The 118,512-nt window shown below is 40.4% G+C and overlaps 2 protein-coding genes, 2 non-coding genes and 1 pseudogene across 7 annotated transcripts; 2 read left to right on the top strand and 3 right to left on the bottom strand.

Moving 5' to 3' along the window:
• Positions 1-224: 224 nt before the first annotated feature.
• On the bottom strand, positions 225-25,271 carry LOC150054203 (NAD-dependent protein deacetylase sirtuin-1). Of its 2 annotated transcripts, XM_090346414.1 has the most exons (9): positions 24,818-25,271; positions 22,531-22,647; positions 21,137-21,378; positions 18,867-19,019; positions 9,297-9,444; positions 8,492-8,571; positions 7,055-7,241; positions 5,595-6,149; positions 225-2,236 (listed from the first exon to the last, which is right to left on the bottom strand). In XM_090346414.1, exons 2-9 carry the CDS (start codon positions 22,622-22,624, stop codon positions 1,908-1,910), a joined length of 1,788 nt encoding a protein of 595 aa, XP_090202540.1. In that variant the 5' UTR covers positions 22,625-22,647; positions 24,818-25,271; the 3' UTR covers positions 225-1,907. The 2 variants fall into 2 exon arrangements, with proteins under 2 accessions (XP_090202540.1, XP_090202541.1); XM_090346415.1 differs by lacking the exons at positions 18,867-19,019; positions 21,137-21,378; positions 22,531-22,647; positions 24,818-25,271 and adding an exon at positions 9,939-10,054.
• LOC150054204 (NAD-dependent protein deacetylase sirtuin-1 pseudogene) lies at positions 24,992-25,252 on the bottom strand (annotated as a pseudogene).
• A 205-nt stretch (positions 25,272-25,476) lies between the features above and the next one.
• Dnajc12 (DnaJ heat shock protein family (Hsp40) member C12) lies at positions 25,477-61,104 on the top strand. 3 transcript variants are annotated; one of them, XM_090346418.1, is made up of 6 exons: positions 25,477-25,580; positions 36,431-36,534; positions 40,532-40,610; positions 49,654-49,793; positions 57,286-57,478; positions 60,335-61,104. In XM_090346418.1, the coding sequence occupies exons 2-6, from the start codon at positions 36,457-36,459 to the stop codon at positions 60,424-60,426; spliced, it is 582 nt and encodes a 193-aa protein (XP_090202544.1). In that variant the 5' UTR covers positions 25,477-25,580; positions 36,431-36,456; the 3' UTR covers positions 60,427-61,104. The 3 variants fall into 3 exon arrangements, with proteins under 3 accessions (XP_090202544.1, XP_090202543.1, XP_090202542.1); XM_090346417.1 differs by lacking the exon at positions 25,477-25,580 and adding an exon at positions 33,444-33,633; XM_090346416.1 differs by lacking the exon at positions 25,477-25,580 and having other exon boundaries at positions 36,334-36,534.
• Positions 61,105-80,039: 18,935 nt separating this feature from the next.
• On the bottom strand, positions 80,040-80,121 carry Trnas-uga (transfer RNA serine (anticodon UGA)). The gene has a single exon. It is a non-coding gene; the product is annotated as a tRNA-Ser (tRNA).
• Positions 80,122-92,892: 12,771 nt separating this feature from the next.
• LOC150054200 (U6 spliceosomal RNA) lies at positions 92,893-92,993 on the top strand. The gene has a single exon (XR_016537968.1). It is a non-coding gene; the product is annotated as a U6 spliceosomal RNA (small nuclear RNA).
• Positions 92,994-118,512: the final 25,519 nt, after the last annotated feature.

The following is a 118,512-nucleotide window of genomic DNA, read 5'->3' as shown; positions in this document are numbered from 1 at the left end:
GCTTGGGCAGTGTGTACTTTAGGTGATTATTAATACCTATTGGACAGGCCATTAGACATTACTTGTGATCTCTGCTGATACTGGAATTTGATTTGGGTTTGCAGTCAGAGCTTGCAGATACTGGGACTGATTCAGCTATTTTGTTACATAATTTGAATGTACAATGAAGAGTGCAAGAAGGCATCACAATCTAAAAGCTGGACAAATTTAAACAAGTTAACAGAAAAGGTCAAATAACAGTTTTAATAGACTTTAAAACAGTGTACAAGTATAAAACACTGGTTTTGTATTTCAAAAGTTGGAGGAAGTATATCCAGTCATTAAACAGTCTACAAAACATATGCCAGTAAATTACATAAAAGACTATGTACAATATAAAAGAGCTGAAAACAGTCTTCACTGTAAAAATAATTTAAAACAAATTTTTCAATTTAAAATATCATCTATAGCACAAACACATCATGCAAATGGAAAACTAAATATACTGCATTCTTTAGTGTAGCCAAATAAACAGTTTGAAACATCTCTTAGGTAGGGAAATGACCATTCAATAAGAGTTTTTCTCCGGCAGTAATGGTCTTAGCTGGGTTAAGTATTAAGAACAGCTGAATTTCAACCCCCTTTTTATTTTAATAAATACTAAACCAAACATAAGAATACTTCATAATTTGGGAGTAATGTTTAAAAAATGGGTCTGTTATGCACTTACTATGCGATTTTGTAGGTATGAACTTTAAAAGGCTAGAAGCTTGTGCAGTTGAGAAAATTTATCTCTAGCTTTAAGGCAGACTAAGCTTTTAAATAAAGATACCTTATAAGAGCTGGCTAGTTTCATAAACTAATCTGCTATTACAGTCAGTGCTCATCTTCATAATACTAGGCTAGCTGTTTGGTATTCATTTCACCAAGTCCTTCCAACAGGAGACATGTACTTTCTGGCTGAGTTGAGTTATATATAACATGACTTTGGAACTGTAATCAGGGAACTGTTGCTCTCCTCATTAGTGGAAAACAGCAGTCCAAATATTACACACTCCCCCAGTAGAAGTACCATTATTACAGATTCAGAAAGGCTTTGCATATTCACACCTTGGCAGTTTAATACTTCAGAAAAAGGATCGATGCAAGCTCTACCACAGTGATAGGTATTTAAACAACAATGGCAAACACTCAGAACTAAGGGGATCAATGCAGGCACTATTGTTTTCTAAAGCAACTGAAACATTTCCAAAGCATTTATTTACTATCAGGTGAGTTTTATGAGCCAATAAAAACATTACTACATGTCCTTAGGAAATACAAAAGCCATTTTCATTTGACTACAGTACTTCTGAGCACCAAGTATTATACAAAGTGCTCTCCCACACATTGCTGACTTCCTTCTAATCACATTGTTTCATTTTTTTGTTTTAAAAAAGTTAGCTGCCACAGTTTTGGAAGATGCCAGTGTGTAAATCAAAAGTTCAAGGACTTGAAATCATTCAATGTTACAAAGAAAAGTGTGAAAATACCATTCTTTGGTCTAGATACGCTGTTCCCTTTACATTAGCATTTCAATGGCTTTTTGAAAACTTTAAAATGTTGAAACTCACTAGGCAAAAATCAAAAAAACTATATATACATACAGATGTATCATACAAATAAGCCTTTAAAAGAAAGTTTTGACCAATGGCTGATGAAAGATACTTAGTACCTTTTCTTTAAAAAGTGTTAGTGTTGAGTGTACAAGTACAGAAATAATGGAGGTTAAAAAATTACCCATGGGAAAACAATCTATTTTATCACTCTATACATATTACACCTTTCTTGTTTCCTTGCTCTACTGAGTTCACAAGTAAACATTCATTTTGACATGCTGAAATTCCTAATGCTGGTGGAGCAATTCCTGTACCTGGACAATTATTACATTATGATTTGTTGGGTGGGTAGCTTATATCTGTTGCTTCTTGTTTGATGGATGTGACTTCATTAGCTGGCTCTTGGTCATTTCCATCAACCCTGAATCCAGCTCCTCCATCTCGCTCTGATATATTAGCATCATCTTCCAAGCCATTGTAGAATTCTTCAATCTCACTTTCATCTTCCATATGTTCTTCTAAACTTGGACTCTGGCATGTACCACTATCACTGTTACTGCCACATGAACTGGAAGATAGGATGTCATCTTCAGAGTCTGAATATACCTCAGCCCCATGGAAAATGTAGCGATTTGGTGGTAAAAACAAATACTGATTACCTGAAACAGCAATAAAGCAAATACCAATTACTTGAACAGTCTTCATTTTTAACTACCACTACTGGAAGCTATTACTTTTATTAGTGTTTGCCAGTTTCGGGGCTTGAACTTGGGTGAGCACTGTCCTTGGGTTTTCTCAAGGCTAGAGCTCTACTACTTGAGCCACACAGTATCACTTCCAGCTTTTTTTTCTATGTATGTAAGCTGAGGAATCAAACCCAAGTCTTCACGCATGCTAGGCAAACAAGCACCACTAGGCAAAACTCCTGGCCCCCTGGATTTTGTTTTTTTGAAAAAACTATTAGTCCTAGAGTCAAATCTTAGCTCTACCACTTACTAATGCTTTGTGAACTAGTACTTCTAAGTCTGTTTTCCCATCAAAAAAATTACACAACTCTTAGGTTATAAAGTAGGGGAAAAATGGAGAGATTCATAAGGCTTTGAGCTCATGGACTTAGGCTTTGGACTCAGATCCTTCCTTAAGCTCACATTCTCACTTAAACTGCTCTTCTAGTTTTTGCTGTTAATTGGAAATGGAGCCTCTGTCTCCTAGGGCCATCAGTTTATTAAAATCCCTTCTTGCCTGAAGTATCTAGTCTAGCCTACATTAGACCCCCAGTTCATACAAGTCAAAAGCACATATTGCTCCCCCTTGCCCTCTTATACAAGGTCTTATGCAGCTCTGGCTGGCCTTGAATTTGACCACCCTCCTGCCTCAAAAGCCTGCTGCTGAATGCTATGCTACACTTCATAAAATGTTTCATAAATATTTTCATGAACTTTTTCTCCTTATTAAAAACAATCTGTCATGTAAGTTCAGATTTACAGCATCTTTTTGTTTGAGAAGTGCAAGAAGCACTAATCTAGCTTTGGTCTTTAACCTTATATTTGACACATGACAATTCCCTTTAAGCCAAGGTCTTCTACCATAGGATCCCTATATTTTCTATCCTTGAATTCATAAAAATAAGCAGCTTCTAATTTAAGTCTGTTTTCACACATTACAAGTGTAATGTATTTAAATGGTAGTGTCTACCTAGCAAGAAATAAGCATTGGGGGTGTGTGTGTGTGTGTGTGTGTGTGTTTCATGTTCTGAGGCTTGAAAGTTGGGCCTGGGCGCTGTCCCTAAGCTTTTGCTCAAGGATAACACTGGACCACTTGAACTACATTACCACTCTGGCTTCTGTGATTTAACTGGACTTTCTGCCCAGGCTGTTCAGTCTCCTGAGTAATTAGGCTTACGGGTGTAAGCCACCAGTGCCCAAGTTTTTTAGACTGCATCATGGCCTAAGTTCTCAGTGAAACTCTCCATGTGTGACAGTTCTGACCTGAATCCATAAAATTGACTTCAGAATCTATGATACTGAAAGTCGCTTATTTCTCTAAGAAAACAGAACTCAGCTTTCTAAGATACCAGTATTCACGCAGTTGCATCTGAGAGTCCAGTAGAAACCACTAGGTGGAATTGGGGTATATTCTTTGGGTTTATATACCCCGTTTTTAAAGGAGTCCCAGCACATGACGATCATACTTTTCTATTGTTTTGGCCCCTGCTACTAAAAAATGTACTTGGCTCTGCTCTCCTCTCCAGAACTAAGCAGTTGGATACCTTTGTTTTTTGCAACCATCAAGATCCTAAACATTAAAAATGAAAAAGATAGTCAACATTGATCTATGTTTCCATTTCTTCCTTTTTGCTCGACTTCACAGAATTACAAGTAGAAGTGTGTAAGTCAAGTCTAGTGATCACACACCTAATTCCAAAGCCTGCTTTTAACCTAAAGCAAAGATTACTCATTGTACAATAAGCTCATTTATAATACAGAACTCCAGGTATACTGGTTCTGATATGCTTGTCAAAGATACTAAACAAAATTCCCAGTGTGGAAATCTTCCAGTGTAATGCAGACTTGTGCATTATATCTACAAACATAAGAGTGCTTTATTACCTTGCAGTGTCACCTATTTTTAAACTCAGTATTGTTTAGGAAAGTTATGTTTTTTAGAAAGCCCTCTAAAACCCAATCTTCTAAGTACAACCTATTGTTCAGGTGTTTTGTTTGATCTGTTTTAGCAGCATTTACTAGAGTTATCAGCTTATTTCTATATTATATAAACATGACTAGATCATTTTTTGTCTCCAGAAATTAGAACATTGTGGGGGGGAAAGTCAATGGAACTAAAATCTCTATAGCAAAGGAGTAGAACGCCTTTGGACACATACTTATCTAAAGTTCAACGGTTTTTTGGGGGGGGGTTGTTTTGGTTCTGGGGCTTGAACTCTGGGCCTGGACACTGTCCCAGAGCTCTTCAGCTCAAGGCTACCCCTTAAGCCACTGCGCCACTTCACATTTTCTAGTGGTTAACTGGAAATTGAGTCTCAAGGACTTTAGTGCCCAGACTGGCTTTGAACCGTGATCCTCAGATCTCAGTCTCCTGAGTAGGATTACACGCGTGAGCCACAGTGCCCAGCTTAAGTTTGACAGTTTTAAACTATTCCAGACTGCTAAACAGGTACTTGTTTCCATTGATGAAATTATAATTCTGCCCACGTCCACTATACTTTGAAATAGCAATTTCCAAATGACAAACTGTCAGACCTTTGTGTGGTGCTAATACAGAGGACTGACTGATGCTTGGCTTGTGGCTGCCCCTCTATCAATTATGTTAGACATGGGGTCTCACTTTTCTTCCCTCTAGTGGCAAATGGCATGAGCCACCAGCACCCAGCCTGACAAAAGACTTCTGCATGTGTCCAAACAGGATATATGCCAGTCTTGATAATTGGGGAAGAATTGACATGTTTTCTAGATCCAAGAAAACACAGCATAATGGTTAAGAGAATAGCCTCTGAGGATGGGAAATGAATTTGGTTTTTCCACTTCCTAATCATTACCTTGCAGAGTTTAACCTGTCTGGGCCTGTTTCTTCACCTGGAACAGAGCAGTAATGACAATTTCTACTTCATGAGTGGTAGCTTAAAACCCCCGAGTTTTAGCCCTAAGTCTCATCAGATAACGGCAAAACGTGCAACATTTTTTTGAAGTCCATTCTCAAATTGGTATTTATATTTCCATACTGCAGGAGGACAACTCAGATAACTTACAGAAGTAAATATTCTATATTATTTAGGATAAATCAGATTTCAAATATCTACAACTTACCAGTTGAATGTTTAGAAAAGCTGAGGAGGGAGGGGAAGCAATAGGTTAATGGTTACAGCCCTTGACCAGTATGCACGATGCTAACACATATACACACACATTCACCTCTGTCTCCCCTCCTTTAATCTGCCCATACTACTAATTTCTTGCAAATTGTTACCATACTTTCAAATGGATCAACAGAATTTCTTACCATCAAGCCGCTTACTGATCTGTTCCTTTGGGAGTCTATTCGGCCAGCACTTTCTCACTGTTTCAGCAACTGAAGTTATTTCATTTTTCTCTTCAGTACTGGAACCAACATCCTTCAAATCAGAGTTTTCCACAGCAGTACTCTCACTGTTCCTAATAGAAGTCTGTATTAGTTGTGGTTTTTCTTCCACACCACTTTTTGATTCAGATACATCTAAATCATCAACTTTACTTTTAGTTGCGTGGTCTAAAAGTGTAACAATTACTTTAGAAACTGGTGGTGAAGTTCTTTCAGGTGAGCTTGACTCTTCTGAAATATGAAGAGGTGTTGGTGGTAACTCTGAGAAATTAAACTCTTTTTGTGTTCGTGGAGGCTTTTCAGTAATTTCCGAAAGTTTTACAGGATTACAGCAAAGTTTGGCATATTCGCCACCTAACCTATGACACAATTCGTTAATTATAACATCACAGTCTCCAAGAAGCTCTACATCAAAATGCAGATGAGGCAATGGTTCCCTATTAATTAGTATCTGAGGCACTTCATGGGGTATGGAACCTAAAAACAAGGTAAAAAGGAAAAATTAGAAAAGGGGAGAGAATGCTGATAATACACAAATATACTATGCCAGTAAAAACACTAACTCTTCAGAATTAACTGTTTTCTTAAGAGATTAAGTACAAAAATTTCTCACAAGGCCGGGAGTTTGGCCTAATGGTAGAGTGCTTGCCTAGAACGCACAAAGACCAGGGTTCAGTTCCTTGGTACCACATACAAGGAAAAAAACCAAAGTGGTTTTGTGGCTCAAGTGGTGGAGCTCTAGCCTTGAGAAGGCCCAAGGATAGTGCTCAGGCCCTGAGCTCAATCCTCAGCCTGAGTAGCTAGGATTATAGGGATGGGGCACCAGTGCCCAGGTAACAGGTTATATACATTTAGACTGACTTAAACTATAAACATAGCAAAATGTAAAGTACTTAAGTTTATGTAAATTAATTAGAGCTAATCTTTGCCACATTAGGTACAAAAGCTTTAGGTGAGGGTGAGTACACTATAAAAGTAGAAAAAAAATTTTTTAAAAAATATAAAAGTAGACATATACATAGTGAAACCAACCAAAAATGAGGGAGGAGTTAAGTAACATACATGGGGGTAATTTGATAAAGTATGTTACCTTTGACACTTCATATAAATCACAAAAGCTGGGAGTGTAGCCTCGTAGTGGACTGCTCACCTAGCATGCATAAAGCTGTGGATTCGATTCTGTAGCTCAATTGGTAGAATGCTAGCTTGAGCTCAAACCAGGACTTTAAGAACACCACTTAAAGTTACAGGCAAAAAAATTAAAAGTTATACTTCTTTGCCACAAACAGTGATCAGTGATCTGTAAGGCCTATTGAAACACTACAATCCATGGCATTATATGTAGAACTCCCCCCCCCCCCCCCCAACTTATTCCAACTTACTTGGAATTAGTGCTACTGGTCTTACTTTTAGGGAAGACCCAATAACAATGAGGAGATCAACTTCATCTTTGTCATACTTCATGGCTCTATGAAACTGTTCTGGTAAATTTTCACCAAAAAAGACAATCTCTGGTTTCATGATAGCAAGTGGTTCATCTACTGGACACCTAGGACATCGAGGAACTACCTGTATTCAGATAGGGACATACATACATGGAAGGCCCATATGAGAAGTAATCACCATTTTCATGCAGCTGATGAGTGCATTTCAGAATTATCACAGGAAACAAAATCTGTAGATAAACGGAAACTGGACACAACTTAAATGTCAATGATACTCAAGCCTATTAACATAACATTCAAGTAAATACTGTTTATATAGGGAGAAGTAGATTTGACATTCAAGAGTCCATATATGTTAAGGGGAAAAGATCATAAACAGAATAAAACTTGGGCTTTTTAAAACTTTGTAAAATGTAATTCTATTTTAATATGCTTTCCTATCTCCTAATTATGTCTGATTAATTATACAGTAAAATACTTAAGACTTTTTCTATAACATTACTGAATTTTTTGGATCATATGTACAAAATACTTTCGTTTTCATTTTTCAAAATATTTACGAGCCAGGCATTACTAGCTGTAAATTCTAGCTTCTCAGGAGGCTGAGATCTGAGAATCACGATTGGAAGCCAACCCCACTAAACTACTTCCTCCAAAAAAACCAAAAGCAGAGCTGTGGCTCAAGTGGTAGATCACTAAGCTTTGAGCAAAAGCAGCTCAGGGAAAGGGTTCCAGGAATAGCACCGAAGTTTTAAAGATTATCACAACGGACTGAAGATTCCAATTGTGACAGACACTAGTACAGAGAAGAAAAAGAAAAACTAATAGCAACATTGCACTTTGTGACTTGGCTTTTTATTTTAGGCTTAGATATTAAGAAACTAACCTTACAAAAAGCATTTACATCTATAGAACACAATTGTGGCCTATTGGTATAGTGCTTGCCTAGTATGCACTAAGCTTTGTGTTCAATCCCTCAGTACCACATACACCGAAAAAACAGGAAGTGGTGCTGTGATTCAAGTGGTGGAGCACTAGCCTTGAGAAAGCCCAAGGACAGTGCCTTGAACCTGAGTTGAAGCCCCAGGGCTGGTAAAAGAGGAAAAGGAGGAAAGAAAATTTACAAATGACATATTCTTGTATCAAACATGTCTTTAAACAAGGTAATATACACAATCATTTCAAAATATATATTATATATTAGTATTTTCACCTGTGTATTTTAAACTATTATGTTCCGTTCTTAAAGGCACAAGTTTTCAGGAGGAAACTTCACCAGGATTTCCAATGATATTGTCAAGTTTTGTGGGGTTTTTTTTACGGTTTTAGAGACAAAAGAAGAGAGAGATTCTAAAACATGAATGCATAAATCACCTGATTAAAAATATCTCCTCGTACAGCTTCACAGTCAACTTTATATTTACAAATCAGGCAAGATGCTGTTGCAAAGGAACCTAAAAGCAACCAAAATAATTATGCTTTATTAAAAAGAACATTTGTTTCTTGAACTATAAAGGTTTGAAACAAGAGAAATTAGAATTTTAGGAGACTTGGCAGAATTTAAACCAATATGATTTTTCTCCTTTTTAATAAACTAATGCCAGGGCTAAAAATCTACAGTGTTGGAAGATTCCGATTGTATTACATACAGTTTGTGGGGTTTTTTGTTGTTTTGTTTTTTTGGCAGTCCTGGGCTTGAGCTCAGGGCCTGAGCACTGTCCTTGGACTTTCTCAAGGCTAGAGCTCTACCACTTGAGCCTCAGCACCACTTCTGGCTTTTTTCTATGTATGTGGTACCGAGGAATCGAACCCGGGTCTTCATGAATGCTAGACAAGCACTTTAACCACTAGGCCAAACTTCCGGCCCAGTTTGTGTTTTGTGTAATATATAAGAACTGGGCAGCACATACTTACTTCATATTGACAAAATCTTTTTATAGCTAAGCTAATTCCTTTGGTTTCAGAAACCTAAGATAATGCTTCTTTATCCACATCCAGTAATACTTATTCAATCATCAAGGTCAACTCTTTGGTTTGTTTTTGCATTCTTTCAGGCTATTTACAGGTTAAGGTTATTATTAGATAATAATGTTGTTTCTCATTATTAGATAGTCTGGTTTCTAATACTGACTTTCCCTATAAAAATAAATTACAGAAAGCCATTCTGAAATTTACTTACCATGACACTGAATTATCCTTTGGATTCCTGCAACCTGTTCCAAGGTATCTATGTTCTGCGTATAGTTGCGAAGAAGTTTTCCTTCCTTATCTGACAAGGCTATGAATTTGTGACACAGAGATGGTTGGAATTGTCCAGGATATATTTCCTACATAATGTAAAAGGTAGAAAAATGTTTCTATTAATAATGTTAAGTATAATAGACATCTTGCTTAGGTTTAAAACATTCAATAACAACCCCTATGTAATCTTAAACAAAATGTATGAGTATCACCTTAAAGCCTCTAGATGGATACAACACACACCTAAAGATTGTTTTTATAACGTAAAGACTCAGCAATTAGTGAACTTGGCTCCTTTTAAGAAAAGGGTGAAAGTGACCCATATTAAATTTATCTAACATATGTTAATGTTTTAACAGAAATAATACCTAGGACATCTAGTTTTTGTTGGCTGCAAATTCAGATTTTTCTCTAAGGAAAAAGAAAAGTTTACACTAAATTTACAAATATCAAAGGTATGGTGACTTTTTAAATTAAAAAGAAAAAGCTGTCAACGTAAGATTAAAAAAAATTTCTGATTCATCATTCATTATAAATATCAACCTGTTGGAAGTTTAAAGCTAAAGTTTTAATTCCTTACCAAAATTGTTTTCCTTCCACTGCACAGGCACATAGTACAGAGTTGCTCATGAATGCTGAGTTGCTGGATTTTGTGTGTGTGTTTTCCCCCCAAATAATGCTTCAATGTTGTTTCTTCTTTAAAAACAAAGAATTCAGATATATACATGGCAAAAAGATCAGAGAAAAATGTATCAATTTTGGTCCTCCCAACTTTTGACAGTGTATTCAAGTTCATTTAGTAAGTGACTAAGGCAAAGGAAGTTTCTTATTACTTTTCCTTCCTTCTTTCTAGTTATTACAGGCTCTAACCCATCAAAATACTAGCAAAAAACTAGATACAACCATATGGCCCTCAGTAGGGAACAGGGATCAGGTTGTACATCCATAATAGTAAAATACGCAGCCATTAAAATGAGAGAGCTAGATGTTCTGAAAACGGTCCAGGACCTTAGTGAAAAAAGCAACCTAGCCACTGATGTGTAGTTTGTATCTATTAATGAGAAAAATTAAAAATGATATGCATATATATATAAAGGTAGGAAGAAAGAATATATATGAATTATATAAAGATAGGGGAATTTTCACTTTTGACATTATACAAAAATGGGCTTTTGAGTTAACTTTTTAATCAATTTAATACCTCAAGTTATTTATTTTTTGCCAGTCCTGGGTCTTGAACTCAGGGCTGTCCTTGGACTTTCTCTATGCTAAAGTTTCACCCTTGAGCCATAGCACCACTTCCAGTTTTTTCTGTGTATTAGTACTACCAGGGCTGCTTCATGCATGTCAGATAAGCACTATCATTAGGCCATGCTCGTGGCACCTCAAATTTAAAAGACATTTTTACCATCCAAATAGTGTCTAATTATAACTACCATGTATCCTTAAAATCTATTGCACAAAAACCCAAAAATATTGCTTTACATTCAAATATGTATTAAAAACAAACTCCTAGCTCTCTATATTAAGAGACAGGACAATGTATAGCAAGTAGCAAAAGAACTTAACGAGGTCAACATTTAGGTTCTGGAATGCTACTGAGTTGTACTATACCAACCAACGTCTTCTACTCAGGATACTTTGCTATAGTACATTTACATTCAGTTTGCTTGTTTATTTATTTGCCAGGGCCTGAACACTGTCCTTGTATTTTTCTCAAGGCTAGAGCTCTACCACTTGAGCCTCAGCACCACTTCCGGCTATTTTTCTATGTATGTGGTACCGAGGAATTGAACCCGGGTCTTCGTGCATGCTAGGCAAGCACTCTACCACTAGGCCAAACTCCCGGCCCTACATTCAGTTTATAAAGAGCACAGTATCTCACTGAAGGTCCTTCTGGAAGTATCTTCTAAAATATTTTAAACACGATTATAAAGAGGTGCAACAGATAAATAGTATCAAGTAGTGGACAAGGAGCTAAGTGATGAGGCAATTTCTCATACTGGGAATAATTTTTTTTTATTAAAGAATTTATTAACATTGATTTTTACATCATATTTCAAATGTCATGTTTAACAAGTATTCAAGAAGGGAATCTCTATATACAATAACTGGGGATAATTTTTGAAGAATTATAAGTCTTCTAACATTTGAGAAGCTAAATGATTTGAACCTTTTTCCATTTTCTTTCAGATGAAGTAGGTTGTGTCTGAATTGCTAAACTTAAATGTATTCAAAGTAAGAAATATGAGAATTTACTGAAAGGACAGTATTAATAGACACTACTCTTAAGCAGATTTTTTTTTTTTTTTGCCAGTCCTGGGCTTGAGCTCAGGGCCTGAGCACTGTCCTTGGGTTTTCTCAAGGCTAGAGCTCTATCACTTGAGCCTCAGCACCACTTCCGGCTTTTTTCTATGTATGTGGTACCAAGGAATCGAACCCGGGTCTTCATGCATGCTAGGCAAGCACTTTAACCACTAGGCCAAACTCCCGGCCCCAAAGCAGATTCTTAATATGAGCTGCTGGCTGAAAATCAAAAGGCATGGGATACACCTTTTACAGTATAGACTAATTCTCCCATGTCAGAACTGTGACATGTTACCTGTACTTAAGACAGGCCAGCTATGATGTGACACCTTAAAGCCCTTTTAAGAAACCAATCAGTCTGCTCAAAACAAAACAGACTAGTTCCACACAGCTGTGTCTCAAAACCTGGGAATAATCAGGTAATTGGCCATAAGCAACCAATACAGTCAAAGCTCAGACTTAGTACTACCTAGTATTAGTTTCCATTCAAAAACAATGGTGCTGCCTATTTACTTCCCTCAAATCTCTAGCAATATGAAAACAGGGGTGTAATTACAGTCCCTAACAATGAAGAAGTCCATCCAGGTTTTAGACTTTATAGAATAGAGGAAGGCAGCAAAAGTAGAGTTGGGAAGAAAAAAAACTAGCACCTAAATTCTCTGTGCTGCTGGAGGAAAAATGGAGATGTAGTTCAGTGGTGCAGCACTTGCCACACATGCAGGAAGAACTATCCACAGCACTGCCCCTACCCCAGAAAAAGTGAAATAGATGAATGTAGTGTTTCATCACAAAATCACACTGAATAGATACTGAATAGACTTCAGTATCTTAATTTATCAATACTTGCCTAGGTTTTTTGTTTTGTTTTTTTTTTTTTGTCGTCAGGTGTTGGGGTTTGAACTCAGGGCCTTGAAATTGTCCCTGAGCTTTTCAGCTCACATTTTGTGCTCAAGTCTAGCACTCATTTAATCTGTGAATCAAAACTTGTTTCATATAAAGGCTACAAAAATAGTAAATATGTTGGCATTAGAGACTATACAGTCTCTATGTGGTTTCTGGTATCTCTTAGCTCTAGCATTATAGGAAAAAAACCTGCAGAATGAGAATGCTGTGTTCCATTAAACTTTATTTTATGGACAGTTTTATGAACAGTGACAGAATTTCACCCAATGTTCATGTGTTACTATGACACATTATTATTTAGGTATTTTCCCTCAACCATTTAAAAATGTTTAGTTTATGGTATGAGTAGGATTGAGACGATATTGGTCACAGGACACAAAGTGCCAGAGTTAAATTGAGACTCAGACCTACCTTTACAACATGGACATCAGAGTTATAACAAGGTAGTTCTGAATATTGCTAAGACGGTAGATTTTAAATGTTGAGTATGTGAAGCAGTGGATATTACTTATTTACTTTTATGTAGTCATTCCATAATGAGTCCATATGTTAAAACTAGGCTGGGCATATTCCTAGATTCACAACAGGAGGAGATAAAGGATGATAGAAGTAGTCCAAAGCAAAAGCTTGAGACTAGCTCAAAAATAACTAAAGCAGGGGCCGGGAGTGTGGCCTAGTGGTAGAGTGCTCGCCTAGCTTGCATGAGGGCCCTGGGTTTGATTCCTCAGTACCACACACACAGAAAAAGCCAGAAGTGGAGCTGTGGCTCAAGTGGTAGAGCGCTAGCCTTGAGAAAGCTCAAAGACAGTACTCAGGCCCCGAGTTCATGCCCTACGACTGGCAAAAAAATAAAAAAAAAAAAAACCTAAAGCAAAAAGAACAGGGAATATGGATTAAGTGGTAAGCATTTGTCTAGCAAGCATAAGACCCCAAGTTCAAACCCCAGGACCATCAAAAACACTTATTTACTTTTACACACACACACACACACACACACACACACACAGTGCATCAAAATAGCTCATAACCAAAATAAGAGTGGTCTACACTTGGAAAGATTATGCATGACTTAAAAACATCAGAAAGGTAGCAGCAGCCTTTTTTATGTTATGCTAACCCTGTACTTACCTGAGAATTGTGATTAGTGATGCTATCAGTTACTACTTAATAAACTTTTAGTATGTACTAGGCATAAGTTAACAAGGACTTATATTTCATCTTTATTATGTCAGAGATAAGGCAAAAAGCCGGGTTTCACATTTTTTAAGGGCTGGAAAAAAAACAGAACATATGACAGAAACTTTGTGCAGGCCACCTTCTACTAGATGATCCTTCAGGCTAATTTGCTGATGTAAACCCGGAATATGTATATATATGAAACCTCATTTTGCAGATGAAAACCAAAGTATAAAAATAACTCATTTGGCTACAAAAATCAGTAACCAACACAACTATCATTTATACCTAGTTCTGATGTGAAAGATCTGTTTAGATTTCCCAGGTTTTGATTCCTCAGTTTCAAAATTTCTAGTTTTAAGGCGTAGCACATTTTCTTTTAGGTATTAGAATGAGTGTAACTGAGAAAAGACTATAGATTGAAGTCCACCTTATTTTATTCTGCTAGTATTTTTTTTTTTTTTGCCAGTCCTGGGCTTGAGCTCAGGGCCTGAACACTGTCCTTGGACTTTCTCAAGGCTAGAGCTCTACCACTTGAGCCTCAGCACCACTTCTGGCTTTTTTCTATGTATGTGGTACCGAGGAATCGAACCCGGGTCTTCATGCATGCTAGGCAAGCACTTTAACCACTAGGCCAAATTCCCGGCCCTCTGCTTCCTAGTATTAATGGAGCTGGAACTCCAGTATATCTAGCAAAAACAGTCTTCAGTGCTATATAACATTCCCACTAATCACAAAAAAGTAAGGCACTCAAGGTGACAAAATGGCACAACAACAAGCTAGGTGCTGGTGTCATACCTGTAATCCTAGTTACTAAGGAGGCTGATATTTGAGGACCATGGTTGAAAGTCTTTGACAAACTCTTATCTCCACTAAACTACCAAAAATATAAAGTGTAGCTATGGAGCTATAGCTCAAATGGCAGAGTGCTAGCTCTCAGGCCCAGAGTTCAAATCCCATGACCAATACAAAAGAAAACAAAAAGGAGAAAGACAAGAAAAGCAATTCAAAAGAAAAACATAGGAAAAACAAACAAAAAACCAGTCTTCACTGAGTACACTCTAGTGGCTCATGCCTGTAAACCTAGCTACTCAGGAGGCTGAGATGCAGAGGATCAAGAATCAAGGTCAGACCAGAGATAAACCCTCAGAAACTCAATCTCCCCAAAAAACTAAGCTGGAGGAGTGCCAACTCAGAAAGCCAGCCAAGTGAGCTAAGCTCTGAGTTCAAGCCCTGGTAACATTAACAAAAATGTAGTCCTTTTACTTCAGTTAAAGCAAAACACTGGGCCAAGCACAGTGGCTCATATTTATAATCCCAACTACTCAGAGTTAAAAGATTGGGTGAACTGAGGTTTTAGGACAGCCCAGGAAAAAGTTGGTGAAACCCCATTTCAACCAAGAGCTAGTTGGGCTTTGTCCCAGCTACACTGGGACCTAAGCAGGAGACACCTGATATAAACAAGACCCTATCTACAATGTACCAAAAATGACTCAAGCAGTAGAGCACCTACCCAGCGAGTATACCTTTTCTTCAACCCCATATATTCACCAAAAATGACAAATTAGGAAAAAAAAAAAAAAAGAAACCACAACACATGGGGCTGGCAGTGAATGGTCTAGCTTAATGAGCTCTGTGCTCAATACCTAACATATACACACATGTACCTAAGCATGTATGCAGACCTGCATGACAGCCAGAACATTTTGTCTGTTACATTGATAATTTCAAAATTACTAAACAACTGTAGGTTTTTTTAAAAAAAAAAAAAAAAGCCTCAGATACATTAATAGGAGACATTCCATTTGGATAAAACTATAAAACAATACCACCTTGCTAATGCCATTATGAAACCATTTCCAAGAGTATTCAAGTGGGAGAAATAAGTGGAGGGGCAAAGTTTATTTAGTGCTGCTGGCAATCCTTCTGTTTCTTTGTGTGTGTGTGTGTGTGTGTGTGTGTGTGTGTGTGTGTGTGTGATTGAGTGAAGTGTGCAAGGAAGGGTCTCTGTGTCACCCAGGCTGGAGTGGCTATTTATAGGTGCCATCCAACTACTGATCAGTATGCTTTTTTTTTTGGTTGGTCATGGGACTTGAACTCTGCCTGGGTGCTGTCCCTGAGCTCTTCAGCTCATGGATTGCACCCTTCCCCTGGGCCTGTACATTGTCCCAGAGCTCTTTAGCTCAAGGCTACCACCCTCCTCCTAGAGCCACAGCTCGTTCCCACTTCCCGTTTTCTAGTAGTTAATTGGAGATATGAGTCTCAGGGTCTTTAGTGCCTGGGCTGGCTTTGAACCACAATCCTCAGATCTCAGCCTCCTGAGTAGCTACGGTTACAGATGTGAGCCACTACACCCAGCTAGAATGGAAGTTTTAAACCTGCTGTTTCTGACTTGGGCTAGTTCACCTTCCCTTAAGCAATCTGGTGGCTCTCCCGATCCCTGGAAGTCATCAAAATGATGTCAACCTCAGTCAGAACACCTGATTGGCATAGGCAGCACAATGCAGCTCAGGAGTCTTGGATTCAAGTAATCTTACCATCTCAGCCTCTTAAGTAGCTGGGATATAAATATGTGCCCAGAGGTAATCACTTTTAGGGTATTTAAAACTGTGCTGAGTTACTATGAAGTAGTATTTTATTAAATCACTTTTAGGGTATTTAAAACTGTGCTGAGTTACTATGAAGTAGTATTTTATTAAATAACAGTAATAGAGGCTTTTAGGCAGTTCCCAAAGTGATAAAAATTAATTTAACTTTTAACATAAATGAACTTTTTAATCAAGTGAACAACTTATCTAAACAAGATTAGAAAAAATACACTTAGGGGCTGGGAGTTTGGCCTAGAGGTTAAAGTGCTTGCCTAGCATGCACGAAGACCCAGGTTCAATTCCTTGGTACCACATATGTAGAAAAAGCCGGAAGTGATGCTGTGGCTCAAGTGGTAGAGCTCTAGGCTTGAGAAAGTCCAAGGACAGTGCTCAGGCCCTGAGCTCAAGCCCAGGACTGGCAAAAAAAAAAAAAAAGAAAAAAAATATACTTAATATATATGTTCAATTTTATAGACAAAGTGACACGTCTATTTCCTCCCAACCATTATATAGTCTGTATTTAGTGCGTAAGAGGTTACTTTAACACACTGCCAGTGTGACTTCTCTATTTCTTTCTTAGCCAGTCTTGATTTAAAATTCCTATGACTTATCTTTGTCAGAATAACTAAATTATTTGTATAGGTTCTTACATATCAAAGTTAATATAGCCAGGTGCTTGTGGCTCACACCTGTAATCCTAGCCACTCAGGAGGCTGAGATGTGAGGATCATGATTCAAAGCCAGTCCTGGCAGGAAAATCTGTGAGACTTTTGTATGTAATTAATCCCCCCCCAAACCAGAAATGGTGCTGTGACTCCAAGTGGTAGAGAGCTACCTGGCCTTGAGCAAAAAGAGCACAAGGACAGTGCCTAGGCCCAGAGTTCAAGACTCACAACCAACAAAAAAAGTAAACAAATAGAAAAATAACAAAAATCTCAGGCACAGTGTCCAGGCACATTTTCTATTCTCAGTTGTCCCATTTGTTTTATTCCTTACTAGTAATCAGGATTGAACTCTGGCCCTTAACTTGCTAGATGAGCACTATACTGTTTGAGCCATGATTCCAACCCTCCTTTGTTATTATTTCTTAGCCTTTAAAATTTAGGTTTATGGGGGCTGGAGATATATAGCCTAGCAAGCTTGAGGCCCTGAGTTGAAACCAAGTTCAGGTTCATTAACATTGTTCCTAGATTCATTAACAGTTTCTAGTACAAAAGGGTCTCGCAAACATACTTCCAATCTTTCTATAAGACTAAACTACAGGGAAAAAAATTCAAGTTTCCTAATGACAAAAATCTTTAGGACATAATATGTAAACCATGCATGTAATTTTTTTTTTTTTTTTTTTTTGGCCAGTCCTGGGCTTGAGCTCAGGGCCTGAGCACTGTCCTTGGACTTTCTCAAGCCTAGAGCTCTACCACTTGAGCCTCAGCACCACTTCCGGCTATTTTTCTATGTATGTGGTACCGAGGAATCGAACTCGGGTCTTCATGCATGCTAGGCAAGCACTCTACCACTAGGCCAAACTCCCAGCCCCCATGCATGTAATTTTAAATGTTGTTCTAACCACATATTAAAAGTAAACATTTTAAGCATTTCATTTAACCCAAAATGCCTTTTTTTTTGAGGCAGCGCCTCATTATGAAGCCCAGGCTGGCCTCCAACTCACTATTCTCCTGTGTGCTTCCCATGTACTAAGATTACCAGTGTGTAGAACTACATCTGACTCTTGAAGATATTATTTCAGTATGTAATAATTACTTGTTAGCAGTTAAGAAATAAAATTAGAAAAATGTTTAATTTTTTGCTGTAGTGTGGTCCCTAAAAATCTAGTATGTCATTCACATAATGTCAACATATCAAATACTCAACGTCTACTTGCTACTTAACGAACAGTGTAATTCGAGAGACTATGGCTTAGCTGTGCCATCTATTGACAAAAATGCAACCAAAGAATCTTCTTCACCTCTAAAGTCTGGCCACTACAAAATATACCAGATTAGGTATGACTTAGAAAAAATTGTTCAAGGTCTATAAATTTTCAAAAAAATAAAGGGGCCGGGAGTTTGGCCTAGTGGTAGAGTGCTTGCCTATCATGCACGAAGACTCGGGTTTGATTCCTCAGTTACCACATACATAGGAAAAGTCAGAAGTGGTGCTGTGGCTCAAGTGGTAGAACTCTAACCTTGATGTTCAGGCCCTCAAGTTCAAGCCAGGACTGGCAAAAAAAAAAAAAAAAAGAAAAAGAAGAAGAAATATCTTTAAAAATAAAACCCTAAAATGAAGAAAGACTCTGACTATAGATGAATGATTATACACCACCAAAGTAGCAGCACCCTGTTTACCAGACAACAGAAAAGGAAGTACATACAGTGGAGTTGGGGTTGTTGCTCAGTTGATAAAAGCACATACCATGCATGCAGACGGCACTAGATTCTATCACTACCACCACAAAAACAATAAACAAATCACAGAAATCTATACATAAATGAAGTACATTTCCATAAGTCAAGCCAATAGAAAATTTGAGGTACCTTTGCAAACTTGAAGAATGGTCTTGGATCTTTTCTGAAATAATCAATATCAAACATAGATTGAGGATCTGGAAGATCTGGGAAGTCTACTGCAAGGCGAGCATAAATACCATCTCTTGATCTGAAGTCAGGTATTCCACATGAAACAGATACCTGAAAATGTGCATGATGTACAATTTTTACTCCTCCCCAAACAGTAAGTTAGCTTTTACTCCTCCCCTAACAGTAAGTTAGCTCTTACGCTACCATTTTAGGGAAGAACTGAAAAAAAAAGTTTTATTTTAGAACTGTAGGGAAATAGAACTGCTAACTTCTTTTACTTTAGAAAGCAAGTAAGAGGGCGGGAGTGTGGCCTAGTGGTAGGATCACAGTTCAAATCCAGCCAAGCAAACAAATCCACAAGACTTATCTCCAATTAGCCACCAAAAAGCAGCCTGAAGCAGAGCTGTGACTCAATTTATACAGCCTTGAGAGAAAAAACTAAGGGATAGCTCCTTGGCTCTAAGTTCAAACCCCAGTATCAACTCTGAATAAGAAAGCAATTAAGCAAGCTAGGCTTGGTGGTATACACCAGTTATTTCCAGCACTTGAGAGACAGAAGCTGAATTCTAAGGTCTTGGCAAGCTAGGGTTTATTATCTATGTGCATGCGTGCATGACTATTATAAAAAAATGATATAAGAGGCCTACAGTTTGGCCTAGTGGTAAAGTGCTTGCCTAGCATGCAGGGAGACCCGGGTTTGATTCCTTGGTACCAGCCAGAAGTGGTTCTGTGGCTCAAGTGGTAGAGCTCTAGCCTTGAGAAAACCCAAGCACAGTGCTCAGGTCCTGAGCCCAAGCCCAGGACTGGCAAAAAGAAAAAAGAAAAAAAAAAAAAAGAGATAAAACCTAGGGCCAGGAGTGTAGCCTAATGGTACAGTGCTTGCCTAGCCTGCAGGAAGACTTGGGTTCAATTCCTTGGTACCACATACATAGAAAAAAAGCCAGAAGTGGTGCTGTGGTTCAAGCTGAGAAAGCCCAAGGACAATGCTCAGCCCTGAGTCTTAAGACCTAGGACTAGGGGGGAAAAAGAAAAAAAGACACAAAACCATCACAAAATATAAACTGTGCTACACAGTAATAGGGAATTTAGAGGTTATATCTGTTTTGTGCCAATTCCAGGGTTTGATTTCAGGGCTTTGAACTCCCACTTTTTTAGTTCTTGGCTGGCACTCTACGACTTGACCAACACCTCCAATCTGGCATTACTCTGGTTAAAGTCACAAATTTAACTAGAGCTGACATCACGACCTCAGTGTAAATTAAACTGTCTAGTATATATCATGGTCTGTGAGCAAAATCTATACTGGAGCCGCAGGTGCATCAAACACCAAGCACAGTTCTGATTTGATCCTCAGCACCAAAAATGAAAACAAAATGATTCGTGGTGATTACTTAATACTTTTATAACTCAAAATAGCAGAAAACCAGGACTAAATATTACTCCGGTTGCTCTAGTTGCTAATATTCTATACATTCAATACAATATCAATAACCTAAGATGAGTTTGTCAATTTAGTATAATCCTATTATCTGAGTTTACAGGGAGGAATGGTAGAAGGAATGTGTTACCATCCCTTCATTTATCATCAATTAGTTCTCTGACAATTATCCAACGGTTTCACCAGACCCTGACATACCTTAGCATGCGCAGAATGTACGTATAGAAGGTTGTGTATGGGCCAGGAGTTTGGCCTAGTGGTAGAGAGCTTGCCTAGCAAGCACAAAGACCTGGGGTTTGGTTTCTCGGTACCACATACATAGAAAAAAGCCAGAACTGGTGCTGAGATTCAAGTGGTAGAGCTCTAGTCTTGAGAAAGCCCAAGGACAGTGCTCAGGCCCTGAGCTCAAGGCCAGGACTGGTTAAAAAAAAAAAAAAAAAAAAGTTGTGTGTGTGTGTTGCTGGTTAATTGGAGATAAGAGTTTTCCAATTTGTTTGCCTAGACTAGCTTCAAACCTCCATACACAGAATTCACTCTCTTGAGGAGCTAGCAAGGCTTACATGTGTGCCACTGGCACCTGGCTAAAACTAAGTACGTTTTAAGACAATTGGATTTTTTGTTATTGTTGTTTTAAATAAAATCTGAACCCATTTAGGAATACTATTAACCCTAATTTGGGGCCATTTCACCCATCATCGCCACCACCAAGGATTAATTTTCTACACTAGAAAAAGGAGTATGAAAATCCATATACCACCTCTGTCTTTTACATCTTTTACATCTTACATACCCCAGCACCAGTAAGAACTATTATTTTTTTGCACTCTTGAAGTAACTTCACAGCATCTTCAATTGTATTAATATCTTTTCTTTTTTTCCTTTTTGGTGGTTCTGAAAGGATATTAATAACAATCTGCCACAGTGTCATATCATCCAATTCAGGTGGAGGAATTGTTTCTGGAAGTAAATCTTTGAGAATTGTTCGAGGATCTGTGCCAATCATGAGATGTTGCTGAACAAATGTATATGGACCTATATTAAGAAGAAAAAGACTTAGTTAAGTTCTCTTCCAAGTAATCAGAAAAATCCCATTTATTTTCTGAAGTCATGAATTAGCTATCAGGTTTATGCAAAGTAGAAAATGCAACTTAAAGGTTTTTCACTTTCAGTATACCCTCACAATTAATGCTATATCCCAATGAGGTCAGGGAGATCTACTCAACAATTGGAGGGACTTCTTAGGCTTTAAATAACAGACAAAATTAAGGGATGTGGCCGGGAGTTTGACCTAGTGGTAGAGTGCTTGCCTAACATGCACAAAGACCCGGGTTCGATTCCTTGGTACCACATACATAGAAAAATAGCCGGAAGTGGTGCTGAGGCTCAAGTGGTAGAGCTCTAGCCTTGAGAAAGTCCTAGGACAGTGCTCAGGCCCAGGACTGGCAAAAATAAATAACTAAATAAATGGATGTAAGGGGAGTAACTCAGTGGTAGAATCCATACTTAGTATTCATAAGGGTTGAAAACTCTGCGCCATTCTCCCACTCCAAAAAAGAGTAGCTAATTATCAATATAAGTTTTTATGGTTAAAATCTAGACTCACAGAACATAGTAACACAAGTTATTTTTTTGAAGGTTCAGTAAATTATGGGGAAAAAATTGAGTAGTCCTGAAATTCCACGTTAAATAACATCAAGAAGGGGCCATGAGTGTGGCCTAGTGGTAGAGTGCCTAGCATGCATGAAGCCCTCAGCTCAATTCTGTGGTACCACATACACAGAAAAAGCCAAAAGTTGTGGCGTGCTGTAAGTGGTAGAGCTCTACCTTTGAGAAAGCTCAAGGACAGTGCACCAGCCCTGAGTTCAAGCCCCAGGACTGGCATAAATAAATAAATAAAAAATAATTTTTAAAAATCACAAAGAAAAAGGGTAAGCCAGGCTTGTAATCCTAATTATACTTGCAATCCTGATAATCAAGAAACTGAGACCAAGCAAGTTTGCCAAGTTAGCCTATGCAGAAAATTCTGCAAAATTCCATTTCCAATTAACTAGTAAAATGCTCAACTTGAAGTAACACTTAATACAACTTCAGCCATGAGCAAAAAACGTCAAGCAAGCTTGAGGCCTGGCCTTCAAGTGCTGGCAAAAAGGCATTTATTCCAAGCTGTGCAACTCTGAGCCATACCTATCCGTGGCCTTGGGGTCCAGTCACTGGAGCTTGCATGTGAAGCTCTGTCATCCTCATCACTTTCACAAGAATGAAAACCATTAGTGATCATTTCATCACTGAATAGAAGGTTATCTGCAAAAGAAATCAAAAGTAACTCAAGGCTGCTGAAACATCTGCATCTAAAATGAAAGCCTATAATGGTATGATGCAACCATTTTCACTGACTAAAGAGATGAACACATTGAATATGTACAGAATGTATACACAGTGATGCACCATTTGACAGAGCAGTTTTCTCATCCAGGGATTCTGTACAGAATCTAAGTTTCAGTCAGCCAAAAGCTACAAGGGTTGGGGCCTGGCTCAAGCAACAGTTTGACTGCTTGGCAAGCACAAGGCTCAGAGTTGTTCAAATCTCAGTACCTCCAAAAAGAATCATCTACAAATCTCCTTTAAAACACCAAAACAGGCTGCGCAGTAGTGGCTCGAATCAAAGTTATTCCCTGGGCAGATTGGGAGAATCCTGGTTATAGGTCAACCTGAGTAAAATGTTTATGAGATACCACCTCAACATATAAACCAGGAATGGTGAAGAAAGACTAATTATGGGAAGGCGTTAAGAGGATGCTGGTTAGAGGCCAATGTTAGGCAAAAACAAAAGACCTATCCAAAAATAAAGCAAAAAAGGGATATGGTTGTGGAAATCACAGGATCCTGAGTTTAAATCCCACTACTACTGAAAAAAAATTTAAGATGCACTGTGGAGATTGCTGCAAGTGGTAGAGCACCAGCTGTGGGCAGAAAAAGAGAATTAGAGACACTGACTAGGTAAAAAGGTAAAAATAAGAGCGAGCCAGCATTCATGTGACAAAAGCAGGACAATAAATAGTTCAAGGCTAATGTGGTCTATATAGAAAGTTCCAAGTTAACCTGGACTATGAAAACTAGCCCCCCCCCACCCCCAAACTGGAAAACAACTTCTCAAAAGTCAAAACAAAGAGGCAGGTAGAGTTCAGTGGTCAAGAGCCTGTGAGGTTTGTCCATCTCTAGACTGGATCCCTAGCATCTCAAAAACCGGGCAGAAAAGGTAGCAATCAAGGCCAAACTTGTCACTCACAAATAAAGGCCATATACGATACTAAGGTATCTTTGCATCAATCCTCTCCCCTGACAAGTTGTGTTTCAAAGGCAGTTTTGCTCATCCAGTCTCCAGTATTCAAGTTATCTTCTTAGACATGGTAAGTGGGTCAGACACAAATATCAGTAAAGACTCCCATATACAGAACAAAACCTGGTCAGAAAAAAGTAAGAAATTTGGGGGCTGGGAGCCTAGCCTAGTGATAAGAGGGCTTGCCTAGCATGCACAAAGTCCTGGGTTCGAATCCTCAGTACCACATACACAGAAAAATCTGGAAGTGGTCCTGTGGCTCAAGTGGTAGAGTGCTAGCTAGCCTTGAGCAAAAAAAAATGTCCAAGGACAGTGCCCAGGCCCTGAGTTCAAGCCCCATGATTGGTAAAAAAAAAAAAAAAAAATCTCAAGGATGGTGTAACACATACACCACGTTTGGCTTCAGTTTGACAAAACTGTCAGTTGTGTCAGAATTAAATAGATGCAAACATAGACACACATACATGCACACATAAACCATTCTAAGAACATGATTATAAGAAAAAACTTCATACAACTATTCGTAAAGTTCTGAAACTCTCCAGTTGACGCCCAGTATTAACCGTATCACAGAAAAGTAGCGCCTTTGGAAACAGCTATGCTTTTATATCCTGAAGGCAATGCCTATCAGAAACAAATTTGGAATTCTAATGGCTCTAAACTTGAAAGAGCTTCAAGCAAACGTGACTCGCCAAAAAAAAAAAAAAAGGCGGGGGGAGGAAATTGCACAGGTGTCAGTTTGCAAAAAGTAGCTTGCAAAAGGTCGGTCCATGAGACAGCCACAAGTTTCAGGCTTAAAAGTTGGGGAGGAAGAATCGTGTTGTTAAAAAAGTCTTCGAGAAGAGCGCCGGGGTGGCGGAGGCGGCGGGGGAGGAGGAGGGAGGGAAAACTTCCAGACGACTGCGCACAGCGCCGGGCCGCCAAGGCGGACGCGGAGCCAGCGGCCCCAGAGGAGCGCGGGGGAAGGCGGCGGGGCGGAGCGCCGAGCCAGCCCCGAGCCCCGGCCCGCCGCGGGGCCCCCGCGCGCACCCACACGCGCACACACCCACACGCGCGCGCGCAAGCCCAGCCCTTGAAGGGGTCCCGCCCCTGGAAGGGGGGCAGCGCGGTCCCGGCCGCCCGCGCCCTGCGCACCTCGGTACCCCAGCGCCTCCGCGGCCGCCTCTTCCTCCTCGTCTCCCTCTTCGTCGTCGTCGTCGTCGTCCAAGTCCTCGGCCGGCGGCGGCTCCCGGGCTAGGCCTTGCAGGCCCGGCCCATTGTCTCCTTCTCCGGCCGCGGCCGTCGCCGGGGCCTCCCGCTCCCCTCCCGTCACCAAAGCCGCCTCCGCCGCCTCCCGCCACAGCGCCGCCTCTGCCACCAGGCCGTGGCCGCCGCCGCCGCCGCCGCCGCCGCCGCCTCCCGCTCCGGGGCCGCCCCGCCGGGTTCGCCCGGGCTCCGCCCGAGGCTGGGGCTATCCCTCCGCGGCCGCTTGCGGAGCGGCTCCCCGGCGGGCGGCGACGCGGCCTCCCTCTCGGCCGCCACGGAGGGGGAGCCGCCGGGCTGAAGGGCGAGCGCCGCCTCGTCCGCCATCTTCCAACTGCCTCTCTGGCCCGCCCGCCTCGCCTCCTCCGCTCCCGCTCGACTCGCGGCACTGGCGCCCCCGCGGCTCCGGCTGCGGGAGATTTAAACCCCGTCACGTGACCCGCCCCCACGCCGCCGCCGCCGCCGCCGCCGCCCACGCGGGCCCGACCACAACACGGCGGGTCACGTGGCGGGCGCGCGGGCGGGCGGAAGCGCGCTCCACCCCCGCAGCGACCGGCGCGCGGGGCCGCTCGGCCGCCTCGCTCCTCCCCGGCGCCGCGGGCGCACCCCGCACGCCTCCCCGCTCGCGTCCGGATTCACCTCAGGGAGGGGAAACGTGAGTTCCTGCGAGCCGGGGGAGTGGGGGGGAGGGAGGGCGGGGAACCTGCCCGGCGCTCAGCTCCGCGGAAGGAGGACGCGTGACGGCCGGGAAGAGGCTCGGCGCTTCCCGGCCTCCCCGCCCCGCGGTGACAGCGCCCCTGGCGCCGCCCCCTCCCCCCCCCCCGCCCCCGGCCTGCACTTGTCCTTCTCCCTGTCACCTGTGTGGAGCGGCCGAGTGAGAACTGTCAGATCTGGGAAGGGGCGCGTTTCTGGGTTGTTGTTTTTTCTTTTTTGGCTCGGGGCTGCCCTCGACCACTCGAGCCACCGCTCCACGGCCTGCTTTTTCCTGGTCCGCCGGACTTGCCTTGCCCAGGCAGGTTTGGATCCGTGATCCTCAGATCGCAGCCTCCTGCGTAGCTAGGATTCATTCCGGCGTGAGCCACACCAGCCCCCCCTCCCCCGTGCAGAGATCTGGTTTCTGGCTTCCACGGTGGGTTGCTGATTCCCAACTCTGGGACCCGCTTCTGGCACGTATAGAATTTAGGATATTGGGTTACGTGAGGCAGCCAGGGGCGGGCAGGGAACACACACCTGTGCTGGGTTCACATTTGGCTCTGTCCTTTGTCACTTGGCCAATTGACAGCTTTTTTTTTTTCCAAAGCCTAAATTTTTCTCAGGTCTAAAATAATAATTGGGGAGGGCGCTGGGTTTTTGTGAGAATTAAATTGAGACAGCTAGAGGAAAATGACAGAGGTTCATACTAGCTCAGAATCCTTAGTTTCTTTCCTACTGGGAGTCCTTCACTTTATTTTTACCCTGAAAACCTGGGCCTCAGTCACAGTATATGTAGTCTTAATTAAGGACCCATTATAGATGAGAGTTCGGGAGCTTGGAGTGTAGCATTTTTATCCACTTACAGAACTCCTCCACGTTTATCATCCACCACCCTCTAAACTGAAGAGGTTCTGGTTGTTCCCCCACTGACTACCTTAGGCAGTCTACTTCATGCTCCTCCATCTCTAAAAATAAAATTAGAATGTTGGAAATTATCCCTGAAGTTCCATCTACATCTAGTTTATTGCATCTCAAAATAAATCGAGGTGCCAGTGGCTCATGCCTGTAATCCTAGCTACTAAGATGTGAGGATCACAGTTTGAAGCCAGCCCAGGTGGGAAAGTCCATGAGACTGGGCACCACTTTAAAAAAATTACCAAAAAAGCCAGAAGTGGTACTGTGGCTCAAGTGGTAGAGCGCTAGCCTTGAGCACAAAAGCTCAGGGACAATGCCCAGACCAAGAGGCTTAGCCCTAGATTAGCCTCCCCTACTCTCTCACCTCCTACCCCCCAAAAAACACATTACCCTTTTATCTGGTCAGTTTTCATTGCTAAAAGTGAACATCTTTTATCTCACAGTTATTAAAGTTCTTCTTCAAGTTAGGCACTGTGGCTCACTGTAATCCTAGCTACTCAGGAAGGAAGCTGAGATCTGAGGATCTCTGTTCAAAGCCACTAAAATCCCTGAGGATCTTATTTCCATTTAACCACTGGAAAAACCAGGAGTGGCACTGTGGCTCCAGGGGTAGAGCCATATCCTTGAGCAGAAGAACTCAGGGACAATGCCCAGGCCCAGAGTTCAAGTCCCACGACCTAAAGAAAAAAATAAAGGTTATTCTTCAACGTGATTTCCTCTAACAATCAATGGTCAAAACCTGATTCTCCTTCCTTGCTGCATGCACATTCCTGACCATAGGGGCACCTCACTTCTGCTTGATAGATTTGGCCCTGTTCACTGTTGTGTCTATTTTTACAAAAATTTTCATAAATGTTTTTTCAGGCACGTAGATGGACATAGATGGTCTGTGTACCGTCAAGACAGAAAAACATTCCTAGTTTTCTTGAAAAACAGTTTCTGAGCTAACTATTATTTATTTACATTTATTGTAACATCACAAGTTTATGAATTAAGAGATATTCTCGACCATTATGACTCTTCCCTTGCTGAAAGGTTAGAATATGTGTGCAGATAGGATAAACGAGAGACAGTTGCATTAAAAAGCACAGTAACAAAAAGCTTCTGACTATCCAGGCTCAAGATTGTAATCCTAAGTACTTAGAAGATGATGAGAACACAGTTTAAGGGAAATTTTGACAAAAAAAAAAAAAACAAACAACTTCACCAATGGCTGAACACTGGTACCCACACTTGTGATCCCAAGCTACAGGAGAAGCACAAGGGCTGAACTCCACTGTGTGCATCTGTCCTGCAGCAGCACAGGAAAGCACAAAGGGGATTTCAGTGCAGACTGGTGTGGACATAAAAAAGACCCTATCTGGAAAATAACCAACGTCCTTCTCATGCCTGTGATATTAGCTACACCGGAGACTGAGACCTGAGGATTACTGTTCAAAGCCAGCCAGGGCGAGAAGTCTGTGATACTCATCTACAGTTACCAGCAAAAAAAAAAATATATAAGTGGAGCTGTAGCTGGCTAAAATGATAGAGTACTAGCTTTGAGGGACAGCACCAGGCTCTGAGTTTAAGCCCCACTACTGATACACAGGAGAGAAAGAGAGACAGAGACAGAGAAAGCAAAACCGGGGAGGGAACCCCTAAAAAAGAAGCCTAGAGAAATAATTCTGGAAGTAGAGTGCCTGCCTAGGTTGGGCTGAGGGTGTAGCTCAAGATTGTGCTTGCCTAGTATCTTCAAAATCCTGGGTTGATCCCTAACATCACATACACACACAACACCCCTACACTTAGGCAATATTTTCATAGTTAATGTTTTGTTATTTTGATTAGGCTATAAGACAGACTTCTCTACAGAGCTTAGTCTTTTATACCTCATCAAACATTTGATAGTTATGTAGAGACTTCAGACTATAGCAAACAGACTGGTAATGCACTGCTTTTCACCAATGTTTAAAAGACAATCATGGAGCTGGAAGTTTGGCCTAGTGGTAGAGTGCTTGCCTAGTATGCACGAAGACTCGGGTTCGATTCCTAGTATCACATACATAGAAAAAAGCTGGAAGTGGTGCTGGGGCTCAGGTGGTAGAGCTCTAGCCTTGAGAAAGTCCAAGGACAGTGCTCAGGCCACGAGTTCAAGACCAGGACTGGGGGGGAAAAAGACAATCACGCTATGTGCCACTGGCTCACATTCATAATCCTAGCTACTTGGGACAATGAGATTTGAGGATTACAATTAAACCAACCAGTCGGAAAAAAGTCCATAAGACACCTATCTCCCTTAGTAACCACCCCCAAAAAGCTGGATGTGGAGCTGTGGCTAACTCAAGTGGCAGAGTGCTACCCTTGAGCAAAAAAAGCTCAGGGATTGAGCCCAGGCCTGAGTTCAAGCCCCAGGATTAGCATGTCCGAACACAAGCTGTGTTAACATACAGTTTGACAACTATTTTAAAACATTTTAGGAGAGCAAGAGCATGGCTTCAGTGATAGAACATTGCCTCGTAACACAAGGCCCTGCGTTCAAATCCTAGTTCCACTAATCAACAAACAACATGGAAGCTGCCTTTAATTCTTGCTCTTCAGGAAGCTGAGATGCAGAGGATCAGGATTCAAAGCAGAAAGATCTGAGAGACTTAATCTCTAAAATAACCAGCAAAAAGCCAGGGTGGATATACAGCTCATTGAGTTGAATGGCAATTAAGAAACTGAACAATTGTACTGCCTTTAGTTCCAACCTCAGAATTGGCAATAAAATAGGTCTTAAAAGCAGCCGAATAAGAATAAATCAACTTTGTTCTCATTTAAATTAGTCAGTTTTATTGTAAGTAATAAAATATTACTCTAGATCTAAAGGCCTCATTAGACATATGGCTGAGATGGTAAAGTATCAGCTGTAAGTAGAAAAAAACCAAGTCAAATTATGAGTGTCTGAGTTCAGTGGTAACAGTAGACAGGTAAATGGGTTTTTTTGTCTTTTGGGGTTTTTTTTTTTTGGTTGATAGTGGGGCTTGAACTCTCTGTGCCTGGGTGTCGCTGATAACTGCATTACTTTTTTTTTTTTTTTTTTTGGCCCCTTTTCTCTTTCTGGCCCCGCTCGCTCCGGCCCTGCTCGCTCCGGCCCGGCTAGGCCCCCTTTCTAGCTCAGGCCCCGCTCGCTCCGGCCCCGCTCGCTCCGGCCCTGCTCGCTTGCATTACTTCTTTTCTTCCCGGCTTCTTTCCCTTTCCTCCACCTCTTCCTCCTTCTCTCCCTCTTTTTCTCTCCTTGCCTTTCTTCCACTTCCCGTCTTTTATTTATTTATTGTATTTATTTATTGTATCTGTTCTATTTATTTACTCCAGAAAGGCAAATTGTCAGGCTGGAGCACCTGTCTAGGAAGCACAGGTTCTGAGTTCAAACCACAACACTGTCAAAAAGGAAGAGGGGGGCAGGGAGTGTGTACTGGAAATTGCTAAGGATCAGGTTCTTTAAAGAAAAATAGTGGGTGGGGGGAGGGTAATGGGTACCAAGACATGTGAAAGGGTATCAATGTATGTGAATTAATGCACCTTCTATCTGTCAAATATCATGTAATCCTTTTATTAATTACAATAAAAATATATTAAAAAAAGAAAAATAGTATTGTGTGTAGAAAACTTGGACATATGACCATTCATTTAAAAGTCTCTAAGGTCTCTTAAGACCTCACAGCTCAAACTTCAGGCCTTTCAAGATTAATTTGGACAAAGGACTGTGGCAAAGTGATTCCTATTTAGCAACTAAAGTAGCATCAGTTCCCTACCTTTGAAATCATGACATTCTAGTTTGTTTCTAGTTTTCTTTATTGTTGTTTTTAAATGTATTAGTTGTACAAGCGAGTTTTTTGTTTGTATGTTTTTGGTTTTTGGTTTGAGGGCTTGAACCCTAGGTCCTAGGTTCTATTCCTGATCTTTTGAGCTCAAGGCTAGCAATCTACTACTTTTGAGTCATAGTGCCACTTCAGTTTTCTGGTAGTTAACTGGAGGGACGAGTCTCACCAGTCTTTCCTGCCTGGGATAGCTTTGAACCTTGATCCTCAGATCTGAGCCTCCTCAGTAGCTAGGATTACAGACCTGAGCCACTAGTTCCTGGCTTACAAGGGAGATTTTATTGTGACACTCCTACATATGTATATAGTGTGTCACAATCAGCCTCATCAATAGTGAACAGTGTGGAGCTGTGGCTCAAGTCATAGAAAACTGAATGTAATAAATTATAAATCTATATAAATTGTGAAAGTAATACAGCTATTGAAAGAATGAATATACAGTGTAAATAACATGTTGTGTGAGGGGGAATTGGAGATGGGTTAGTAGGATTCTTTTATTTACTATCTTTGAGTAGGATTCAAACTTTAAAAACTTATAAAAGAAATATGTTTCAAAGAAAACCAATGTTGAGCAGAAGTCAAATACCATATTGTGGCCCAGAAACATCTAAAACAAAAAATTCCCCAGTACAAGTACTGTAACTCAAGACTTGATGATTCCTTTGGTTCTACTCCCTCTAGTGGTGATTATGAGGTAGTGTCCAAGAGCAAGTGTCCTATAATAAGACCTAAAATATCTTTAGCAGTGCTTGAGGGTGTAGCTGAGGGAGAGAACAAATCTCACAGGTCCTGGGCTCAATCCTAGCACCAAAACCGGCACATAAATAAAACAACAAAAATATCTTTACTAGCCCTCAAACACACAGAAGTTTGAATTCATGAAATCATATAATTCAGGCAGAAAAACATTTTAATTCCAAAAATCTATCGTATGTATTCCTACTGTGCATCATGACTGGCACCAGCAAAGTGTTTAGTTTTTGAAACTCAAGCCAGGAAACTCCCCAAGCGTGACTGTTTTGAAATCGTATGGTTTAAACACCAGGTCCTGGACATGTCTCCAGAGCTTTAGCATAGGTTTTTTGTCTTTTTTGTACCTGGCCAGTCATACTTCCTATGTTCTTGGCCAGCTCACTCCTTCTATAGCTTTGTTTCTGACTCCCTAACTCCTCCCTGAGAACCTTCTGACCAGGGTGACAGGAGATGCCATTTAGGGATCTGTTCTGGTTTATAAGTTACTTCATTAATTCATGTTATCTTGTTCAGTCCTTAAACCACCCCTGTGAGGTGGGTGCCACTCCCCCCCATCTTATGTAGACAAAGGAGGGTGAGCTGATGCATAAGGTCACTTAGGCAGAAGTCTATGGCTGGTAGGTGGTAGTTGGGATCTGAATGTTTGACTCTAGACCATGTAAATTTTTCTATGATATTGACCTATGTCATGAAGTCTACCAATGGTTCCTAGAAGCCCTGAATTTGATGTAAAATTCCACCACTTCAAAGTATTTGCAACAATTTCACAATTAAGAATCTGGTTTGGGATACGTGGTTTGACCTGAGGGTCACAGATTTGAGTCTTGTGTGTCTTCAATGGCAAGCAAGTTTCTTTTGGAACCACTACAACAGATTTCCATTGCAGGCCATGTCCTCAAGCAACTTCTGCTGAGCCATCAAATGTGATCCTGAATATTTATTTAAGTCTTGGGGCTTAAATTCCAGGCCTGGGCCCTGAGTTTCTTTTGTTCAAGGCTAGCACTCTACCACTTAAGCCACGGTGTCACTTCCCACTTTTTCTGTGTATTCAGTAACAAAGAACTGAACCCAGGACTTCATGCATACTAGATAAGCACTACCACTAAATTACATTCCCAGCCATGATTCTACATTTATATTTTACTTCCTACAGTGGCTGTGAACTTACCACTCAATCGAATAGATTCTCTGATTTATCAGAGGCCTACGAGTAAAAAGTATACACAAAAATTCTCATTATTGCCAGGCTCTGATGCCTCATGCTTGTAATCCTTGCTATTCAGTGTAAGGTTCACCAAAAGGAGACTGCCACATGGTTCTGGCAGAAAAAGAGTTTATTGGGGAGAGCGCAACCTGCCAGATGGAGGGAGCAGTGAGTGCAAGGGATGTAGCAGAAGGGAAAGAGAAGGAAAAGGAAAAGGGAGAAGGGGTGAACCTAACGATGAAGGGGATTGACTATATAGTGTGGCAACAGCCACGACCTCAGAGGCTGGGGGACCTCTCACTGCCGCCTGGTGCACCGTTACCTGGTGTTAACAGGTGCTGGGCAGGGACTTCTAGGGAAGGAGCCGTGTTTTCTGGGTGGACACCGAAGGATGGACATACACACAGGATAATCTGCCCCCTCCCACCTCCAGGGCCTGAACTCAGGGCCTGGGCACTGTCCTTGAGCTTTCTCAAAGGTAGCATTCTTCCTTCCACTTTAGCCACAGCACTACTTCCAGTTTTTTTCTGTGTATGTGGTACCGAGGAACCGAACCCAGGGCCTCGTGCTTGCTAGGCCATGCTCTCGGGCCCCCAGAATAATTTTTGTAAGTAAATAAGTAAACTCAAGATATTATTCTCCCCCTTCTTCAAATATCGTGAAAGAACATTGTGTGGCAGTACCGTGTGACTTGCCAATTTCAGCTCTACAAAACCTAAGAGACTGTACAGTATGTCCGGGCTGCAGAGCCCTGGGCCCCGGGTGTTGGGCGTCAGGATCCAGTCCCCCGAAGCCCGCCAGGGAATCACATCTTACTCGGCTGTGCCCCGGATCCCGGCCCGAGCAGGTGTGGACGCCTGAGCTGTGGGAAGCAAGCCCGACCAGTGGTTTCAGGTCGTTTCTGGAGCTCAAGCTTTGCGCTCTGAGAGCCCCGAAGGGGAAGGCGCTGGTTATATTTTGCAGGGCGGCTCCGGGGCAGAGAGGAAGACAGAGAGGAGGCCATTTTCAGGAAACCCAGGGCGGCAGGCCCCCCCAAGGCGCTACCTAATTCTCCCTTCTCTCCTTCGGCTTTAATCTCTTCGGCTTTTAGGTCTTCCGTTTTGGATGTCTCCCTGTTCACTTCCAACAGGCACTCAACTGACCGCCTTTCCGTAGGGGCAGGCTACCTGGGTGAGAGGAACAACCAGCGACCAGGCTCGTAGCTCGCCACTTCTGCGTCGCCTTGTGGGAATTGTAGGCACGGTTCCCCGTCGCTCCTTTGATGCACGTCCCGCTCTGCTTCATGGGAGTTGAAGTCCGGGGTGAGCCTGCTTCCCGGGCCGGAAGGCCTCCGCATCTTAAACTGTTGTACATGAAAACCGAAACATACGTTAGGTGTCTTTGTTCAGTTCTGGTTTATTTTGTGGTACTGGAGCTTGATCCCAGCGCCTTGTGCTTGCGAGGCCCATGCTGTCACTGGAGCCACGGCCATCGCCATTCATGATTTAGTTATTTGGGGGAAAGGTCTCAGCTCAAAACTGGGATAATAGACCAGCAACTATCATGCCCGGTTATTGGTTGAGATTAGGAGTGGGTCTCTCCAACCTTTTGCCCAGGTTGTCCTCCAACTGTGATCCTGCCGACCTCTGCCTCTGGAGTAGTTGGGATTACAGGCATGAGCTGCTGTGCTTTGCTAAATTTAGCACATTGCCAGAGATTTCCCTCAGTAAACATATGCAAATAAAACAAGTGACATTTGCTTTGTAAAAGAAAAGAAAAGAAAACATAGGGAAGAAAAATGAGTGACTACATTGATAAAATATAGTTAAGAGTATAAATGGAAATGGAATGGTTCTTTTTCTTTTCTCTTATTTTGGGTGTAATACTGGGATTTGAGATCAGGGCTTCACACATTCTAGACAACTGCTTTACTACTTGGGCCATGCCTCCAGCCTGAAATCATTCTATCCATACTCATTTGTAGTAGAGCACTGTACCACTAGGCTATGCTCCCAACCCCTTCTGTAATCCTTTCTAAGATGAGAACACTGCTGCCTGCTTTTAAAAGTTGTATAACTTAAGAAAAAGTCAAAATGTACATATTGTTTAATTCATCTTATATGATCTTTTCATACAGAATATAAAGATGTTCTCCCCCCCCCCCTTGCTCTTCTCCCCTTCCTCCCCTCCCTCAGCTTGAACACAGCGCATGGCTTGAGCTTCTTTGCTCAAAAGTTTTGCACTACCACTTTTAGCCACCCCATTTCTAGCCACCCCACTTCTGGTTTTCTATTGGTTAATTGGAGATAAGAATCTTGAGGGCTGGGCCAGGAGTTTGGCCTAGTGGTTAAAGTGCTTGCCTAGCATGCATGAAGACCCGGGCTCGATTCCTCGGTACCACATACATAGAAAAAAGCCGGAAGTGGTGCTGAGGCTCAAGTGGTAGAGCTCTAGCCTTGAGAAAGTCCAAGGACAGTGCTCAGGCCCTGAGCTCAAGCCCGGGACTGGCAAAAAAAAAAAAAGAATCTTGAGGGCTTTTCTTCTCCATATGGTTTCAAATACCAATTCTTTCATCTCAGCATCCTGAGTAGCTAGGATTATATGTGTGAGCCACCTGGCCCCAGTTCCACCATAAATGAGGTTGGGATGTGGCTAGTTGTAACATATAGGTATGTTTGATTGTTATAAGACCAAGAATTTAATCCCCAGCATCCAAAATAAAAACCATTCATTAATTCATTCATTGAGGCAAGGTGTAGACTTACTTGTAGGGTCAGACTGACTTGGAACTTGCTACGCAGTCTAGACTGGCCTCAAACTCAGGATCCTCCAGTTAACCTTCATTTCTCAAGTGCTGGAATTATAGACAGGTATCACAGTCCCTGGCTTTATTTATTTTATTATTGGCTTTTGATGTACCACGACTGTGGCTTCAACTTAGAGCTTCTTGAACTTGCTTAGCTTGTGCACTATCACTTGAACCATACTTCTAACCTTGCTTTTTGTGGTTATTTTGGAGGTAGAGTTGGGCTTTTCTGCCCAGGTTGGTTTCACATTGGTGGCTTATACCACTGGTGCCCAGCTTCTGGCTTTTACTTTTAAAATTGGGATACAACTTATATTTGGTGAAGTGTGTCACAGCTTAGTAAAATTTTCATAGTATAGACTGGAAGCCTTTTCCCCCTCACTTAACAAACAGAAGAGTCTGAGCATACTAGACATGGAAAATGTTTCTTCCCTCCCTCCCTGCCTTCCTTTTTTTTCTTTCCTTCCCCTTCCCCCTCCTTCTCCTTCTCCTTTTCCTTCCTACTGGTCCTGGGGCTTGAACTCAGGGCCTGGGTGTTGTCCCTGAGCCTCTTCAGGCTCAGGTCTAGCACTCTATCACTTGAGTCACAGCACCACTTCTGGCATTTTCTGAGTAGTTTATTGGAGATAAGAGTCTCCTGGACTTTCTTACCTGGCCTGGCTTCAAACCTTGATCCTCAAATCCCAGCCTCCTGAGTAGCCACCAAGGCAGGCTGAAAATGTGTCTAATCCTATAAAATGACTACTCTGTGTACAGAGTATTGTAGGTGATTACTTATGACCACTGGATATTTATTGTTTTCATTTTTATTAATGTAAGTGTTTAGTAAAGTGAGCAAGAAATTGGAAAGTAGATAAGTGCTCTACCACTGAGCTACACGCCATCCCCTGAATTATCAAATATTTTAAACAGCTAGGAAAGTCACCACTATTCATATTAAAAACATCTTCAAATTTTTACTGCTTTTCTTCAGAATTTCTTTTCTCTTAAAACAAAGATTAAAAGAAACATACAAGGAATGGAGAGATCACGAGTTTGGAGAGTTTATAAAAAGTCTTTATTAACACCTAAGGTTAAGGGGATGGGGCTTCAGAAACAAACTACATTTCCCAGACAACTCTGCACTGTTTGCATGCAGTCCATTCTTGTGTCTCCTGCCCCAGCCAATGAAAGGCAGTGTTTACCAAGGTGTAGACTGACATCTGGTGGATCCCGAAAGCTAGCCTTAGTCATTGGGAAGGTGCGGCTGCTACAGTTTGTATTTAAAGCGCATCTGTGCCTGTATAAATTGATACTTACTGTGTTTCCCGTAGCTGAGAGTTGATTTCCATTGATCTCAATGGATTCAATACTGGATTACAGAATAGAAGAGAATGAAGATTTCTACACCTTACTGGGATGTGATGAACTCTCTTCGGTAAGACAGTGGGTAATGCCATTCTGTTTCATACCAGTATTTCAAGTGGTTTTATTTCTTTAGACTTTTGGAAACCTGATCTTGTGTCTTGTAAAGCATTTTTGGTTCAAAGGAAGTTAGGGCTTGAAATGTACTTTGGGTCTTTACTTGACTAAATGTCCTGTAGCAATTGTATGGAAGCTTCTGGTTGAAAGCTCCCATTTTCATACATTCTGCTTAACAATACACTAATTATACTAAATAATATTGAAAATGAAATGTAGTTGCTGATTTTCAGTGCTTCATAATGTGAATAAGACAACCTTTTGTTATGGTAATAATTCTCTATTGAGGTGAACGTAATCTTCTAGAGATCAGTGATGTCAAAATATTTTATTTAAAAAAACATACTTTCTAAACTAAGAATCATTGTTAGGACCCCAGAAACTTCTGAACTGAATGTGTGAAAAACTCTGTGGTCCATGAATCTACAAAGCCTTTAAAAATTTCCCCAGAAGCAGTTTTGAAGGTTGTAGAAGGTTTTTTTCCCCTTAATTCTGGAAAAAATTCATAATTTTATCAACAACAGTAATACTGAGTATTTTGATGCACACATACACAGAGAGAGAAAGAACAAATTATTCTTATTTTTAAACAAGTGAAATTTAATTTAATTTATTTAGAAACAGAGTCTCCTTTTATGATCCAGACTCGTCACATTTGTAATCCTTCTGTCTTCTGTCTCCCAAATGCTGGGATTTACAAGTGTGTTGCTATCATATCTAGTTCATTATCTCGCTGTAATACTCTTTTTGTGAAGTATTTTTCCTCAAAAATAGTATGCTCTTATTGTTAACACTGCTGGCCCATTTGCTTGTAAACAATTGAAACAGTTATTAATATCTTTGCTGAATGGTTTCCTCCCCTTTTTAGATATGCTACCAACAATTTTAAGTGAATCACTTAAAAAGTAATATAGCCTTATTGATAAGTTTCATAACTTGTATTTTTTAACATATGTGCCTGATTATAAGTTAAGGTCATTATCTTCCCACAATTGCTTGTCTTTAATAGTTTTCCTATTGTCTTTCCTGAGAAAGGAAATCCTTTCCTGAAGATGAGTTTATATACAAGTATATATGTGTGTGTGTGTGTGTGTGTATGCTGTGTCTGTCCCCACTGCCTTCCAGAAATATGCACTGTTCACACTCTAAGGTTCATTCATCTCTTCATATCCAGAGTAAAATTGGTCTTTATCACCCTTAAGATATTTGATTTATTTGATTATGAGAAGATTTGGGCTTTTTTTTTCGTGTTTACTGGCCAAATGCTTACGCAGTTTTCCAGACTGTTGGCCATGGCAGCGGGAGGGCAGGATGCAGGGCATAGAGACTTCACTGTCTCTGGACTGCGTTTGGCACTGGGTGGGAGGCTGGGAGATAAACAGACTGTGTCGAAAACAAACTAATCTGCTTGATCAGCTTTCCCTGCAGAAGGTTTAAGATGAACTTTGACAGTAGAAGCGTGAGGTAATGAAAAACAGACAGATGGGGGCCAATGTTCATTTAAAAATATTAAGTTAGCAAAACCCAGGAGATGTTAGTAAGGAAAGAGCAGTACAGCATAGTACTACTGAGAATTTACTATGTGCTTCCTTAGATCAGTACCATAATGTTTTCTAATGGCATAGGAATTCAAAAAATTAAAAAAGTAGCAAGAAACCCTCAAACTTTATATTTTGGGTTGATAGATGAGTGTAATATTATCTCTTCATACTTTTTCTTAAAATGAGGTTATTTTATTTTACTAATAGTCAAAGAGAATAGCATAAAGAAGAGAGGGAGCTGCCAGTGGCTCACTCCCGTAGTCCTAGCTACTTTGGAAGCCGAGATCTGAGGATCATAGTTGGAAGCCAGCCTAGGCAGGAAAGTCAGCAAGATTCTTTTTTTTGTGGGTCATGGGGCTTGAACTTTGGGCCTGGACGCTGTCCCTAAGCTCTTCAACTCAAGGATACCCCCCTACCCCTGGGCCTGGGTATTGTCCCTGAGCTCTTCAGCTCAAGGCTACCGCCTTTCCTCTTGAGTCACAGCCCCGCTTCCCATTTTCTGGAGGTTGACTGGAGATAAGAGTCTCAGAGTCTTTAGTGCCTGGGCTGGCTAGAACCTTGATCCTCAGATCTCAGTCTCCTGAGTAGCTAGGATTACAGGTGTGAGCCACCGCACCCAGCTTCAGCAAGATTCTTATTTCCAGCAAACTACTAAAAGGTGGGGGGAAGCTGGAAATGCGAGCAGTGGCTCAAGTGGTAAAGTACTAGCCTTGAGCAAAATAATCTCTCTGATTTCTACTGTCTAGTAGATAGTAAAAGACAGTAAAAGTGTTTCACACTTGTAATCCTAGCTACTCAGAATGCTGAAATCTGAGGATCAAAGTTTGAAGCTAGTCTGGAAAGACAAACCTGAGACTCTTATTTCAGTTTAGCAAAAAGCTGGGAGTTGAAGTATGACTCAAGTAGTAGAGCACCAAGCCTGAGCCAACTGCCTCCCCCATGTTTGCATGTGCACACACACATTTCTGATTTTTCGTAAGGTTTTCTTTTTTTTAAGGGATGATACTGATATTAAAGTTCTACTATTGAGGATGGGATAGAGCTCAGTAGTAGGTTGTGTGCTTAGTTTTTATGAGGCCCTTGGCGTAAACCTACACACACACATCTTTATGCTTTTTAAAAATTCCCAAGACAGAAACATAAATATAGACAAAGCAGATACTTTGGAGGGAAAAGAAGGATAAGAGGGCTTTTACTTTCTATTATATATTAATAGAAAATTTTCAGAATTTGTATTTCTAAATGGTTTAGAATCAGTCCTTCCTTCCTCCCTTCCTCCTTCCCTCCCTCCTCCCTTCCTTCCTTCCTTCCTTCCTTTCCCCTGTTTAGAATTAATCCTTCCTTCCTTCCTTCTCTTCCCTTCCTCTTCCCTGTCCTCCATTTCTTTCTTCCTCCTATCTCCTCCTTCTCTTCTTTTACTTCCTCCACCTTCTCCTCTTTCTACTTTTCCTCTCTCTTTTTCTTTTTCTCTTTGTGCTGGTATTGTTGCTTGAACTTATAATTTCATACTCTCACTTAGCTTCTTTACTCAAGCTGATGTTCTACTTGAACCATGTCTCCAGTTCTAGTTTTTAGCTGGTTAATTGGTTTCATTGGTTTTACCTGGGCCGACTCCAATCTCAGTCTTCAGATCTTGGCCTCCCCAGCCCAAAACTAATAACTAACTGAATGATAGGCTATATAACCACTGATGTTTAATTATAGGTACTGTTATCAAGGTCTTATTGTGTTTGAGTTTTGTAATTTATTTATTTTGTAATGTATTTATTGTGCATATGATGTAAAAAAGAGACCTTTTAATCTGTGTAAGTTATAGAACTTGTACCTAAAGTCTGTTGGAAGAACTGGGACTAAAAACTGATCAATTTCAGAGTCACATAACTGCCATTGTCTCCCATTGTTGATATTAAAGTTATTGTTTAATAAAATCGAGTCTTTTTTCTTCTTTTGAACAAGGGTTTCACTCTATAGGTCAGGCTGGCTTTAAACTCTTGGCCCTCCTCTCTCAGCCTCCTTGTACTAGTGTGTGCCACCGTACCCATCTAAAGCCAAGTCTTAATAATCTATGATAATAGAATTGAATGGGTGAGTAAAGTCAAATCATGAATGGGCCTCAAACTGAGAATCATGGTTCAAAACCAACCTGGGCAGAAAAGTGAGACTTTTATCTCCAATTAACTACCAAAAAAGCAAGAAGTGCAGCTGTGGCTCAAGTGGTAGAGCTCCAGCCTTAAGCAAAGAATCTCAAAGACAGAGTCCAGGTCCCGAGTTCAAGCCCCAGGACCCCACCCCTTCCCCATTCAGAAAGAAAGAAAGAAAGAGAAGGATAAAAATGACAAGGGCAGTTGTATGGCTGTTTTAGGGAGTACTGAGACTCCATTTTCTCATTATTTTAAACACTTTTTGTTTTAGGTTGAACAAATCCTGGCAGAATTTAAGGTCAGAGCTCTGGAATGTCATCCTGATAAGCATCCAGAAAATTCCAAAGCTGGTAAGGATCTAACAATGGCTATATGGAGAATCCATAGGCATTCAGTAGTAACTTTCTTTTATCTATGGTCCTCAAAGTTATTCTTCTATTTAGAGTCAAATGCTGGTTTTGCCATTGGATGGTCAGGGAGACAATTGGGAAATATCTTTTTTAATAGTTGTTGAACATTCATTTTTCTTTCTGCTACAATGTGCTTCTTTGGGATTTAAAAATTGTCCAGTTTCATGATAAATTACATAGGACTCTAGGCATTCACACAGAGTAAGACTAAAGGAAGACGTTCTTAGGGGAGGGACTCACAGGTGTAATGTCTCTGAACATATAAAACAGTATTTATTGAAATAAACTCCAGGATGGGCTAGGAGTGTGGCCTAGTGGTAAAGGGCTTACCTAGCATGCATGAAGTTCTGGGTTTGAGCCCTCAGTCCCACATACAGAGAAAAAGCAGGAAGTGGTATTGTGATAGAGTGTTAGCCTTGAGAAAAATCAAGGACAGTGCCTTGAGAAAGATCAAGGACAGTGCGCAGGCCCTGAGTTCAGGCCCCAGGACTGGCAGAAAAGAAAAGAAAGAAGGAAGGAAGTCAGTCAGTCAGTCCAGGAAACAGAAACAAGGTTTCTCCTCCTCCTCCTCTTCCTTTTTTCTTTTCTTTCTGTGTTGTTGATAAAGATGGTGTTGTCTATTTTTGCTTTTGCTTTTTGGGTGTCTAGTTTTGGTCTTATCTGGTCATTTATATGTCTGGGGGTGGTGATGGGGGCATAGAAGTGGAAGGAAAAAAGGTGAACTTAATGCAAAGGGGTACGTACACATAAGACACTATGCTGAAAAGGAACTCTACGATCTGTAGGGATAATAGGGAAAAACTGGGAAAGAGTGAAGTGGTGATGTTGTCCCTAGAAGAAATGTACTCATTAACTCACTTATGAAACAGCATCATGTTTATAATAACAGTAAAAATGTGACCAGGGCATGCTTATTTCACCAGTTAGTAAGTGTTAACATGACTTGAGCCTGTAATTGGAAATGACCTGAGAACTTTGCTGTTTCCTTCATTTTATGGAACTTAAATATGTCTAGATATTCATATTTCTTTTCTGTTTTCTCTCTCTCCCTTCTTTCTTGCCTCCCTCGTTCCCTCCCTCTCTTCCTCCCTTTTTTCCTCCTTCCCTTTCTCCCTCCTTCCTCCTTTTCTTTTAACAGGATCTCACTGTATAGCCCATGCTGTCCTTGAACTCAGAGCCCTCATCCTTTAGCCTCTCCAGAGCTAGTGTTATAGGCATGAAGCACTGTTCCATGAAAGATATGGAGCTCAGATTCATTGTTCCTTCTCTTCTGATCCAAACTTCCTAAAGAAGAAGCCCATAGCTCATGTCTTCATTCCTCTGCTTTCTAGTTTTCCCTTTACCTCACTTTGACTTCTTCCTCACCCTTTGATTCAGAAATGAATCAAAGACTTGGGTGTTAGCAAAACCAAGTTGAGTCCTTGTCTTTCTTGACTTGCAGCAGATTTTGGCACTGTTGACCTTATCTTTCTTAGAATGTCTCCTAGCTTCCAGAATAATACACATTCACGATTTTTTCCCCCAGACTCTGATGATTTCTTGTTTTGTAGATAATTCTCTAAGATTCTGTAGATTCTGTAGATTTCTCTGTAGATTCTGCCTCAAGGTTCCCTTCTAAGCTGTCTTCTCAATTTAATTCTCTTTTCTCTATGGAGCCTTGTTTTAAGTCTGAGGCTTGAAGTCACTAACCAGCTTTCTAGTAAGGGCCTCTAAATATATTCTTAACCAAATTCTTGTTATTTTATTATTATTACTATTATTTTGGTCATGGAACTTGAACTTGGGGCCTGGGCACTGTCCCTGAGCTTTTCTGTTCAAGGCAAGAGCTCTATCCCTTTGAGCCACAGCACCACTTCCAGTTTTCTGATGGCTAATTGGAGATGAAAGTCTTACAGACTTCTGCCCAGGCTGGCTTTGGTATCTCCAGATCTCAGCCTCCTGAGTAGCTGTGATTACAGGCATGAGCCACCAGCACCCAGCTTCATTCTTTATAGACTGTATTTGTAACTGGTTCTTGGGAATTTTTTTTTTGAAACATTTCAAAGTCACTGCATCAAAAACTAGATGTGGACCCCGGAGTTTAGCCTAGTGGTAGAGTGCTTGCGTAGCATGCAAGAAGACCCAGGTTCTATTCCTCACTATCACATACATAGAAAAAGTCAGAATTGGTGCTGTGGCCTAAGTGGTAGTAGCACTAGACTTGAGGAAGCCCAAGGACAGTGCTCAGGATCTGAGTCCAAGCCTGAGAACTTGGAAACACACACACACACACACACACACACACACACAAACACACACACCCCACTAGATGCATGACACTGCTATCAATTCAATTGGCCAAGTTGAAACTTCATTTTTGGTCTGGGGGTGTAGATCAGTTACACAGTAACTCAGGTCCTCAGCATTGCAAAAATTATCAAACCAAACCAAAACAGTAATAACAACAAACATTCCTTTCTCTCATGTCCACATGGGGCCATGACCAAAAGCTGTTGATTCCCTTTCCACATCTCTTTTCTGTGTCCTCTTCTTTCACTGCAGTACGGCTAGCAACCCACTGCCATTTCATGCATGGATACCTACAGACAGTCCTTTAAATGCTTCACTTTGCAGATAGCTCTATTTTATCCTATTTTAAAAAATTTCATTTTTGTTTGTTGGTCTTTTATGTAGTACTAGGGATTGAACCCAGGACTGAGAACATCCTATACAAACTTTTTTTGTACTGGAACCACATCCCCAGTGCTTATTTAAAAAGTTTTTTTTTTGCCAGTTCTGGGATTTGAACTCAGGGCCTGGGCACTGTCCTTGAGCTTTTCTCAAGGCTAGAGCTCTGTCACTTGAGCCATCACACCATTTCTGGCTTTTTTCTATGTATGTGATACCAAAGAATGGAACCCGAGTTTTGTGCATATAGACAAGCACTCTACTACTAGGCTAATCTCTCCGCCTAGTTTTTTTTATTTTTTTTAAATGTGTATGTTGCTGGGGAGCTAACTCAGAGCCTTCTGCCTTACTTTGACATCTTATCTTTGATTATTATATTTGCTATATGTTACTGGTCAATGTTTATGTATGAATTTTTATTTTACTCTATTTTTTTATTTGAGATGGTACTTGGGTTTGAACTTAGGACTTTGTGCTTGCTAGACACTGGTATATCACTTGAACCCTCTTTTTTGCCTTAGTTATTTATTGGATAAGGTATCATTAAAATATATATATTATTTTTCCCCCAGCTCCAATCTCAGACTGGTATTCTCCTCCTGTATAACTGGGATTACAGGTCTGGCTTGTTGGTTGAGATGGATTCTTTCTTTTTGCATCCTCCTTGTATGTCAGTCAAGAGACTGTAGCATGCTATCTTGTCAGAACCCCTGCCTATCTCCTTCACAATGCTCTTCTTCCCCGTTCTAAACAGAGCACCTGCAGCAGAGGACAGGATACTACTCAGCCAAATTTCTTTTTTCTTTTTATTTTTTTTGGCTGGTCATGGGGCTTGAACTCTGGGCCTGGGCATTGTCCCTGAGCTCTTCAGCTCAAGACTACTGCCCTACTTCTTGAGCCACAGCACCACTTCCATTTTTTGTTGTTGTTGTTTTCTGGTGGTTAATTGGGGTCTCAGGGACTTTGGTGCCTGGGCTTTGAATTGTGATCCTCAGATCTCAGCCTCCTGAATAGCTAGGATTACAGGGTGTGAGCCACTGGTGCCCTGCCAGCCCAATTTCTTGAATGAGTGAATGATCATTGAATCAGTATTTCTTGAGGAAACACAGATTACCCTTCTGCATTGGGATTAATATTACGATAAGATGTCCTAGAACAAAATTCTAAAAATTGGATATAAACACTAAAAACAACCACTACTCCAGGTTACTGTTTAACTGGGTTTGTTTTCTGTGAAGCTTGGCTCTGAATTGTTGCTCTGTCCCTGACAATATGTGATAAATGTGGTAATGAAGGGTTCATGTATGGGCCTTGAAGATTCTTCTTTTGAGAAACACTGAGTTGTGTTTACATTGCTTTAAATTAAAGGTACAGATATCAATATTTCCCTTGTCACAGATGATATCTGATTCAGACTTTGGGTGGACATGGTTTTTAAAGCCATTTAATCACATAGTTACTCAATTTGGATTAATGTGCTTTTTCTAAAAATGTAAGTGATTCTTGTCCCTTCAGAGAAGGAATATGTTTACTGATAAAACTATACTTTAAAAAAATGCACCCTAGCCAGGTACTGGTGGCTCACACCTGTAATCCTAGCTACTCAGGAGGCTGAGATCTGAGGATCACACTTCAAAGCCAACCTGGCAATCTCCAGTGAGCCACCAGAAAAACAGAAGTGGCGCTGTGGTTCAAAGCAGTAGAGCACTAGCCTTGAGCAAAAGCTTGGACAGAACCCAGGCCCTAAGTTTAAGCCCAGGACCAGCACAAACAAACTAAAGCAAAACAAAACAAACAACAACCCAAACAGTGCTCTTTACTGCATTTTACTGCTATATTTTTCAGTGTTGAGTGTCCCCTACCAATTCTACTTGTTGATACAGTATTCAGAATGCACTATTGCCAGACATTTCTAATTCTCCTCCTTCTCTCCTTCTCCTTCTTCTTCTGCTCTCCCTTCCTCCTTGTTTGTTCTTCTTCTTAATTTTTTCATCCTGGCCATGCATGAGGAGTTTTGCTCTACTGCATGCTCCCACTTTGCCTCAAAGCCTAAGTCATGGGATCAGTTGAGTATGGGCTGAAACCTTTAAAACTATGGGCTAAACTAGCCTTTTCCTCCTTCAAGTTAATCATCTCAGGTCTTTCAATATAAGAATAAAAATTTGACTAACATACTCTTCAGAATAAAACTTACATACAGCAGTAATAATAACTAATGCTGAAAAGTCGATTCCTATCTCTTCCTACCAGAGAACCACTAATACCAGTTGATTTATTTTCCTCTAGAATTTTTCAAAGTAGTTCTGGCAACCTCATGATTAGTTTTTAAGTAATTGTAAATAGCATTTATTTAAAATATGGTTGTAACAACACAAATCTGATGGTGAAATATGAATTTAAAAGAACCTTTATATTTTTCAAAGTAGGCCTGGGAAATCAGAAATTAAATCTGAAAGTATTTCAGGGATTCCAGCATCATTTGCTCATCTAACCTTACAAAATGAGGTCTCACTGGTAGATGTTTGTGCAGTGTGACATTTAATTAGCTGGTACACGCTAGGGCAAATATAACCTCAACTCATTTTATTAAATGTGGTAAAGGGATGGCACAAGAAAAAGACCATATGACAGCTAAGAGGAGGTCTCTTTTTGCTCTCTGCACATCTGTTGCTGTGGAGTGATTGACAGAATAATTCCAAGTGGGGTTTTCTTCTTCTGAGAATTCCAGCAAATGAGGCCGACAGTAATATGCAGAGCAAAGGTGACTCACATTATAAATGCAAATCTTCACTAAGAGTGACTGGGGGATAATTTCATAAGCTCTTTATTCCTGTTGGAAGAAAGTGACATCTTGTTCACACAATGGGACACTTCCCCTTTCACAAGCAATAGAAAGGACTGCTCATTAAAGATAATCCTATTTGTCTTTCTTCTTGAAGCTTTCAGTAGTTGCATCTTTTCTTTAACTCATAGATTACTACTACATCCAGGACTGATAATAAAATAGTTCATGGCTTTATAGTATGAAGCTAATTGAAAGGACCTCCAGGATACTGAAACAAAAGCCATATAATGAATGATTGTTGTCCTTAATGTACTATGTTATCTTTCATCTCCTTTGCTGTCTCTTGGGTATCTCATATTTTTACAGTATCTCACTTTGCTATCTGATATATTGAATTTATTTGTATTTGGTTATTTGAAATTTGATAGGGAAGGGGGGAAATCAAGACGGGGGGTGGGTGGTGGGTGGGGGGGAGGGTGATGGGTACCAAGACATGTGAAAGGGTATCAATGCACCTTCTATCTGGCAAATATCATGTAACCCTTTTGTTAATTACAATAAAAAATTATTAAAAAATAGTTCATGGCTTGAAAGGAATCTAGGTAGACTTGCTTTGGGGCTGGGTTCTGGAGATACCCTGTTGTAGCAGGCAGGGTGCTAGAAATGAAGTGGTATGTTTATGCCCTGGAAGTTCAGGATCAACCACTTTGACTCTTTGTTTTGACACAGTCTGGCTCTGTAGCCCAGGCAGGACTTTGAATTTGACATCCTGCTGCCTTAGCCTCTTGAGTGTGGGGATTATGTAGTGCCCAGAATTTGGGGTCCCCAGAGACCACCAAGGAGCAGAATTTGATGTAAGAGCACGAGAGTCTTTAATGCAAGCTCGAGCCTGGACTCACAACTGACACCCACTCAGTGGGTCTGAGTTGAGAGTCCCGACTTCCTATTGTACAGTTTTTATAGGGTTCTGGGAACTTTCCAAGCATAGTCACAAGTTTGAGCAAATCATAACACACTGCGGAAAATCAAAAAACAATACTAAAAGTTGATTTGTGCCGCTAGTGGCAAGAAGATATTTGGCTGGAAATAATTGGTTAGCTCAAAGGGTTAACATTTTATGAATTGATTGGCTAAAGCATGTGCTAGTGTGCTAGGAGATACATGTGGTTCATGCTATGGGATACGTGCCAAACTGCAGGGCAGCTGGTCAAGATATCGCTTCTTTTCTTTCTTTCTTTCTTTCTCTCTCTCTGTCTCTCTCTCTCTCTCTGTCTCTCTCTCTCTCTTTCTTTCTTTTTCTCTCTCTCTTTCTCTCTCTCTCGCTTTCTCTCTCCCTTCCTTCCTTCCTTCCTTCCTTCCTTCCTTCCTTCCTTCCTTCCTTCCCTCCCTCCCTCCCTCCCTCCCTCCCTCCCTCCCTCCCTCCCTCCCTCCCTCTCTCTCTCTCTCTCTCTCTCTCTCTCTTTCTTTCTTTCTTTCTTTCTTTCTTTCTTTCTTTCTTTCTTGCCAGTCCTGGGCTTGAGCTCAGGGCTTGAACACTGTCCTTGGGCTTTCTCAAGACTAAAGCTCTACCACTTAAGCCTCAGCACCACTTCTGGCTTTTTTCTATGTATGTGGTACCAAGGAATCGAACCCAGGTCTTTGTGCATGCTAGGCAAGCACTCTACTTCTAGGCCAAATTCAAGTCCCCTTGTATCAGTTATCTTGACCTGAAGCCTTTAATCACTGGGGGTGGTTTTTATATAGGGAGCTATCTGGAATTTACTATTTTCCTTGAAGCTGCTACTTCTGCTGGTTTAGAATTGGGTTAGAGTGACTCTTTGGTGGGGCCATGAAGTTAAAAATAACTTCAAAATTAATTTAGACTTCTCAATTACAGGTGTATACTACCTTACCCAAGTTTTGTTAGGTTGGTGGCAGTCGACGTGGTGACAAGATTAGATATTAGGTATATTTTGAAGATAGAACCAACAGGGTTTACGAAGGGTTTGGAAGTAGGTACACATGTCCACAGCTATGTAGAAAATCAATGAACTCAAGAAGCACCAGGCTTACTTCTTTCTCCTTTTGTGCTGAATTTTTTTTTGTCAGTCCTGGGCTTGAACTCAGAGCCTGAGCACTGTCCTTGGGCTTTCTCAAGGCCAGAGCTCCACCACTTGAACCACTTCCGGCTTTTTTCTGTGTATGTGATATGAAGGAATTGGACGTGGGTCTTAGTGCATGCTAAGCAAGCCCTCCTCCACTAGGCCAAACTCTCTGCCCATGAAATGGTTTTATGTGTCTTTTAGGACTAGCTCTTTAGTTTCTACACAAAAAGGCAACTGGGATCTTGATAGAAATGGTATTGGATCTATAGATCAGTTTGGGGACTGTAATCCTTTTCTCAATATTAAGTCTTCTAAAGTCTGCTTACTTATATAGTTTTGAATACATATCCTGTGGTGCTTTTTTTTGGGTGGGGTGGGTCATGGGGCTGGCCTGGGCACTGTCCCTGAGCTCTTCAGCTCAAGGCTACCTCCTTACCCTTGAACCAAGCCCCACTTCCTGTTTTCTAGGGGTTAATTGGAGATAAGAATCTCAGGTTCTTTTGTGCTCGGGCTGTCTTTGAACCTTGATCCTCAGAACTCAGTCTCCTGAGTAGCTAGGATTACAGGTGTGAGCCCCTGGCGCCCAGCCCCTGGGCTTCTTTTGTTAAAAATAATTTCCTAGGTATTGTATTCTTCTTGGTGGTGTTATAAAATGGAATTCTTTCCTTAATTTAATTTTCTGATTGTTCATTGGTCATGTTTAGAAATGTAGTTGTGTTTTATATAATGATCTTGTTTTCTGCAATACAGAAAGGCTTAACTACACTGTGAGTGGAGCAGAAGACTAGAAGTGTTTCCAGCAGAGCCATGAAAGGTTCCTGTTACATGCCACATGGTCAGATAGATCATTGACAAAACTAGCATTTGCTGAGCACCAACAATATTGTATTCAGAGCTTTCCAATAGTTTCCCATGGCTCTAATGACAATAAAGAGACTAGACTTCTTACCAGCACACAGAAGGCTATAGATGATTGGACCTTTGTCTAGTGTACAGCTCCCTCACTCACCATTCTTTCCTGAGCCCTGTGTCTTCCAGCCACCCCAGGCGATGTCAACTTTTTCTTGCCTTCATCTTCATTTGTGTTATCTCTTGCCTGGTCACCAACTCCCTTACAACTATCAATCAGAAAGCTAGTTTTCTTGCTAGTGAACAAAAATGTATTCTGTACATTCCTTTCTCACCAGTATTATGTGTTGTTAGTATGTGCCACGTCACTGAAACTCAGTAAAGGGAGCAGTTATGCTGCTCCCAGGCTCCTGGTACAGATCTTGCTTTTCTGTTTTATCCACTTTACAAATGAGATGACTAAAGCTCAATAAGGTGAACTGGTCTAAAGGTCACATAGCACATGGTAAAGCCCTGATTCTGAGATCCGATGAATGGTTTTAGAGTTTAAAACAATCCCTCTGAAAGAGAAGCTCTCATCTCATCCTCTGTTTTCCAGTGGAGACATTTCAGAAGCTGCAGAAGGCCAAGGAGATTCTGATCAATGAAGAGAGTCGTGCTCGCTATGACCAGTGGCGAAGGAGCCAGATATCCATGCCATTCCACCAGTGGGAAGCTTTGGCTGACTCAGTGAAAACGGTGGGTTGCTCTTCAGGGATGGGGAGAATTCGTGAGACTCATAACTGAGATTAAGACTCAGTCGAGGAGGGAGGGAAATGGGGGCAAAAACATGAGAAGGGGTATCAATGTTTGTGAAGAAATGCACCTTCTATCTGATGAATATAATGTAACCCTTCTATTAATTACAATAAAAAAAAAAGACTCTAGGTCACAGTGTCAATTCCCGAGTCTGCACTGTGTCCCTGCCGGTTAGTTCTCCATCTATTTCCCCTGGCTCGTCAGTTCACCATCTACTTCCCCAATAAATTCACCTTTTTATATGAAAAAAAAAAGACTCTATAGAGGGGCTGGGAATGTGGCTTAGTGGTAAAGTGCTTGCCTAGTATACATGAAGCCCTAGGTTCGATTCCCCAGTACTGCATGAACAGAAAATACCAGATGTGCTGTAGCTCAAGTGATAGAGTGCTAGTGTTGAGCAAAAGAAAATCAGAGACAATGCCCAGGCCGTGAGTTCAAGCCCCAGGAGTGGCCAGAAAAAAAAAAAGACTCAATGGACAACAGGAGGAGAAAATAAAAACATTCTCTGGTAGAATCTGGATAATATTCAATTTTCACAAAATCTTGTGAAAATTCAGAGCAGAGGCAAACAGCCTTTGCAAACAAAGTGACTATAACTTCTAGAGATCTTTTTTTTCTTTTGTCAGTCGTGGGGCTTGAATTCTGGTCCTGGGTGCTGTCCCTGAGCTCTTCAGTTCAAGGCTACCATCCTTGAGCCACAGTGCCACTTCCAGTTTTCTAGTGCCTGGGCTAGCTCAGCCTTCTGAGTGTGCTACTGTGCCCATTTTAGGACACTTTTTTTAATCATTTTTTTTTTTGCCAGTCCTGGGGCTTGAATCCAGGGCCTGTCCTTTGGCTTTCTTCAAGGCTAGACCTCTACCACTTGAGCCACAGCACCACTTTCAGGTTTCTTTTCTATGTATGTGGTAGAGGAGTCGAACCCCGGTCTTCATGCATGCTAGGCAAGCACTCTACCACCAGGTCAAACTCACGGCCCAGGACACTTTTTAAAAAAAAAAAAATGACCTTGAATACAGAGAATTACCTTTAGGCAAAATTTCAGGGACATTTGTAAGAACTGATCTATGTAAGATGGCTGATATTGCTTAAATTTTAGCTCTTCAGAATTACATTGACATTTGCATTTTCATAGTTTTTAGGTGGGAAATTGGTTATAAAAGGCCTCTAGTACCAAGGTAGTAATGACGTTTTACCTCTGGGCCTCATGCTTGCTGGGAAAATACTGTACTACCTGGGCCGTACCCTTCACCCTGAGGGACTGTCTTTGAAATAATGGAGAAACCAATGGCAATGTCCAGAGTAGATAGTTAATGCTGTTCCACCTAAAATGCAAACTGTTTTCTTCATCTCATTTTGGGATGAGCTGTGTATTCATATGGATTTGTTTAAGGAGGATTAGTTACTTTTTGAGGGACTAACTATATAGTTATTGCATATTAGGTACAAAGTACAGAGAACCTTTCAAAATTAAGTGATTTAATTTCATACCTTCAGAAGTAAGACTCCTAGTTGACCTTAGCTCAATAAACATTGTTCTACCGACTCTGCCTAACCATATTTCCTTTCTTCTAAATATGACACACTAACTGCAACTGGATCTCTAACCCTTGCTATTCTAATGCCTTCTGACTTATCACTTTTTTTTGATGATCTACTCAACTCTGTCACTTAATTTTTTTTTCCAGTCCTGAGCCTTGAACTCTGGGCCTGGGCACTGTCCTTGGGCTTTCTCAAGGCTAGAACTCTACCACTTGAGCCACAGCACCATTTCTGGCTTTTTTCTATGTATGTGGTACCGAGGAATCGAACCCTGGTCTTCCTGCATGCTAGGCAAGCACTCTACCACTAGGCTAAACTCCTGGCCCTGTCACTTAATTTCTAACAGTCTATATCAAGTTAGCTGTGGAATTTTCAAGATGTCTTCTCCAAATCACTACTTTAATTTATGTGGTAAACACTTTCCTATTTAATATTAATTTCCTGTCTCCAAACACATCATTTTAGCTTTGAGTTTAGCTTAACTATGAAATGGTTTGAAGCCTTACCATAATTACATTTAACATCTTACTGGCTATATCATTTGTCTCGTCAGCAGAGTTTAAGTAGTGTGCTATGCAAGCATGTGGTTTTAGATTTATTTTTATTAGTGGTACAGATATGGTGAGATGCATGTTTACATCAGCAGTTTTTACTCAAGGCCTAGTCACTGTCTTTTAGCTTTTCACTGAAGGCTGGCACACTATGGATTGAGCCACAGGCCCACATCTGGCTTTTTGGTGATTAACTAGAGATAAGACTTTCACACAGATTTTCCTGTCTCGGTTGGCTTCGAACTATGATCTTTCATCTCAGCCTCCTGAGAAGCTAGAAATACAAATGTGAGCTACTGGTGCCTCAGTAGATTTTGAGTCTCCCATTCTATGGCACACATGATTTGTGCATCATTGTGGTCTCTCTGTAAGTTTCTCTTTTTTCCCCTCTTTTTCATTGCTTTTATTAAGGTGATGTACAGAGGGGTTACAGTTACATAAGTCCTTTCCGTTCTTATCCTGAAAGTGACTTCTGGATATGAGAGTCTTAACTCTCTGGATATGAATCTCCCCCCCACCCCCAGCTCTCTCTCCCTCCCCCACCTTTAAGTTTTGTTGTCAGGGTGATATATAAAGGGGTTGGGTTACAGTTACATTCTTGTAAGGTAGTACTTTACTTCTCGAACATTGTTACCCCTTCCCATGTTTTTCTCCCACTTTCCTTCCCCCAAACTTTCTATCTCTTAACTTTTTAAATTAAAAAAAAATGGAATGTTGCTATATTGCCCAGCTTGGTTTTGAACTTCAAGGCTCAAATTCTTCCATCTCAGCTTCCCACTAACTCTTTGAGTTATTTCATTGGCTTATCCTTTTATGTTTGTATACTAGAGAAATCAAAAACAATGAACATACCTAGTATTGTTTATCATCCAATAGAGCATTGCCTTTCCTTTTGTAGAGAAACATCACCATTAGGATTCTGGGGTTAGTTGTATTACTGAGCCATTTTGACAACAAAATGGTTATAACTTGAGGGTTTGGATTTCAAGTGGATATTTGTCTAAAACATACCTGCACATTTGCTTACCTAGCACATTTACAAAGTGTTAAATCTCATAAAATCTCTTACTTTTGCACCATCCATCTTGTGTTTCTCTTTTTATGTAAGCAGCCTAATCCCCCTGGAAGGAGAAGCATTGGTTAAAGAATATTCTTCATTTTCCTACAAAGCAGGACAAAATGACAAGGCACTTCTGCAACATTAAACACAGGGTCATATCTCAGGATTGTCTTTGGGGAGAATTCTTCAAATGAGCCATAGCTTCAGGGGTAACACATTTCACCTAAGAGTGATGAAACTGGAACTGATGGATTTTTTTCCCTCTCTTACACTAACTCTTTGTCACTTTACCAGCTACTTATTTGTTTTTCAAGAAGTTTCTCCTGGACGTTTCCTTCGTAAACACATAGTAGGAATTCACCCAGGTCAATAGATTGGAATTCTATTTAGATGTGGTGTTGTTTTAAAGGAGAGTTAAATGTATTCTGGAAGCAATGGTTTGCACCTGTAATCTTAGCTACTCAGGAGGCTAAGATGGGAAACACTGTAGTTTGAGGCCAGCCCACGCACATATTGCACAGGATTCCCTTCTCCTCCCCGAACCAGGCACAGCCCCTGTCATCCCAACTACACAGGACTCATAAATAGGGAGCTGAGAGTCCAAGCTGGCCCTGACAAAAAAAATTGAGAGCCTTTTCAAAATATGGGAGCAAAAAAGGGATTGGAGTGGCTCAAGTGGCCAGAGTGCTGGCCTAGCAAGTGTAATGCCCTCATGCCAAACTATAGTATCAAACAAAACAATCACAAACCAGAAAGGAATCTTTGGAGTGAGTGTTTCAGTGGTCCTGGTCATGAGAGCAGAGAACTTTTTAGCATAAAGAATTTAAGGAGGTATGTATCATTCTCCTCCAACACCAAAATATGTACACAGTGGCTTTGGAGAACTACTGGGAAGTGATTCCACTGAAGCCACAAAATAAAGGAAATGTTCTCATTTGCTGCTAAAACTGATCCATACCACATCAAGCACTGTGCATTTATGAAAAATTGCTATTCTGGGCCAGGAGTGTAGCTTAGTGGTAGAATGATCGCCTAGGATGCACGAAGCCCGGGTTCAATTCCTTGGTACCACATGCACAGAAAAAGCTGAAAGTGGCATTGTGGCTCAAGTGGCTGAGTGCTAGCCTTGAGCAAAAAGTGGTCCTAAGTTCAAGCCCCAGGACTGGCAAAAAACAAAAACAAATAAACAACAACAACAACAAAAATACCCTGCTATTCTTTTTTTTAATTGATTGTTTGCTAAAGTGTTTTCCTATCACTCTACATGGTTGAGTTTGTCTTTTGATTATTTCTGGGTTCCTGGCTGAGTGAGGTTTTTGGGATGCATCCACTCGGCCATAGACTGCCAGGGAAGCTTGCTATTATGCCTGTGTGGCCACTCTTTGTCCAGCCAGATAGGAAGCAATATGAAGTTCAACACCTTCTGAGCATGTTCAAAAACAATTTGTCAGGCTGGGGATGTGGCCGGCTTAGTGCTAGAGTGCTTGCCTTGCATGCATGAAAGCCCAGGACTGGCAAAAAAAAAAAAAAAAAAGAAGAAGAAGAAGAAGAAGAAGAAGAAATCACGCAGGCAGGCAAGTAAAATAATCCACTTGTGATGATTCAGGATAAAAATAATGGATCAAATTTGTGTATTTGCTTGGCTGATCTATGGTTTATCTGAGTCAATAATTTCTTTTTCTATTTGTCCCTTTTTATTTTGGTACTGGTACGAGGGCTTGAATTTTGTACCTGGACGTAATCCCTTAGCTTTTCCTTTCCTTTTCATTTCTTTCTTTTTTTTTTTTTTTTTTTTTGCCAGTCCTGGGCTTGAGCTCAGGGCCTGTCCTTGGACTTTCTCAAGGCCAGAGCTCCTCCATTTGAGCCACAGCACCACTTCTGGCTTTTTTCTACGTATATGGTACTGAGGAATTGAACTGGGGTCTTTGTGAATGCTAGGCAAGCACTCTACCACTATGCCAAACTCCTGGCCCCATCCCTTAGCTTTTTCACTCAAGGCTGGGATTCTACCACTTGAGCCACCCTTCCAATTTTGGCTTTTTGCTGGTTAATTGGAGATAAGTGTGCTGGATTTGTGTGTCTGTGTTTGCTTTTAAGTGTTGCCCAGCTGTCCCAATGTTTAAAGATGTAGATAAACAATTGTATTTGCCAATGTTGACCAAGGTCCAGAATATAAGAAAATGATTTCTAGGGAGAATGGCCAAAAGATCAAGTAAGGAAAGCTGGTAAACAAGTTAATCATGAAGGAAGAAAGGAAACAGAAAAAAACCCAACAACAACCATGCACCATTTTTACAGACTTCAGGATAGTAGAATGTATCTGCTGACTTTTTGCTTTGTGCAGTTCATTATTTGGTGGTACAGATTCTCTCCTTATCTCTATCAGTGACTTATCATTTGATATTTCTAGTCATTCTTTCTTTGTGTGTGTGTGTGGGGGGCTTCATGACTGTTAAGCAAACACTTTAACACTGAGCTGTATCTCTAGCCCTCCTGGTGCTTAATCTATTGAAATGAATTCCACATTATACTAATTCATTTGTCATTAAATGGTGTCCAGCACAACCAATACCCCAGAGGAGCTGAGAAACCAATGACTGACAGAATGTCTAATGGAGCCCCAACACACCAGTCTATGTAGCTCACTCTTGCATGGATCCTCTGACTGAACCACAAAGTAGATGCAGTACCTATATATGAAGGTGGATGTAGTTTGGATTTTTCTTTTGCATTTCTATACTTGGGACCAGCAGATACAGGGAGTCAAGTAATGCAATATTTTATTTTGGTTTACTCATTGGGGTGATGAATAAGACTGCTATCTCAAAATGTATTTCTCTTTCAAAACATTTATTATGTCACAAATCCTCAGTAGATGGGTACCACAGACAGGCACTTTGAAATCATGAAACATCAGACCCAGGCCACTTAGCTAACCTGTGATGTTAACAGTTCATATTTCAGCCCCTACTAGGGCATCATGCTGTTGTGTGGCTTTTTTTTTTTCTTGGCCTACAGATGTCATTCTACCACTTGAACCTCACCAGTTCAGCTTTTTTTCCCCCTGATTTACTGCAGAGAGTACAGATTTTTCTGTCCAGTATGGTTCTGAACCTTGATTCTCAGATTTCAGTCTCCTTAGTAGCTATGATTACAGATGTGGGCCACTGGTTTTGCTTCTTTGGTGGTGGTTGTTACCACCTCCACCTCCACCACCACCACTATCATTATTATATTAATTAATTAATTAATTAATTTGGCTGGTCCTGGGGCTTGAACTCAGTTTCTGAGCAGTCTCTAAGCTTTCATGCTCAAGACTAGTACTCTGATACTTAAGCTACCGTTCCATTTCTGGCTTTTTTTTTTTTTTTGATGTTTAATTGGAGAGTCTCATGTGCTTTGCTTCCTAAGCTAGCTTTGAACTGCAATCCTCAGACCTCAACCTTCTGAATAGCTAGGAGTACAGGTATGAGCCACCAGTGCCTAGCTTCTTCCATTATTTTGGTTATTTGCTTTTGGCAAGACCAGGATGGACTGTGATCCTCCTATTTATGCTTCCTGCTGTAGCTGGGATGTCATGTACATACTACTATTCCCCACCTTTTCTGTTTGGATGAAATTTCACAAACTTTTTTTTTTTTTTTTGGTCAGTCGTGGGACTTGAACACTGGGCGTGGGCGCTGTCCCTCAGCTCTTCAGCTAAAGGCTGCTGCCCTACCCCTTGAGCCACAGCACCACTTCTGGTTTTCTGGTGGTTAATTGGAGATAAGAGTTTCATGGACTTTAGTACCTGGGCTGGCTTTGAATTGTGATCCTCAGATCTCAGCCTCTTGATACAAACCTTTTTTTCCCCCAAACTAATTCTCAGCCAAGAGCCTCCTAATCTGTACTCTCAAGTAGCTAAGGTTACAGGAGTGAGTCACTGGCGTCTGGCTCCAGTGAGCATTTGAGTACCCATTTTTTGGACTACCTCTATTCGATCATTTGACAGGTACATCTTTGAATGAGATAGCTGGGTTACTTCATTCTTTGAAACTCCCTAATACTGGTTTCTTTCCTCTGGACCAGAATATGGCTTCTTCTAACATGTTTCCAAATTAGTGAGGATTAATTAATGAATATATGGATTGATATCTTGATTAATTGATAAGTATATGGTTCACAGTCAAGTCTAACATTTTAAAATTCAGTACCATAATAGTAGATCAGGTGTTGTACATCTTGAACTTTAAATATAGAAAACCATATTGTATTTAATATCTGTGTGTCTGCTTTTAATTAGTCAATGCACTGGGCTACCAGAGGTAAGAAAGATCTGATGCTGGAAGGATCTGACCAGACTCATATCAACGATAGTAAAAATGAAGACTGGAATGAGCAAAGAGAAATAAAGAAAGAGGATCCAGGTTCAACCACAGAGAAAATGAAGCAAAAAGAAATCAAGTCGATCTCCCCATCAAATTCAGATTCTCCAAGTAAGTCATGTCACACAGCTTTGCAGGACATAGACTGTCTGAAACTAAAGAAGAAGGTGGTATACGTTGTATTCATTCACAGCCTTTCCCAACGTGCACAGTAGTTAGCTAAACTTTAGGATTAGATTGCCATCTTAAGAAGCTACTTTATAGGCTGGGTGTGTGGCTCAAGGGTGACCTCTGGCTTAGACTGTTGCCTAATGATTAGGAGGTTCTGAGCAAAAGAACAACAACAAAAAAAAAAACCCACAAAAAAGATACTTTGCGTTAACACAGAAAGTGGAAAATACCACTCTTCCGGAGGAAAACCTGAAGTGTTTCTCATCTTTTATTTTATTGCAACGGCACTAGAACTGTTGTTCAGATTCTGGTTTGTTGGCTCCTAGGACTGGGGTGTAGCATCCCATTAGAGTTGAGATTTTAGAATATTCTTGGATGCTTGTTAAAAAAAAAAAAAGGTAACCAGTTTGTTGTGAATAATAGTCTTTCTCTTTTGGAGACATTTTCTGTGTTCTCGACTTGCTGGGCGTGAGAGCTGTTAGAGTTTGATTCTGGCCTGGCTTCTGGTCAGCCAGGTGGTCTTTGCAAGTCAGCTCTTGGATTGCATCAGCTTCGTAACTGGCAATGATGATAACATAACAAACCTGATCAAAGTAGAAGCCTGACTTTACAAAGCAGTGTTTTAAACAAACACCACACCCCACTTGCATGCGCACATGAGCATGTGTACCAACCACATGTGAGTGCTTGCACACACACACACACACACACACACACAAACACACGGAGGCAAACTCTTAAATATTTCTCCTTTTAGCCCTAGAGTGTTCTGTCCCAAGCTTCCTGAACTCCCCAGAACCTTCTGTTTTTGAAGTCTGTGTTCATCAGGCCTGGGGGATAGGGAGGGAGCTTGCCTTGGTTATTGTAGAACTCAGAGACAATGGTGAAGACTAATTGAGCCTCTCTTCAGGAGTTTCAAAACATTTTTTTATTTTAAAAATTAGTTATTTGAATATTTGAAAAAGTCCAGCAATAATGAGCTTATCATTTAAAAAATTAAAGAATTATAAATAGACAATAACTTGATGTCTCTTCTAGTGTCCCATCCTCATCTGCTTCAGTTTTCTGAAGCAGTGACTGTGGCTGCTCAAATGTATTTTCTTCCACTTCGCGTCAGTAGTGTATATTAATTGTGGAAAGGGGTTTCACTGTGAGGATTTTTTTTCTGGTCCTGGGGCTTGAATTCAGGTCCTAGAGTTTGTTATGTCAAAGTGCAGTTGCATGATTATTTAGTTTCACCTTACTGGTATGTATTTTGGGGGGGGGGGGATGGGGGCAGTCCTGGGGCTTGAACTCAAGAGTATGAACGCACTGTCCCTGAGCTTATTTTACTCACGGCTAGAACTCTACCACCACTTTTGGCTTTTTCTGTTTATGTGATATTGAGGAATGAACCCTAGCTTCATGCAAGGTAGGCAAGCATTCTACCACTAAGCTACATTTTTTTTAATAACAGACTATTATTTTTAAATGACAGAGTTTTAAAGTGTCACTCTGGGCAGCCTTATCAAGCTCTGAGTGTCTTTGTGAATATTACTGTGCCTTGTTTTTGCTTTGGAGTTTTTTAAATATCTCTTCTATAGTCCCCATTGTAATACACTAGCAAAATGTGCACATAGCATTTGGAAACCTGCGTGTAAGGCTATCGCCCTTTACTGTCTGCTTCAATGCACAATAAATAGAAACACAATGCTGTTAACTACAATTGTAGCATCAAACAGGTTTGTGTAACATCCTGGACCAAAACCAAACCAAAACAAACAAACGGAAAAACAAAGCTTTATGTGGCAGATGCTGTTGGTACATCTTACCTGCCCAGGCCTTGCCAGCCCTGAGCCCCATACTACAAACATTGAGAACATTCACAGAGGACATGCTCTGGCAATGGAACCTGCTTCACAGGCAAATGAGCAGGCAGGAGTAAACATCCTTGGGATGCAGCCAGCAGACTGGAATGGCTCCTTTCTCCCTGATGTTGGATAACCCAACCATATATTACTTCCCAGGATTCCCCAGCTACGAAAAGCAACCATTTGTTTGATGATATACCTCTGCCACATTTGATCCCGTCCCATTTATCTGCTAGTGCTTCTGGAGTTGGCCTCCCAAATTATTTTGATTCACATTCTTGTCTGTGTGCCTAATCTTGTCTGATGGCTCTACTGTTTGAGCCACCATTCCACTTCTGGATTTTTGCTGGTTCATTGTAGATAAGAATCTCAGAGTTTTCTGCCCATGCTGCATGGCTTCGAACCTTGGTCCTCAGATTAAAAAAAAAGTATTTGAAAGCTATGTGAGAATAGCTACCATTTTTAAGGTAAATTGTTAAAATTCCCATCCTTAGAATTATTATGATGCATTTCAGCAAGTGAGGTCTTCTCACATAAGGTGTATTTCCTGTTTATAAGAATTCCAAAGGGCCGGGAGTTTGGCCTAGTGGTTAAAGTGCTTGCCTAGCATGCATGAAGACCCGGGTTCAATTCCTCGGTACCACATACATAGAAAAAAGCCGGAAGTGGTCCTGAGGCTCAAGTGGTAGAGCTCTGGCCTTGAGAAAGTCCAAGGACAGTGCTCAGGCCCTGAGCTCAAACCCAGGACTGGCAAAAAAAAAAAAAAAAAGAATTCCAAAATATACTTGGTAAGCTATTTCTGTAAAATATTCATAAGGCATACTGAAAATTTAACCATGCATTTCACTTGTTGCACTGAAATCCCTGAGCAGTTTTACTATTATAACCTCGACACTTTTCCCCTCCCACCCCATTTTAAATCTTTCTCTTTTTTTCTCTTCTAAAGATTCAGATGTGAGCTGCTGGCACTTTCGTTTCTGCTGGTCTGGGGATGTTCCCTCAGACCTCCTGAGGAAGTTCAGAAACTATGAAATATGAAATGTCCCTGCTCCCAAAGTCTGTCTATCTCCTGTGTGGCTGAAAATGCAGTCTTCATACATCTCTTTAAAAATGTCATGTTGGAGCTGGACATGGTGGCATATGCATTTGGGAGGCTGAGGTGGGAGAGACTCTGTCTCTCCACAACCTCTTTTACTCCCCCCGCCAAAAAAAATAGATCTCATGCTTGAGAGTTGCCGAGTATGATTGTTTTCTCCACCTTTGAACTCACTGTTTAGATGAGGTTTTTTTGTTTTGTGCTAGGGATTGAACCCTAGGTCTCATGGATACCCTGTAATGGAGCTACATCCCACCTCACAATGTGTTGTGTTTTATTAAAATGTATTTATTGTTATTATAAATGTGGTGTATACAGGGATTACAATTACATGAGTCAGGTCATGAGTACAATGTGTTTTTTAAATGAAATTTTAGAAGACTATTTCAATATCTGAATACACTGAGAATCACAGATCCAAGTGGCTCGTATTCTATATGTTTTTCTGTTAATTATAGAAACCAATTAGCAGTGGGTCTCTGTTTTAAATGTTTCATTGGTAGGCCATGATCTCTATTAATGCTGGATTGACACTAAATGTTTTCTGATTCTTGTCTTCAAATGAAATGTGAAATTAGTTGACTAAACTTGATAGAAATAAATAACTTTCTCAGAGTTCATATGTGCATCAAATTTTTTTTTCTTTTCTACTACCGTTCCAGTCCTTCAATTGTATTTTAGTTGTTAAGTTATGGGCTTTGTGGAATTTTTTTTTTTTTTTTGCCAGTACTGGTGCTTGAAGTCAGGGCCTGAGCACTGTCTTTGGGCTTTCTCAAGGGTGGAACTCTACCACTTAAGCCACAGCTTCACTTCTGGCTTTTTCTGTGTATGTGGTACCGAGGAATTGAACTCCAGTCTTTGTGCATGCTAGGCAAGCACTCTACAGTAGGCCAAACTCCCAGCCCTGGCTTTCTTCTCTCTCTCTCTCTCTCTCTCTCTCTCTCTCTCTCTCTCTCTCTCTCTCTCTCTGTCTCTGTCTCTGTCTCTGTCTCTGTCTCTGTCTCCCTCCCTCCCTCGCTCCCTCCCTCCCTCGCTCCCTCCCTCGCTCCCTCCCTCGCTCCCTCCCTCGCTCCCTCCCTCCCTCCCTCCCTCCCTCCCTCCCTCCCTCTCTCTCTCTCTCTCTCTCTCTCTCTCTCTCTCTCTCTCTCTCTCTCTCTCTCTCTCTCTCTCTCTCTCTTTTATTTTTTGGATTGTGGGGCTTGAGCTCAGGTCCTGGGTGCTGTCCCTGAGCTCTTTTGCTCTAGCAATCTATCTCTTTGAGCCACTGCACCACTTTTGATTTTCTGGTGGTTAATTGGAGATAAGAGTCACATGGAGTTTCCTGCCCAGGTTGGTTTTGAACTGTGATCCTCAGATTCTAGCATCCCGAACAGCTAGGATTACAGGTGTGAGCCACCAGTGCCTGGCTTAACCATCTTTTAAGACAATAGAAAGGTAGAAATTGTTTCTACCTTAATATTGTGAATTTAGAAGGTTGTAATTTATTTGGAATATGGTTAGTTGATAAGGACAGAGCCTTTATGAGTGAATTTGCTGGCCTACCAGCAAAGTTGCCAGGTAAGCCCTTTACCATTTAAGTCATGCCTCCAGCCTTGAGCTATATATAATTTTTAAAAAATGACCAGGGGCCGGAATTTGGCCTAGTGATAGAGTGCTTACGTAGCAGGCATGAAGACCTGGGTTTGATTCCTCGGTACCACATATAGAGAAAACCCCGAGAATAGTACTCAAGTGATAGAACTCTAGCCTTGAGAAAGCCCAAGAACACTGCTCAAGCCCTGTGTTCAAGCCCCAGGATTGGCAAAAAAAAAATTTCCAGTTACATTGTTCCTGCCTCTACAGCATATTGTACAGACTATTGTATATATTGTTCAGCTAATACATCTTGTGGATTTTCCTAATGTTTTGTTACTTTATTCTTTGTTTCTACTGCTTATAATTCCATTGTGTAGATGAACCATAATTCATGTAATTTATCTCTACTTTAGGTTATCTTTATTTTTTTATTGTAATGTATAGAGGGGTTACAGTTATATTCTCCAGGTAGAAGGCACATTACTTCTCACACATTGATACCCCTTCTCAAGTTTTTGTCCCTATTTCCCTCCCCTCAACCCCTCCCAATCATCTTGTTTTCTCCCCTTCCTTTTCCTATTTCAAATAAATGTATATACAATATTCCAGGTAACAAAGTTAGATGCAGTAACAACATGAGATTAACCAAAGGGCAACAAAAGAGAAGAGAAATGACATAGTACATTAAGAATATCTTTTTTTTACATAAGGTCTCATCATGTAGTCCAAGCTGGCCTTGAATTCATAAACTTAACGCATTATCCAGAGTGCTGGATCAAGCCCCACAAATTTACCTTTTTTTTCCCAATCGTAACACTTTATTGTACAAAGGACTTCTTGTATGTGAAATGTATAGGTAGGGTACATACTTAGCACTGGAATTTGTGAACTGGAAATTTAGTTGCTACATTACTATTAATTATTTTATTTTGTGACCCCAGGACTAAGGATTGAGTTAAGGCTTTCTGTCAGCTTGCTTGCTCAGCTGGGACTCTCCTACTTGAACCACCCTATTCGCCCAGAGTTTTAGCTGGTTGGTTTGGAGATGGAATCTCTTGGATTTTTCCTACCTGGGCTGACTTCCACTAAGATCCTCCAGATGTCAGCCAGTATCTAGGATTACAGGTATGAGCTACCCAAACGTAATTGGTTGCTATATTCTTAAGCAAACAAACACAATTTGACAGGTTTCAGAGATCCTAAGGCTGGTTGAAAGCAAAACAAAACTGGAAAACATTGCTTTTGTCCTGAAATTCTTGCGTTTAGAGTTTCTTGAACGCTAGGCTAGACTTAGTTGAGTAGCTTAGTCTGAAGCTCTGTGTTTATGAAACAATTTGTTCAGCACTCTCCTAACCTCTATTACGAAGGAATACCCAAGAGCATATGTTTCTTCTGACCCCATCTGCAGAGAAGGGAGAACCAGGCCTTTTTTGTTTTTCTTTTTTTTTTTTTACACATTTATTACTTAAATTATTCATTGATTAAAGCACCAGGCCTTTTATCAGTGCTACAGTTGCTTGCCTTCTGGATGTCCTGAAATGTTGAAATACAACGCCAGAATATGTTTGTTCTTTAAAGCAAACAGCAGCTCAGCAGAGCAGCTGAAGACAGAGGTCACAATTTCCTCCATAGGAAGGAATCGTTCCTCCAAATAGTTTTCAGTACTCCACAGGGACCTGTTCTCACCCTCTCAAAAATATACTCGTTGAGGGGCATCAGTGTATGAGAAATAACGCACCTACTTCCTGACGAATGTAACTGTAACCCCTCTATACATTATCCCAACAATAAAACAAAATATGCTCCTTGACGAGAATATTAGAAATGCGAAAAAGACTGCAGATATTTCTTGTCAAGAGAGAGCTAGCTAGGGAAGAGATTAGATGGGTTTTCCTGATTATACATCTTCATATCCCTTTCTCTGCCCAGATCTGAGGCCCAGCAACCAGATACCATGACTCATACAGTTATTAAGGGGAGTCTTTAATTTCCTGGAAAGGCAAACACCATCCCTTGCTACCTCCACATCACAGATGATAGGAGATGCTGGGGCTTCTGAGGAGTCAGCGATGGAAGTAGTCATAAAACGGATGCAATTACTGAGAATGATGAAAACGCCTCACAGTGAAAAGCTGCAGTTCCCTTTCGTTCCGGGCTTGGTGATAGACATCAGCGTGGCCCAGACTGCAGTATTATTACTTTCCCAAGCATCTCCTGTCCTCGCCGGTGGAGGGAGCACTGGCCGTGAGGCAGCTCTTATCATCCTTTCTCCTCTCCACACTGGGTCCTTCTGTTTCTTTCTAAGAGCCACCCAGCCCCTTCCCTGCTCTCTGGCTTCCTGCCTCCCCCTTGGGATGGGGTCTTCTAGTACCTGTGCCCCCCCAGGATCACCTCGATGCCACCTACTGTGAGGTGGCACAGCTAGGGGAGCCCTTATCCCCCGAGCCAGAGCAGTGCTGCACTTGGCTGTGTTGTGTGAGCTCAATGAACCCCACCTCCCCCCACACTCATAAAAGGTATTTCCCAGTTTCAGGTATATTTTTTTATAGTAACGAAGATAAATAAATACAAATCTGTAGACAGTAGCACTGCATTTTGACGAGTGTTAGAAAGTGATGGGTAAAGTATAAGCCAATGTTTTGTGGGGAGGAGAGAGTCAGAGATTTTCATAGTGGTGTGGCCATCTGAGCTTTTGTTTTGGATAGTGTCTTGCTACGTAGAGTTTTGCTATTGGGCTTGAAGTCATAACCTGCCTGCCTCTCCCTTCCCTCTGAGCTGTGTACTGAAGGACGATAAGAACTTCTCCAGAACCAAGGGGCAGAACAGAAATCAGCTTTAAGGGTATTTTTAGTAGAAAGGTACAGCTTGTAGGCTTGACAGCACTTAGTGTATTTGAAAATAGAGAACACACAGCTGTTCTTACACATCTGTTAGGTAGCCCTTGCCCACTGGAGCCACTGTGTGTCGCTCTAGCTCCTTTCACCTTGGCTTGTGTTGTCTGGATCCATAGCCTGCCTTCTGGTTCCTCCTTTCCTCTACCTGCTGCCCTGCTTTTCTGTTCTCTCCTTCCAAAGCTTCCTGCAAACACTTTCCATTCTGTTTGCTTGGATCATTTCAGCAATTCCCCCGTCCCCTATCTCCACACCCAATTTCAGTGAGTAAACCATCAGTATTCAGCCAGCCAGAGGGACAAAAGGATGCTAAGCTTGGGAACTGCCTCCTAGGTACCACTCTGAAGGCCTAATTTGGATCCTGACTCAACAGACTGTTCAAAATCAGGGACCGCTGGAAATGTGAACATTGACTAGATATTAGTGATCAACATTTCACTGTCTGATAACGTTTTGTGTTATACTAAAACACTCTTTGGAGATGCACCGTATTTCTAAGGACATGACCTCTGAGGTTTGTTACAAAATAATGGAAGAGGGGAGGGGAAGTGGATAGGGGTGTAGATAAAACATGATTGGCAGAGAATGATTATTGAGCTTGAACAATGTGTACATAGAATACATTATATCACGCGTGTGTGTGTGTGTGTGTGTGTGTGTGTGTGTGTGTGTGTGTGTTCCAGATCCAGACCTGGGGCTTGAATGCAGGGTCTGAATGCTGTTTCTGAACTTTTTTGCTCAAGGTAGGTGTTCTGTCACTTGAGCTACAGCTTTACTCTCAGATTTTTGGTGGAATTGAACATAAGATTCTTACGAATTTTCCTATCTGGGCTGGCTTTGAACCGCCAACCTCAGATCTCAGCCTCCTGAATAGCTAGGATTACAGCCATGAGCCATGGGTGTCTGGCAAATCCTCTACTTTTGAGAGTGACTTTGGAAATTGGATCTTAAAAAAATTTTTTGGCATTCCTAGGGCTTGAACTCAGGACCTGGGCACTATCCCTGTGCTTCTCTGTGCTCAAGGCTAGCACTCTACCACTTGAGCCACAGCACCACTTCTGTTTTTTTTCTGTGTATGTGGTACTGAGATATCAAACCCAGGGGTTTATGCATGCTAGATAAGCACTCTGCCACTAAGTCACATTCCCAGGCCAAATTGGATCATTTCACATGCATTCAAGGTAAGAGGCAGTCATTCCAGTGCATGCTAGTCCATTGTCACTGATACCTTTATAAGAAGAGGGAATGCCATGGGCGGGGAGGGTAGCCTAGTGGTAGAGTGCTTGCCTAGCATGTATGAAGCCCTGGGTTCAATTCCTTGATACCACATACTCAGAAAAAGCCAGAAGTGGTGCTGTGGTTCAAGTGGCAGAGCGCTAGCCTTGAGTAAAAACTGTCCAAGGACACTGCCCAGGTCCTGAGTTCAAGCCTCAGGACTGGCGAAGAAGAAGAAGAAGAAGAAGAAGAAGAAGAAGAAGAAGAAGAAGGAGGAGGAGGAGGAGGAGGAGGAGGAGGAGGAGGAGGAGGAGGAGGAGGAGGAGGAGGAGGAGGAGGAGGAGGAGGAGGAGGAGGGGGATGCCATGTGGATGGCAGAGGTAAGGACTGGAGTGACACAGCTGCAATGAAGCAGCATCAAGGATCCATGGTCACCATCTGAGTTGGGGAGAGACTGGAAGGGTTCTGTCTTCTAGGGAGCTGGACCCACTGACACCCTGGCTTCTACTCACTGCAACTCTAAGACAGCAAGTCTCTGTTGCATGAAAGTAACAGTAGAAAAATCCACTGAAAACTTTTTATTAAAAAAAAAATCGGGGCCAGGAGTTTGGCCTAGTGGTTAAAGTGCTTGCCTAGCATGCATGAAGACTCTAGCCTTGAGAAAGTCCAAGGACAGTACTGGCTCAGGCCCTGAGCTCAAGCCCAGGACTGGCAAAAAAAAAAAATCGGCTGTTGGGCTTGAAGTCTGGGCCTGCGCCACTGTCCTTGAACTCTTCAGCTCAAGGCTACTGCCCTATCCCTGGAGCCACAGCACTCCTTCCTCCACCGAGGGACAGGAGGGAGAGGGGAGGAAGGAAGTGAATTTGATTGAGGCACATTATAGACATGTATATACACATGACAAGGAAACCCCTTTGTGCCAGCAACTTATGCTAATGAAATAATTAAATTAAAAAGTAGAGAAATAAAAATGACTCTGGGGCGCGGAGTTTGGCCTAGTGGGATAGTGCTTACCTAGCATGCATGAAGACCTGGGTTCGATTCCTCGGTACCACATACATAAAAAAAGGCAGAAATGGTGCTGTGGCTCAAGTGGTAGAGCTCTAGCATTGAGAAAACCCAAGGACAGTGCCCAGCCCCTGAGTTCAAGGCCTAGGACTGGCAAAAAAAGAAAGAAAGAAAAAAAAAGACTCTGTGAAAGTCTCTCATTTGCTGCTGTTTGTTATAGAGACCCTAGGGAAAGAATGTAAGCCATCCTAGAAAATTGGGGTGGGGTAGGGTGGGGATAGTTCTAGGGCTAGATTGTTTGCTTAGCAAATGAAAGGTCTGAGTTCAAACTCCAGTAACAGCAAGAAAGCTACAGTAATAAGCACCAACTATTTCCCTCCCTTCACATTTTTTTTTGCCAGTCCTGTGGCTTGAACTCAAGGCTTGAACACTCTTCTTGGACCTTTTCAAGGCTAGAGCTCGACCACTTGAGCCACAGCACCACTTGTAGCTTTTCTATATATGTGGTACCGAGGAATTGAATGCGGGTATTTGCACATGCTAGGCAAGCACTCTACCACTGCGTCAAACTCCTGGCCCTCTCCCTTGACATTTTTGTTCTACTTTTTCCCCCTTCTACGACATCATAATCTAAATACAAGGTTGAGGCAGAAAGTAAAAAGGAGTCACAGAAAACTAGACAACTATAAATAATGACCTAACGAATCTATACAGCCTCTCTAACCTTCCTGCCTTGCTTTCTTGTAGACACTGCTGGTTTTTACAGGAGTCACGAGACTTATCTGGTTTAGTGTTTTAGCGCTGCCAACTTGGAGCTGATAGATATAAAGGCGTTTACTTTCTTCTGAGTGAAGTGAGGGAGTGGCTGGGTTATATCGAGAATCCTTCCTTACTTCTCTCCCACTGACTCAGGTGTTTCTTTGGCACTTGAACCAGCCTGCTTTTGGGTGTGTATCACAAGGTCTTGGCATTGGTAACTATATATGGGTATAGCAAGCTTTTGAGCTCCTTAGAGCAAGAAGTCTGTCTGTCTTCATGCCTTGATTTGGGTGGTGGGAGGGAATGTTCTTCCAGATTCCTATGGCATCTCCTGTATGCGGGCCTGTGGGGGGGGTCATCTTTCTGTGGTGTTGGCGATATGTCTGGAACTTGCTCAAAAACCATGCTGAGGACCAACTAAATTCATTTTGTTGTTTTTGGTATGTGTCCAAAGTTTTATTATTTTGCTAGTGATGAGGGTTTTTTTTTTTTTCCAATGCTGGCCCTGAACTCAGGGCCTGAGCACTATCCTTGGGCTTTCTCAAGGACAGAGATCTACCACTTGAGCCATAGCACCACTTGGGACTTTTTCTGTGTATGGAGGAATGCAACCTGGGTCTTCGTGCATGCTAGGCAAACACTCTACCACTAGGACAAACTACTGGCCCAAAGGTTAAGTTTTAAGACTGGTTTCAGAAGAGAGGAAAGAAAGTTGTCCAGTACTGTGTGTGCTCAGCAAGGAACTAGAAGAGGTTTTCTCTTTGCACATATAATTGAAGCCCTGAAAAACAACCAAAAATGATCCAAGGAAAGTATTTGTAATAAATGCTGGCTGGTTTCTGCGGAGTATTGAATAGATCATTTCTTTGGAGTGATTCTTCTTTAGGAAAAAAGAAGAATTTCAGATGCCAAGTTCCTATGTGAACAATATGTAACTGATCATTAGCTAACGGGTTAGCATTTTGGTGAACTTGTCTTATGAAAAGCTCCGCTACTTCTCTGCAAGGTGATTTTTAATATCGAGACAAATTTTTATTCTTTTCTAAGAAGATCTTTTTTGTTCTAACTTGCAGAATTCTCCAAAGTAGGTTCTAGCTGGATTCAGAAATACTGGAGCAACACAGTAAGTACTACAGTATGCTCATTCAGCTAGACACCTGGTAAGAAGCTGAGGTCCCTGTTCCTTCCACAGTCACAAGATGGCAGCATTGGGCACCAATAGCAGACAGGTCCACCCAGAAAGCATCTGCCAGTGTTTGTGTGGGTGCAAACTCCATAAATAAAACTTGGAGGGGGGGGGGAGAAATCTTAACTAATCTGCTGGGTGTTGGGGCCAGTTTTGATGCCAATGTTTTGCGAAGAAATACTTCTGTTCACAAAGGAAGCTGTGTGTTCAAGAATCTGAACGTTTCTGTTAGGCAAAACTCTGTGGCTAGAGGAAGGGTGGAGGTAGAGGTTTAGATAGGCCTCTTAGGATGTGAGGACGTAAGCGAAAGAGCATTCCAACATTGGCATATTGCTAAAGGAAACTACATGACGGTAGCATCACTGGAGGCTACCCTGCAACATGGCAGGGGTACAATATTTCATTGGCTACTGTGTTGTAGTGAACTCTGGGAGCCCAGTTGTGAGACCAGGAAAGGGCTAAGAGATTGGAATGCTACCTCATCAATCCTCAGAAGGCTGAGAACTGGACTCTGGAAAGGTCAAAACAGGCAAGTCAGGATAAATGGGTAGTTACTACTAACTAGAACTGATGATGTCTAAGTCACAGCTGATTGGCTTCTGTGGTGTTTGAGACAATGGGAATAAGATAACTGCTTATGTTATGGTCACTGCTTCTCCCTAACTGTAGGAAGTCAGTTATTACTATATATAGAAACTTATGTCTTATATTAATGATTGTAACCACAAGATAGATTGACACCGTGTTTTCTGCACATACCTGTAGTAACTTTCCCTGTACTGAACTAACTAAATAAACTTGCTTATGGGAGCTTAGGGTTCAGAAGCTGGTGAGTGCTGGATCCCCTGGTACCCCACTTTTCTATCCTTTGTCTCTTGCTTCTTGTTTCTTCAGCTCCTGTATCCCGTTGCTGTCCCTGGCTGTTGTTGGTAACACTATTGTTAGCATGTAATGTGGATAGCCTGAGTCATTGAATCATGGTCTTTTGGGCACAATTCTCTCCAGAGGGACCCTTTTGGAAAATGGACTTTGAAGAAGGCATCGCTGGGTTGTACTCTTCTCACAGCTGCATTTCTGTCTTTACCTTGAAGATTTTCAATATATTAGACACTACTTCTTCCAAGGATGAATACCAACATTTTTCAAAGTGTAGACAATAGACACTCTTTCATCTCAATCATTTGTAAAGTGGATTCCCGAGTTTACTGTGTATCTTCTGAGTTGTAATTTCTAACAACAATGTCCAACGATTGTATTTTGAGTAAACTCTCCTAGGTGATTCTTTTAATATTTGAGAACATCTGGTACCAAAGGCATCTTCTATGGCCTTGGAGTCAGAGGGGTCCAGGAAGACATTTCCTCACACAGCCTCAGGGGTAGGAATAGAGAGTGAGAAGGAAAGGTTTTTGAGACTATAATAAACCCACATGTATCTCAGAATCAGCCAGTCAAGCCCTGCTACCATAAAGCAGAAGTTGAGCCATCACATTGCCAATGAAGAAGAGAAAGTGACAGGAGTTAATTGCTGTTATCACACAGCCTGCAATTAGTTTTGCACCAGTTATTTGAAGCGCTGCAACATGGGCGGGAGGGTAACAGGGAAGGGGGTGGGTAGATGAATCTTAAAATCGAATAGAGTTATCAACTGGCCAAAAAAATAAAGAGTAGATATTAAGACTACAAGCCCTCAGTCTGAAATTCATTAGCCTCTTTCTGTTGAAATTGCTATCTTCACAGTCCTGAGCTCTGTTTGTATTTTTAGGAAGAATGCTCCCAGGGATCAAGTTCATCAGCAGTTTTAAGAGACCAATGAGGAGTTCAGTAGAAAGTCAGCAATTGAAATGCAAAATAGCTAGTAGACTGAGGGTAAAACTTGGAAATTCTAGTAACTAAAGTAAAGCAAATTAAGCACAAAAGAATGTCTATCTGATAAATTGGGGCAGAGGGGAGGGGAAACAAACCCAGTCATTACTAGTGATAGTATGTGATGTAAATGAAGAATTCCCTGCTTAGCTTTCTTTTGTATTTCTGGTGACACCATACATTGCTGTAAGTCTTTAGCAAAGCAAGTTAGGGTTCCATATTAAGAGCCTTGAGGGCTGGGAGTTTGGCCTAATGGTAGAGTGCTTGCCTGATAAGCATGAAGATCCGGGTTTGATTCCTTAGTTATCACATACAAAGATAAAGCTGGAAGTGGTGCTGTGGCTCAAGTGGTAGAGCTCTAGCTTTGAGAAAGCCCAAGGCCAGTGCTCAGGCCTGAGTTTAAGTCCCTGATCGGGTGGGGACGGGGGGACAGACCAGTAAAGAAAGCATTCTTATCTTTTTCTTTAGTATCTTATTTTTGGAGCTGTAGATACCAAGTAACAGAAAACTGGAAGAAAGCCTACATCACAAAATTACATAGCAAATAAAAATGTCAACCAACGTGTATCACAATTGATTCCTTACAGCTGATGTAGCTACTGCATTGTCTATGATAGAACTACTTTAAGGCTCGGAGTTCGGCCTACTGGTAAAGTGCTTGCCTAGCATGCACGAAGACCCGGGTTCGATTCCTTGGTACCACATACATAGCAAAAAGCTTGAAGTGGTGTTGTGGCTCAAGTAGTAGAGCTCTAACCTTGAGAAAAGTTCAAGGACAGTGCTCAGGCCCTGAGCTCAAACCCCAAGACTGGAAAAAAAAAAGCTACTTTAAAAAATCATGATTATGGGCTGGGAGTTTGGCCTAGTGGTAGAGTGCTTGCCTAGCATGCACGAAGACCCAGCTTCGATTCCTCAGTACCACATACATAGAAAAAAGCTGGAAGTGGTGCTGAGGCTCAAGTGGTAGAGTGCTAGCCTTGAGAAAGTCCAAGGACAGTGCTCAGGCCCTGAGCCCAAGCCCAGGACTGGCCAAAAAACAAAACAAAACAAAAAAAAAAAACCATGATTACAGAGGCAAAGGACCTCATGAAATAATTTTAGTGAAGAATCTGTGTAAGACTAAAATTGGAAATATCAATAACTTAATTAAAAATCTTTTTTCATTCATAGGGCTTGAAATTGGTACCTGGATACTGTTCCTGAGCTAGCTCAGGCTAGCTCTCTACCCCTTTGAACCACAGCTCTGTTTCTGGTTTTCTAGTGATTAACTGGAGATAGGAATCTCATGGACTGGGTTGGCTTTGAACCATAATCCTCAGATCTCAGCCTCTTGAGTAACTAGGGTTACAGGTGTGAGCTACTAATATTATTATTGTTGTTGTTGTTGGTTGTGGAACTTGAACACTGGGCCTGGGTGCTGTCCCTGGGCTCTTCAACTCAAGGCTATTGCCCTACCTCTGGGTCTGGGTGCTGTCTCCAAGCTCTTCAAGCTCAAGGAGACCACCCTACCCCTTTAACCACAGCACCACTTCTGATTTTCTAGTGGTTAATTGGAGATAAGAGTCTCATGGACTTTAGTGCCCTGGCTGGCTTTAAACCTCCATCCTCAGTTATCAGCCTCCTGCGTAGCTAGGATTACAGGCATGAGTCACCAGCACCTGGCTGTTATTATGATTTTTAATGAAGCTTAAAAAGCAGCGAGGTGGGGGGCAGGGGAAACACATGGGTCAGCAAGACATAGTAGGTGGAGGTAGTGCTGAAACATTAATGCACGCTAGAAATGAGTGGCTACAGGAAGCATCAATCTGCCTGCGGAGCAGTCATTTTTCAAGCCCTGATAGGAATGCAAACCAAGATCAAAGTGTCATGAGTAGATCTGAAGGATATATTGGCTAATTTTGGTGTTGGAAGCAGGAACAGGAACAGCAATAGGCAAACTGCATCAGTGAGCCCCTTTGCCTGCATTTTGGAGGTAAATGAATTTCTAAAATGAATGCATCCTCAAGTCAGTCTTGCAAAGGGGCTGTGCTGTAATATACACAGAGATGCTGAAGCGTTATGTAGTGTTACCCATCTCATCTTATCTCAGTGATCTGCAAGCAGCAGCCATTACCAAGCTGCCTCATGCAACTCCTACCATGGCTTTAGGCTTTATAAATGACACTTTTCCCTTTAGTGGGAAGGCTCCCGATCTGCATCTTTTATAGCTCTGATAGTTGCTGTCCCTTTGCTGTCCCTTTTAGAGGCAGTGAGTAGTACACCCAGAAGGCATTTGAGTTAGCAGAGGCTGCAGTCACTGAAATTAGTGCTGGAACATCTCGAATAGATAATAAACATGGAAGAAAATGTCGTCTATAAATGGGTTTTCTTTCCATTTTTTTTTTTTTTGGCTGAACTGAGGTTTAAACTCAGAATCTTGAACTTGAAAGGCTGATGATGTACTACTTGAGCCATGCCTCCAGTCCTGCTTTTTACTTTTTATTTTGGAGATGGAGTTTCAGGGGCTGTTTTGGCTCAGGCTGGCTTCTAATCTCTGTCTTCCAGACCTCAGCCTCTTGAGTAGAGAGGATTACAGGCATAGTAAGCATGTGATCGATCTATCACTGAGCTATAACAGTGCTTCAGATAAAACTTTGGGCCTTGTGCATACTAGATAAGCAGTCTGCCCTGGGGCCCCATTCCCAGCCCTTGACATGTATTTTAAAATTGAAAACCTTTCATTCTGAAACTCAAGCTTCCTTCAAACTCTCATTATTGCTGTCTCGGCCAGTCCTGGGACTTTAAATGAGTCTGGACACTGTCTCTGAGCTTTTCTTTCTTTCTTTTCTTTTCTTTTTAAAGTCAAGGTTGGTTCTTTACTATTTGAGCCACATCTCCACTCTTGGCTTTTTTGGTGGTTAATTGAAGACCAGGGTCACAGGAACTTTCCTGCTCCCGTCTGAGTCTGACTTTGAACCTTCATCCTCAGATCTCAGCTTCCTGAGTAGCTCAGATTCAGGTATGAGCCACTGGTGCTCAGAAAATTCTTCAGAAAGGTTGGATATATTTTTAGGTGACAAAAATCTAAGGGAAGAACATTCTGTACAGTAAGCTAACACCTATGTAGAATATAGATTCAGAGTTTAGCCTTCACTCTGTTGGCCTTGGGGATCCACAGTCAGGGCCTTTGAATGGGAGAGAGGTGAGTATACATGGACAAAGTGGTGGAAACTGGTCAGAATGGCAATTCATGGATGGAGAAGAGGGGGCTCCCCCAATCAAGTTTTCCTTCTTAGGGACAGGATAGCTCATAATTGGGAGCCAATATCCACACATTTCTTCTCTCTTCCTTTTCTTCTTTCTCATTCTCACCTCTTGCTGGAAATTGAACTCCAGGGCTTGAGCATTGTAAGTATATGATCTGTCACTGAGCTGTAACCCAGCTCTGTGTTTTTGTGTTTTCCTTCCCTCCCTCCCTCTCTCCCTCCCTCCCTCTCTCAATCCATCCTTCCCTCCCTCCCTCCCTCAATCCCTCTCTCTCTCTCTCTCTCTCTCTCTCTCTCTCTCTCTCTCTCCAGTGCTAGGAAGGATTCTGCCATGGGGTCTTATTTCCAGCCCTTGATATGTACTTTAAACATAGCCTTCCATAAAGTGGTTTGTTCAGTTCGTTTTTTTTTTTTTTAAATAGCCTTCCATTCTATCTTAGGCTAGTCTCAAACTCTCAATTTTGCTGCCTCAGCCTCCCAAGTGCTGATTACAGGTGTGAACTACCACTCAAGGCTTAGTCTGATATTATTATAAATATTAATTTGTGAGTCGAACCCTGGGCTTGGGCGTTGTTCCTGAACTCTTCAGCTCAAGGCTACCATCCTACCCCTTGAGCCACAGCACCACTTCTGGTTTTCTGGTGGTTAATTGGAGGTAAGAGTCTCACGGACTTTAGTGCCTGGACTGGCTTTGAACTGTCATCCTCAGATCTCAGCCTCCTGAGTAGTTAGGATTACAGGTGTGAGCCACCGCGCCCAGCTTGATAATCTTATCTTAAGCGGCAAAGTCTTTGCAGACAAATATGACCCAGGAGGTCTTATTAGGGTTAAAAATGAAAAGAACAAAGGTGCCGGGACCAACTGGCAGCAAACCAGGGTTCGCAGATTGGGGTTCCTGAAATAGGGGGCAAGAACTAGGAAGAAATAGAAGAGAGACAGACACACCGGGTCCGGGATGTCCGCAGTCCAGGTAAAGACTGCCGCGTTTATTTTTCACTCCCGCTTCTTCCCTCCTTCAGACCCAGGGAACCTCCAGGTGTTACATTCATATGGTAATTCTCAGGTCATTTACATAGAATAGGGCCAGAAAGCAATAAGACAATAAAGCCATTGTCTGATGCAAGTCAAGGTACAGTTTGATTCCACTCTGGCTCCCAACACAAAGGGGCCTTGATTTCTTCTTCCAACACATCAGCAGCATCTACCATCCCCAGTTGCTTCTTCCCTGGTAGCCTAGAATGACACAATGCTGCTAAGGGAAATGTAACTCTACCACGGGCCACTCTGGACCAGGAGAGAACTGTCCTTGGACCTGAGACTGATCGAAGAACCTGTGTAGTATGTGGAAAAGTGGGAAGGAAGCAGAAGCACATTTCCTGTGGACCCTAAGCAGGGTCACGGAGGCAGGGAAGGAAAGGACTCTTCTGAGCAAGACCTGAAATCTCCAGTGCTTCAGCTAGAACAGGTTTCCTGTGTCATCTCACAGTATCAGCCCAGGTCTTGCATTCCTCTAACTCCCAAGAGAGTGGAGTCATAGTTATTTCCATTCTAACATGTTCAGAGGGCTGAGACCAAGTGTCTCTGGGTAAAACTGGGGTCATTGGGGGTGCAATGGTGAACAAGAACTGAGCATCCCCTTGGGGGAGGGGGAACTTGGAATTCAAGCTGTGCACATGTCCTACGCTAGCTTTTTCGCTCAGTCCATTACACACTGCTTTCCCTACTGAATTGCCACAGATGAAATTCCTTTACAAGGGGCAAGGAGTGTTAAAACCAAGTAAGAGCTTCATAAATCATGGTAGCAGTGCTGCCACCTCTCAGGTGATTCTACTGCAATATTCCTTCGAACCTCAGCCATGTGGGCACAGCATTTGCAGGCAGTTCTGCTTCATCCACAAAGGGGAAGGAAAGAGAATGTGAGAGTCTCCACCTCCACACTTTAAGTACTCTGAGACTTCTTGCTATCTAATCCTCCCAATCTCAAAATTCATTTATTTAAATGAGGATTTGGAGGTTACAAGTGTGATGTGTGCACACACATGCACATGCATACACATGGACACTGACGTATCACACGCATGATTCGTGCTGTGAAGCACGGGCGTGTCAAATCACCGAAGTTAAGAAGTGGCCTGAGCAGCTGGAGGAGGAAGATGACTTTGGAGCATGTGCAAAATTCCTAAAGTGGGAAAGAGTCTGGTCCTCCAAAATCAAGAAAATAGAAGCAGGGCAGTATATTTGGCCACAGAACGAGAGGGGGAGAGGCCCAGGACTGTGCTATGATGAACAATGGAGTGTCAGGAGGTCTTGCTTTTAGTCTTTGTTATAAGAGCACATTGAGTTGGAATGTGGCTTACAGGGCTGGGAGTGTGGCTTAGTGGTGGAGTGCTTGCCTAGCATGCATAAAGCCCTGGATTCGATTCCTCAGCACCAGACCAACAGAAAAGTCAGAAGTGGGGCTGTGGCTCAAGTGGTAGAGTTCGAATCTTGAGCAAAGGAAGCTCAGGGACAGTGCCTAGGCCCTAGGTTCAAGCCCCAGGACTGGGACAAAACAAACAAACAAACGGAAAGTTTTAAGGAGGAAGCAAATGTATTTTTTTTTCTCTCAAGTCTAACACTCTGTCAATTGAACCACACCTCTACTTGTGGCTTTTTAGTCATTAATTGTGGATAAGGGTATTATGAACTTTCCTGCATGGGCTGGCTTTGAACTGCAATCCTCCCAGTGCTTTCTGCCTCCTCAGTAGCTAGGATTATAGGAATGAGCCACTGGCATCCAGCTTCCAAATGTGTATTTTTTGGGGGGGGGGCAGAATGAGAGAAGAATGGATGGTAGAGAAACTAGCAGGCTGAGAACTGAAAGGTGGTGTCGATTCAGACCGGGTGGTAGGAGTGGATTCCCAGCATATTTAGTGGTAGATACAGTGGGGTGACGCAGGATGAATTCTGGTGAGCATGATGTACTTCCTGGTGAGAGAATGATGGGATTAAGGAAGAATCCTCCAGTTCGAGCATGGATTGCTATGTAGTATAAAAGAGCAGAATAAGTGAGGATCTTGCAGGAAAAGACTGCATAGTCTTCAGATTTGGGTCAGAGAAAAACTAGCTTCTAAGGATTCACAGGAGAGTTGGTGGTGGCTTTGGGGAGAAATGTGGAAAAAGGAATGAAAGTATTTCCCTTGTGAAACAGATTGACTGCACTCTCCACGCCCCCCCCCCCATCATTTTCCCATTCCTAATGTCTCCTGTGAATTTTTCCTTTGCTCACCACACACAGAAGTGACTTCTGAATTACATAAGGGTCTGGTGACATGTGACATCTTTAGGGAGATAAAAGTGAGGGGATTTGATCTGCAGAGACAAAGTTCTGCAAAGTGCCCCTGGTGTAACTGGGCCTTTTCCAGTGATGAAAGACAAGGGAAAGAGCTGGGAACAGATGGCTCACGTCTGTAATCCTAGCTACTCAGCGGGCTGAGATCTGAGGATCCTAGTTCAAAGCCAGTCCACTTAGGAATGCTCATGAGACATATCTCCAATTACTCACCAAAAAGGCATAAATGGAGTTGTGGCTCAAGTGGTAGAGCACTAATTTTGAGCACAAAAAGTTCAGCGACAGTGTCCAGGCCTTGAGTTCAAGCTTCAGGACTAGCATTTAAAGAAAAAACAAAATCAAGAATATGAGTTTTCCCAGCAGATGATAGGTAAAAAGGAGTTTGCATCTGGTATTTGGAAGGCTAAAGAATGGGGATGATTTAAGCACACACTTACTGGAAGTATACAGAGTTGCCAGGAAGGCTGTGAAGCAAATTTTGGATCTCTCCCATGTTTAATTTTGGCAATACTCAGGATTGAACCCAGGACCTCGTGCTTTCTAGATAAGTATTCTATCATTTTAGAGCCTGGAGCTTGCTCAGCGTTCCTTGGCTGACAATCTTATCACTTGAGTCACACCTTCAGCCCATTTAATTTTTGTTGGCTAGTTAGAGATGAAGTGTCATGGACTTTTCTGCTCAGTTGGCTTTGAATCACCATCCTCTGGATCTCAGCCTTCTGAGTAGCTAAGATCATAGTTGTGAGCCCCTCGCATCCACTCAAGTTTCTCATTTTTTTTGCCTAGGGTTGACCTTGGACCTGCTGTGTCTCCTATGTAGCTGGGATTCCAAGCATGTGCCATTATGCCCAGTCCTTGAAATAATATGTCAATATAGAACAAAATGTTAGACGTCTGAATTGAAATAAAGAAGAGAGATGGCGCACTATTTCTGTTTCTTGGATGCAGGGATGACATTTGTCTACTAGGCTTTGTGAGAGCAACTTGCATGTATTTAAGCCACTAGATCTGGGTTTTGTGTACTTTGTCGTTGATCCTGATTAATAGAAGATGAAGGAGGGAAATGGGGACCAAGACATGTGAAAGGGTATCCATGTATGGGAATGAATGCACCATCTATCTGGCAAATACCATGTAACCCTTCTATTCATTACAATAAAAAAATACATGAAAGAAAATGATGAAGGCAGCTAGGAAACTACTGTGGCATAGTTGGAAGCAAAAGGGGGAAGCTACCCGGGTAGAGATGGATGGTTTAAAATGCGCAGAGTTGTGTACGTTCAGCTGAGCCTCAAATGGGAAAGGGCCGTGAAGGAGTCAACAAAACATTGAGGTAACTTTATAAAGAGGATTACTTTGGTGCATGGTTTTGGATTCAAGATTAAATGGATTTACTGCCCCGGGCACCTCAATTAGGAGATAGTGGCAAAGTAATTCACTAACCTCATCAACCAGAGCAAAAAAAAAGAAGTCGGAGGAGGGGGCTGGGCTCTCACCCTGTCCCTGCGTGGCACGCCTGCAGGGATCCGGGAACCGTCCCCTCTCACCAAGGCTGGAACGTGTGGATCTTTGGGAGTGAGGTGAGGGCGATCACTTCCCATACCACAGACCAGGAGAGCCTCAGAGGAGCACACCCGGGCGAGAGGGGTGCGGGGAGCGTGGGGAGGAAGGGCACGGGGAGGGGACCGAAGGCTAACCTCACCATTTCCCGTTTAAAACAGAACACTGGGTCCACACCAACAGTTCAGTAAGCTCAGGGACGCGAAAGCTCTCCACGGAGAAGAGGAGAAAGTCCCAAGCCTCACCGCTCGCACACGTTTGATTCGTCTGGCCATTTTCTCCCTTCCTTCTTACTCATCCAAGTGAGTTGTTAAAGTGGAATCCGTTCTGTCACATATGTACGTAGGTGTGTTTGTTTCATGGGCATCTTGTGACTGGTTACAGGTGGCAGCTGGCTGTCATCTCAGCCACGGTGCACCCTGCTGTAGGAGGATCTCTGGAGTTCACGAGTTTCTCAGACCAATTCTGAGGCCCTGGCCACAACGCACAAACATGCCTTTTTTTTTTTTTTTTTTTTTGAGGGGGCTGGGGGGCCGCAGCTCCAGGTGATTCTGAGAAGGAAAGGCAAGCATAGCTTTGCTCTTAAGCTTCAGGAGAGGCTAGCTATCCCAGGCTGTAAACAACAACAACAATAAAACTGCCACCAATATTGGATTTATTTTTAGTTTGCATACATTCGCCCTTCCTATCGAACACCAAGACTCTAAACCTCTTCTCTTGCCTTTTAGGGCAGAGGAACACTCCTCTCCCAGCTAGAAATTGTACACGCTTGGACATTCATTGGCCTTTGGTAATATAAGTTGTCTCGGCAGCCGAGTCCTTTAGTTGTCAGATAAGGTTCTTAACAGTATGGAGAATAAAGATTATCGTTTTAGTGCGCCCATGAAAATAGAAAAAGAGAAAAGATTGACGAACCCGTGTCCGCAGCGAGCAGGGTTCGAACCTGCGCGGGGAGACCCCATTGGATTTCAAGTCCAACGCCTTAACCACTCGGCCATCGCTGCTACGGCGAAGAGGGGAAGGCGGAGACACTTTAGTGTAAGAACCATTGCGCGCGCGCCCGGCTCGAGAAGAGGCGGGGCCTGCCGCCGCCGCCGTCAGCCGTTGCCGGGGAAAGTAGCAGCTGGGATTAAAGGGCTTGAGTTGCAGAACACTGGCGTGGACGCGAAAAAAGTGAGGAGACCCTCATGACGTCGGGACACATTCAGGTCTTCAAAGCCCTTCCCGGCCAGGGGTTTTGTTTCCTTGTTTGTTTTGTTTTGTTTTTTGCCCTACCGCATATTCTTTGCGTGAGAGCGGAATCTGTGAAACAACGAAACAAAGTTCCGTCCGGTCCCGTGTGGCGGGCCCGCGCTTCCGGAAACGTCCGCCAGCGGGAGGCGCGCGGGGCGTCGGCGCCGGGTGACCCCACTCGACTGGAGAGCTTCGCCTTCTGCTGGCCCCCTTTTCCTCGGAGCCGAGCGCAGCTGGTCTCAGCTCTCTGAGGACATGTTTGAGAACTAAGTCCTGCACGTAGGTCTGCATTCGCATTCCCCTTCACCCGCTTGTCACTTCGAGTGGAGCTCGAGGCCCCGCCGCCCGCCTAGGCCCCGGCCGCTCGCAGCGCGCATGCGCGGCTCCGGTCTGCGCCCCCCCCCCCCCCACAGCCCTTTTAAACTACTTTTTAAAGTTTCCCTGGGTTCTTCACACCGCACTCACGTCTCGCTCAGTGGCAAGCCCTTGACCTTCAGAATCACCAAGGCTACCTGCGAACTCCGACCTTTCCAGCAGCTCCCTTTACTAGTGAGGGTGCAGTCTAAACCCCACTGGTTGTCTCCTGAGAGCTGGTTAAGGATAGGTTTATCAGAATTTGAGAGTCTTCTTGTAAGGAGTTTTATCTTTTTTTTTTCTTTCAAATTAATTTTTATTGTTGTTTAATAAGCCACATTCCCAGCCCTTTAAACTTTTAAATTTAATTATTTTTTATTTTTGGTGGGTCATGGGTCTTGAACTCTGCCTGGGCGCTGTCCCTGAGCTCTTCAACTCTACCCTTGAGCCAAGCCCCACTTCCCGTTTTCTGGAGGTTAACTGGAGATAAGACTCTCAGGTCCTTGTGTGCCCAGGCTGGCTTTGAACCTTGATCTTCAGATCTCAGACTCCTGAGTAGCTAGGATTAGGAGGCGTGAGCCCCCGGGCCTGGCTTAATTTAATTTTTTTTTTTAATTGTATGAGTGGTCCAATTTTCTTCATGTATACTGTGTGGGATGAAGGTTACTTCCAACATTTCTGGGCGTGTTTTTTTTTTTAATTAATTAGTTAATTTTTATTTTTGCCAGTCCTGGTGTTTGAACTCAGGGCCTGAGCAGTGTCCTTGTGCTTTCTCAAGGATAGAGCTCTGCCACTTTAGCCACAGAACCACTTCCAGCTTTTTCTATGGGTACTGAGGAATGGAACCCTAGTCTATGTGCATGCTAGGCAAGTACTCTACCACTAGGTCACACTCCCGGCCCACGTTTTATTTCACACATGAAATTCACCATTTTCCCCAGGAAGCATTGGTCATGAAGAAATACCTTTATATCTTTTTGTTCTTGTTCATTGATTAGAAGGCCTCTGAGATAAACTGTAATGGAATCTCACCATTTTATGAATTGTATCTTTTTTGAATGCACATGATTATAAAATGGACAAGAGTATGCTTACTTTGTATGACAGAATATTAATTAAACTGTTGCTGCCACATGTATATTTTTAAAAAAATGAAAATATGTACTTTTAGGTGAGGAACACAGGTGCAATTCATATGTGCCTCTGCACATATAAGATATCAAAATGAACTCCAGGAAGCAAGAAAAAATCAAAATCTTTATTTTTATAATCTTAAAAAAATTTATTTTATTTTTTATTGTTGGGGTAATGTATAAAGGGGTTACATTTACATTTGCCAGATAGTGGGTGCATCACTTCTCATATAGTGATACCCCTTCTCATGTTTTTGTTCCCATTTCCCTCTATTTTAATAATCTTTAAAAAGTAGTATGAAGGTGTTTCAGTTTGACATGTCAGTTTATGAAGTAAAGCATATCTTTATGTCACCCTTTTATTATCCAACCCCATGAATTCTCTATTTTATTTTTCCAGGATGATATGTGTTTGTGTTTTTGGATTCAGCATTACTATAGGCTTATCCTTGGTGAACATTCAATAAAGTTTTGCATATTTGGTTTGAATTCATAATGGTAAGCTTTTTCAGCTCTCAGTTCCAGAACCAGAATATATAATATAAGTGTTGGTTTTCTAGTTCCATTTGCACAATTTGGTTTATTTATTTTTTTTCTCCTGTCCTAGGAGCTGACCCAGGGCCTCATATTTGCTAGGAAATTACTCTTTCACTTGAGGGTAGCCTTAACCTTAGCCCACTGATTTTGACTATAATCAAGAGTCATATAATTCTCAGCTTGTAAATATAGGCTAGTAACTTATTTAAATTAATTAAAATATATGGTTAAAAAGTTCTTCCCTCCCTCCCCCCACCCCCTCTTTTTTTTTTTTGCCAATTCTGGGGCTTGAACTCAGTGCCTAGGCACTTTCCCTGAGCTCCTTTTTTTTTTTTTTTTTTTTTTTTATTTGGAGATGAGTCTCAGGACCTTTTGTGCCCAGGCTGGCTTTGAACCTTGATCCTCAGATCTCAGCCTCCTGAGTAGCTAGGATTACAGGTGTGAGCCACTACGCCCAGTTTCTGAGCACCTTTTTGCTCAAGGCTAGCTCTACCACCACACTTTTTTGTTTGTTTGTTTCTGTTTTTGTTTTTTTTTTCCCTGTGATTAATTAGACTTTCCTACCTGGGCTTGCTTTGAATCATGATCCCCAGATCTCAGCCTCCTAACTAGCTAGGATTCCAGGCATGAGCCACCGGTGCCTTCCTCCAATTATTTCCTTGATTAGTCAGAAAATGAGAAAAGAGAAAGGTCATTTAATAGTATTAAGTCTACATAGAAGAGAGAAGGAACCCATAAGAATTTGGCCTAGTGATAATGAAAATATTGTAGTGTGGTTAGTTATTATGAGATATTAAATTATTTTGATGTTAAATTCACTGGTGGGTGATTTTCTGAAAATATGTTTGTTCCTAAATGCCTTGATCTTTTCATGGAAAGACAAACTGTACATTTATGAAGGATAGAGACTTCTTTTTTTATCCTCTTAAGGCCAAAGCTAGATTTAGTGTCTGATTGCCAGGGAGCAGCCCCTCACAAATGTCACTAAAACACAATGGCAATGAAACAGAATGGAGACAGTTGTGTTTTCTAGAACACCCTACAGGAAGAGAAGAAAACACAGCAATAACAAACATGACACTTGATTTGACAGAGCGTTTGGGGAAGATGTGTGGCACTTGCAAGGGAACATGTCCAATTATTTTCTAAACAAGGTGAGGTTAGCTCTTTTCTGAGCAATACAAGCATGTTTAAAGAAAGAAGCAAATTGCTTTGAGGAATACTAGAGGCTACATACATGCTACCAATAGGCTTCTGGGCCCTTTTCCAAAGAACACTCTTCATACACACACACACACACACACACACACACACACACACACACACACATTTTCTTCCCACTGCTAGGGATTGAATTTAGGGATTTGCTCTTGTGAAACAAGTTTGTTTTTTTTTTCCCCACCTGGGTCATGCCCCCAAGCTCTGAGTTGGGATATTCGAAGAATATCTTGATTATGAAACCACTGCCGCATTTTATGTAGTTGGTTCATTTTTTCAAATACATAACAATATGGAGGGCTATTCTGAAAAGAGATGTTTCAATTTTTGACCCACTGTATAATATATATGTATATATACATTTATATACATATATACATATGTATATAGACACAAATGTTTTCTTCCTTTCCTTCCCCTTTTTCCTTTCCTTTTCCTTTTCCTTTTCCTTTTCCCTTTCCCTTTCTCTTTCCTTTCTGTTGGTCCTGGGCTTGAACTCAGGGTCTGGGCACTGTCCCAAGGTTCTTTTGCTCAAGGCTGGCACTTTACTACTTGAGCCACAGCTTCACTTCCAACTTTTTTTGGGGGTAATTTTTTTGGTTATTTTTTAAAATTTATTGGAGATTACAAACTTTCCTACTTGGGCTGGCTTTGAACCATAATCCTCAGGTCTCAGCCACCAGTGTAGCTAAGATTATAGGCATGAACACTGGTGCCTGGCTCAAAAAATATTTTCCTATTCCTTTTCTTTTTTTCTTTTTTTTTTTTTTTTTGGTTGTGGGGCTTGAACTCTGGGCCTGAGTGCTGTTCCTGAGCTCTTCAGCTCAAGGCTATTGTGCTCTATCACTTGAGTCACAGCACCACTTTCATATTTTCCCATTTCTTTTCAGATCTTATGATACCTGTAACAGCATGATAAACAATTGAAGATATTTGGGACTTACTTGGGTGTCATTAATCTCAACATTGAAGCACTTGTTTTCTAGTTGGTTGTTTAGTAGCTGAGAGGACCTTTTGAATAGTCAGATGAACCACCTTTTTACTTACTACCTGTGTGTATTTGACAAATAACCTCTTTGACATTAGGGTAGCTAAGTCATACTGCAGAAGTGGCATGAGACTTTAGGTTTTATATTCCATAAAATATGAGTAAAAGAATATAATATCTAGTTGAGAGATGTAAACATTGCATTATATCTAAATTATAATTTATGGATATGAGCATTACATTAAATCTAATGTGCTAGCATAGTGTATGACACATAATAAATCCTCAATACCAACTAATAATATTAGAGGCACCATTAGTGTTTGTTTAGAGTCAACTATGCACAGTTGCTGAGAGCCTGTGTTCTTAATTTTTGAATTGTTTATATTAAAGGAAAACTGGTTAGACTTTTTCTTGCATTTACATTTAACCCCTAAAATTAAAACAGATTTTTATGCAAAATATATTTAAAGAAACATTATTTCAGATCCATATTTTATTTTATTTCCGTTTTTGGCAGTATTGGGGATTTACGTCAGGGTGTTATGTTTGCTAGGTAAGTGCTCTACCACTTGAGCAATGCTTCCAGTTCTTTTGCTTTTTCAGTGTTTTTTTTCCAGGTAAGATCTCACGCTTTTGCTCATGTTGGCCTGCAGTCATGATCCTCCCATCTCTCCTTTCTAAATTGCTCGGATTACAGGCCAGTTCTATGATGAACAGCTTATTTTTCTGTTTTAAAACTAGTTGTGGCTGGGCAGTAGCTGCTCAGGAGGCTGAAATCTGAGGATTGTTATTCATGGGCAGGAAAGCCCATGAGAGACTCTTATCTCCAATTAACTACCAAAAAAGTGGGGAGTAGAAATGGCTCACGTGGTAGAGTACCAGCCTTGAGCAGGAGAGCTCAAAGACAGCACCCAGACCCCATAAAAGCAACCAAACAAAAATGAAAAACCAAACTTGAATTCTGTCCTTCAGAGGAAGTTGTCTTTGGTAGAATATTTATATTTCCCTGGTTTTGTAGTATAATTTACTACATCTTGTGGAGTATTGATGTACTACTAATTTTAAATTTCATGTAAAAAGTCTGAATTACTGTAGGTACTATAATGTAAAATACTAATTGAAGAAAAGGAAGCATGACTGGGCTTTGTTTTAATTTTATTTTTGTGCCAGTTTTGGAACTGGAACTCAGAGCTTGAATTTTTCTTTTAACACTGTGTTTGGGACTCAGTACTCCATTCCAGGTCGTGCTATGGCAGTTTAGCTAGGAATTTCAACAGAATTTATCCCCTTTTTAAATTTTTACTCCCGCTGCCTTCCTCCTTTTCTTCTGCCTTCTTTTCTTCTCACCAATTTGTTCTCTCCTTTTTATTTCAGCCTTGGGACTCTTGGGAAGATGAAATATTCCATAGTAGTAGTTCTCTAGTCTCCATTCTCTCTTCCCACTCTTGGTCAGTTTTGGTTATCACAGTGGTTGCTGGGAATATTTAGAATTTAATTGGCAGCGAATAATTGAAGAAAGAAATTATTCAATGGTACTTGTGAAGGCATGATGAAAAGACTTTATTTTGGAACATTGCGATAGATATCAGATCCAGTAGAGTGGAGTATTGAGGTGGAGAGAGATTGAACTCAGCCCCTAATTTTGCATAGATACGTGGGAATTCATAGCCAAAGAGCTGGGTAGGAATCTGTAGATTGAAAATTACGAAGATGATGTATCAGGGGTAAGAAGTGGGAATTTAAGAGCCTGGTGAGAATCTGTAGATGGAAAATTACCAAGATGATGGATCAGGGGTAAGAGATATTCTGTAGGATTCTTGATGAAGATGGTTGGATCTTAGGAGAAGGGGAGGGGAATGAAGAATTAGGTGATCAGATAGATATTGATAGGGAGGGGAGAGTCCTTGATAAAGTGACTGTATTGGGGGTCTTTGTAAAACATAGATTTTTACAAGATAGTGTTCATTTCTGCCTGGGGGAAGTTCTGAAAGCTAACTATAGTTTATCCAAACAAAATCTTTGTCAGGCCAATGAAGCTTAGAGGGTTTGGCCTTGTGGAACTCTTTTCTAAAATGGAGAGATAGCCTACATCTCATGCAGCTTTCAAATATGGACATTCCTCTATATCTCATTTATAATTTTCTGAGCCTAGAACCTAAGTTTGATTTTCTTTATGAAGTTTTTTTCTTTTCACCGTTTAACTGAATTTTGAAGACTACAGCTGCTAGGGTATATCAAAGGAAGATTGTTTTATTTTGTTCTGTATTGTATTGAGAGTTACTTACCATTTTAGAAAAATTGCATTCCACTGAAATGATGCTTGTGGTATTTAAGTTGACAATATAACACATCCTTATCAGTCAATGGACATTTTTAGCTGTCACATTCACTGAGATTCTGTGCATAAGGGGAAAACTGTTTATGCCTCTCACTGTCAGTGTGCTCTGAGTATTTGCATAATAAAACACAGTCTTTCAGAAGGAAAGGATCTGAAAAAGTAAAGACTTGTCTGTGAGGAGCATCATAATTGTAGAGAAGGCGGAGAAGGTGGGACTTGGTGCTTATGACTTTGTAGGATTTGGTATAGAGGTTGCCAGGCATTTCCTCATTGGCTTCTGTTTTCTCAATGAGGCAAGAGAGTTGGCTAACAGCTAATAATAGAATGGGTGGGAAGGGAGATTGAAACTCAACTTGCTATTATAGTACATACAGCTTTTGAAGCAGGAGCAGATTCATCTCGGACACCTTCAAAGGTACTAGCAGTTTAATTACATGTCTTCTGAGTGAAAGAAATTTAATTATTATAAACAGGATTTTTTCATATCTTTGAATCTCAAAAAGACATTATAGAAGCTGGGTGAATGGTATAGGCCTGTTATCCTATTTTCCCACTTGGGAGACTGAGGCAGGAGAATGCTAGCCTAGGTCATGTGGCAAGATCCCAAACCAGCAGGCAGGCAAATGAGCAAGTAAGCAAATAAAAAACTATCAAAAAAAGTATTACAACTTTTTTTTTTGCCAGTCCTGGGCCTTGAACTCAGGGCCTGAGCATTGTCCTTGGACTTTCTCAAGGCTAGAGCTCTACCACTGCAGCTACAGCACCGTGTCCGGCTTTTTTCTATATATGTGGTACCAAGAAATAGAACCTGGGTCTTCATGCATGCTAGGCATGCTAGGCCAAACTTGTGGTCCTATTACAACTTTTTATGCAAAAAAGAAGAAGTATACATAAAAAACCCCCAACATCCTTGTAACTTGACAAATAATTATATACCCTTCTGTTTAAAGAACTTATTGCGTAGTGGAGGATTTTCCTTCCAAGATGGCTACTGTTAGAGATAGGATGATCTTCTTCTTCTTCTTCTTCTTCTTCTTCTTCTTCTTCTTCTTCTTCTTCTTCTTCTTCTTCTTCCTCTTCTTCCTCTTCTTCTTCCTCCTCCTCCTCCTCTTCCTCCTCCTCCTCCTCCTCCTCATCCTCCTCCCCTTCCCTTCTCCTTCTTCCTTCCTTCCTTCCTTCCTTCCTTCCTTCCTTCCTTCCTTCCTTCCTTCCTTCCTTCCTTCCTTCCTTCTTTCCTTTTTCCTTTCTTTCCTTCTTTTCTTCCCTTGTGTGCCAAGCAGAAGTGCTTGGCTTCTAACATAAAGCTTCCAATTAAGGGCTTCTCAGTACACTCAGTTGAATGACTTTGGGACCAGTCTTGATTCTTAGAAGTAAAACACACTTTTGATTACCTCAGGAACACTCCAACTAATGGTTCTGATTTATTTTCCTTCTTTTCTCTTTTCTTCCTCCCATCTCTTCTAATCTTTGTTTGTTTGCAAGAGGAATGTGTGCCAAAACTTTCAAGTCTGAAAAGCATAAAGAAAGGAAACAAGCAGATAGGGAAAGAGCATAAATACTGAACAAGACCGGGCAAGGTGACAAGAAGAAATGACTGTGAAAATCTGGAAGAGGGCCAGGAAACAAAAATGCAGCTCTGTGTAGTTTACAGGAACGATTTAGTGTTTATCATGCTTCAGCAATCACACACAGAGAGCCAGATCTCTCTGGTTTTGTTCCCTACCCTATAGTTAGCTATCTCACATAGGTAATCTGTGTTTTCTATCATCCAACTGATATAAATACACAGGATCATAGGGCCTCTTTGTGACTGGAATTTCTAAGAGAGGACCCCTTGTGGCTACAGTGGGAAATACCTCAGCTGTAACCTACTTTAGAGGCTGTAAACATTTGTATAAGGGAATTAAAAACTAAAAAAAAAAAATAAATAAAAAGCATTTACAAAATTCCATGAAGCTCTTTTAAATTGCATTTCTAGATATTTATATTACTTAATTATTTTTTCAGCACCAACTACAGTAGTTTGGTTTTTCTCTGAAGTGCATTGTGTAGGGTTTCAATATAATTTGAAGCACTTTTTATCCATTAAGTCCATATCGATTTAGTCCATATATCTACTGAGAGAACAGGGGTTCTCATGTTCATTTTGAGGATGGAAAGGAGGGAGGCATATCTTATTGTGGCTTTACAGCTAGGCAAACTTATTGCAGAATCTGGATATCTCATCTTGGGCTCAATTCAGCAGTCTGGAAAATTCAGCAGTTTGGAAAACATTCCTTATTAAAGCTCTAAAACAAAACCTGCTATTTTGCAAGTGTCAAGTGATTTCTTTATTCAAGTAAAGATGGATTGCGAGACATAAAACTTACTCTTTTGTTTCTCTGTGAAAAGAGGCTATTCCTAGATTCTGGGGGTAGGGGACTACTTTAAAAATCTGAGGAGGACCATGTTAGCAACTAAGAATCTTTAGATAAATTTCATTTGTGTGTACTTAAATGGAAGCCACATAAAAATGCACTTATTTTGCAGGCATCTCTGGAAATCACATAAAATGAACCCCCTTTCATAGTTGATTCTTTCTGACAGTCCCCAGACCCTGCCTTTCCTCTTGGCTCTCTGACATTTGTTCCAAGAGTGTCTGTAGAGCTAATAAATGCTTTCTTTTAGTTTGAATTCAGCCCTTTAAGACCAGAACTGCAAACACTCAAATGAACACTTATATTGTTTTAAATGCTATCAGAAGAAATTCAGAAAAGTAGGAAGGTCCAAGAGAGAACCCCATAAAAGTTCAAGTGTGGTGCCAAGGATTTGGTGACATGCTGAACAATAAAGCAAAAAATGTGCAGGATTGTTGGGGTGAACGTTAACATTGTTCGGGCAAGTATTTGGATATTGGCAAAAGGAAAGAGGAAATACAGAAAAGAATAGCTTGAGAAATTTTTTTCGTGGAAAAGATGATTATTTTGTTGGCTTATATTTATTTAATTGTTCCCCTTATGGAGTTCTCGGCAACTCTTCATTTTGAACCGTTCTTCCCCATTTTTGTTGTTGTGATTAAATTGTTATACAAAGGGGTTACAAATCTGTAGGTGAGGTCAAGAGTAAAGTGCTATGTGGTCAGTGTGACTCCTTCCTTTATTCTCCCTATTCCCCCACCCCGGTTTCAATTCTTTAACTGATAATTTATGTAGTTCCCCATAAATACTGAGAACAGAAGGCGTGATGTCGGGGTGTAAGGATATGAGACTAGTGAGACTTGAGAGGAAAAAAACAGCATCTCAGGTGTGCCATATAGCCTCTTGACCACCATCTTGGCAATTCCTAACCCACTGAATTTTAAGTAACAAGTTTTGATGAGAGGATTTCCTGGAATCCTGTCTCTCCCATTTTCTTGTGATACATCTAGTTTTCAACTTCAATTAGAAATAAGAGGACCATATTTTGGAAAGACACTATAGGAATTTAAATCTATCTTTTTTTTTGTAATTAGTTAAAAGGGTTACATGATATTTGCCAGATAGAAGGTGCATTAATTCACATACATTGATACCCTTTCACATGTCTTGGTACCCGTATCCCTCCCCCCCCACACCCCCACCCGTCTTGGTTTTCCCCCCTTCCCTATCAAATTTCAAATATCCAAATACAAATAAATTCAATAAATCAGATAACAAAGTGAGATACTATACCAATATGAGATAGGAATTTAAATCTATCTTATGCAGAACTTCTGAACTATGGTCTCTAAGCAAAGTATGTGTCTGGCCTTTTTCAACCAAGTATTTTCAGTAACAAGTTGTCAGTGAGGTCAGTGACTAGTGGTTCAGGATTAGATACCACCCACCCTGGTTTGTAACCTCCCCCTTTCTTTCTTATCCTGGGTGAACGGGAAAGCTAAAGTGACTGCCCCACTGCCACTGCCTCTCAATTTGGTATCCTGTAACTCTGTGACTATCAAGGAGTTTTTTTTTTTTTCCTCACCCCCACTGCGTTCTTGGACATCTGAATTTTAAGCACATTTACTTTATAGGAAGCAACAGAAAGGTAAGAGACAAGTCTGCAAAGAGAAGACCTGACTAGTGCATTCTCCTTTTTTTTTTTTTCCCGTGAATTGCTGCATCTTATATAGCAAAGGTTTAAAAGGCGGAGTTGCTTCTGAATGGAAGAAGATCACATTATTATATCCAGTAGAAATGTTTTGGCTAGTTATGATGAGAAAAATAGGCTTTCATGCTACTTTTACTGTTAAAAATAACTTTCAAACTAGTGCCAGGGGAAGCTAGTAGCCAAGGTCGTGCTTTGCATTCAGAGAGTTTCTGGCTATAAAAAGCTGATTGGGTGCTGTGCAGGAAAAGATAAGATATGGTCTGGATGCTTATGCTTTGGCATGGAACTGGGGGAAAGGAAGCAAAGATAGAAAATGTTCACAGGGATTTTCCTTTTAACCAAAAGCTTATTCACAGAGGTGGAAGATGTTTCAAGTGAGGTAGTCTGTGGCAAAAAAGAATCAATTTCTGAATTTAATATTGGTTATATTTGTCATACAGTTGCCAGTAATATTAGGAGGTTGAGGAATCTTTCAGAACTCTGGTTACCATTTGCAGCCAAATGAAAATCACTATGGAAATGAATATAGCATGTAATAATCATATAAAGAGAAGGTTGCTATCTAACAGAATCTGTGAGAACGGCTGTCCCACTGAAGACAGAACTGGAAGAAATAAGTTCAAAAGGAAAGTAGAAATTGAGGATAGATGTTAAGGGGATTTACTGACTCTTGAAGTATCGTGGCACTGATATGTCCCTAAGGTAGACTTGCAACATCACTGAAGATAGAGGAGATTCAGTGACTTGCTTGAAACATGCCAGTGGGAAGGGTAGATTTCAGATTAGCTATGGTTTTAAGCTTTATTCAAATTTGCTTGGGTCTTGGTTGTGTGGCATGCTTTTTTAGTTAGATTGGAAGATCAGCATCAGCTGAGAATAATTGTGACGGTGTCATGGACTGTCACCATTCTATAAAAGATTGCCTCAGTAGTAGCATAAGACAGACTGGTTAAATGTGAGAATTTAAAAATACCTATAGTATAGGCACACTTGCAATTATTATTTTACTTATTTCCATTTGTTATCTCCTACACATAGTCTGAGCCTTCCTTCTTATTTAAGTGGAAGATTGGCATTTCTAGAGTAAAACTATTTTCTTTTTTTGTCTTTTTTCTTTTTTGGTACTGGGGATTGAACCCAGGAAGATGCACTTGCTAGGCAAGTGCTTTGTCACTGAGCTACATCCCAGCCCTTAGAGTAAAACTGTTTTCTAAAATTAAAAAATAGTGCTTATTGTAGGAATTTTGAAAATGTAGAAAAAATATTATCTGTAGTCTTTTTTTTTTGCTTGTGCTGGGACTTGAACTCAGGGCCTGGACACTGTCCTTGAGCTTCTTTTTACTCAATACTAGCTAGCCACATACAGCTCCACTTCTGACTTTTTCTGTGTATGCAGTACTCCTTAGTATTGATTGAACCCAGGGCTTCCTGCATGCACTCTACCACTAGGCCACACTCCTGGCCCCTGTTACCTGTAATCTTATTGATACATTTTATTCTAGACTTTTTTTCCCCTCTTCAGGGCTTACAAAGTAATTGAAGGTAATTTTTGGAAACTTGTTTTTTCATTTAACATGATACCAAAACATTTCCCCCAAATATTACCTATTTTATTACTTTATATTGTTATGTGACATTCTTTTTAAATTTTTTTTATTGTAATTAATAAAAGGGTTACATGATATTTGCCAGATAGAAGGTACATTAATTCACATACATTGATACCCTTTCACATGTCTTGGTACCCATTACCCTCCCCCCCCACTCCCTGTTATGTGACATTCTTTCAAGAGAATTAATGTAATTTTATTAATTGTTGCCAAGCCACTTACCATAGCAGATGTGCTGCAGTAAACACATTACAGTGCTCTCTTCGGCAGCACATATAAAATTGGAATGATACAGAGATTAGCATGGTCCCTGCGCAAGGATGACATGCAAATTCATGAAACACATTATAATATTTGTGCATGTGTTCTGTGTTTATATTAAAATATTTTAATTAATCTCCTAAGTATGGAGTTGTTGGATCAGATGGCAATATATTTAAAGACAAAGCTTGTGATTTTAAAGATATATTTTTCACTGTTTCTCTTTTAAGACTTATAAAATTCATTGTCTACTAGATGAAATATATATTTAGTGTCTGCAATGTTTAAAACATTGTTATCAGGCACATAAATAGCAATATACTAAGTGTTTGGAAGGACACAGTTTGTTTTACTGACAAGATTTCAATTTATAAACTTTCACAGATACCAGCAAATCTGGGCATCAGAGTTGAAAGTGCTCCAGCTCTGCCTGAATCTAATAGATAATATTGTTGTTGATTATTCTTACTTTGGAGTTTAGAACAATAAAACTTATAAATAATTTCTGAAATGGCTGAAAGGCCGTGCGTAGTCTGATGTATATGAATTTTATGATCCAACTGTGAAAAAGAAATGCAAGAATAGAAAGAGTAAATATCTTAGCATTTTTAGTAAATATCTTAGTAAAACTGGGAAAATCAGAAGTACTTAGAGAAAATTCTGTGGGCGTCAGAATGAAGAGCATAGAGGCTAGAACAAATGGTAGAAATTCAGTATTAGGATTTTGTGTTTAGGGAACCATGACAATGGGGAATGGAATAAGGCATTGTTAGGGTGAGAGTTAGGGAAGATGAATTTCAAATTTTAATTGTGAAATTGAGGAACCTTGCTTGTAGATATAGGATATGTTCAAAGAAAAAAAAAAGCTGAGGAACCAGTGGTGATGTTTGGTCTAGAGCAATCAAGGTGGAGAGGATAGAGATAGTAGTATTATTTGGTGAGAGATGAGGTATAGATTTGCAAAGTCTTAAAGAATATACTTAGATCATACTTAAAAGGGTGCTTTTTTGGATGAACAATATTGGCAGGGGAACCAGCAGGAAGGAGGAAGGTGAAAAGAGAGAGAGAAGGGGTAGCAAATATGACTGAAGTACATGTGGATTCAAACAGACTAATGAAAAGCTTTAAGCATTATTGAAAAGAGCGGAGAGAAGAGAACAAATTTGATCAAAGTACACAACTTACATGCATGGAATTATCACGGCAGCACTCCTTTGTATAATTAATATGTGATATCAGTAAAAAGTTTTAGACTTTTTGATTTGATATTTAGAATACCATACCAGTGGACAGGCATTCACTGTATTCTTTATTTCTTATGAACTTTAGTTTGTATGTGCCTCTTTTTGGAATGGAAAAGATTAAGATTTAAGGAGAGACGTTGGCAGCCTAATCTTGCCTGAAGAGAAACTATGTGCTTTGAAATGAAGACTTAAAAACAGGATTTATGGATCGTTGGCTCAGGGGAATGTTAGTACAAACACTCAAAAAAGCATGATTTCCTAACTCTTGGTTGGATGCTGCATTTTAGGTAACATGGTACTGTGGGGGTAGAAATCCTGAATTTAGCCAAGATACTAATCTAATAGTGGAAAGTGATATAATTGAGACTGAAAAATTTTTGAAAGCGAAAGGACTCTTAGCTGCTGGTCCTAATTCTTATCTGCTCAGTCACACACTGTCACTGCCTGGGTCTCAGCCACTGATCTTTCACCAAGTTAATAAAAAAGAAAACTTTAGGGACTCAGAAGTGAATTTAAATTTCTAGGGGAAAAATTCTAAATTTGGCCAAATTTATTTGTCACCTTTCCTTGCCTTTCATTATCTTATGCAGTATTCCTGTCAATGGTGAAATTGATTTTTATGGAGAAAGCAATGTTCAATGTAAAGACATACTCAACATATTATAACTTGAATGCTTTTGTCTGTCCTTTAACCTAGAGCTGTTTACCAGGTGATGCGCAGTTTTCAGGTTTTTAAGGGATCAGACAAGGAGATATGTTCCTTGTGGTGGAATTTGTGACCAAAAGTGAATCAGCTATACACCAATCACTTGATAGCAAGACTCGGTAGATGAAGGAAGCAGTCATTGATTTACATTTTGATGGAAGATTTTTTTTTAATTGTAAATGGAAGATTTTTATCTTTTGTAGAAATGCAATGATACAGAGATTAATATTGCTTTGATAAGAGTGTCCTAGTGTATTTTCCTTACCTATATGTGAGAGGGCCTATAGTTGGGGTGAATGTAATAAATAAACTACCACATGTCACTTGATGAAGACTGTGGAGATGATTTCAATGCAGAGAGGTCCTGAATTACCTCACTGAGGCCATGGAGGCAAGCCTGCTATTAGATCAAATCTACTGTAGCTTTTGTAATTTATTGCCAAGTGCTGGGCTTAGTTGCTAGTCAAGCAAAGTTCCCATTGTCACGTATCTCCTTTGTAGTGTATATGCTTTTTGTGTGTGGCCAAGAAGGGGTTGAAAAGAGTGTAAGAGAGAAAAATCAAATTTTCTGAGATTATCTAGAAGAATCTTCCTAAGGGACCTGCCTTAGTCTAAGGCTGGAGCTAGTAAATCATGTTTCTATGAGTATTTACATGGTTAGTTTACTTTCCTATTAGATTCTGCAGTTCTCATTTTTCAATATAGGATAACAAAAGTATCCTAGATTTTTCTTTATTTGAAAATATTAGCTTCCCTCACTTCCCTTAGTGAAACAAGGGTTTAAGTTCACAGCCTCACTTGCTCAGCTTGCTTGGCTGGCACTCTACCAACTTGAGCCATGCCTCCAAACTCTGCCTTTTGCTGGTCATTTTAGTGACAGAATATCATAGCTTTTTCTACTATCTTTTGGATCTTAGAATCTTAGCTTTAAAAATCAAGTTGGATTGATACTGCTGGTTGCCTAAATATACATCAGTACATTCTCTTCTTTTTGCTAATTTATGAAACCTGAATTTAGATTAAGAGAAAAAAGCATGTTATTCAATCATGTATCCCCTCTACCTTCCTCTACAGTTTACATATCTTGATACTCTTGTGAGTATACTTTGGGATAAATTTATGGTGTGGAATTGCTGTATTAAAAGCTATAATACTTTTTTTTGACCAGTCTTGGGCTTGATCTCAGGGCCTGAGCACTTTCTTTGGACTTTCTCAAGGCTAGAGCTCTACCACTTGAGCCTCAGCACCACTGAGGGAGACTGTCAACCCTTCAGTTCCCTGGACCTCTTCTGATGGATCAGTCACTACCAATATTTGGTATGAAAAGAATTATAAAAATGTTTCAGTATGTTTGGGCATGATAGTGCATGTCTGTCATTCAATTACTCAGGAAAGTGAGGCAAGAGGATTGTGAGTTCCAGGCCAGCCTGGGCTATATTGACTGACCCTATCTTTTTTTTTTTTTGTTCATTGTGGGACTTGAACTCTAGGCCTGGGTGCTTTCCCTGAGCTCTTCAGCTCATGGCTACCACCCTACCCCTTAAGACACCACTTCCAGTTTTCTGATGGTTAATTGGAGATAAGAGTTTCACAGACTTTAGTGCCCGGGCTGGCTTTGAACCACGATCCTCAGATCTCAACCTCCTGAGTAGCTAGGGTTACAGATGTGAGCCACCAATGCCCAGCAATTGACAGACCCTATCTTTTTTTTTTGTTGCCAGCCCTGGGGCTTGAACTCAGGGCCTGAACACTGTCCTTGAGCTTTCTCAAGACTAGAGCTCTACCACTTGAGCCACAGCACCACTTCCAGCCTTTTCTATATATGTGGTACTGAGGAATTGAACCCTGGACTTCATGCATGCTAGGCAAGCACTCTATCACTAGGTCAAACTCCTGGCCAACAGACCATTAATGAAGCAAAACATGTTCACTTTAATCAACAAACTAATGAATTATGAATACAAATTGATATCATTTTATTATAGTACATACAAATTTACTTCATTTTTTTTCCAGTCCTGGGCCTTGAACTCAGGGCCTGGCCACTGTCCTTGAGCTTTCTCAAGGCTAGCACTCTACCACTTGAGCCACAGCACCACTTCTGGCTTTTTCTGTGTATGTGGCACCAAGCAGTCTACCACTAGGCCATGCTCCCACCCCATCCTGGAGTTTATTTCCTGGCTGAGTACTAATAGCCCCTAGCAAGGCCACACAAGACATTAAGTGCTCTTTATGTCCTCCTCCTGACCAGTGGCTTCTCTTCAGCTGACCTATCCCCTGGGACCTTCCAGTCTTCACTAGATCCAGAAACTAAAGAGTGAACATTTGACAAAAGAAAGTCTTCCAAGAATCAGCTCTAGGCTCAATTCCGATTGGTTGGGAACTGAGGTATGTTGGCTATTTATTTGCTTGTCAGTGCTAAGAATCAAACCCAAGGCCTTATACATGCTAGGCAGGTGCCTTACCACTGAGCTATACCTCCAGCCTTAAGCTTATTAAATATTCCTTATAGTTCTTCCACTGTACCTCAAATGGTGTCTAGCGATTTTTATTTCTCAAAGCCTTTTCTGAGCATCTGATCATAAAGTCATATCAATGAAAGAATATTTGTAATAATTTATTTTAATCCTTTTTCACCTACATAAGTTTGTTTCCAGTTGTTTGTTATTCTATAAATAACACTGAATTTTTATTTTTTATTTTATTTTATTTTATTTTATTTTTTTTGCCAGTCCTGGCTTGAGCTCAGGGCCTGAGCACTGTCCTTGGACTTTCTCAAGGCTAGAGCTCTACCACTTGAGCCTCAGCACCACTTCCGGCTTTTTTCTATGTATGTGGTACTGAGGAATCGAACCTGGGTCTTCATGCATGCTAGGCAAGCACTTTAACCACTAGGCCAAACTCCCGGCCCCAACACTGAATTTTTTGATATACATCTTTGTATATCAATTCTTACATACACTGAGTAGCAGTATATGAGACAATTCACATTTCTTTATCTTGTCAAAGAAACTTTCACAAAAAAATTTAATAAAAACGCCTGTATTCCTAGCTACTCAAGGAGGCTGAGCTCAGAGGATCTTTGTTCAAAGCCAGCTCCGGGCATTGAAGTCCATGAAACATCTCCAATTAACCACTAGAAAACCGGAAGTGGGGCTGTGGCCCTGGGGGTAGGGTGGTAGCCTTGAGCTGAAGAGCTCAGGGACATTGCCCAGGCCCAGAGTTCAAGCCCTACAACTGAAAAAAAAAAAATGCTTTAAGGAAATCATTTGCTCTCTTTATAATGACATTGAAAAAAGGAAAAAGGAAGAAAGAATATTAAAGTAGTGAATATCAATTGCTCTTCATCAACCTATACCAAGATATCATGATATAATTGTTTTCTTTACTTCTTAATAATGTTTTGACACTTGCTAGGGATCAACATAAAAATTTCCAGATTTAATTTTCCAAATCTGTCACTGATGCTTGGGACATTTAACAGTTCTCGATCTTTCTGTAACTACTCCCATTTTTCATTGTTACTGAAAGATGTCTATAAGAACTCTGCTGGGCTTGGAGGTCTGGCTCAGTTGGTAGAGCACTAGCCAATGTGTTAATGTGTCAGGTACTGAGTTTGAGTTCCAATCTCAGACCTTAAAAACAAAAGAACTCTGTTATAATACCCACTTTTTCATTGCTTTGTAACATGGTAATTTTCAACACACAGAGTATATGCTTTCCAGAGGATAATTGTCAATGGGAACTTTTTTTTTTTTTTTCAGTCCTGGGCTTGAGCTCAGGGCCTGAGCACTGTCCTTGGACTTTCTCAAGGCTAGAGCTCTACCACTTGAGCCTCAGCACCACTTCCAGCTTTTTTCTATGTATATGGTACCGGGAATAGAACATGGCTCTTCGCGTGTGCACTATACCACTAGGCCACACTCCCGACCCCAATGGGAACATTTTTGATCATCATAACTGGAGGCCAGGTGCTCAGTGGATAGAGGACAGGGAAGCTGACTGGGCAGCTGGAAGCTGTGAATAGCATCCTCCTCCCTCTCTCCCTCCAATAAAGAATTTTCCAACTGAAAATGCCAAGAGTGCAGAAGAGGAGAATAGTTACCAAAACAAGTATTCCTTCCTATCTTTTGTTTATCTTTCAAGATTGTCACAGCAATCTTTTCATTTGAAATACTAGTCTCTTGGGTAGATAAAAATTTGTTCATATGCATTCAGCCTGGGGATAGAATGGGGGCAGGGTTGTACCTTTCTTAGTTTTCCACCTTGAACACAACCATATATATATTTTATCCTTATAGTTTTTTGTGTTTGAGTGTTTTTCCATAAGTCTTCTCTCATACCTCGTTTTGTTCCTCCTTACCTTTTCTTGACTATTCTGTTAAAATTTCAGTTCTTTCCCAAGCATTTCCTATACCACACCACATTAAATTATTTTTATATCTTGTCTATCGTTTACTATCATTTCCCCTCTCATTTGTGATTGTCATAGTGTTTTTTTGGCTTTGAGATGTTGTATCAGTCTAAGATACTTGTCTTAATTTGCTTTGTGTTTTCTTTCTTGGCTATAATGAACTCTAAGGTGATATGTTCAATTTCCCTCAAGGTTCCTGTCACTTCCACTTTACTAGTGTATTCCTCTTTGTTGGTAAGAATTAAGTTCAGGGTAGCAGTTTCATTCCTTGCTTCTTTTGTCCTCTGAATGGTGAAGTTGCTTATCGAGAGGAAAAAGGTAATGGAGAGGAATGATTGCTACAATTCAGAGTTTAATTACTTTATTATCTTTGAATTTTTTGAATGTCTAGATGTTTATATTGTTGCAAGTTTTTTTTTTAAATCATACTCTCTCATTCCAGTCAACTTCCTTTTCATTTCATTCAGCTTTTTAGTGACAATCTTTGTAGAATTTATGTTTTCTGGGTATTTCATTAAGAACACAGAGTAGATGCACTTTTAAAAGTCTCTTTTGTCTTGAAGATACATTTCTCTTGCATTTTAAGCAAGACTTTTACTCTTTCAAGTAATAGTCTTCAGATTCTTTTTTTCCCTATTTACTTGTTTTTTTTTTTTTTTTTTTAAAGATCTAGTCCTGCTGGTTTTCTTTTCTTTTCTTTTTCTTTTTCTTTTTTTGCCAGTCCTGGGCTTGAGCTCAGGGCCTGAGCACTGTCCTTGGACTTTCTCAAGGCTAGAGCTCTTCCACTTGAGCCTCAGACGACTTCTGGCTTTTTTCTATGTATGTGGTACATAGAGCTCTTCCACTTGAGCCTCAGACGACTTCTGGCTTTTTTCTATGTATGTGGTACCGAGGAATCGAGATCATTAAGTTTCTGGGCTATGTAAGATACATATTCATTGTGACAGCTTTTTTCCAGTTCTTAATATTTGGTGCTCTATTCAAAGGTGAGTTTTCTGCTAGATAATATGAAGCAATTCTGATTTACTTTTTAAAAAGAAATGCATAATACGTAATCCTCAAGATATCCTTCTGGTTTCCTACTATTGGGGATCATATCTTAGGCTACAATATTTGTTTCTTGTTCACTTTTTATCTCTAATACATTTTTGGGAACTAAAATCTTCTGGTTAAATATTAGAAATGGTGATATGTGGCCGGGAAACATTTCTAGATATCTAAAAGGCAATTATTGTGCAGTAAGGGGTGAACTAACCTTCTTTATTGTATCTGCCAGCCCCAAGTGTCTGACAAAGTGTAAAAACACACAGGTAGGATGTGGCGATCTGGTCACCGGCTGAAAATACAGCACCATTGACTTTCATTTGTCTACTTCCCACTTTTCCCTTAATTTGTGCCATTCATGGAATACTTTTTAGCATAATTATAGCTCATGTATTATATAGGACATAACATATGATGGAAAATTACTCATCATTTCTCTGAAACTCAAAATTAAGTGGGCATTCTGTATTTTATCTGTGACACATATGATATTAGAAAATATCATCCTGTGTTTACAAACCATTAATGAGATCTTTATCTTTCCTAGTCTCTCATATGGGTGAGGGTCTTTTCCTAGTTTGACAAAGAGTTCCTTCCCTTCCCCGTCTTCCTTCAGCTACACAGCTGATCAAACTGGCAAGAGAGGAAGAAATTTGGGGACCTTTGGGGAAGAGTAAAGATCTGGAGTCCTTCCTCATGCAATGTATTTGCTTTATACAAAGTGTTTTTCCTCCTACTAAAATGGTCCGGATTAAGATTTGCTAGTAACAAAGGCCATCAAAGATGATCAAACTATAGACCTCTTCTCTTTGATGCCTGCATACCCCGAGAGAAGTTGTTTTTGGTACCTGATCTGGAATCTCTCCTAACCACACCACTATGCTTGATAAAATAAAAAGCAGAAGGCATGGATATCTTGATGTATGCTGGAGACAGGCTGCTCCTGTCTTGAAGTCTGATGATGTGGTTCCAGTGGTAGATTATCTGCCTAGAAAGCATGAAGTCCTGAATTCAAACTCTGCTACCATTAAAAATTTTGCTTCACAAGTCTGCAAATTAAAACAAAAATAGATTCATGATTATTTCCATCAGATTTGTAAAAGTTAATTTCTAGCAATAACATAGTATCTATAAGAATGGGAAGAAAATGGAATTTTCATACAGATAATAGAGTACTTAGAGGATGGTGTTCTAGACAAAGTGACGTATGCAATGTGGAGTAAATATTTCAAGGAATATTACAGAAAGAGGGTTAAATTTAGGTCATATAGGGAATGCTTGGAAGTTAATGAGAAAGACAGGCAATGTAGGAGAAAAATAGGGAACCAATATAAAGAACACAATTCACAGAAAGGAATTTAAATATTTGGCTAATTGATCTACAAGGAGACTACCAATTACACTGGTAATCAGAAACGCAAATTAAAATGACAGTAAGATGCAGCTCCCATCTTGGCAGAAGTTAAATATCATGCCATGTTTTGTGATGTGGATGTAGGGACATATGACTATACCTGCTTTATGGAGGTGTTTTCTTGGAGACCAACTCAGCAAATATTTATTAAAATGGAATTATAGCCCAGAAATTCTACTTCTGAGCCATTTTAGTTTGCTAGGGCTGTCATAATCAAATATCACAGACTAGGTGGCTTAAACAGCAAGAACGTTTTTTTCTTGCAGTTTTGGTCACTAAAAAAGCAAGAGAAGAAATGTTGTCTGAGGTCAGTGAGTTTTAGGGTGGTTTGTTATGCAATATTAATGTGGAAATAATCCACTAATTGGATCAAGGATATGTGAGAAATCCATTCATGTGAATAAAAACTGGAATTGACAATAAATATTGTTAGGCTTGATTCACTGATATTTGACAAGATCAAGGTATTGACAGGTTTGAGTTCTCTTGAGGCCTCTTTTCATGGTTTACAGATGGCTGCTTTCCTCGTAAGCTTCCCTTTGAGTGCATATTTCTGATATTTCTTCTTTTGTGTATCAAGATCTCTTTTTTATAAGGATACCAGTCAGGTTGAATTGAGCTCCCTAATGATTTTATTTTAGTCTTGTCTCTGTCTCTCTGTGTCTGTCTGTCTGTCTGCCTGCTCATCCCTGCCCTCATACTGAGGCTTAAATCCTGAGCCTTGTGTTTGCTTGACTGGTACTTGACCACTTGAACTATGCCTTCAGCGTTTAACTTCCTCTTTTGCCAAATATCACCCTATTGCTAAATACAGCCACATTCTGAACTACTATATAAATTTTGAGAGGACATAATTCAGTTTATAACAGATTTGATATTCAAGAGTTAATCTTGCCTAGATGCACAAAAAGAAATGCACAAAAATGTTTATTTCAGATTTGTTTACTAAGCATACAGTTGACTACTATGTACATATTTTTGAAGAGGGATATAGACATAAAATGCATTACAAATCTATTTTATGACAGAGTGGAATTGAAAGGAACAACTAGATTCATTGTATTAGTTGGGAACTTTTTTCGCCCCCTTTCAAATAACAAGCAATTTGGAGGTAAAAATTCAGAGTAGAGGACATCACGGGCCCCAATTTTTCTTTCTTTTGTTGTTCTTAGAGCTTGGACTCAGGGCCTAAGTACTATCCCTGATCAGGTTCTTTTGTTAGTGCTTTATCACTTTGCACCACAGCACCACTTCCAGTTTTCTGGTGTTTAATTGGAGATAAGAGTCTCAAGACTTTCCTGCCCGGACTGGCTTTAAACGGTGATCCTCAAATCTCAGTTTCCTGAGTAGCTGGAATTATAGGCATGAGCCACCAGCACTGACCCCAAATTCTTTCTATAATTCTTATTTGTCATTCTTCTTCTTTCTTAATTTCTCAGTCAGACTATTTTGTTTCAAGGTATCCTACTACAGTCAGGAGGAGGAAGGAACAGGGTCTATAACAAACATATTGGGCTCCATTTTCACAAAGTAAATGATTTATCTTCATTGGCCAGTAGTCTTTTACATGCCATCCAACTCGCAAAGAAATATGGGAAGTCGAGCATGCTTCATAGCAGAGAAAGGCAAGGGAGAACAAGTCTGACACTGTGCTGGTGAAAACACATGCAACATTTAACACATTAAACATGGATAATCAATGAAAACGATGTTGAGTATGAGGGAAAGAAAGATAATAAGGTAAGGGGCCGGGAGTTTGGCCTAGTGGTTAAAGTGCTTGCCTAGCATGCATGAAGACCCGGGTTCGATTCCTCCGTACCACATACATAGATAAAAGCCAGAAGTGGTGCTGAGGCTCAAGTGGTAGAGCTCTAGCCTTGAGAAAGTCCAAGGACAGTGCTCAGCCCCTGAGCTCAAGCCCAGGACTGGCAAAAAAAAAAAAGAAAGAAAGATAATAAGGTAAAAGAGAAAGGTAAATGCAATACTGCTCATATCAAATTTAAGACCCTGTAATTCCAGCTCCTCAGGAGGCAGAGACAGGAGGGTCATGATTTGAAGCCAACTCTTATCAAAAAATCTGTGAGATCCTGTCTGAAAATCATGATAAATATGAGGTTATCTACCTGTAATCTCAGTCAGAGGTTAGAATTAGGAGCATATTGGCTTGAACCTAGCTGGGGAAGTCCTAGGGAAATCCTAGCTGAAAAACAATATGGTTCATTTCTGGGAGTAATGATCCATGCTTGTAATCCCAGCACTTAGGAGGATGAGGTAGTAGGACCATAAATTCAAGTTCAGCCTAGGCTATATAGTGAACTTGAGTCTGGGATACACAGCAAGACCTTCTTCCAACAAACAAAACAGAACAATATAAACCTAAACTACAACAACAAAATAAATTTGTGTTTATGAGTGTTTCATTATTTTGCCTTTCTCTGTGATGAGCTTTATTCTTTTGAGTACAATTTAATACCTGTTATGAATGGTAGTATAGTCTATATTTATTGACTATGGCAGTTATTGTTTGTCAGTTTATGGACAGTATGATTTTTGCAGACTTGCCTTTGTGCATATATTTCTTTTGCTTTATTATTCAAAATCAATACTCCTGACTCTTAGAATCAATGAGGGACAGATAAAATGAACATGGAGGGACAGATAAAATGAACATGGTGGCTCGGTACTGAAATTTAACACCGTCTAGCTTTCTGTTATTATCACTGAAAACAGAGAATGTGGGAGAAAAGATTTCCTTCCTCTTCTTCTAATATTGCCTCAGCAACTAAGAGACTCTTTGCTCTGGAAGAAGGTTGGCACAAATCCATTAAGTCTTACATGGGAACAAGACACACAGAAGTTTCCTCTTTTTAAACTACTGACATCCTTTCATTTTTAGTTTAGTGTTTTATTCTTTAATCATCCCATACAGTTTTCTTAAAAGTACACCATTTGTTAGTGTTTATGTATCTCTCATTCTCTATTAAGCATTTAGAAACAGCTCTAAATTATTTCCATATTAGGGCTGTGTTTCCTTATTTTCTAATTATAAAATATGAGTAGGGTAGATGAGTTCTCCTGGTGAAACTAGATTCTATTTGCTAAATAAATATGATTCTTTATCTATTTTTAAGTTGTTATTTTTCAGAGTAGCTATCTAAAATTCACTTTGAGAAAATAGAATTCCACAAAAAAATTTAGAAAAGCTTTCCTAACAGCATATATTTATTAAACAATTTAGAACTATAATGAGTACTCCTTTACAGTTTAAGTATAAATTTATAAGTAATTATAGCAGCTTCACAAGTATCATTTTACAATATGAAGAAAACATAGTAAATGGTCATTTTGGACAAAGCCCAGGAAAGTTAGAGATTGAATTTGAGTCTCCCCCACCTCCCCGCCTTGTGTTTCTCGACTACTTTTCTTTTTCATGACACTTGTATTCCATAATGTACTTGTTTTGCAAAACACCTTTGGTTACCTTTGTCCGTCTGTGATTTATTCTGGGAAAAATTCATTTAGTCTCATGGATTAGAGTATAAAACTATAATTACTGCATTTAAAATTTTATTTATTTATTTATTTGTCAGTCATAGGGCTTGAACTCTGGGCCTGGGCGCTGTCCCTGAGCCCTTTAACTCAAGGATTCTGCCCTATCCTTAGGACCTGAGTGTTGTCTCTGAGCTCTTCAGCTCAAGGCTATTGCCCTACCCCTTGAGCTTTTCTAGTGGGCAACTGCAGATAAGAGTCTCAAGGGCTTTGTGGTGCCCAGGCTGGATGAACCGTGATCCTTAGATCTTAGCTAGCTGAGTAGCTAGGATTACAGGAGTTATTATTTTTCCAGCCTGCGGCTTGAACTCAGGGCCTGAGCACTGTCCTTGGCTTTTTTCAAGGCTAGAGCTCTACTATTTGAGCTACAGCCCACTTCTGGCCTTTTCTATGGATGTGGTACCAAGGAATTGAACCTGGGTCTTCATGCATGCTAGGCAAGTACTCTACCACTAGGCCAAACTCCCTGCCCATAAAAAATTATTTTTATCATAAAGATGATCTACAGAGGAGTTATGTTACATATCTTTATCCCTAAGCTCAATTGTTCTTAGTTCCAGAATTCTGCATTCCTAGCTGCCTCTGGGGTTTAACTCATTTGCCCACATGAATGCTTGCCAAACTTATTATACCTAAAGTATATTAGCGTCAGAGCTTTCTCTGGCCTTGCTCATTTTGCAGTAGTTTAGGAAAGTGATACACTTCTTTGAAAATAAACATATGTATACAGTATATTGAAAATTTAAGGACAGCATAAAATGTATGAAGGCATTTTTGATATAAAAAGCATTATTTATTATTATTATTATTATTATTATTATTATTATTATTATTATTACTACCAGTCCTGGGTTTGAACTCAGGGTTTGAGCACTATCCTTGGGCTTTCTCAAGGCTAGAGCTTTGCTACTTGAGCCACTTTTTCTATATATGTAGTACCGAGGAATTGAACTCAGGTCTTCATGTATGCTAGGCAAGTGTTCTACCACTAGGCCAAACTCCCGGTGGTTTTTTTTTTTTTAATTTTTTAAACAAATTCTTATTATTACCCTAGGCTGTCCTTGAACTTGTCTTGAAAAGCTGGGATCTAAACATTTACGCATGCCTGATAGTGATTAAATCTAGGAGTGTGGAAAATCTTTTTGTTACTTAGTTTTTGTTACTAAGTTTTGTTTCTTAGTTTTTCAGTGCTTTTCTTTCTGATGAACAGCTGATGGAATGGATAGAAGAAATAATAGTAGTTTGTCCCACTTGAGAGAATTATTTATTTGGACTTTCTAAAGAAAAAAATTTATGGGCAAAATAATATGGATACAATTAAATATATTTATTAAGGAACATCACTGTGGTATGTGGCAGTTCCTAGGTGAAGTGTGAAAATGAATGTCTGAGTGTAATACTGTGTGGGTATTTAGAATCTAATGACACCCTCAACTGGCTAAATGAGGGATTACATTTAAGAAAGTAGCTTTTTTAAAAAAAAAGATGACTGTTGAACTGCTTGTTTTATTAATTAAACCAAAAATCATGTTATATTATTAAAGAATTGAGAAATGCAAAGTATTAAGAAGTAATATAGAAAAAATTTTCACAAATGTGAAAAATTAAGCATAAGCTGGGTGCAGTGGCTCACACCTGTAATCCTAGCTACTCTTGAGACTGAGATCTGAGGATCAAGGTTCAAAGCCAGCCCAGACACAAAAGAACCGGAGATTCTTAGCTCCAATTAACCCCTAGAAAATGGGGAGTGGGGCTTGGCTCAAGAGTAGGACAGTAGCCTTGAACTGAACAGCTCAGGGACAATGCTCAGGCTCAGGGGTAGGGCAGCAGCCTTGAGCTGAAGATCTTAAGGACAGGGCCCAGGCCAAGTTCAAGCCCCATGATCCACACAAAAAAAAAAGAAAGAAAAAAGAAAAGAAAAGAAAAATGAAGCATAGTGATTAAATGTATTCTAAAATGAAACAAATAATGGAAATGTCCATAACTGAAATTAATATTTTGGTCTATATTTTTTGCCAGTCCTGGGGCTTGAACTCAGGTCCTCAGTACTGCACTTGAGCCTTCTCAATGCTAATGCTCTACCACTTGAGCCACAGCACTACTTCTGGCCTTTTCTGCATATAGAGCATGGGGAATTGAACCCAGGATTCATGCATGCTAGACAAGCACTATACTACTATGCTCCACTCCTAACCCCAATATTTTGGTCTATTTTTAATCTTGAAAGTAGGCCATAGAGAAGGACCATAAAGAAAAATGTACTTTCTTGTCTCCATCTCTAAGAATAATTCTGACTAGTCCAAGATATTTAAGTTACTTTATTAGTTCTTAAATCAGTATCGGGAGACTTACTGGTATATATCTAAAGGTGAGATGAGTAATTTTTTTTTCTGGGTGATCCTAATTGAACTTCTGTTAAGAATAATGGAAATATGCTTAGCTAATATGAGACCTTGGTAGTTTCAATGCTTGTTTTAACTTTTTATTTTCTTCTTGTATACATCCACAAAGTCACTTTAGAATTTCCATTGTTTGGGGAATACAATGCACATACAAGTTGTGTTTAAAAAATAGGTCCTGAAAATCCTTTATATTTGACTGCAAACTTAATAAATAGAACTTCACAGTTCTATTTGGTGTAACCCCATTCACTGGCTGTTACTTTAAGAGTGCCCATCCCCCACATCTTGTCTGAGCCACTGTGTCCTGTCAGTCATCCTGAAATACACTAGGGTTCTTGTCAAGCTGTTTGCCTCCAGATGCATCATAAGCCAAATTTGTGAGCCATAAGAATGGTACTGAATTTCTAAACACAAGAAATTGCGTAGACAGTTGGTTTAGTATCTGTATATGGGCAATACTCTGTCCTGCATTGGGTGAGTGAAGTGCCAAACTTTTTAAAATCAAACTTTGCTGTAAGGCAAATCCTAATAATTACAGATTGTAAATGGTTAGATAATTTTGGGGAAAAGGAAGGGACATTATTTCTATAAAATAGGGTGAACAGAAACCATGTTGTACATGTGTTAATTTATAACTAATTTTTTTTGTTGCTAACTATAGACTACTTTATGGAAAATTCAGGTTTAAGCGTCTACTGTTCCGAGTACATCAACAGACATCTCAGGCTTAGATAAAATGTGATTACTAAACAAAGTTTTTTTTTCTTTCATGACAAGTATAAGTCTGATTCAATTGAGCATAGACTCAATTCTGCTATTTGGACTGTTTATTAGTAGTTTTAAAAATAGAACTAAAACAAATTCTTATGTGCCAATGCCTGGTCTTAGGTCAGAGCACTTAAAAATTCCTATGTAACTGAGCTCTGACTAAGTTACTGGATGCAGTGTTAGAAGTTTTACATTCTTTTTGACATGGAAGTTGTGCAGTGAGAGGTTCTTTATTGGTGCAAACAGTTTTATTTCTGTCATGGGCTTCTAAACTCAAATTGTACATGGATGTTTTCCTTGTATCATTGTATGTAGCCTTATATATCTTAAAGGAGAGAACTTAATAGAACAAACAAAGGGGAACGCATGGATTTTGGCACTCTGGTGTACCCTGTGATCGAGAACAGCTAAAAAGTAATAAGGATTTGTAGTTTTAAGGTTTAATCTGGGGTAAATGAGAAGAGATTGTTTTTTTACAAATACAATGGAATGATTACAAATACAAATGGAATGATTATTCATTGCCTTGTTTTAGAAAGGATTTAAGATGACTTATAGTGCTATGTGAATTTAAAAGAGAAGATAAATTGCATGTAGAGTAAAAAAAAAGTATGAGGGTAGAAAAAAGATGAGATAAAATGAAAGAGAGAGAGAGAGAGAGAGGGAGGGAGGGAGGGAGGGAGGGAGAGAGAGAGAGAGAGAGAGAGAGAGAGAGAGAGAGAGAGAGAGAGAGAGAGAGGGAGAGAGAGAGGGAGAGAGAGAGGGAGAGAGGGAGAGAGAGAGGGAGAGAGGGAGAGAGAGATCAACTATGGAACTTAGTACATAAAGTAACCTGGAAATATTTTCTGTCATTAGGATAAGAGATATTCAGAAATGTGTGTGTGTGTGTGCATGTGTAGGTGTGTGTGTGTGTGTGTGTGTGTGTGTGTGTCTGTGTGTCTGTGCTTTTTGTGTTTGGGATTAAATTCAGGGCCTTGGGGTTAAGCAAGCATTCAACTAATGAGCTGGACTCTCATCCTAGCAAATTAAAAATAACTTATTTTATTGGCTTATATTAATTATACATGGGGAGATTTCATTGTTACATCTCTATCTATGTTTCTTCTATATTCCAATGAAAAGCTTTTAAAAATAGTTCTATTGTTAGTTCTATTGTAAGGTGGTGTACAGAAGTACATTTCTTTTCGGACAATGTCACCCCTTCATTTCCCCAAAGCTTTTTCTTTAAGTGAATTTTGTTAAGAAATAATTTTTCTATATTAAATTCACCCTTTTAACATACTTTCATGAGTTCTGACATGGGTCAGATTATCACCACCATCATCATCACCTCAATTAAAGAAAATATTCTCATTTTCCTAAAATTTTCCATGAGCCCCTCTGAATTTATTGTTCTCTATCAACTTTTGGCTTCTGACAACTATGGCTCTGTTTCTGTCCATTTACATTGCCCTTTTAAGAATGTCATGCTCATGTAATTATACAGTATATACTTATGTCTGACTCATTCAGCATAATGCTTTTGATATTTATTCACTTTGTTGCTGGTATTGAATTCATTTCTTTCTATATAATGTAATGGTATGGTATATCACTAATTCCTTATTGTTAATGAAAATTCAAGTTGTTTCTAGTTTTTGAGTATAATGAATAAAGCTACCATAAATATTTTCAGGGTTTATTTTGTAGAAAGGTATCTATTAACAAGTCTGTATTTTCATTTCCATATTTGCATTATATTTTCATTTTAATCTGTACTTGCATTTTTTCCATTAAGGAGTAGAACTAGTGGGTTATAGGATATATGTTTACCTTTATTAGCTAGCTATTGTCTGTTTGCATTTTTTTTTTTTTTGCCAGTCCTAGGCCTTGAGCTCAGGGCCTAAGAGCTGTCTTTGGGCTTTCTCAAGGCTAGAACTCTACCACTTGAGCCACAGCACCACTTCTGGGTTTTTTTTTTCTGTGTATGTAGTACTGAGGAATTGAACCCAGGTCTTCGTGCATGCTAGGTAAACACTCTACCACTAGGCCAAACTCCTGGCCCCAGTTAGAATTTTCTTATACACTTCCTACTCCTCCTTTTTTTGTTTTGCAGTACTTGTTTTTTTTTTTTTTTTTTTTTTTGTGGGTCATGGGGCTTGAACTCGCTGGGAGCTGTCCCTGAGCTCTTCAGCTCAAGGCTACCACCCTACCCTTGAGCCAAGTCCCACTTCCCATTTTCTAGAGGTAAACTGAAGATAAGAGTCTCAGGTCCTTTTGTGCCCAGGCTGGCTTTGAATCTTGATCCTTAGATTTCAGCCTCCTGAGTAGCTAGGATTATGGGCATGTGCCACAACGCCTGGCCAGTTCTGGGTTTTGAAATTAGGGCTTTATGTTTGTTGGGTAGGTGCTCTACCACTTGACTCAGTCCTTCAGTTTGCACTTTCATAGCCATGTAAATTTCTACATATTTGTCACTATGTAGCATATTATTAATCCTTTAACTTGTTGTCATCAGTTAGTTGTCAACACCACTACCAACCTTATTAACCTCTTCAATTTCAGACACTCTAGAAGATATGCAGTTGATATTATGTCTTTAATTTGCATGTGTGTGCTTAGTAGTAAAGTTGAGCATCTTCCTTGGTGAACAATACTGTCTTTTAATACTTTTTTTTCCTATTTAAAAAATGGAGGCCGGGCACCTGAGGCTCATGCCTGCAATCCTAGCTACTCCAGACGCTGATATCTGATGGTCAAGGTTCAAAGCCAGCTCAATCAAGAAAAGTCTGAGAGACTCTTATCTTCAATGAACTGGAAAACCGGAAGTATAGTGCTCTGGCTCAAAGTGGTACAGTGCTAACCTTGAGCAAAGAGCTCAGGGGCAGCAGTACCTGGACTCCTTGAGTTTAGGCTCTGTGACTGATTACCGCACAATGGAGTCATTTTTCTTTTAATTTTGAGTTCTAAGGATTTAGAAAGAATGGTTTAAATATGCTCTTTTTTTAAAAAGTCATACATGTGTTTTAAAATACTTGGTCCCACTTTGTTTTGCCTTACCATTTTCTTAACATTATCTTACAAAAAGCAAAGGTTTAAAAATTTAATGAAGTCTAGATATTAAAACTATTAAAAACCTTTTTCCATCATGGATCATGCTTTTGTATTGAGTGAAAGAAATTTTCTTTAACTTGAAGCTATAAAAATTTTCTTCTATGCTTTCCCCTAGAAGTTTAGTAGTTTCAGGTTTTAGCTTCAGCTCTATAATTCAAGTAAATTTTGGTCTGAGGAAAGTGTGGAGGTTCCTAGTTTGTAAATTGATACCCATTATTCTAGCAGCATTTGATGAAAAGACTGTCTTTTCTCCACTAAATTATCTTGGTACTTTTCTTGAAAATACATTATATGCATTCATATTATTCCAATAGATGAAGACTTAAAAATCAATCAGTATTATACCAAATAAAGTTATCACTACCTTCTTTCTTCATATTACCAAATAATCTGTCTGTCTTTGTGTGTGTGTGTGTGTGTGTGTGTGTGTGTGTGTGTGTGTGTATGTGTGTGTGCGTGTGTATACCAATTATGAAGCTTGATTTCAGGGCCTGGGCACTGTCCTGCAATCAGGGACATCATCACTCTACCACTTGAGCTGTAGTTCCACTTCTGACTTTTTGGTGGTTAATTGGAGGTAAGAGTCTTACGGAATTTCCTGCCCTGGCTGGCTTTGCACTATGATCCTCAGATCTCAGCATCCTGAGTAGCTAGCATTACAAGTATAATCCTAGCCAGTGTCTGGCTAATAAACACTCATATAATTAGAATTTGAAACCAGAGTATAAGATTCACACATTTGTTGTGGTTGGTATGCTTCTTAAATACCTCTTAATATAATCAAGTCTCTCTCCTTTTCAATGTTATCTATTTATTGAAGAAATCAGGTTGGTACTGTGTCACTTGTTGGGAATTGGATAATTGCAGCTTTCAGTGTAACTTAATATACTAACCAAACTGGTAATTAAATTAACAGTTTAAGCTGGCATGGTGGCTAAAGCCACCCTGTAATCCTAGCTACTCAGGAGGCTGAGATCTAGGATCAAGGTTCAAAGCCAGCCCGGCACAAAAGAACCTGTGACTCTTATCTCCAGTTAACCTGAAAATGGGAAGTGGGGCTAGGCTGGAGGTAGGGCAGCCTTGAGCTGAAGAGCTCAGGGACAACGCTCAGGCCAAGTTCAAGCCCCATGACACCCTCCCCTGCCCAAATTATAGTTTAAACAAATTGGCAATGAGATATAGACATGGCTTGATTAAATTCAGTTATGAAGCATAGATTTCTTTTGTGATGAATACTCAGGTGGTGTGGTTTACTTCCTTTTGTACTGTATCAAGCAATGTAGGGGCTAGATTGTCCTTTAGTGATGGTAAGATTGTTCATTGGGTTCAGGCACTGCAAATGTGATCCTCTAAGTTCCTCATTAATCGTTCACTCAGGATTTTAGCCTTCATTGATGATCATTGCTTAGATCTATTATTATATTAGGTGTTATGTGATTTTTTTTCTTTCTAGAATTACTAGCTTTTATTATTTGGAACTATTTTATAAAAATGTCTTCCTTTTTTAGTAATCTCATTACCCTAAAATATGATTCATACCAGAAAAAACAGGAATGTGCTTATTTTTCATAACTTGTTATCCTTTTTCAGAAAATAGGATGCCATCTAGCAATTTTAAGAGGTACCCAATACATTTTGATTTCAAAGCTAATTTGAATATATTGGATATGTTTTGGTGTATTGCAAGCTCGTTCTTTTGATGTTTAAAATTTTCTAGTTTTGGCTAGTAAGAATCCTCTGGCTCTGGAGCATTGACAAAGTCCAAGTGGGTTCTAGTACAAGAAAGGCTCCTTTTATACATTTCTTTCTCAGACATAAAGACATAGTTTTGTTCCAGAAGCCTATATCATTTTACTGGGAAGTAGCAGATAGGGAACATAGTCTATGTGTTACAATTATCAGTGCTATACTTATCCAATTTTGTCAACAGTGCTAAAGAATAAGTATTTTTTTAAAGTTAGGTAAAATGTATGATAAACTGACAGTGATTTTCTAATTCAAATTTAGGATTATAGACTTTATGCACATTTTCTGATTGTTTATTTGTTTCTCTTTTTCTTGTGCAGAAATCTTATTTCCTATTAATATGAATAAAAGTATCTGGCATATTTACACAAGTATGTATGTATGTATGTATGTATGTGTATGCATGTATTTATGTGTATGTATGTACATAGATGCATGCAGATGTATTTATGGACAAATAAATTATGAATGAGGTTGTATCTGAACTGCAGATAAAGCTTTGTGGATCGAAGTTTCTAAGTAGAGTTGAAACTCTAGGATGAAATTGCTCTGAAAGGGCAATGTAATGATTGCAGAGAACAGAATATAAGGGATTAAACTTAAAGACAAGGTTTCTACTTATAGGAAGGTAGATAAAAATGACTCAGCATAGATCCTAGGAAAAGAATGGTTCAAAGGTAGGGGAGATGTGGGAGATGTGGGAGATGAAATAATAAAATAGAGATAATAGGTATATTAACCAGAGATGTTTGTGGAAACATTCTTTTTGAAGTGTTGGTAAACAATAAACTCAGATAATTAGATTAAAAAATTCTAAATTCTAATTTTACGAAACTCTCTTCAAGGACTATGGGCGAATGAAAAATCAGGGTAGAGATGAAACTGAAGTTCTCAGGATGGTATTCTCTAGTGTATTTACTGGTTTATGAAAAGTAGATACAGCATTTTCAAGGTCTTTGGATTCATTTTCTTTATTCCAGTAAGTAGGTTTCTATTTATTTCTAGCTATTCACCAAAGAGTATTTTTTTTTCCTCTCAAATTGAGGTTGACAAGAATTCAACTTCCTTTACCATTCTCTTTTTGTTCTATGCCTTTTAAAATTACCAGAGGGTCAGAGAATTCACATATATTTGAACTGTCTTAAATTATTATGGAGTGGAATGCACCGAGAGGCTCACTGGGCATTGAAGCAACAAAAGGCATTGTTACTTTCCAAGTGGAGGTGGAGGGCTTGCTACTTCTGTTTTGTTTGCCTAAACTTGAGACCTGGTGGCTGAAGGTTATTCTTCTGAGTGACTCATGGAAAGCATCTCATATACTAAAATACCATTCTCAATGTCAATTTTAATACTTCATTTCTTTGGCTTTGAAAATAGTAGATAGGCAATCTTCACAAAGGGGCTGTGGAAGTAGAAATGTCTCAGAGGTCTTAGTTCTGGTATAATTTTTGTACAGTATAAAGTGCTCTTAAGAGGCATTATTTCTTTCTAACCATTCTTCCTTGTCACAGTTTGAAAATGTGTACTACTGTGAAATACAGAGCAAGCTTTGTGTGTGTGTGTGTGTGTGTGTGTGTGTGTGTGTGTGTGTGTGTGTGTGTGTATTAGTCAGGGATCATGAAGATTTTTTTTTTAAGTATTGGTAAATAGTAAACTCAGATAATTAGATTAAAAAATTCTAAACTCTAATTTTATAAAACTCTCTTCAAGGACTATGGAGAGGGAAAGGGAGAGGGCGAGGGAGAGGGAGAGGGAGAAAAAGAGGGAGAGGGAGAGAGAGAGAGAGAGAGAGGGACTCCATTTGATCATTTCCACTGCACATGACTAAGACAGCTATCTAAAAGTTTAATAAAGAGAACTTCAAAGACATAAAGAAGCTCTTTAAATTTTGAATTACAGCATGCTTAAGACATTTAACTCCCCCCACCCCCAAATCCAGCATTGCCTGTACCCAGGATTCTTGGAAGCTAAAAAAATTAAAATGCAAATCCTTGGGGCTACTGAAGTTAGTACATTTAACAATCACATCCCTCGCCCAGGAGCATACCTTTTACGGAGCACTATGGAATCAATTTCAAAGGACTCAAGATCCTTTATGAGGTCTTTGTGCATTACAGATTTTTTTTTTTGTGGAACTCTGCAGGCATGTTGCATTTTGAATTAGTGTACATGTAGAAAATAGGCTTGGATCTTAGAGCGTAAAGATCCAATAAAATGAGGCACCAGGGAGAAGCTTTGTTTTAAACTCTTTTGTTATGGGGACAGATTAATAATTATGAGCTCTATGGATGAAAAGGATGTTTAAGTCAAATGAAGATAGGCATATTATGTTTTCTTACTGAAAAGGGAATAATAACACCAATGAATAGTTGACAAGTTGTTGAGTCCTTGCTAATGTGTCAGAGATATAGGTATAGGTTAGATTTTCTTATTTAGCATTTTTTAAAAACATTTGTTGTTGTTGGCTTTGTTTTGGTTTTGAGACAAGTTCTCACTTGTTCCTTCTGCCTTATCCTCCCAAGTGCTGAGATTGCAGTCATGAGTCTCTTGTGATACCTTCATGATTCTTTTAAAGTTGTTTTTGACTGCCAGGGTTTTGAACTCAGGGTCTTGTGTTTGCTAAGCAAAGTGCTGGACCACTTCAACTACACCCCTAGCCTCTTTGGACTTTAGTAAGTTTTTATCTTAGGGTGTTGAATTTTGGCTCAGGGCCAGTCTCTGACCGCAATTCTCCTATCTGTTCTTTCCATGTACCTGGGATTAGAGGCATGTTTCACTGTATCCAACTTTTTTATTAAGATGGGGTCTTGCTAATTTCTTTTGCCCAGGCTGCCCTTGAACTGCAAACTCCTAATCTCTGCTTTCTAAGTAGCTGAGATTATAGGCATGAGCTACCATGGCTGACTTGTTTTACAGATGAAGAAGCAATGCTAGGAGAGGATCTAATAACTTTCTAAAGGGTCCAGTGCCCAGGGGAAGATGAAATCTCACTATCCTTCTGCTGGGATGATTCATTTTTCCCTTCCCTTCCCTTCCCTTCCCTTCCCTTCCCTTCCCTTCCCTTCCCTTCCCTTCCCTTCCCTTCCCTTCCCTTCCCTTCCCTTCCCTCCCTTCCCCTTTCCTCCCCTCCCCTCCCCTCCCCTCCCCTCTTCTCCCCTTCCCTTGGAATTGAACTTAGTGCATTGTGTATGCCAGGCAAAGACTCTACCATGGGCCACACTCTCAGTAATCCTACACTGAATACCACATTCTGTTTTTTTTGTTGTTGTTGTTTGTTGTGGGGCTTGACCTCTAGGCCTGGGCACTGTCCTTGAGCTCTTCAGCTCACGGCTAATGCTCTACCACTTGAAAAGCCCACAGCATCACTTTCGGTTTTTCTGGTGGTTATTTGGAGCTAAGTGTCGTGAGGACTTTCGTGCCCAGGCTGGCTTTGAACCGAGATCCTTAGATCTCAGCCTTCCCAGTAGCTAGGATTACAGGTGTGAGCCACTGGTGTGACCGAGCCACTTCCTGTATTTCTATCCACTGTCACCAGACTTGTAACTCCAACCTGCCTGTTTCTCAACCTTGAATAGACAACTGCCTTCTGGAGGGTTTCACTTGCTCTGCAGCCTCTGCTCCTTTTCTGACCTTTTCTTTCCCTGTGCACTTTGTGGCTCATTCTAGCCTGCTTGCACTCGCCTGCTTGATGTGATCCATTCAAGCCACAGCTTGTTTTTTCCTGCCTTAGATTTCTGTTGTGCTGATGAATCTGCCCAACACATTCTTCCCTCAGGTATCTCTCATAATCACCTTGCCTTATCCAGTCTCTTCAAAAATCTCCTCTTAATGGAGCTAATCATCCTATTTATACTGAAATCACCCAGCTTCTCTATCCCTTCATCCCACTTACTCTGGACTACACCCCTCCCTCCCCACTTCCCTCTTTAAAATAGCACACAGCATAGTTTAGTATACTAAGTAATTTACGCTTCATTATATTTGTTGTTTGTGGTGTCCTCCTCATGACTCGCAGAGTAGACATTCAATAAAAACAAGTTGAATGAGTGAATCAGTAAATGAATGTTGTCTGATAGTCTAGCAGTACTTCTGTTCTCAGAACATTTTGCTTTCGTAGTTGACCAAAAGGCTAGGTAGAAGAGCTTTACACTGATTATCATTCTCTCAATCAACACTTCGAAAGCATTTGTAAAGTGTAAGAAGAGCACTTGAAACTAATGTAGCTCAACTATTCCTTCATCACTTACAATATCAGGCAATTGCATGATTTTATTGATTCTCTGACAAATAAGAGGGTGTGGGTGGTTTTTTTTTTTTTCATTACAGACTAGATAAGCCAGAAAATGATTACGTTAGAAGCGGACAGATAGGGGTGGGAACAGAGGTGAGTTTGGAAAATGAATGTGTATTCCTCCTCTCTCTCTTCTTCCTCCCTCTTTCCTTCTCCCTCCCTCCCCTCTCCTCCTCCCTTTCCTTCCCTTCCTTCTTCCCCTTCCTTCCTTCCTTCCTTCCTTCCTTCCTTCTTTCCTTCCTCCCTCCCTCCCTCCTTCCCTCACTCCCTCCCATTCTCCTTCTTCCTTTTTTCCTCCTCACTTCTTCCTTCTCTCTTCCTTCCTTTCTTTTTTAAAATTTTATCTTTTTTATTGTAATCAATAGAAGGGTTACATTATATTCGCCAGATAGAAGGTGCATTACTTCACAAACATTAATACCCATTCTCATGTTTTTGTCTCCATTTTCCTACCCCCACCCTTCTCCTCCTCTTGTTTTCCCCCCTTCCCTATCCTATTTCAAATAAACAAATAAACATATATACACTATACCAGATAATAAGGTAAGATACTGTAAGAATATGAGATAATCAAGGGACAACAAAAGAGATGAGAAATAACATAGTACATTAAGAACAACAATCACACATTATATGGCTCTTGTTTCCCGTCCTTTCTTTTTTCTTTCCCTTTTCTCAGTGCAGTGGTGGAGATCAAAAAGAGCCTCAAGCATGCTAGATAATTCCTCCACCATTGAGCATGTTACATGCCAGCCTCATAGTTGAACTGGTTGAAGTTTTATTTTGGAAGTGTGTAACATTTTCCACTGGTCTATCTACATAGCTCTGTGATCTAAAATCCTCTGTCTTTTGCTGCCAGAGCACGACTAAGATAGAATGTGGTATGTTCTGTGACTCAGACATGCATCGGGCATTAGGGACAGAGTGCATGCTAGTTCATAG

The sequence above is a fragment of the Megascapheus bottae genome, chromosome 15, assembly GCF_031878675.1.
Source record: "Megascapheus bottae isolate mThoBot1 chromosome 15, mThoBot2.hap1, whole genome shotgun sequence".
In the NCBI taxonomy this organism is placed as follows: Eukaryota; Metazoa; Chordata; class Mammalia; order Rodentia; family Geomyidae; genus Megascapheus; species Megascapheus bottae.
Note: the sequence above shows the minus strand (reverse complement) of the source record. Positions and strands in the feature narration are given on the sequence as shown.

Excerpts from the sequence above, each read along its gene's own strand:
- LOC150054203 (XM_090346414.1), bottom strand. The coding sequence starts at position 22,624 with ATGATCACTAATGGTTTTCATTCTTGTGAAAGTGATGAGGATGACAGA. Across the intron at positions 7,242-8,491 it reads GAGGAGATATTTTTAATCAG|GTAGTTCCTCGATGTCCTAG; the intron begins GTGATTTATGCA and ends ATCTGAATACAG. Across the intron at positions 6,150-7,054 it reads ACCAGTAGCACTAATTCCAA|GTTCCATACCCCATGAAGTG; the intron begins GTAAGTTGGAAT and ends CCTTGTTTTTAG.
- Dnajc12 (XM_090346418.1), top strand. The coding sequence starts at position 36,457 with ATGGATTCAATACTGGATTACAGAATAGAAGAGAATGAAGATTTCTAC. Across the intron at positions 36,535-40,531 it reads GATGTGATGAACTCTCTTCG|GTTGAACAAATCCTGGCAGA; the intron begins GTAAGACAGTGG and ends TTTTTGTTTTAG. Across the intron at positions 49,794-57,285 it reads TGGCTGACTCAGTGAAAACG|TCAATGCACTGGGCTACCAG; the intron begins GTGGGTTGCTCT and ends GCTTTTAATTAG.